Source organism: Scyliorhinus canicula, chromosome 12 (genome assembly GCF_902713615.1).
Source record: "Scyliorhinus canicula chromosome 12, sScyCan1.1, whole genome shotgun sequence".
Classification (NCBI taxonomy): domain Eukaryota; kingdom Metazoa; phylum Chordata; class Chondrichthyes; order Carcharhiniformes; family Scyliorhinidae; genus Scyliorhinus; species Scyliorhinus canicula.
This window is the reverse complement of record NC_052157.1, coordinates 64,042,034-64,185,792: the sequence shown is the minus strand read 5'-3', so window position 1 is coordinate 64,185,792 and position 143,759 is coordinate 64,042,034. Positions and strand designations below refer to the sequence as shown.

Below are 143,759 nucleotides of genomic sequence, written 5' to 3'. Positions count from 1 at the left end.
AGGCCAAAACTCTCCTTCCAGCAATGGTCACCAAACTGAGCAGGGATCGTTTACACAATCTGCACAGGAGAGGGAATTTATAAAATCAAATTGTCTTCACCAGCATCAGCAGATCCAAACAGGAGAGAAACTGTTTCAGTGTCCTGAATGTGGGAAGAGTTTCACACGGGCTGGGAGCCTCCATGAACACCAGAGGATCCACACAGGAGAGAAACCCTATAAATGTCCTGAATGTGGGAGGAGTTTCACACAGGCTGGGAGCCTCCATAATCACCAGAGGACCCACACAGGAGAGAGACCCTATAAATGTCCTGAATGTGGGAGGAGTTTCACACGGGCTGGGAGCCTCCATAAACACCAGAGGATCCACACAGGAGAGAGACCCTATAAATGTCCTGAATGTGGGAGGAGTTTCACACGGGCTGGGCACCTCCATGGACACCAGAGGATCCACACAGGAGAGAAACCCTATAAATGTCCTGACTGTGGGAGGAGTTTCACATGGGCTAGGAGCCTCCATGAACACCAGGGGATCCACTCAGGAGAGAAACCCTATAAATGTCCTGAATGTGGGAGGAGTTTCACACGGGCTGGGAGCCTCCATAAACACCAGAGGATCCACACAGGAGAGAGACCCTATAAATGTCCTGAATGTGGGAGGAGTTTCACACAGGCTGGAGACCTCCATAATCACCAGAGGATCCACACAGGAGAGAAACCCTATAAATGTCCTGAATGTGGGAGGAGTTTCACAGAATCAGGGAGCCTCCATAGACACCAGAGGATCCACACAGGAGAGAAACCCTATAAATGTCCTGAATGTGGAGACAGCTTCGTTTACAGATATCAGTTGAAAGCTCACACTTGTTATGAAACCTGCCATCAGTGTGGGAAAGTCTTCAAAGATTCAGCAGCTTTTAAAATGCACCTGAGAAAATGTTTTGAAACCTAATGAAGGCAACTGTAAACAATTTATACTTTTGTTCATTTTGAATATGTTTTCATATTTGGACAACCTTATTTCAAACATTACTATTATTGCGATTGCCAACCGTTTATTCTTTATGATGATTTTGTGTGGTTAATGCTGGAATAATAGGTGATTTCCATTGAGGTTGGAACATTTGGGACTCAGTTGTTCCAGCCTAAAGCCAGATCCTCTCTGAAATTGTGTTGTCAGTTTGAGCTTTTTAAATGTTCCCTCTGATATAAACTGCAGCACCTGCAGAACGTGTTACATTTGCAAGAATCTTTATCCTACCGACCTGTCATAACCTCTTCATTCTGATGGTGAAAGGTCACTGGGGTCAATGCTGTCTTGCTGCAGTCTGGTGACACCTGTGTTGGTAAAGGTGTCAATCACTAAATATATGGTAATAAATGTAACCACTGAAAATGTAACTACTTTCGTTGCTGCTGCAAGTGTTGAAAACTGTTCCGTGTTGTGGACTGTGGTCCCAGTTACTGTGTTCAAACACCTCCTCCCCACATGAACTTTTCAATATTTAATCATGACATGATCAATAAAATTCTGTTGTTGCTGTTTTGAAAGTTGAAGAAATTGTTAATAAAATTTTAAGCAGAAGCTGTTTGACAATTGAAAAGTTGAATGTGTTGAAATGTGTAATTTATTTAACTCAAGTTTGTTTGGTCAAAATGTGCTTTAATTTGTATTAATCTATTGTATTTCAATTATTTTGAAATCTTTAATCTGTGTCTATATTTGTCCAAATAAAATCTGTGTTGATGTTCATTGTTATTGAAACGTTATGAAAGTTTGTGATCTGATTGTCAGTGAGTTATTTATTTGACATGAATGGGCTGTAATTACCAACGAGCATCGGAAAGTGATGACTGATATTGCAAAACTTTAATGTTCACTTTCCTGCTCTTGAAAACTGCACTGAAGCCTCCAAACTGTGGGGTAACATGGAGTCTGCATCGGAAGAGTCTTCGCAGTCCCCAGAGTACTCCAGCTCCAGTAGATTCAAGGAGACCATGTGCCCTTCTTTACTGAACCAGCTGCTGGGAAGCAGCAAAGTTTAAAGGGCCTGGTGGAATCAACCGGCCTTGAGAGAGAGAGTCAAGAGTGGGAGGGAGTGAGTGTGTGAAAGAGAGGGAAAGTGACTGTGTCAGGGGGAGAATGAGCGTGTAAGGGGTAAAGAGTGTGTGCTTGGGAGAGTGAGAAAGGGAGCTTCATTGTGAGAGTGTGTGCGAAAGAAAGACAAGAATGTGAGAGGGAGAAAGTGAGTGTGACAGTGAGAGTCCGTGTGTGCCAAAAATGACTGCATGTGAGCGAAAGGAAGGGAGAGAAACTGAATTTGTGTGAGGGGGAAAGTGAGTGTAAGAATAGTGAGTGCGCGTGAGACGGAGAATATGAGAGAATGAGTGTGTGAGAGCAGGGAGAGTGAGATGGAGAGAGTGAGGGGTAAAGTGAGCATGAGAGAAAGGGAAGGTGCGTGTGAGAAGAGTGAATATGTATCTGACAGTGTAAGAAAGAGTGGAAGAGAGAAAAGGAGAGTGAGTGCAAGAGAGAGCGGAAGAGAGTGGTGGATGTGAGAACGGAAACAAGTGAATGTGAGTGAGTCAGAGACAGTGTCAGAGAGATAGAGTGTGAGTATGTATATCGGAGTGAGGGCGAGGGAGAGTGAGATTGTATGTGAGATTGAGAAAGTGCAGGTATGTATGAGTGAGAAATGGGAGAGAATGTGAGGAGTGAGAATGGAAACGAGTGAATGTGTGAGAGAGTGAGTCCATGAGGGATTGAGTGTGAGTGTATATTGGAGTGACGGTGGGGATGAGGGAGAGATTGAGTTTGTGAGGCAGTGAATGGGTGAGAGGGAGAGTATGAGAAAGGGAGAAAGTAAATGTGAGGGAGAGTGAGAGTGAACGTGTTTTGAGAGGGAGAGAGTGGAGGAGAAAGGGCTGTGCACGTGAGAAAGGAAACAAGTGATTGTGTGAGTAAGTATGAGGGATTGAGTGTGTGTGTATATGAGAGGGAGACATTGTGTGCATGAGGGTGAGTGACTATGAAAGTGGGAGAGTGAGATTGCATATGTGAGAGATTGGGAGCCCGCATTGCCAACCGGGACCACCATTCAGCCCATGGAACCTGGCTGGGAACAGGAATATATGCCATGCTAACATGAGAGGAAGGGAGAGAGTGAATGTGTGAGTGCCAGAAAGGGATGAGAATCTGGGAGAGATAGTGGGCTGGATTTTCCGATTGCTGGTGGCAGAATCATGAACCGAGATTGGACGGAGAATAGCTTCCAATGCCAACATTGCGGTAGCCGCCGGTTTGACGCCAGATCGGGATACTCCGGCACCCCAAAAATGGCGTACATGCGTCACTCGCCCCGTGGGGCTAAAGTACGGTAGGAAGATCATTAGCGGGCCTGAAACCCTATTCTCCAGGGCCTCTGAGATTCATCGCCATTGATGGGCCAAGTTGGGCTCACAAACGTCGTGAACCTGCCGTTGTGGCTGCTGAGGGAGAGAGAGGAGGTAGGATATGGCGTGGAGTGACTGCGGACTGCTGGCGTGGACACCGGCCGTGCTGGCTGTGGTGGGGAGCCCCTTCCAGGGTAGGGGGGGTCAAGTAGCTGCGGTGACCACCCCACGGGACTGAGGCAGTGACCAGGCACCAACCACCATCACGGTGGCCAACCTGCTGCACACACTGACCACCCACCTTGGCCTCTGGTTCTACACAGTGACACCCACGCACTCGACCCTTTGCCACAGCGTGCCCCACCCCAAACACTCCACCCAACCTGCCGCCACCAACCGGGGGACCACCCAGGGCAACATTCACTGCCGCCCCCAATGAGGTCAGCGCCAGCCAAAGGTAACCCTGGCAGCATGGACGGGCTCCAGGACTGGGAGCTGCCAACCCGGGCACCGGCCGTGCTGGCTGCGGTAGGGGCACACTGCCAGGGCCGGGGAGAGCATGGGAGGGGACAGACCGAGCAGCAGGGGTGACCCATCACAGGACCGGGGTGGTGCCCAGGCATCGACCGCCACTACTCAAGCCATCGTGCTGCAGACCCACTGACCACCCACCTCGGACCCTGGTTCTACACAGTGACACCGGCCATAAGGGTGCGGCCATCCCTGCCATTGCGTGCCGCCCAGCCCAACAGGCTGCCACTCACTGGGGGACCACCCAGGGCCATACCCAAGGCAGCCTCCAGTCAGGGAAGTGCCAGCCTACGGTACCCCTGGCAGCAGGGACGGGCGCCAGGACTGGGGGCACTGACGATGCCGGATACCGATGGGGCAGGAATGGGGCAGGGTCATGCGTGGGTGGAGCCCGCATTGCCAACCGGGGCCACCATGCAGCCCATGGAACCTGGCTGGGAACAGGAATATGTGCCATGCTAACATGTTGGCCTTTTTACCCCCTGCAGACATTGCAGTTCACCCAGCAATGCTGGCCGGCGTGGCGATGGTCGCAGTTCTGCAAGATGGCCGGCCTGAGTGGGGGCCACTTGGAGAGGAGGTGGAAGCTGCAGCAGCGGAGTGGTCAGCAGCAGCGGGCTGCACATGAATGGGCTACAGAGGTGCAGGTGGCAGCCGCAGAAGCTGGAGGGCCGGCCGTGCAACAGTCCGAGGAGGTGCCAAGGAGGCACCTCAAGAGGCCTCATGTGTACCGGCACTGCCTGTCATTCGATGACCTGCCGGACCGGACATGCCATCAGAGACTCCGGCTGAGCAGGGAGACAGTGCGACACGTCTGCCAGAAGATGGCACATTTGGCACCGTGGGGGTATCGGGGAGGACACCCTCTGTGGGTGAGCGTCAAGGTGACGGCCTTGAAATTCTACGCAACGGGGTCCTTCTAGTTGCCGAGTGGGGACCTGTCTGGAATCTCTCAGACCTCAGTGCACAGGTGCATCTGCAATGTCACGCAGGCCCTCTCTGCCCAGGCGCCTCAATAAATCCAGTTCCATGTTGACCGAGCCCACCAGGATGCCCGGGCAGTGGGGTTCACCGTCGTCGCTGGGATGCCCGAGTCCAGAGGGCGATAGACTCGCTACAACAAAGCCCAAACAGTGACCAGGAGTGAGATCGAGCGGTGCTTCGGCCTCCTGAAGATGTCCTTCAGGTGCCAGGACCCCTCCAGTATGATGCTGAGAGGGTCGCCCACATTGTGGTGGCCTGCTGCACCCTCCACAACATCGCGCACCAGAGGGGCAATGTGTTGGAGGAGGAGGATGAGGAGGAAGGGGAGGCCTTGTCTGATGAGGATTATGTGGGGGGATAGGGACGATGAGCAGGATGTGGGGCCCGGACAGGCAGGGGAGGCTGCAAAACATTATCACCAGGGTCCACGCACATGGAACGACCTGATCGCCTCCAGGTTCACCGACTAGGAGCGAGGGAATGGAGAGGTGTGGGGGTGCTGGCCAGGAGCACGGACACCATATCCCAGACCCACACCCCCTCACCTCCCACACCGCCAAACCGGCTACTTGCACACGCCTCCGTTGTACATTCCTGCGGCACTACAAGCCGGGGGCCCTGGGTTGGCAGTGACAGTGGGTCTGGTGCATGGATTGGAGGATGATGACAGCCTGCTCTGTGATGAGCTCTGCTGCTCTACATCGTATGACTCATGCCCACAGCAGCACCTGGGTGATCCCTGCATACGAGTTGGCCTGTTCAGCACACGGGCCCTTCGGATTCCTCGGGTGGGGGTACTGGGTATGGTCGAGGCAAGGGCTGGGGGGGGGGGGGGGGATTGTGGGTGGGGAGCACGGTCCTCCCACAGGGCCTGCACTGGTCCCCCCTCCCCACGGACAGCTCACCCCCATACCCATCATTCAGATCACCGAGGCAGGTTGTAACGGTGTTAACAGGTGTTTATTGTGCGGAATTATATACACAGTCTGTGCCAAGCCCAGTGTTTTTCAATCATTTTTTCCAGGGACCCATTTTTCCCAACTGGCCGACCTTCGGGACCCAACCCAGCCGACCTTCGGGACCCAACGCAGCCGACTTCCGCGACCCACACCAGCCGACCTTCGGGACCCACACCAGCCGACCTTCGCGACCCACACCAGCCGACCTTCGGGACCCAACGCAGCTGACCTCCGCGACCCACACCAGCCGACCTTCGCGACCCACACCAGCCGACCTTCGCGGCCTAAGCCGGCTGACCTGTGCGATCCACCATTTTCTCTCACTTTGTTTGCTGCTGACAAAAATGGAGGCAATGAATTTGGGTCCCTTCAGCCCTCGTACACGCTCCTCCAATGGAAGCTGTTGGATGAAGGTGAAGCCATCTGGTGTCAGAAAGTATGGAGTCTCCATCTGTCCAAGCTCTGCATTTTTCCTGTCAAACTTTATCAAATAAATCCCCCCACCGAACTTGTAAAACAAAAAGCTGTGACCGTTTAAATAAAAAGCGGCCGCATTGCGCATGCACACCGATGATTGGGCACGCATGCACACCGATGATTGGGCACGCATGCACACCGATGATCAGTCACGCATGCACACCGATGATTGGGCACGCATGCACACCGATGATTGGGCACACATGCACACCAATGATTGGGCACGCATGCACACCGATGATCAGTCACGCATGCCCACCGATGATTGGGCACGCATGCACACCGATGATTGGGCACGCATGCACACCAATGATTGGGCACGCATGCACACCGATGATCAGTCACGCATGCCCACCGATGTTTGGGCACACATGCACAGTGCGGCCTCATTTTTTTTACATGTCGCAGCCATTTTGAAGGCCGCTTGCAGCCGGCGTTATCAATAGTCGGCTGCTGCAGCTGTTGTGCACAGATTTGTGCGATCGGGATGGCCGAGATGGACGGCTCCGCGATCCTCCCAACCCACCCGCGGGTCGTGCCCCTGAGTTTGACAATGCCTGCCCAAGCCCCTGTAACTCAGCTGTGCCCTGCACTCGTGCCAACCTAACTGGTGTCTACCTTTCTGGCCTTACGGGACATAACTACTACCCCCAGGTGGTTCCCCAGATGGTACAGCAGGAGTTGAGGCGGTCTGCTGTGGCACCTGCCCTGCAGCAAGGGTCCCCGTTGGCACGTGTCTCCTGGGGCAACCAGGCCTGGATGGGACCGGCCGCTGCTCGGGCATCTCGGGTGGCATGGTGCTGCCCGCTGCTCACCCGATGAACCGGGGACAAGATGGGGGAGTGCGAGGTGCTGCGGTGTTCTGGCGCCTCCCCTGTGGGAGTCACTGGCACAGACCGATCACCTCCTCCTTCCTCAGGGTGCCCGATGGCCCCCGGCCTACTCCATTGGTCAGGGGTGCTGGCGGAGCCAGACCCTGAGGCCCCCCTGCCACCTGGCGCTGTCAGTCCTGGAGGCCTGCTCTGGTCTCGACCGGGGTCTGCGTGCTCGTGGCCATGGAGCACAGGGAGTGGACCATCGCGGTCTGGGATTGTGCCACGTAATTCTGCGACTGTGCCACAGGAGCCAGTGACTGGGCCACCTTCCTCTGGGACTGCATCGTCCCGCCCAGTCTTTGCGCAATGCTGGCCAGTGCCTAGACAATGCCGCCGACGTTCCCAGCCATGGCCTGCTGTGACTGGGCCATGCTGGCCAGTGCCTAGACTATGCCGCCGACGTTCCCAGCCATGGCCTGCTGTGACTGGGCCATGCTGAGGAACGCCACTGCAACGTCCAGGTGCCTCTGGCACATGGCTGCCCGTGAGAGGGCAGACCTAACCTGGGCCTTGGCTACCGTCTACACAGAATACCCTCGGCCTTGGACATGCTGATCCAGAGCCCCCAACGCCTCCTCCTTGGATGCCACCTGTGCTGCGTCAACCTGGATGGTACCGGTCATGCGTTACCTGCACCACCCCCTGCTCCTGCAGGCGGATGGACTCCTCCACCTGCGCCTTCAGGTGCTGGATGCTCGCCGTCATCCCCTCTTATAGTCCCTGGCTCTCTGACTGCTTCAGGGCAGCATGGTAGCACAGTGGTTAGCACAGTTTCTTCACAGCTCCAGGGTCCCAGGTTTGATTCCCGGCTGGGTCACTGTCTGTGCGGAGTCTGCACGTTCTCCCCTTGTCTGCGTGGGTTTCCTCCAGGTGCTCCGGTTTCCTACCACAGTCCAAAGATGTGCAGGTTAGGTGGATTGGCTGTGCTAAATTGCCCCTTAGTGTCCACAAGAGGTTAGGTGGGGTTACAGGGATAGGGTGGAGGTGTGGGGTTAGTGTGGAGTTGTAGGCTTGGGAAGGGTCCTCTTTCCATGGGCTGGTGCCGTCTGGATGGGCGGAATGGACTTTTTCTGCACTGTAAATTTTATGATTCTATGACCTGCCACGTGGCTGGGACTGGATTTTGCAGAAGCCCGGGACCTGTCTGGACGGCTTTTGGTTCCTGGGTCCGGCCTGCCCTCTGACCATTCAGCCCCTCGGCTGCTCCTACCTCCACCTGCTGGACCGGATGAAATGTGTGATGCGCACCAGATAGTGTCCCAGGGGCCTCTTCACTAAAGAGCCCAACTGAGGTGAGAGTCTCTGGGATGGTGGAGGGTGTTGGAGACAGCTGTGATGGAATGTCCATGTCCTCCTCCGACCCGACCTCCGGGGTGTCCTGTATCCCGGGCAGAGGGCTGGTGTTCGCGCTGCTCTCCCCGTCAGTGCTCGGCTGTCTGGGGGGCACTGGCTCTGGCACTGGCTTGGGACCGGAGACTCCGGATGGACCAGCCTCACCTCCGGCAGGCCCTATAAGGCACAGAACGACATGTATGATTAGACAGCGGGGAGAGGGGGGGTGGGGTAAGGGGCATGTAGGCTGAGGGGGGTGAGGGGTTAGAGGGGTGTGACTGAGGGGGTGAGGGGTTAGAGGGGTGTGGCTGAGGGGGTGAGGGGTTAGAGGGGTGTGGCTGAGGGGGATGAGGGGTTAGAGGGGTGTGGCTGAGGGTGAGGGGTTAGAGTGGTGTGGCTGAGGGGGGTGAGGGGTTAGAGGGGTGTGCCTGAGGGGGGTGAGGGGTTAGAGGGGTGTGGCTGAGGGTGAGGGGTTAGAGGGGTGTGGCTGAGGGTGAGGGGTTAGAGGGGTGTGGCTGAGGGTGAGGGGTTAGAGGGGTATAGCTGAGGGTGAGGGGTTAGAGGGATGAGGCTGAGGGGGTGAGGGGTTAGAGGGATGAGGCTGAGGGGGTGAGGGGTTAGAGGGGTGTGACTGAGGGGGGTGAGGGGTGAGAGGGGTGTGCCTGAGGGGGTGAGGGGTTAGAGGGGTGTGGCTGAGGGTGAGGGTTTAGAGGGGTGTGGCTGAGGGGTATGAGGGGTTAGAGGGGTGTGGCTGAGGGGGTGTGGGTTGTGGCGGGTGTGAGCTGAGGGGGGTGAGAGTTCCAAGGGGTGTGGCTGAGGGGGGTGAGGGTTTAGAGGTGTGTGGCTGAGAGGGGTGAGGGGTTTGATGGGTGTGGCTGAGGGGGGTGTGGGATTAGAAGGGTGTGGCTGAGGGGGTGAGGGGTTAGAGGGGTGTGGATGAGCGGGGTGTAGGATTAGAGGGGTGTGGCTGAGGGGGTGAGGGGTTATAGTGGTGTAGCTGAGGGGCTGAGGGGTTAGAGGGGTATGGCTGGGCGGGCTGAGTGTTTAGAGGGGTGGGGGTGAGGTGTTACAGGGGTGTGGCTGAGGGGGGTGAGGGGTTAGAGGGGTGTTGCTGAGGGGGTGAGGGGTTAGAGGGTGTGGCTGGGGGTGATGAGGAGTTGAGGGGGTGGCTGAGGGGGGTGAGCGGTGTGGCTCAGGGGTGTGAGGGGTTAGAGAGGTGCGGCTGAGTGGGGTGAGGGGTCAGAGGGGTGTGGCTGAGGGGTTAGAGGGGTGTGGCTGAGGGGGTGAGGGGTTAGAGGGGTGTGGCTGAGGGGGTGAGGGGTTAGAGGGGTGTGGCTGAGGGGGGTGAGGGGTTATAGGGGTGTGGCTGAGGGGGTGAGGGGTTAGAGGGGTGTGGCTGAGGGGGGTGAGGGGTTAGAGGAGTGTGGCTGAGGAGGTTGTGGTTAGTGAGGTGTGCCTGAGTGGGGTGAGGGGTTAGAGGGTGTGACTGACGGGGGTGAGGGGTTAGAGGGGTGTGGCTGAGGAGGGAGAGGGGTTAGAGGGGTGTGGCTGAGCGGGGAGAGGGGTTAGGGGGGTGTGGCTGAGGGGGGTGAGAGGTTAGAGTGGTGTGGCTGAGGGGGTGTGAGGGGTTAGAGGAGTGTGGCTGAGGAGGTTGAGTGGTTAGTGAGGTGTGGCTGAGGAGGTTGAGTGGTTAGTGAGGTGTGGCTGAGGGGGGTGAGGGGTTAGAGTGGTGTAGCTGAGGGGGTGAGGGGTTAGAGGGGTGTGGCTGAGGGTGAGGGGTTAGAGGGGTGTGGCTGAGGGGGTGAGGGATTAGAGGGGTGTGGCTGAGGGGGTGAGGGGTTAGAGGGGTGTGGCTGAGGGGGTGAGGGGTTAGAGGGGTGTGGCTAAGGGGTGAGGGGTTATAGGGGTGTGGCTGAGGGGGGTGAGGGGTTAGAGTGGTGTGGCTGAGCGGGGTGTAGTTAGAGGGGTGTGGCTGAGGGGGGAGAGGGGTTAGAGGGGTGTGGCTGAGGGGGGTGAGGGGTTAGTGAGGTGTGGCTGAGGAGGTTGAGTGGTAAGTGAGGTGTGGCTGAGGTGAGTGAGGGGTTAGAGTGGTGTAGCTGAGGGGGGTGAGGGGTTATAGGGGTGTGGCTAAGGGTGAAGGGTTAGAGGGGTGTGGCTGAGGGGGTGAGGGGTTAGAGTGGTGTGGCTGAGCGGGGTGTAGTTAGAGGGTTGTGGCTGAGGGGGGGTTGAGGGGTTAGAGGGGTGAGGCTGAGGGGGGGGGAGGGGTTAGAGGGGTGTGGCTGGGGGTGATGAGGAGTTGAGGGAGTGGCTGAGGGTGGTGAGGGGTGTGGCTCAGGGGAGCGGCTGAGGGGGGTGAGGGGTTAGAGGGGTGTGGCTGAGGGGGTGAGGGGTTAGAGGGTGTGGCTGGGGATGATGAGGAGTTGAGGGGGTGGCTGAGGGGGGTGAGGGGTGTGGCTCAGGGGTGTGAGGGGTTAGAGAGGTGCGGCTGAGTGGTGTGAGGGGTTATAGGGGTGTGGCTGAGGGGATAGAGGGGTGTGGCTGAGGGGGGTGAGGGGTCAGAGGGGTGAGGCTGAGGGGTTAGAGGGGTGTGACTGAGGGGGTGAGGGGTTAGAGGGGTGTGGCTGAGTGGGGTGAGGGGTTAGAGGGTGTGGCAGACGGGGGTGAGGGGTTAGAGGGTTGTGGCTGAGGGGGTGAGGGGTTAGAGGGGTGTAGCTGAGGGGGTGAGGGGTTAGAGGGGTGTGGCTGAGCGGGCTGAGTGGTTAGAGGGTTGTGGCTGAGGGGGTGAGGTGTTACAGGGGTGTGGCTGAGGGGGGTGAGCGGTTAGAGGGGTGTGGCTGAGGGGGTGAGGGGTTAGAGGGTGTGGCTGGGGGTGATTAGGAGTTGAGGGGGTGGCTGAGGGGGGTGAGGGGTGTGGCTCAGGGGTGTGAGGGGTTAGAGAGGTGCGGCTGAGTGGGGTGAGGGGTTATAGGGATGTGGATGAGGGGTTAGAGGGGTGTGGCTGAGGGGGGTGAGGGGTCAGAGGGGTGTGGCTGAGGGGTTAGAGGGGTGTGACTGAGGGGAGAGGGGTTAGAGGGGTGTGGCTGAGGTGGTGAGGGGTTAGAGGGGTGTGGCTGAGGGGGGTGAGGGGTTATAGGGCTGTGGCTGAGGGGGTGAGGGGTTAGAGGGGTGTGGCTGAGGGGGGTGAGGGGTTAGAGGAGTGTGGCTGAGGAGGTTGAGTGGTTAGTGAGGTGTGCCTGAGTGGGGTGAGGGGTTAGAGGGTGTGGCTGACGGGGGTGAGCGGTTAGAGGGGTGTGGCTGATGGGGGGAGAGGGTTAGAGGGGTGTGGCTGAGCGGGGTGAGGGTTATAAGGGGTGTGGCTGAGGGGGGTGAGGGGTTAGAGGGGTGTGGCTGAGCGGGGTGTGGTTAGAGGGTTGTGGCTGAGGGGGCGTTGAGGGGTTAGAGATATGTGGCTGAGGGGGGTGAGGTGTTAGAGAGGTGTGGCTGAGTGTGGTGAGGGGTTAGAGGGGTGTTGCTAGAGGGGTGTGGCTGAGGGGTTAGAGGGGTGTGACTGAGGGGAGAGGGGTTAGAGGGGTGTGGCTGAGGTGGTGAGGGGTTAGAGGGGTGTGGCTGAGGGGGGTGAGGGGTTATAGGGCTGTGGCTGAGGGGGGTGAGGGGTTAGAGGGGTGTGGCTGAGGGGGGTGAGGGGTTAGAGGAGTGTGGCTGAGGAGGTTGAGTGGTTAGTGAGGTGTGCCTGAGTGGGGTGAGGGGTTAGAGGGTGTGGCTGACGGGGGTGAGCGGTTAGAGGGGTGTGGCTGATGGGGGGAGAGGGGTTAGAGGGGTGTGGCTGAGCGGGGTGAGGGGTTATAGGGGTGTGGCTGAGGGGGGTGAGGGGTTAGAGGGGTGTGGCTGAGCGGGGTGTGGTTAGAGGGTTGTGGCTGAGGGGGCGTTGAGGGGTTAGAGATATGTGGCTGAGGGGGGTGAGGTGTTAGAGAGGTGTGGCTGAGTGTGGTGAGGGGTTAGAGGGGTGTTGCTGAGGGGGGTGAGAGGTTCGAGGGGTGTGGCTGAGGGGTGAGGGGTTATAGGGGTGTGGCTGAGTGGGGGGAGGGGTTAGAGAGGTGTGGCTGAGGGGGTGAGGGGTTAGAGGGGTGTGGCTGAGGGGTGAGGGGTTATAGGGTTGTGACTGAGGAGGGTGAGGGGTTAGAGGGGTGTGGCCAAGGGGGGTGAGTGGTTAGAGAGGTGTGGCTGAGTGGGGGGAGGGGTTAGAGGGGTGTGGCTGAGGGGGTGACGGGTTAGAGGGGTGTGGCTAAGGGGGGGTGAGGTGTTAGAGGGGTGTGGCTGAGGGGGGGTGAGGGGTTAGAGGGGCGTGGCTGAGGGGGTGAGGGGGTGAGGGGTTAGAGAGGTGTGGCTGAGGGGGTGAGGGGTTAGAGGGGTGTGGCTGAGGGGGGTGAGGGGTTAGAGGGGTGTGGCTGAGGGGGGTGAGGGGTCAGAGGGGTGTGGCTGAGGGGTTAGAGGGGTGTGACTGAGGGGATGAGGGGTTAGAGGGGTGTGACTGAGGGGGGTGAGGGGTTAGAGGGGTGTGACTGAGGGGGGGGTGAGGGGTTAGAGGGGTGTGGCTGAGCGGGGTGAGGGGTTAGAGGGGTGTGGCTGAGGGGGGTGAGGGGTTAGAGGGGTGTGACTGAGGGGGGTGAGGGGTTAAAGGGGTGTGACTGAGGGGGGGTGAGGGGTTAGAGGGGTGTGGCTGAGCGGGGTGAGGGGTTAGAGGGGTGTGGCTGAGGGGGGTGAGGGGTTAGAGAGGTGTGGCTGAGTGGGGTGAGGGGTTAGAGGGGTGTGGCTGAGGGGGTGAGGGGTTAGAGGGGTGTGGCTGAGGGGGTGAGGGGTTAGAGGGGTGTGGCTGAGGGGGTGAGGGGTTAGAGGGGTGTGGCTGAGGGGGTGAGGGGTTAGAGGGGTGTGGCTGAGGGGGGTGAGGGGTTAGAGGGGTGTGGCTGAGGGGGTGTGGGTTGTGGTGGGTGTGGGGCGGGTTGCCCACACATGTCTGCTCGGGCAGGGTGAGGGGCTGCTGTGCTGCTGGTCCCACTCCGGTCTCCCCCCGCTCCCGGCGGTTGTGCGCGGCCATCTCCTCTTTGGGGGGGGGGGGGGGGGGGGGGGGGGGGTAGGGGGGGCATCCAACGACACCTTTAGACAATCCGATGCATGCGGCCCAAGGGTTGGGTCGATGGTGGCCTCAGTGGCCAGGGCACCCGGCCATGGCGGCTGGTATGTGGGGCAGGGTGGGGGATTTGGCTGTCCCCTGGGGGGGAGGGGCCGGGTTACGGGTGTGTGGGGGTGGGGTTAGTGCCAGGGGCACGGAGCAGCCGACTCACCCTGGCCGCCCTGAGGTGGTTGTGGAGTCTCTGCTGGCACTGAATGCCAGTCCGGGCGACGTCCACAGCGCTGACCGCCTCCGCTACCAGCGCCTTGGCACGGCAAACGGTGGTATATGTCGGCCTTCCTCTCGGGCCAGGGTATAGGGTCATCCTTCTCTCCTCCACGGCATCCATGAGGGTGTCCAGTTCAGCCTCCCTGAACCGTGACGTTACCGTCCTTTCAGCATCTTGTTGGCTGGGACAGTGTGTCTGGGGGAAGTTTCAGTGCGGCTGCAGCGTGTGAGCTTCATGAGCCCCCATCACCGACCCGGCGAATCCGGCACCGTTTCCCATGGAATTTATTGGGCGGGATTCTTCCCTACCCGGCGAGGTAGGGGGTCCCGGCGGGACGGAGTGGCGAGAACTACTCCAGCGCGAGCCACCCCAAAGGTGTGGATTCCTCCGTACATTAGGGGCGAGGCCCACACCTTTCGGGGCTAGGCCCACACCATTAGGGGCTAGGCCCACACCTTTAGGGGCTAGACCCGCACCTTTAGGGGCCAGGCCCACACCTTTAGGGGCGAGGCCCACACCTTTAGGGGCCAGGCACACACCTTTAGGGGCTAGGCCCACACCTTTAGGGGCTAGGCCCACACCTTTAGGGGCGAGGCCCACACCTTTAGGGGCTAGGCCCACACCTTTAGGGGCGAGGCCCACACCTTTAGGGGCCAGGCCCACACCTTTAGGGGCCAGGCCCACACCTTTAGGGGCTAGGCCCACACCTTTAGGGGCTAGGCCCGCACCTTTAGGGGCGAGGCCCACACCTTTAGGGGCCAGGCCCACACCTTTGGAGGCTAGGCCCGCACCTTTAGGGGCTAGGCCCACACCTTTAGGGGCTAGGCCCACACCTTTAGGGGCTAGGCCCACACCTTTAGAGGCTAGGCCCGCACCTTTAGGGGCTAGGCCCACACCTTTAGGGGCTAGGCCCTCGCCTTTAGGGGCTAGGCCCGCACCTTTAGGGGCGAGGCCCACACCTTTAGGGGCTAGGCTCGCACCTTTAGGGGCTAGGCCCACGCCTTTAGGGGCGTGGCCCACCCCTTTAGGGACGAGGCCCACACCTTTAGGGGCTAGGCCCACACCTTTAGGGGCTAGGCCCACACCATTAGGGGCTAGGCCCACACCATTAGGGGCTAGGCCCACACCTTTAGGGGCTAGGCCCGCACCTTTAGGGGCGAGGCCCACACCTTTAGGGGCTAGGCCCGCACCTTTAGGGGCGAGGCCCACACCTTTAGGGGCTAGGCCCACACCTTTAGGGGCGAGGCCCACGCCTTTAGTGGCGAGGCCAGCCCCGGAGTGGTTGGTGCCCCGCTGGCTGGCGTGGAAGGCCTTTGGCGCCACACCTGCCGGGGTTGAAGGTACTCCGCCAGCCGGTGCGAGTCTATGGCATCATCCCCGCGCATGCGCGGGGGGGGGGTCACCTACGCGTCAGCCATCGCGGAGGCCTACACGGCCTCAGCCTAGGAAAAGACTGCCCCCACGGCACAGGCCTGCCCGCGGATCGGTGGGCTCCGATCGCGGGCCAGGCCACTGTGGGGCACGTCACCCGGGACACCCGGGCAGTGGCCAGGCCCATCCAGGCCGGGTCGCCCCAGAAGTGAGGGAGGTGTGGGAAGTGAGGGGGTGGGTCTGGATTTGATGTCCATGCCCCTGACCAGCAGCACCCTCCACCCCCTCCCTCCAAGTTGATGAACCTGGAGGCCATCTAAACCTATTGACTATTTTCCAACGTGTACTTCTCTCTGTTCCCCATCCGTTCATATATCTGTCCAGATGCATCTTAAATGATGCTATCGTGCCCACCTCTACCACCTCTGCTGGCAAAGCGTTCCAGGCACCCACCACCCTCTGCGTAAAAAACTTTCCACGCACATCTCCCTTAAACTTTACCCCTCTCACCTTGAAATCATGACCCCTTGTAACTGACACCCCCAACTCTTGGAAAAAGCTTGTTGCTATCCACCCTGTCCATACCTCTCATAATTTTGTAGACCTCAATCAGGTCCCCCCTCAACCTCCGTCTTTCCAATGAAAACAATTCTAATCTACTCAAGCTTTCTTCATAGCTAGCACCCTCCATACCAGGCAACATCCTGGTGAACCTCCTCTGCACCCTCTCTAAAGCATCCACATCCTTCTGGTAATGTGGCGACCAGAACTGCACACAAATGTGGCCAAAGTCCTATACAATTGTAACATGACCTGTCGACTCTTATACTCAATACCCCGTCCGATGAAGGCAAGCATGTTGTATGCCTTCATGACCACTCTATCGACATGCATTGCCACCTTCAGGGTACAATGGACCTGAACCCCCAGATCTCTCTGTACATCAATTTTCCCCAGGACTCTTCCATTGACCATATATTCTGCTCTTGAGTTAGATCTTCCAAAATGCATCACCTCGCGTTTGCCTGGATTGAACTCCATCAGCCATTTCTCTGCCCAACTGTCCAATCTATCAATATTTGCTGCATTCTCTGACAGTCCTCCTCGCTATCTGCCACTCCACCAATCTTAGTATCATCTGCAAACTTGCTCATCAGACCACTTATACCTTCGTCCAGATCATTTATGTGTATCACAAACAACAGTGGTCCGAGCACAGATCCCTGTGGAACACCACTAGTCACCTTTCACCATTTTGAGACACTCCCTTCCACCACTACTCTCTGTCTCCTGTTGCCCAGCCAGTTCTTTATCCATCTAGCTAGTACACCCTGAACCCCATACAACTTCACTTTTTCCATCAACCTGCCATGGGAAATTTTATCAAATACTTTACTGAAGTCCATGTATATGACATCTACAGCCTTTCCCTCATCAATTAACTTTGTCACTTCCTTAAAGAATTCTATTAAGTTTGTAAGACATGATCTTCCCTGCACAAAACCATACTGCTTATCACTGATAAGTCTATTTTCTTCCAAATGTGAATAGATCCTATCCCTAAGTATCTTCTCCAACAGTTTGCCTACCACTGACGTCAAGCTCACAGGTCTATAATTCCCTGGATTATCCCTGCTACCCTTCTTAAACAAAGGGACAACATTAGCAATTCTCCAGTCCTCCGGGACCTCACCCGTGCTCAAGGATGCTGCAAAGAAATCTGTTAAGGCCCCAGCTACTTTGTCCCTCGCTTCCCTCAGTAACCTGGGATAGATCCCATCCGGTCCTGTGGACTTGTCCACCTTAATGCCTTTTAGAATACCCAAAACCTCTCCCTTCCTTATGCCGACATGACCTAGAGTATTTAAACATCCATCCCTAGCCTCAACATCCGTCTTGTCCCTCTCCTTGGTGAATACCGATGCAAAGTAATCATTAAGAATCTCACTCATTTCCTCTGACTCCACGCATAAATTCCCTCTTTTGTCTTTGAGTGGGCCAATCCTTTCTCTAGTTACCCTCTTGCTCCTTACATATGAATAAAAGGCTTTGGGGTTTTCCTTAACCCTGTTAGGCAAAGATATTGCATGACCTCTTTTAGCCCTCTTTATTGCGCGTTTGAGATTTGTTCTACTTTCCCGATATTCCTCCAAAGATTCATCAGTTTTGAGTTGCCTCAATCTTATGTATGCTTCCTTTTTCATCTTAGCTAGTCTCACAATTCCACCCGTCATCCATGGTTCCCTAATCTTGCCATTTCTATCTCTCATTTTCACAGGAACATGTCTGTCCTGAACTCTAATCAACCTTTCCTTAAAAGACTCCCACATTTCAAATGTGGATTTACCCTTAAACAGCTGCTCCCAATCCACATTCCCTAGCTCCTGCCGAATTTTGCTATCGTAGGCCTTTCCCCAATTTAGCACTCTTCCTTTAGGACCACTCTCGTCCATGAGTATTCTAAAATTTACGGAATTGTGATCGCTATTCCCAAAGTAATCATCGATTGAATAATCAACCACCTGGCTGAGCTCATTCCCCAATACCAGGTCCAGTATGGCCCCTTCCTGAGTTGGACTATTTACATACTGCTCTAAAAAAAAACTCTCCTGGATGCTCCTTACAATTTCTGCTCCATCTACGCCTCCAACACTATATGAGTCCCATTCAATGTTGGGGAAGTTAAAATCTCCCATCACAACCACCCTATTGCTCCTACATTGTTCTATAATCTATCTACATATTTGTACCTCTACTTCATGCTCACTTTTGGGAGGCCTATAGTAAAGTCCCAACAATGTTACTGCACCCTTCCTATTTCTTAGCTCTACCCATATTGCCTCAGTGCTCGAATCCTCCATCGTGCCCTCCTTAATCACAGCTGTGATATCATCTCTGACCAGTAATGCAACTCCTCCATAGAGAGCTATGTTCTTTATAAACACTACGACTTTGGCTATCTTGGAGAACAATACAAGGAACATAACATGTGTGGTCACCACCTGCACCTCTGTCGCCCCTTCCTGTGCAGCCCGGTCATCTGCAGGCCCTTCCCGTGCAGCCCGGTCATCTGCAGCCCCTTCCTGTGCAGCCTGGTCATCTGCAGCCCCTTCCTGTGCAGCCCGGTCATCTGCAGCCCCTTCCTGTGCAGCCCGGTCATCTGCAGCCCCTTCCTGTGCAGCCCGGTCATCTGCAGCCCCTTCCTGTGCAGCCCGGTCATCTGCAGCCCCTTCCTGTGCAGCCCCTTCCTGTGCAGCCTGGTCATCTGCAGCCCATTCCGCTGCTGCCCATTCCTCTGCTGGCCGCTCTGCCGCTGCTTGTTCTGCTGCTGCCCATTCCGCTGCTGCCCATTCCGCTGCTGCCCATTCTGCTGCTGACCATTGATGGAACCATCAATTCACCAGACACGTGTTTCCGGTATGAATCTAGGCTTTAATCGACTTACTTCAGAGCCAGCCTGTTACCCGTTGATGAACTCGATGTGAACTCAGGCTGACTCTGGACAAGGGTATTTATACAGCTGCACTAGGGGGAGGAGTCATGGGTGAAGCCAAGGGTGGAGCCCAGTTCAAGTTCCTGAGTGCTCCCAGCGCTACTGCCCCTAGTGGTAGGATAGCGCTACTGCGCTTACAAAGACAGTGTGAATTAACATATATACATCTATATATTACATTCACCACATTTACGCCCTGCAAAAAAATCAAGTCCGTCAGGGGTGGTGGTCTATAAAGTCAGTCTGTCCGGTGGTCGAATTGTCCGCTGTGATCTGCGGAGCACCGGGGTTGCAGCCTCTTGCAGTGGCTGGATGGGTGTTGTGTGCAGGGGCACGATGGCGGACTTCAGGGAGGGTTGTATCCGAGCTTCATACTCTCCTGGTTCGACCGGGGACTGGGGGCTCTGGGGGCTGGCCGGTCCGGGGGCGCGGAACTGGTGGAGCGAGGTTGTGGGCTCGGGAGCGCAAGGGGGCGTCAGCATGGGGTGCAGGGTGAGAGGTCCTTCTGTGGGGGTAGAGGGGGCGCTGGATCAGGCGGGTGCCAGATCCCGGAGGGATACTGTGTCCTAACGGCCGTCAGGGAACTCGACGAATGTGTACTGGGGGTTGGAGTGGAGCAGGCGCACCTTCTCAACAAGGGGGTCGGTTTTGTGCACCCTGACGTGTTGCCTCAGAAGTACAGGGCCCGGCGTCCTCAGCCATGCCGGAAGTGAGACCCCTGTGGTAGTGCCCCTGGAAAAAATGAAGAGCCTCTAGTGAGGGGTCTGGTTGGTCGCCGTACACAAAAGGGACCTAATAGCGTGGAGCGCGTCTGGGAGGACTTCCTGCCACTGGGAGACTTGGAGCTTTCTAGACTGGAGGGTCAGTAGGACGGTCTTTCAGACCGTAGCGTTCTCCCTTTCCACCTGCCCGTTCCCTCTGGGGTTGTAGCTGGTAGTCCTGCTCGAGGCAATGCCCTTGCCGAGCAGGTACTGACGCAGCTCGTCGCTCATGAAGGATGAACCCCGGTCGCTGTGTACGTAGCTGGGGAAACCAAACAGGATGAAGATGCTCTGCAGGGCCCTAATGACTGTGTGGGAGGTCATGTCGGGGCACGGGATAGCGAATGGGAAACAGGAGAACTCGTCTACGACGTTTAAGAAGTATACGTTCTTGTTTGTTGAGGGGCGTGGCCCTTTGAAATCAATCGCGAGGCGTTCAAAGGGCCTAGAAGCCTTGACCAGGTGGGCCCTGTCTGGTCTATAGAAGTGCGGTTTGCACTCCGCACAGATCGGGCAGTCCCTGGTGACCGCTTTTACCTCCTCGTTGGAGAAAGGCAGGTTTCGGGCCCTGATGTAGTGGGCGAGCCGGGTGACCCCCGGGTGGCAGAGGTCATTGTGGATGACTTTCAATCGGTCAATCTGCGCGTTGGCGCATGCCCCGCGGGATAGGTTATCCGGAGGCTCGTTGAGCTTCCTGGGTCGATATTTGATATCGTAATTGCAGGTGGAGAGTTCGATCCTCCACCTCAGAATTTTGTCGTGTTTTATTTTGCCCCTTTGCGAGTTGTCGAACATGAAGACAACTGATCTTTGGTCGGTGATGAGGGTGAACCTCCGACTTGCGAGGTAGTACCTCCAGTGACGGATAGCCTCCACAATGGCTCGTGCTTCTTTCTCGACTGAGGAGTGTCGGAGTTCTGAAGCGGAGAGGGTACGGGAGAAAAATGCAACTTGTCTCCCTGCCTGATTTAACGTGGCTGCAAGAGCTACCTCTGAGGCGTCGCTCTCTACCTAAAATGGGGTGGATTCATCCACCGCCCGCATGACCGCTTTGGCGATGTCCTCCTTGATGCCGTCGAAGGCCTGGCGTGCCTCGGCTGACAGGGGAAATCGTGTGGTCCTAAAGAGTGGGCGGGCTTTGTCCGCATATTGAGGGACCCACTGGGCGTAGTAGGAAAAAAATCTCAAGCACCGTTTGAGAGCCTTGGGACAATGATGGGGAGGGAGTTCTAAGAGGGGGCGCATACGGTCCGGGTAGGGGCCCAGGACTCCGTTTTCCACGACATAGCCGAGGATGGCTAGTCTGGTTGTGCGGAAAACGCATTTCTCCTTGTTGTACGTGAGGTTCAGTTTCTGTGCCGTCTGGAGAAAACGGTGGAGGTTGGCGTCGTGGTCCTGCTGGTCATAGCCGCAGATGGTGACATTGTCCAAGTACGGAAACGTGGCCCGCAGCCCGTACTGGTCCACCATTCGGTCCATTGCTCGTTGGAACACCGAGACCCCATTAGTGACGCCGAAAGGGACCCGGAGGAAATGGAAGAGGCGGCCATCGGCCTCAAATGCCGTGTAGTGGCGGTCCTCCGGGCGGATTGGGAGTTGGTGGTTTGCAGACTTCAGATCCACCGTGGAAAAGAGCTGGTACTGGGCGATCTGGTTTACTCTGTCTGCAATCCTGGGGAGGGGATACGCGTCGAGGAGCGTAAATCTATTTATGGTCTGACTATAGTCTACGACCATGTGGAATTTTTCCCCGGTCTTAACGACCACCACCTGAACTCTCCAGGGACTATTGCTGGCCTCTATAACCCCCTCACTGAGTAGCCTTCGGACCTCTGCTCTGACAAATACCGTATCCTGCAGGCTGTACTGCCTGCTACGAGTTGCTACGGGTTTACAGTCCTTAGTGAGATTGGCAAAGAGAGGAGGCGGGGAGTGGGGGGGGGGGGGGGGGGGGGGATTCGCAGCGTAGCGAGGCTGCAGATCGTGAATGGGGGCAGGGGCCCTCCGAAGCTGAGGGTGAGGCTCTTGAGGTTGCATTGGAAGTCTAGGCCTAATAAGAGTGGCACGCAGAGTTCGGGCAAAACGTAGAGTTTGAATTTCGACTAGCTAGTGCCTCGGATTGTGAGTGTCGCGGCGGTGCGCCCCTGGATCTGGACCGAATGGGAGCCTGAAGCGAGCAAGATAGTTTGCTGCACGGGGAAAACGGGGAGCGAACAGCGTCTTACCAGGTCTGGATGTATGAAGCTCTCCGTGCTCCCGGAGTCGAAGAGGCATGGCGTTTTGTACCCGTGGATTTGGACCTCTGCCATCGAGTTTCATAGATTCTTTGGTCGTGATTGGTCCAGGGTGACCGCACTGAGTTGCGGGTAGTCGGCGGCTCGATCAGCTGTGTTGGAGTGGCCCCGTGATGACTGCTCTCTGAGTTCATAGTCGAATTCGAATTCTTCCGCAGAGTTGTCTGAGCGCGGAGATGCCGATCGGGCCCGTGGATCGCACGTGACGGGCGGTGAGGAAGTTGGCGGCCCCCATGGGTCGCACGTGGCCGGCCGCGTGGTGGAGGTTTTCCAAGATGGCAACCCCATGGATCGCACATGGCTGGAGGGGGCGGAGTCGGGGCATAGGCCGCAGCGTTTCGGCCCCGCAGGCCTGTGAGTGAGGGGAGCGATTACTGCGAGTCGCTGGGGAGTTGGAAGCTGGGGCCCTTTTTGCGAGGCACACTCTTGCATAATGGCCTTTTCGCCCAGAGCTGCTACAGGTCGCATTGCGGGCCGGGCAGTGCTGCCGCGTGTGCTGATTCTGGCCGCAGAAATGGCAGGCTGGAGCAGCATAGTGGCTGGCTGGAGCAGCATAGTGGCTGGCTGGAGCAGCATAGTGGCTGGCTGGGGCAGCATAGTGGCTGGCTGGGGCAGCATAGTGGCTGGCTGGGGTAGCATGGTGGCTGGCTGGGGCAGCATGGTGGCTGGGCGGCCGCGTAGCACAGACCTGGGGGATTCGCTAGTCGGGGGCCCATGATTGAGTCGCGGGGTCCGCGGGGAACGAGTTAAGGCTGCGGAAGGAGACCTCCATCGTGGTAGCAGCTTCCACAGTCATTTCTAAGTCCTGGGCCCCCTTTTCCAGCAGTCGTTGGCGCACATAGTTAGACCTGAGGCCCGCTACAAAAACATTGCGTACCGCCAATTCCCTGTGTTCAGCAGCGGTAACCGCTTGGTAATTACAGTCATTGGACAAATTATTGAGTTCCCTTAGGAATTCGGCGAGTGATTCCGTAGGCCGCTGGCGGCGAGTCGTGAACACATCGTGAGCGTAAACTTCATTAATGGTGGGCCTTTCATAAATTTTATCGAGAACTGCTAGCGCCGCAGTATATGAACTGGCCGAGTTTAGTTGCGTAGAGATTCTGTGCCTCACCCTCGCATGCAGTAGACTTAGCTTCTGATCCTCTGTCGTTTCAGCTGTGCTCGCTTCTGCCAGGTAGGCCTTGAAGCGCCGGATCCAGTGGGAGAAGATTTCTTTAGCCTCTGCTTCCTGCTGGTCGAGTTCCAGGCGTCCAGGCTTGAGGGCCGATTCCATAATCGATCTTTACTGTTCTTAAGTCGATTAAATTGATGGAACCATCAATTCACCAGACATGTGTTTCCGATATGAATCTAGGCTTTAATCGACTTACTTCAGAGCCAGCCTGTTACCCGTTGATGAACTCGTAGTGAACTCAGGCTGACTCTGGACAAGGGTATTTATACAGCTGCACTAGGGGGAGGAGTTGTGGGCGGAGCCAAGGGTGGAGCCCAGTACAAGTTCCTGAGTGCTCCCAGCGCTACTCCCCTAGTGGTAGGATAGCGCTACTGCGCTTACAAAGACAGTGTGAATTATCATATATACATCTATATATTACATTCACCACACCCATTCCGCTGCTGCCCATTCTGCTGCTGCCCGTTCCGCTGCTGCCCATTCTGCTGCTGCCCACTCCGCTGCTGCCCACTCTGCTGCTGCACATTCTGCTGCTGCCCATTCCGCTGCTGCGCACTCCACTGCTGCCCACTCTGCTGCTGCCCATTCCGCTGCTGCCCATTCTGCTGCTGCCCGTTCCGCTGCTGCCCATTCTGCTGCTGCCCACTCCGCTGCTGCCCACTCTGCTGCTGCACATTCTGCTGCTGCCCACTCCACTGCTGCCCACTCTGCTGCTGCCCATTCCGCTGCTGCCCACTCCGCTGCTGCCCACTCTGCTGCTGCCCATTCTGCTGCTGCCCACTCCGCTGCTGCTCACTCCGCTGCTGCCCACTCCGCTGCTGCCCATTCCGCTGCTGCCCATTCTGCTGTTGCCCGTTGCGCTGCTGCCTGCTCCTCTGCTGCAGCTTCCCCCTCCTCTCCGAGCAGCTCCCCCTCACGTGCCCGCAGGGCATCTCGCAGACCTGCGACCATCACAATGGCAGCCAGCAATGCTGGCTGAACACCAAACGCCATTGTCTGCAGGGAGTGGAAGGCCAACATGTTAGCATGGTGCATACTCCCGTGTCCAGCCAGGTTCTGTGGGCTACATGGTGGCCCCGGGTGGCAATGCGGGCTGCGCCCATGCATGTCCATCCCCCACACCACACCCCTGCCCCCTGTGTGAGCTGGTGATCCTGTCTGAGTTTGTGAGAGAGAAAAGGAGAAAGTTAGTGAGAGTGTGTGTGAGAGGGAGTGGGAAAGGGAAAGTGAATGTGTATGAGAGATTGTGTGGAGGAGAGAGGGAATGAGTGAGTGAGAGAGGGAGGGTGTGATTATGTATGAGAGGGAGACAGTGACTGTGAGAGAAAGGGATGGAAAATGTGAGAGGGAAAACGGGAGAGGGAGTGATTGTTCATGTATGAGAGAGGGAGTATGCAAAAGAGATAGGGAGGGAGATACTGAATGTGAGTGAGAGAAGAGGAGGGAGAGTGTGAGAGAAAGGGAGAGAGTGTGTGAAAGAAATAATGAATGTGTGTGTGAGAGAGGGAGAGAGTAAATGTTTGAGAAAGTGAATGTGAGAGAAAAGCAGAGATGTTCGCGATCCAGACGAGAGGGCACGAGAGGAGACTGGGAGAGCTGCCGTTTAGAATGAGAGGAAGGAGCTTTCGATATCTGGGAATCCTGGTGACCCGGGAATGGGAGGCACTGCACAAGTTAAACCTATCCCAGCTCATAGAACAAATGAAAGTGGACTTTAAGAGATGGGACATGCTCCCGCTATCACTGGCAGGGAGGGTACTTGTCACAATATACACACAGGTATATGATGGAGTGCAGACAGGCAGTGATTGACACAAAGGATGACCAATGAACACACAGAACACAGCAGCCAATCACCAGACAGGACACGACCACTACAAAGCCAGAGGGCACCGTTTTTCCCACTCTCTCGGGATCCAGCCTCTGAGACAGTCAGAGCCCGTGAGCAACAGCTACAACATACACCATGTGGTAGTAAGATAGTCTGGTCAGGTTAGCCTCAGGTCTCCAGTGAACTCAGCATAGTGTCAACCCACAGTTTAAGTATGTATGATAGTTAAGAGTTCAATAAAATCGAGTTACATATCTTCAAGTGTTGGAAGCCTGTCTCTCTCACTGCTGCAGTAAACGCAATCCTCGCAGACCCAGCTTACCCAACACACCATGGTACCAGTGAGTCATGCTCGAGTTTGACGGACCTACCTTGAGATAATCTGCCTATGACCAGCGATCAGCCATCCGGTAACATGGACAGCGTCCGCCCTCCCCCGCCGCTCCGCGTCGCAGCAACCTCGGCACCAACTGGAAGATTTTCAAGCAGAAGTTCCAGTTGTATCTTGAAGCCACCGACCTCGAAGCCACATCGGATGCCAGGAAGATCGCTCTCTTCCTCCCAACTGCCGGGGACCACGTTATCCACATCTTTCACTCCCTCACCTTTGCTGAAGGCGAGGACAAGACAAAGTTTAAAACAGTCCTGCTGAAGTTCGACAGCCACTGTGACATCGAAGTCAACGAGAGCTTTGAATGCTATGTGTTCCAGCAGAGGATTCAAGGTTAGGATGAACCTTTTCAGTCCTTCTTAACCCATCTCCGTATCCTCGCGCAGTCCTGCAACTACGGCTCCACTTCCGACTCCATGATCCCCGACCAGATCATTTTCGGGGTCCACTCCGATCCCCTTCGCCAGCAGCTCCTTAAAGTTAAGCAGCTCACCCTTACCATCGCCATCGAGACCTGCGTCCTACACGAGCACGCTAATAACCGGTACTCCCATATCAAGGCAGCAGAGATGGCGCGGCAAGGCCCCCACAATGCAGAGCGGGTGCAGGCCGTAAAACAGCTCCAGGGCCTGAGTCTGGATGAGGGCAGCCATTTTGCACGCTTTTCCAGAGCTCCTGCGCATGAGCGCAGCGACCAAGGGGACGGCAAGGCCGACGACCAAACTGCGCAGGTGCACAAATCGTTCGACTGTACCGCGCATGCGCGGTGGCGCACGGAGCGTTCTGACGTCGGCGCAATGACGTGCAACAACTGTGGCTCCGCCCACTTAAAGCGGCAATGTCCCTCGAAATCTTGACGCTGTCTCCAGTGTGGCAGGCTTGGCCACTACGCAGCCCTGTGCTGATCTGCTCAACTGCCGAACGCACAGCGATCCCAGCCGCGGCGCAGGAACGTCCGGTCAGTACAGCAACCCGTTGCAGACCCCGACTCCGACATGGTTCCAGATCCTGACACCGAGGGCCTCACATCCCCATTCCGGGTGGGCATCATCACCAAACATACGATGCTTTCTGCAAAAAAGGTGAAACAACTCCCAGTGATAAGCATTGATCCGGATGGTGAGTGGTGTGCCACCCTTACGGTCAACAAGGCTCGCATACGCTTCAGGCTGGACACCGGCGCTTCAGCGAACCTCATCTCAAAGTCTGACCGTGATACCATCCGCGTCAAGCCAAGCATTCTTCCACCGGCCTGCCAGCTTCTCGGCTACAATGGCAATGCCATTGCTGCCAGTGGCTCATGCCAGCTTGCGGTATCCCATTGTTCTTCAAAAGCAACCCTGCATTTTGAAATTGTAGGATCCAACAAAGCTTCCTTGCTCGGTGCTCAGTCCTGCTCAATCTTGAACCTGGTGCAGCGGGTTCACACCATGTCGCCCGCTGAGGCAACGGCCTCGCCAGATGTCAACTTCCAAACCCAATTATATGACATCATAGCACAATACCACAGCGTCTTCGAAGGTATGGGCACACTCCCCTACCAATACAAGATACTTCTGAAACCAAATGCCACACCTGTGGTTCATGCACCGTGTCGGGTGCCGGCACCCCTTGAGGACCGCCTCAAGCAGCAGCTGCAAGACCTCCAGGACCAGGGCGTCATTTCTAAGGTCACGGAACCCACGAACTTGGTTAGCTCCATGGTTTGTGTCAAAAAACCGTCAGGGGAACTTCGCATTTGTATCGACCCCAAAGATTTGAACCGTAACATCAGGAGGGAACACTACCCTATACCTAAACGAGAAGAGCTCACCAGCGAAATGGCTCACGCCAAGTTTTTCTCCAAGCTGGATGCCTCCAAGGAGTTTTGGCAAATACAGCTGGACGCGTCCAGTCGCAAGCTGTGCACATTTAACACCCCGTTTGGTTGTTACTGTTACAACCGGATGGCCTTTGGCATCATCTCCGCCTCGGATGTGTTCCACTGAATAATGGAGCAATGATGGAGGGCATTGAGGGGGTGCCAGTGTGTGTCGATGATATAATTGTCTGGTCCACAACTCCTCAGGAGCACATCGATCGCCTCAAATGAGTGTTCCATAGAATCCACGAGTATGGCCTCCGACTCAACAGAGCCAAATGCTCGTTTGGTAAAGCAGAAATAAAGTTCCTCAGTGACCATATTTCGCAGTTCGGTGTGCAGCCAGATGCAGAAAAGGTGTCGGCGATCAACGCCATGAAGACCCCAGAGGACAAGAAGTATGTCCTCCGCTTCCTGGGGATGGTCAACTTCCTTGGGAAGTTTATTCCCAACCTGGCATCACACACTACAGCTCTCCACCATCTTTTTAAAAAATAATTTTTTTAAAATTTAGATTACCCAATTTTTTTTCCAATTAAGGGGCAATGTAGCATGGCCAATCCACCTCCTCTGCACATTTTTTTTGGGTTGTGGGGGCGAAACCCACGCAGACACGGGGAGAATGTGCAAACTCCACACGGACAGTGACCCAGAGGCGGGATCGAACCTGGGACCTCAGCGCCATGAGGCGGTTGTGTTAACCATTAGGCCACCGTGCTGCCCTTGCTCTCCACCATCTTGTTAAAAAGACTACTGACTTCCAGTGGCTCTCCGCTCATGAGCGAGAGTGGCGTGAGCTCAGGGCGAAACTCACCAAGGCCCGGGTACTGGCGTTTTTCGACCCTGCCAAGGAGACGAAGATCTCCACTGATGTGAGCCAGGTTGGCATTGGGGCAGTACTCCTCCAGTGGGACTCCTCCTCCTCCTGGGCCCCAGTCGCATATACATCCAGAGCCATGACACCTACTGAGCAACAATATGCTCAGATTGAAAAAGAACGCCTGGGTCTCCTCACAGGGATTGACAAATTCCATGATTACGTGTATGGACTCCCCAAATTCACGGTCGAGACAGACCACAGGCTATTGGTTCACATCATCCAGAAAGACCTCAATGATATGACGCCACACCTACAACATATCCTCCTCAAACTCCACCGCTATGATTTCGACCTGCTCTACACCTCAGGCAAGGAGCTAATTGTGGCTGACGAACTCTCTAGATCCATTTTCCTGCGCTCTTGGGATCCAGCCTCTGAGACAGTCAGAGCCCGTGAGCAACAACTAGAACATCCACCATGTGGTGGTAAGATAGTCTGGTCAGGTTAGCCTCAGGTCTCCAGTCAACTCAGCATAGTGTCAACCCACAGTTTAAGTAATTATGATAGTTAAGTGTTCAATAAAATAGAGTTGCGTTTCTTCAAGTGTTGGAAGCCTGTCTCTCTCACTGCTGCAGTAAACGCAGTCCTCGCAGACCCAGCTTACCCAACACATGACTGTGAAAATGATGGTCCTCCCCAGATTTCTGTTTGTCTTTCAGTGCCTCCCCATCTTCATCCCAAGGGCCTTTTCCAAGCAGGTTAATAACGTTGTTTTGGGCTTTGGGTGGGCGGGTAAAACCCCGCGAGTGAAGAAAGTGTTGCTGGAGCGCAGTCGGGGGGAGGGTGGGTTGTCGCTGCCGAACATTTGCAATTACTACTGGGCGGCTAATATAGCCATGATTCGAAAGTGGGTAGTGGGGGAGGGGTCAGTGTGGGAACGCATGGAGGCGGTGTCATGTAAAGACACAAGTTTGGGAGCTCTGATAACGGCACCTCTTCTGTTCTCGCCGGGTCGATACTCCACAAGTCCGGTGGTGGTGGCGGCTCTGAGAATCTGGGGGCAGTGGAGGAGATATAAGAGAGTGGGGGGAGCATCGGTTTGTACCCCGTTTATAATAACCATCAGTTTGTACCGGGTAGGCTGGATGGTGGGTTCCGGAGATGGCAAAGGGCAGGAATTAGAAGGATGGGGGATCTATTTATAGACGGGAGCTTCCCCAGCTTGAAAGCCTTGGAGGATAAATTTGAATTGCCAGCAGGGAATGGGTTTAGGTATCTGTAGGTATGAGACTTTTTGAGAAGGTAGGTTCTGGCCTTCCCGCTGCTGCCACCACGGGGGATACAGGACAGAGTAGTCTCCAGTACCTGGGTGGGAGAGGGGAAGGTATCAGGTGTCTACCAGGAACTTTTGGATGCGGTGGAAACTCCGGTGGAGGAGCTTTAGTGCAAGTGGAAGGACGAGCTAGGAGGAGAGATAAAGGCCGGTCTGTGGGCGGATGCCCGAAGCAGGGTTAATACCTCCTCATCATGCGCCAGGCTTAGCCTGATACAATTTAAGGTAGTCCACCGGGAACACATGACAGTGGCCCGGATGAGCAAGTTTTTTGGGTAGAGGGTACGTGTGCGAGGTGCGTGGGAGGCCCAGCAAAACATGTGCATATGTTTTGGGCATGTCCGACGGTACTCAAAACACAGTTGGTGCCGAGTCGGGAGGTGGCGATCTTTGGAGTGTTGGAAGAGCCGGGAGTTCAGGGGGCGAAAGAGGCCGACGTCTTGGCCTTTGCCTCCCTGGTAGCCCGGAGACGGATCTTATTAATGTGGAGGGACTCGAAGCCCCCGAGTGTGGAGACCTGGGTTAGTGACATGGCTGGGTTTCTCAGCCTCAAGAAAATAAAATTTGCTTCAAGAGGGTCAATGGTTGGGTTCACCCAGAGGTGGCAGCCGTTCGGCAACTTTCTCGGGGAAAATTAAAATGTCAGCAGCAGCAGAATTCCAAAGCGGGGGGGTGGGGGGGGGGGGGGGGGGGGGGGCTGTTGTTTTGTGGTTGTGGTGTGTGAAGATTGTGATGGGGTGGAAATGTTTATTGTACCATGTTTATGTCGCTGTTATTATTACAAAAGCTAGCAAATACCCTAATAAAAATAGATTTATAAAAAAGAAATGTTTCCATTAAATCATGTCCTGAATGCATGAGAGCGTGAGTGTGTGTGAGAGGGAGAGAGTGACAGTGAGCTTGAGAGAAAGGGAGAAAGTGAATGTGTTTGAAAGAAGGAGTGAGTGTGTGAGAGAGATTGTGTGTGAGGTCGAGAGGGAAAGGGTGAGTGTGAGAGAGAAAGGGATGTGAGAGAGGAAAAGTGTGAGAGGGAAAGAGTGAGTGTGAGAGAGAGGGAGAGAGTGATTGTTCATGTATGAGAGAGCGAGCCTGTCTAAGAGAGAAAGGGAGGGAGAGTGAGAAAGTGAATGTGTATGAGTGAGAAAGAAGAGGATGGAGAGCGTGAGAGAGAGAAAGGAAGAGAGTGTGTGTGAGAGAAAGAATGAATGTGTGTCTGAGAGTGGGAGAGAGCGAGTGTGCATGAGAGAGTGAGTGAGTGTGTGAGAGTAAATGTTTGAGAGAAAGAAAAAGTGAGTGCATGTGAGAGAAAGGGAGAGTGTGATTGTGTATGAGAGAGTGGGAGAGAGTGAGTGTGAGTGAGAGAAAGGGAGAAAGTATGAGACAGAAAAGGAGAGAATGTGTTCGAGAGACTGAAAGCATGTGTGGGAGAGAGTGAATGTGTGAAACAAAGGGATAGTGAGAATGAGAGAGCGGTTGTGCATGTGAGAAAGAAACGAATAAGTGTGTGAGGGAGTGTGTGAGAGAGCAAGTGTGTATGAGATAGTGAGTGTGTATGTGAGAAAGGGAAAGAGAGGGAGAGAGTGAGTATGTGAGAGCGTGAATGTGTGTGCGAGAGAGGGAGAGTGAGCATGAGAGGAAGAGAGTGAGATTGGGGGACAGTGAATGTGTGAGGGAGAGAGTGTGAGAGGGAGAGTGTGAGTGTGAGAGAGAGAGTGAGAGAGTAAGTATGTGAGAGAGGGAGAGTTCGTGTCTCAGGGAGGGAGAGTGTGTGAGAGTGAGTGTTGGATTGGATTTGTTTATTGTCACGTGTACCGAGGTACAGTGAAAAGTATTTTTCTGCGAGCAGCTCAACAGATCATTCAGTACATGGGAAGAAAAGAGAATAAAAAAATACATAATACAGCAACACAAGATCTACAATGTAACTGCATAAGCACAGCAACGGATGAAGCACACAGGGTGTAGTGTTAATGAGTTCAGTCCACAAGAGGGTAATTTAGGAGGCTGGTGACAGTGGGGAAGAAGCTGTTTTTGAGTCTGTTCGTTCGTGTTCTCAGACATCTGTATCTCCTTCCCGATGGAAGATCGTGTGTGAGAGGGGGAGAGAGTGAGTGAGTGAGAGAGTGAAAGAGCGAGTGTGTGAGAGAGGGAGAGACTGTACATATGTCAGAGGGAGAGAGTGAGTGTGTGAGAGAGGGAGGTAGTGTGAAAGAGGGAAAAAGCAAGTGTGTGAGAGAAGGAGGGCGGGTGAATATGTGTGTGTGAGAGGGAGAGATTGAGTGTGTGTGAGCGAGAGGGATAGTGAGTACATGAGAGAGGGAGAGTGTGGGAGCGAGTAGGAAAGATTGAGCGGGGGAGAGAAGGAAAGAGTAAGCTTGTAGGAGAGTGTGTGAGAGAGGGCATGTAGGAGAGGGAGTTTGTGTGTGAAAGGTGGAAAGAGTGGGTTTGTGTAAGGGAAGGGGAGGGAGTGAATGCATGTGTGAGAGGGAGAAAGTGAGTTTGTGGGAGAGAAAGAGAGCGACTGTGAGAGAGTGAGTGTGTACGTGAGGGAGAGGGAGTGTGTGTGAGAGTGAGAGTGACTGTGTGTGTGAGATAGAGAATGTGTGTGTGAGAGAGTAAATGAATGTGTGAGAGCAGGAGAGAATAAGTGTGTTAGAGTGGGAGAGAGCGAGTGTGTGAGAGAGACCGGGATGGAGATTGTGTGCCAGAGAGAGTGAATGCATGTGTGAGGGTGGGAGAAAGTGAGAGTGTGAGAGAGAAAGGGAGAGTGTTTGTGTTCGAGAAAGTGAATGCATGTGTCTGAGAATGGGAGAGAGTGAGTGTTTGCATGAGAAAAAGGGAGAGGGTGTGTGAGAGAGACTGCATGTGATAAAGAAATGTGAGTGTGTGTGAGAGAGAATGTGTGTGAGAGTCTGCTTGAGAGAGTGTGTGTGAGGAAGAGAGGGAATGTGAATGATTGTGAAGAGAAGAGGGAGAGAGAATATGTACATGTGAGTGGGAAAGAATGTGTGACAGAGAAAAAAATGAGTGTGTGGAAGAGAGAGAGAATGGTTCTGCATTTGAGATAGGAAACAGGTGAGAGTGTGTGAGGAAGAGTTTTTAAAATGTAATTTATGGGATGTGGGCGTCGCTGGTTAGGCCAGCATTTATTGCCCATCTTTAGTTGCCCTTCAGAAGGTGGTGCTGAGTTGCTTTCTTGAGCCGCTGCAGTCCTTGAAGTGTAGGTATACCCACTGTGCTATTAGGGAGGGAGTTCCAATATGTTGCCCCAGCGACAGTGAAGGAATGGCTGACATATTTCCAAGTCAGGGTGGTGAGTGACGTGGAGGGGAGCCTCCAGGTGGTGGGGTTCCCAGGAATCTGCTGCTCTTGTCCTTCTAGATGGTAGTGGCCGTGGGTTTGGAAGGTGCTGCCTAAGGAACCTTGGTGAGTTCCTGCGGTGCATCTTGTAGATGGTACACACGGCTGCCACTATTCGCCGATGGTGGAGGGTTTGAATGTCTGCGAAAGGAGAAACAATCAATCGCGTTGCTTTGTTCTGGATGGTATCGAGCTTCTTGAGTGTTGTGGGAGCTGCACTCATCCAGGTAAGTGGAGAGTAGTCTATTACACTCCAGACTTGTGACATGCAGATGGTTGACAGGCTTGGTGGGGGGGGGGGGGGGGGGGGGTCAGGAGGTGAGTTACTCGCTGTAAGTTTCCTGCCTTTCTTCCGCTGGCGACCATGGTGTGAGTGGTCGCACATTTGGTGGCGATTTATGAGGGAAAAAAAGTGCAGGAGTGGTGGAAGGAGAGGGTGTCCCACTGGTGGATAGATTCATGGACCAGGAGTGATTTTACAGAAAGAAGCAGTTGGAGCAAAAAGCTGGACCTGCGACACAGGGGAAGATGGCGGAGGGTCAGGGATCAACCCTAACGTTTCAGTGGTAGATGGAGCAGCTGATGGACTTCCTGATCAAGAAATTCACCCAGCAGAGGAAGGAGACTTTGGAGGGTTTGGCAAGGACGGTGGACCCGATTAAGGCTGGGATCGACTGGCTGGAAACGAGGCTGGAGTCTCAGAACCAGGCGATCCAGAGGTTAGAGGGGTGGTGGGGGAGCACGAGGAGCAGCTCACCTCGATGGTGCCGATTTGGGGGTGATGCGGGAATCTCAGAGGCTGCTGCAGGAGAGGCTGAGGCTGCTGGGAAGTTTAGTCAAGGTCCTGCAGCCCCAAACATGGCTGTTTTTTTTACTGCTTCAAAGTTCAAAGTCCTTTTCCCAGCTCGTAAAAGGACTGAATCTTGCCCGGAAAACCTACAGCTGTCGGGCTAGCTGGGCGGGGGCTGCCGGGCTAGCTGGGAGAGCTAGTTCATAGAAGCAAAGTGGGGGGTGAGCTGAAGATCAATGTAGGGGGGGAGTTGGAGGGGGAGTGGGTATGGGGAGGTTGGGTGCGGTGGGGGGATTATACTGCTGACGGGGAGGGGACTTTCAAAATGGAGGAGGAGGAGGGTTGATGATGGTAGTTGCCCGAGGACGGACCAGGGGAGGTGTGGGACATGGGCTGAAGACTGGCCTCGGAGATGTTATGGTTGATCAGCAAAGGAGGGGGAGGGGGGGGGGACCCCCGGCCAGGCTGGTCACGTGGACCGTTCGGGGACTGAATGGGCCGGTCAAAAGGGCCCATGTATTGCGCACTTGAGGCAAATGAAGGAGGACGTGGCCATGTTGCAGGAGACGCGTCTGAAGGTGGGAGAGCTGATTAGGTTAAGGAAGGGATGGGTTGGACAGGTGTTCCATTCAGGGTTATACTTTAAAATGAGGGGGTTGACGATCTTTCTTAATAAGCAGGTGGCATTTAAGGTGGGGAATATAGAAGCGGGCCCGGGGGTGGGGGGAGGGGGGGGGGGAGAAATATGTTATGGTTAGTGGGAAGCTGGAGGGAATGGCAAATATAATAAAGAGAAACAAAAAACCCAGAGGAGCAAAAGAAAGAAAACAAACGAAAGGAAACAAAGAGCAAAGAAGAGAACCACGTGCACAATAGGTCAAGCTTCATACATGCACGTTTTAAAAAAAAATTTAGATTACCCAATTATTTTTTTTCTATTAAGGGGCAATTTAGCATGGCCAATCCACCTACTCTGCACATTTTTGGGTTGTGGGGGCGAAACCCACGCAGACACGGGGAGAATGTGCAAACTCCACACGGACAGTGACCCAGAGCCGGGATCGAAACTGGGACCTCAGCGCCATGAGGCGGTTGTGCTAACCACTAGGCCACCGTGCTGCCGCCACATGCACGTTTTTGATCACACCCCTTGTTCATCCCCCATTGACTTAGCAATCCTGAATTGTGACTCCTGATTGGTGCTCCATCTCAGTATTTTACACTTGTATCTAACCTACTGGTATTGTTACATTGTCACATTTGCGATTTGGATTCTGAAAAGCTGATGTGTCCCCACAGTACATATTTGCACAGTTTCAATATTTCTCCACAGTTCCCCCTTTGATTCTTTTGAAAGTTAAAAGAGAATGAATCAAAAAGAACAAGCAAGTGGAAAATAGCACAACGGAACACATTCACAGATGCCTTTGATTGTTCCTTTGTTTAGGAACAGCCTTCAACACTGGAATGGGCAAGCCAATATACTGTTCAATCCTTTAAATATAGAAGCTCACTTATTAGGCAAGAGGGGATATCAGGTAGTCTTGGGAGGCATTGGTCACAGCAACACTTATTAAGCAGTTCCCATAGAACCCAGCCATCCAGCTGTCCAAGTCCACAGATGGTAGATGGTGGTTGTGGGAGTTTTTCTATCTCCTTTTGGAGATGCTCCACCAAGTTAGTAATTGTAGGTGTTACTCTCAGACCCTATCAGAGTACAAGTTCCTCCCTTTTCAACAAGAACGTAGTCAAGACCCATTTGTACATCATGGGATGTTACTGTGGCTTTCCGCTTTTTACGTTGCAGGCAGCAGAGAATGGTTGTCCAGAAGAATGCTATCCCTTTGCAATTGTCAGCCCTATCCTGGTCATTTTCCACCAGCCATTTAAACACTTTCCTCCCATTCCCAGAAGAAATAAATCCCACCAATGGTCTGTCCCTCATTGTCTGGTGGGTCTGGGCAGCCAGGTTCACCTGTAATTGTCCCTTATGGGTCTGTTCTTTGGAGCACCTGACATAATCTTGAGCAATCTCTGCATGGTTTGGCGGACCACCTGCCTTGGGGTGGTTTGATTCTGGGCAGCAATCTGCAGTGCTGACGTATGTCAGGTCCTCCTTCTGGGTCCTTTAGACCTGGCTCGGTAAACTCAGCCCCCTTTCTCTGTCCCCAACCTGGTCGAGTGATTACCATTTCATGTCTGTTTCGGTGGACGGTAAAAATATTTAATTTGTACAAGGTGACCAATAATTGTTGGCGAATCATCCTGAATGTTAAATCCTTGATGTCTGAACGAACAGCCACTCGCAGGTCTCGGGCTCCGTTATTCATTTCATTCTTTGCTTCCTATGTGGATGTCATTTCAACTTCTGAGTCAGGTGAAATAAGGTTCCAGTTTTCACAGGGTGAGACCTTACTCTGTAACCCCGTATATCATTGTTATTCTTGGTCACTTCCTTTCTCTCCTTGAATGGGGTGATGTGTGCAGGGAGAAAATTCCCCTTTCTCTGTGACACTCTCACTCACAGATCATGTCACTCAATATCATCAAAATAACATCATGCATGGCCTTAAAATATTCTCCACCTCTCCAATCATCTGTATCCATCCTCTGGATACTCCTCACCAGGTTTACTTGCTACCAGGCCCTCACTTGTTCTTACCCAAATAGTTTACCCTGTCCCTTCAATTGTGCTCATTTCGACAGGTATCAGTGTGTTTGATTCTATCCCAATTATTTGAAAATCAGTTTCACAATGGAGTATATGTCAGTACCTTGATCACTTAATGGTGTTGTTTCACTCTATTGGCCCAATTACCATTTCCTGCCATGCTCTTTGTCAAGTAATCTGCATGGATGGGATCTACATCATGTTGGTGGATCTACATCATCCAGACCAAGTTGAGGAAGTTCTGCAGACATGTGCCATTTGTGGCAAAGAGTTGAACTTGGAACTTGGGGTGATTGTGCGCTGCTGTTGGCTGCTAATCAGACTATATTCTAGAAGGAGAGGAGCTGAACATCTTCATGGTGAATCCAGGGTTTTGAAGGAATCTTGTGACTGAGATTGATAATATATATGCTTTCTGGACTGCCAACCCAATTTTTCAGATCTTTGAGTTGTGCCTGCCATTTGAAATGAAATTAAATGAAAATCGCTTATTGTCACGAGTAGGCTTCAATGAAGTTACTGTGAAAAGCCCCTAGTCGCCACATTCCGGCGCCTGTTCGGGGAGGCTGATACGGGAATTGAACCGTGCTGCTGGCCTGCCTTGGTCTGCTTTAAAAGCCAGCGATTTAGCCCAGTGAGCTAAATCAGCCCCTACGTACCCATTTCAAACGTAATTCATAGTTTATAAATGACTGCATTTTCCGATTAATTTATGCTCAGTCTGCATTGATTCTGGATGTTAGAGTACAGGAGGTTATCTCGGACAGCAGCGTTTGCTTTGTTTGATTCTGATACAATAAAAATTAGTCTGTTTCAAACTGTGGAATCTTGTGGCTTCAACCTTCTCGTAAAGAACCAGGTTTCCTCTTTTGAAAAAAATACTGTTCTCTCCTGAGACTGTAACACATCCCCGGCTTATTCTGCTCCAACCTTTCCGCACTTGGATGTCTGACAGGCCTGACCCATTACTCGCTCGTTGTTGTTACTTTCCCAATGTGGGGAAACCAGGATGTTAATTCTGAAAGCACGCAATGTGCCCGACAATTAGGGGCAATTGCACTTTTTTTGCTTCTCATTAAAGGTTATGACCTCTTCAAGTTGTTCCTTAGCTATTACCAGACATCCAATGGACATGTTGTCATCCATCCCTCACCTGTGAGCATTTCTGTGAATTTCCAGGCAATTGGAATACAAGAGACACCACTCCCCATCTGAAAGGTTTGACATTATTTACATTCAACAGCTTTCATTTACACTCATTTGATATCAATTGCGCTCTAAAGCAAGCATTCAGCTATCATTTCACATCACTTGCATTCAAAAACAATCATTTAGCTGTCATCTAAAATTGCAGGTACAGTACCTGACATCAATATCATCAGTTCTCAAACATTTGTGATCAGTAACATCACACTAGCAAAAATAATTATAGTTTATTTTCCATATTTCTGAATTTTGTTAGCTTCAAACTTCACAAAGCTGAGCTAACTTTCGAAGAAGTAGATCCATTTTGTTGAAGTACTTTTCTTTATAACCTATAACTCGTGCAGCACATCCTGCCCCCATACCACCCCCACCCACCTAACTCCTTCCCGCGGATTGGATTAGTTTTGTCTCGATCTACTCCACTGCGCTCACTGGACTAGTTTTGTTCCCGAACTGCCCCCAGTGAACAATTTTCCTCAGCTGCCCCCTCCCCCACTACAAACACCCCTCTCCACTGAAATTGTTTTCTGGTTGCTCCTCCACACTTTAACAACTCAAACGTTTCACTTAGGGTAAGCCAACATAAGGCAGTATTCGGTCATATGAACAAGACTTGCTCAAAGACAGTGGGCGGATTCACCGTTGGCCAATGCCGGAATTGGGAAATGCGATTGGGCAGAGAATAGCTTCTTATGGTGAAATTGTGGCGTTTCATGCCAAATGCGTCAATGCATTCCACCCCGCATGTATAATTATTGCCGTTGGCATATCATTAGTTGGCTTGACCCAGTATTCTGCAGGGCCTCTCCATTGGTTGGAAATTCCCGATAGAGGGGTTACTTGTGCTTATACAAATTGAGAAACAGTGGCTGATGAGGCAGAGAGAGGAGGTAGGACATGGAGAGGCATGACAGTGGGCTGCCGTGCTGGACACAGGCCGGGCTGGTTGGCGAGAGGTGCCTTCCAGGGCCGGGGGTGGGTGACCAGGGGATGGGCCATGGGGCTAGGGTAACCCGCCATAGGACTGGGGTGGTCTGCAAGCGTGGACTGCCATTGCCGCAGCCTGTAAGGCAGCCATCCTGCTGGCCCCTGGTTCTGCAGAGTGACTCTGGCCGCATGGGTGCACCCACCCTGCACCCCTGCACCCCCGCACCTCAGCAAACCCAGAGGAACAGGAGACAGCTGTTGAGGAGGGAGAGCCTGCTGGCCAAACAGGCCGAGGAGTAGAAGGAGGAGGAGGTACAAAGGAGGTGTCACATTAGGCCTCACGTGTGCCGACAGCGCCTGTCATTCAAGGACCTATCAGACCGGGCATGCCGTCAGTGACCCCGGCTGAGAATGGGGACAGTGCGACACATCTGCCAGATCATGGTGCAACTGGCACCGCGGGGTAATGGGGAAGGACACCCACTCCCAGTAACCGTCAAAGTGACAGCCCGCCTGAACTTTTACGCAATGGGCTCCTTCCAGGCACCAACTGGGGACCTGTTAGGGACATCACAAAGCTCGGTGCACAGGTGCATCCGCACCGTCACGGGGGCCCTATATGCCCAGTCGGCACAATATATCCACTTCAATATGGACCAAGCCCACCAGGATGCTCCGCAGCGGGTTTGCCACCATCTCCAAGGTGCCCCGGATCCAGGGGGTGACCGATTAGATGCATGTCGCCCTATGAACACCTGCAATGACAGGCAGCTCCTACAGTGGCACAGTGGTTAGCACTGTTGCTTCACAGCGCCAGGGAGCCGTGTTCGATTCCTGGCTTGGGTAACTGTGCACAAGTCCCGCAAGACATGCTGTTAGGTGAATTGGACATTGTAAATTTTCCCTCAATGTACCCAAACAGGCGCTGGAGTACGGGGACGAGGGGCTTTTTACAGTAACTTCTTTGCAGTGTCAATGTAAGCCTACTTGTGACACATTATAATTATTATTACAAACTGACATGGCATGGACTCCGCATTCCACCCTCCCGACCACCCAGATATTCCACCCCCCCCCATGGTCTGCACCCCCCTTTGTGATACATACCCACCTGCACTATGGGGTGTGGGCCCTCGTTTGGAAGTATCAGCGGGTGTGCTCCATGGGATGGAAGATGATGACAACCCGCTCTTCGATGAGCTCTGATGCTCCGCATCGTTCGACAATGTCTAACTCCTGCCCACGGTAGCATTTTCCGTCGTTCACCTGGGTGATTCTGTATGACAACTGGCTGTTCCGTCCCATAGTCCGACCGAATCCCCTGGGATGGTGGAGGTGGTGATGGTGGGGACAGTGGGGGGAAAGGAGATGGTGGTATGGGGCTGGTGGGATGGGGATTGGACACCAGAGCGGTGAACACTGACTGAACTGTGATCCGGGAGCCAAGCCCATTCCCAATATCCGCACATTCCCTACCCCCCACCCATGCCCCATTTGCAGCCTGCCCAGCCCACTCCTCACACCCTTCTGACAGAGCACAGAGGCAGGTTGTAACATTGTACACAGGTGTTTAGTGTCAAAACATATATCCCAATTTGTGCCCTCTCCTCTCTCACTAAACTGTACTCTGCACCCATGCCACCTTAACTAGTGTCAAATCCTCTGGCCTTCGGGGCCCTAACGCTAAATCTTGGTGGATCCCCAGGTGATGCATCAGGGGTGGAGGTGGCCTGCTGTGATTCCTGCCCTGTGGCCCCGGTCCCTCTTGGTGGGCATCTTCCAGGGCGATCGGGCCTGGATGGGCCCGGCTGCTGCTTGGGTGTCCCAGGTGGCATGGTGCTACCCTGCTCTTCCTGCTGACGACCAGATGCGCCAGGGACAGGAAGGGGGGAGTCTGAGGTACTGTGGTGTTCCGGCAGCTCCCCTGCAGGAGATCACGGCAGGGGCCCCATCACCTCCACACCCCTCGGGGTGCCCAATGACCCGAGGCTACTCCATGGGAGGGGGGGGGGTGCGAGAAGAGTCATCTCTTGAGGCTCCCCCACCAAATTGCTCTGCCAGTCCTGGCTCTTGTCTCAGCCAGGGTCTGCATGCTCATGGCCATGGAGCACAGGGAATGGACCACCTCCATCTGGGACACCGGCACATCACCCACTGACTGTGCCATCACCTTCTGGGTCTGTGCTACATCAGCCAGTGACTGCGCCATCTCCCTCTGGGACTGGGCCACCTACCTCTGCATCTGTGCCTCGTCGGTCAGCGACTGGGCAATGCCGGTGACGCTTTCAGCTATGGCCGCACTGTGACAGGGCCATGCTCAGGCCCAGGTTGCTCTGGCACATTGCTGCCTGTGATAGGGCAGCTCTGCCCTGGACCTCACCTGCACAGATTGCCCATGTGCTGGACATGCTGATCCAGAGCCGATACTCGCCGCCAAGGCCTCCTCCGAGGATGCCACCCGTGCAGTGTTGGTGTGGGTGGCGTATATGGCTGACACCACCTCCTACTGCTGCATACGGTTGGACTCCTCCACCTGCGTCTGCAGATGCTGGATGCTCGCCGACAAACCCTCACGTTGTCCCTGGCTCTGCGACAGCATCTCCACAGACGTCCCAGAAACCTGAAACCTGTCTGGACGTCAGCTAGACCCTGGGTTTGGGCAGCCCTCCGACTATCCAACCCCTCGGGAGTTCCTACCTCCACCTGCTGTACCGGAGCAGCTGTGTGGTCCGCACCAGATAGTCTCCCAGGAGCTTCTTCACTAAAGTGCCCAACCGAGGTGAGTGTCTCTGGGGTGGTGGAGGATGTTCAGCATCGGACGCGAGCTGAGGGTTGTCCTGGGTCTCAGGTTGATGGCTCCTGTCCGTGTCGGTGTCCTCATCGCTGCTCGGCACCCGGGACCCTGGCTCTGGCTGGGACGGGGGCACCAGAAGGACCCACCCCATCCCCAGCAGCTCCTGCAAGACACAAGACAAGGTGCATGATCGGACCATGGGCCGGGTGGGAGTGGGGGTGGTGGGGGGGGGGGTGTGTGTGTGTGTGGGGCGGGTGGAGTGGTTATGGGCTTGTGTGAGGGTGGTGTGGGGTTAATGGTGGTGTGAGGGCTATGTGGGGATGAGGGCAGTGTGGGGGTGAGGGTGGTGTGGGGGTGAGGGTGATGTGGGGGTGAGGGTGGTGTGAGAGGGGTGTGAGTGGTATGAGGGTGAGGGCAGTTTGGGGGTGAGGGCAGTTTGGGGGTGAGGGCAGTTTGGGGGTGAAGGCAGTGTGGGGGCGAAGGTCGTGTGGGGGTGAGGGCAGTGTGGGGTGAGGGTGATGTGGGGGTGAGGGTGGTGTGGGGGTGAGGGTGGTGTGAGGGTGGTGTGGGTGTGGGGGTGGTGTGGGGGTGAGGGTGATGTGAGGGTAAGGGTGGTATGAGGGGGTGAGGGTGATGTGGGGGTGAGGGTGGTGTGGGGGTGAGGGGGCGAGGGTGGTGTGGGGGTAAGGGTGGGGGCGAGGGTGGTGTGGGGGTGAGTGCGAGGGTGGGTGTGGGGGTGAGGGTGGGGGTGAGGGTAGTGAGGGTGTGGGGGTGTTGGGGGGTTGACCCACATGTCACGGGGAACCACAACTCATCAGAGCCTCACATCCCCGCCCGTTGGGAGGGGGGGGGGGGGGGGGGGGGGGGGGTTATGGGTGTGCGAGACAGGGGTTGAGAGGAGATGGTGCAGTTTTTCCCGGCCCTGCTGGCCGGTCCGGACGGTGTTTCTCGTGGTGTTGCCACTCTGCCACCTGTGCCCAGGCCCGGAGAATGGCAGCAGTGTCATAATATACAGCAGTATATCATGGTGCAGACACACACACTGATGGACATACACTAGGACCAATCAACATGCACAAACACAGCAGCCAATCACCAGTTAGAACACACGCACTATAAAGGCAGAGGGCATCACTTTTCCTGCTCATTCTGGATGCTGCCTCTCAGAAGCACAAAAGCTCATCAAGTATAGTACAGACTATCTTCAGTGTTGGTGGCATATATCTGCTTCACAAGTCCACAGTGCCCAACACATCATGGTACCAGTAGTTGAGGGATGTTAGTCCAGTGATCAGCCTTCCACCAGTCTTCAGCCATCCTGCAACATGGACTCCGATCGCCTGCCGCCGCCGCTCCGCATTACGGAAAGGCTCCAATTGGAAGATTTTTAAACAGCGCTTCCAGCTATACCTCGAGGCCATGGACCTGGAAGCTGCCTCGGACGCACGGAAGATTGCTCTCTTCCTCTCCACAGCCAGGGACCATGTCCTCCACATCTTTAACTCGCTCACCTTCGCTGATGGGGCAGATAAATCAAAGCTCAAGACGGTCCTCCTAAAGTTCGACAGCCACTGCGGGGTAGAGGTGAACGAGAGCTTCGAGCGCTATATCTTTCAGCAGCGCCTACAGGGGAAGGACGAACCTTTCCAGTCCTTTATCACCCATCTCCGTGTCCTTGCGCTGTCCTGCAGCTACGGGTCTGCCTCTGACTCCATGATACGTGACCAGACAGTTTTTGGTGTGCGGTCGGAGCCCCTTCGTCAGCAGCTTCTTAAGGTCAAACAGCTTACCCTGTCCACTGCCATAGAGACCTGCGTGTTCCATGAACACGCCTCCATGCGATATTCCCGCATCCAGGCCGCTGCAAGCTCCCCACGAGGCAGAACGGGTCCAGGTCATCAAATCGTTCCAGGGCTTAAGCCTGGACGAAGGTGGCCATTTTGCACGCTTTTCGCGGGCTCCCGCGCTGGGACGCAACGAACGTGGCGACATCGAAGAACGTACTGCGCAGGCGCGCACCACGCTGGATCGCACCGTGCATGCACGGTGGTGTAACAAACGCGCCGACGCAACGGCGTGCGGCAACTGTGGCTCTGCCCACTTCAAGCAGCAATGTCCCACGAAGTCCCGACGATGTTTGCAGTGTGGCAAACTTGGCCATTATGCTGCTTTATGCAGGTCGACCCAGCCTGCTAGTTTCGGAAGATCCAGCCAGCCCCGCATGGATGTCCGGGCCATTCAGCCCACAATCAACGAGCCTGTCCCCCGACTTTGACAGCGATGCATCATAACCAAGCACAGGATGTCTCCTAAGCACAGCACCAAACCCATTCCAATACACAGCATCGATCCGGATATTGAGTGGTGTGCCACCCTTACGGTCAACCGGTCCCGAGTAAGGTTCCGCCTGGACACCGGTGCCTCCGCCAATCTCATTGCGTCATCTGACCTCCGCAGCCTCCGTGTCCAGCCTGCCATCCTGCCATCTGCATGCCAACTGCTTGATTACAACGGGAATGCCATTGCTGCCAGTGGCTCCTGCCAACTCGAGGTGACGCACCGTGCTGACACAGCTGTACTACCCTTCGAGATCGTTGCCTCCTCGAAAGCCTCCTTGCTTGGTGCGCAGGCATGTAAGCTGCTGAACTTGGTGCAGAGGGTTCACTCTCTCTCTCTCCCAGCGACGTGTCTGCCTCTCCTGACACCGACTTCAGGGCGCAACTCGACTCCATCATCCAACACTACCACAACGTCTTCGAGGGCATGGGCACACTCCCGTATACATACACGATTCTACTCAAGCCCAACACCACGCCTGTGGTACACGTACCTCGCAGGGTCCCAGCGCCCCATAAGGACCGCCTCAAGCAACAGCTCCAGGACCTCCAGGACCAAGGGGTTATCTCCAAGGTCACGGAACCGACCGACTGGGTGAGTTCCATGGTCTGTGTGAAGAAACCGTCCGGTGAGCTAAGGATTTCCATAGATCCTAAGGATCTTAATTGGAATATCATGAGGTAGCACTACCCGATTCCCAAACGTGAGGAACTCACATGTGAAATGGCCCACGCCAAACTCTTCACAAAACACAACGCCTCAAAAGGTTTCTGGCAAATCCAGCTGGATGAATTGAGCAGAAAGTTGTGCACATTCAATACGCCCTTTGGCAGATACTGCTACAACCGAATGCCATTTGGCATCATCTCGGCGTCCAAAGTATTTCACAGAATAATGGAACAGATGATGGAGGGATTCGAAGGAGTCCGTGTCTACATCAACGACATAATAATCTGGTCCACCACCCCGCAGGAGCACATCAGCCGCCTCAAGCGCGTCTTCAAGCACATTCACGAGCATGGCCTCCGCCTCAATAGGGCTAAATGCTCTTTCGGCCAGTCGGACATTAAATTCCTGGGTGACCACATTTCCCATTTGGGTGTGCGGCCGGATGAGGACAAGATTGCTGCCATCACTTCCATGAAAACGCCCGAGGACAAGAAAGCGGTTCTTGGGCATGGTAAATATCCTAGGAAAGTTCATTCCCAACCTCGCCTTGCACACCACAGCTCTCAGGAACCTGGTCTGGAAGACAACGGGCTTCCAGTGGCTCCCTGCCCATGAGCTCGAGTGGAGGGAACTGAAGGCCAAGTTATCCACGGCCCCAGTTCTGGCCTTTTTTGATACGGCAAAAGAAACGAAAATGTCTACGGACGCCAGTCAGTCGGGCATTGGAGCTGTGCTTCTGCATCGTGATGAGGCCTCGTCATGGGCCCCCATTGCGTATGCGTCACGGGCCATGACCCCCACGGAACAGCGCTATGCGCAAATAGAGGAGTGCCTCAGCCTTCTGACCGGTGTAATGAAGTTCCGCGACTATGTTTATGGACTTCCCCAGTTTACTGACGAGACCGACCATCGTCCGCTCATCAACATAATACAAAAGGACTTGAATGATATGATGCCTCGCCTCCAGCGCATCCTACTCAAGCTCCGGAGGTATGATTTCCAACTCGTTTATACCCCTGGCAAGGACCTTATCATTGGCGACGCCCTCTCCAGGTCGGTCACCACTCCATGTGATCACAAAGGGTTCGTTTGCCAGGTTGACGTCCAAGTTAAGTTCGCAGCCTCCCATTTGCCAGCATCGGATGCACGCCTGGTAAAAATACTTCGCGAGACAGTGGCTGACCCCCTACTACAGCGTGTCATGCGCCTAATGACGGACGGGTGGCTCAAGATACAATGCACGGCAGTACAACTTCGCACACATCACATCCAGTCCCCTGTACCCTCAGTCCAATGGCAAAGCAGAAAAGGGGGTTCACCTAGTCAAGAAGCTACTCTGCAAGGCTGCCGATGCCGGATCTGACTTCCATCTCACTCTGTTGGCCTATCGCTCCGCCCCGCTCTCCACTGGGCTGTCGCCTGCACAGTTACTGATGAACCGCACCCTCAGGACGACGGTGCCGCCGATTCACACCCTGAATCTCGATCATGTCCCTGTGCTTTACAGGATGCAGACGTCTCAGGCCCAGCAAAAAGCTACACACGACTCACGTGCTGCTGATCTCCCTGACACCCAGCCAGACGGCAAGGTTCGCATTCATCTCCCGGATGGTGGCTGGTCTGCACCTGCTGTTGTTCTCAGGCAGGTGGCCCCCCCCCTCCTTCCTGGTCCGGTTACCGGACGGATCCATTCGGCGCCGCATTCGGCGTAAGCTTCGCCTTGTTCCACAATCATCACGGGGTCCTCCGTGTAGCTCCTCTGCTGACCCTGCCATGGACTGTGCAGAGCTTCCGGTCATTCTGCCTCCCCCTGACTGTGTGCAGCCCACCCAGCCCCTCTGCTGACCCTGCCATGGACTGTGCAGAGCTTCCGGTCACTCTGCCTCCCCCTGACTGTGTGCAGCCCACCCAGCCCCTCTGCTGACCCTGCCATGGACTGTGCAGAGCTTCTGGTCACTCTGCCTCCCCCTAACTGTGCTGCAGCCCACCCAGCTCCTGACCTGGCGGCTGTTGATCCACCCTTGAGGCGGTCAACCAGAGTTCGCCGCCCACCTCAGAGACTGAATTTATGAACTTTGCAAATTTATGGACTCTCTGAGATGTTTCCTTCCTTGTTAAATCATTTTCTATTGGTTTGTATATAGCCCTGTTCTTGTTCAATTTGTTGCATATTAATTATCTGCACCAGGCACCTTCCCTTGTGTATAGCTTTGTTTTCCTGTATATAGGTCTGTACATATGTCTTTGCGCCTCACATGTAGTTAGGAACATTCTTCACGCACTCACACTATTTATTGTCACACATTCACATCAATTTTTTTTAAAAGGGGGAGATGTCATGATATACACCAGTATATCATGGTGCAGACACATACTGATGGACATACACAGGGACCAATCAACATGCACAAACACCGCAGCCAATCACCAGTTAGAACACACGCACTATAAAGGGAGAGGGCATCACTTTTCCCGCTCATTCTGGATGCTGCCTCTCAGAAGCACAAGAGCTCATCAAACACAGTACAGACTCACACCACGGGCTGAGTGATTCAACTAGTTCAGACAGGCACAGGTCTCTCGTCAAACTAGCATCGTGTAAACCCATAGTATGTCGAGCATTTTAAAAGAGTTAATAAAATAGTGTTGAACCATCTTCAGTGTTGGTGGCATATGTCTGCTTCACGAATCCACAGTGCCCAACCCATCAGGCAGCTGGAAGCCTCCTTCCTGGGCTAGGCTACAAGGTCGCCTGCCTTTCCTCCAAGGCGTCCTGCAGCTTCTAAAGCTCGGCGCCCGTGAATCTCGGGGCCGCTCTCCTTGCTGCCATCGTGTTGGCTGGGATGGTGGGCGGGGGGGAGTGCAGTGTGTATATGTGGATGCAGCTTGTCCTGAGCGTCAATCCCGAACCCGGCCAATCCCACTCCCTTTCTCATTGATCATGGGCTGCTTTAGTACAGGGCTAAATCGCTGGCTTTGAAAGCAGACCAAGGCAGGCCAGCAGCACGGTTCAATTCCCATACCAGCCTCCCCAAACAGGCGCCGGAATGAGGCACCTAGGGGCTTTTCACAGGAACTTCATTTGAAGCCTACTTGTGACAATAAGCGATTTTCATTTCATTGGAATTGTTTGTGTTCCACGTAGTGCCGGTGCTCGCCCCTCAACAGTCGCTTAATCGGTTCAGGTACAGCATCAGTTTTGGTGTCGCCAAGTATCTCTTGATGCCGCCACAAGATTCAACCCGAATACCGACGAAAGAGCCAACACACCAGTTAGTTAGTTCAAAGTCAATACTATTTATTTACACACAGTAAGATCTAGTCATGTACAACAGTACTACAGACTAAACTATCTCTTACGCTAATGCCTATACTTAACTTCGGGTGCCCACTTAGTCAGAGAAACAATGCCCATTGTTTGGATCTGAGGCTGTTGGGTTCGAAGGGGTAACAGGAGAACAGCTAAGGTCGTCCGTCTGGTAGTGAGCGTTGACCTTGAACTTACTGCTTCTGGTGATGCTGGTGGATTCTGCCCCAGCATCAACAATTAGTCTCAGGAAAGGAGAATTCCGCCGAGTGATTGGTTTTACAGATTGAGAGAAAATCCCAGACCACAATGCCGGGTTTTGATTCCCATTTAAAGCTGACACTGGGATCCTGACGCTTATGGGAAAACTCCTCACATGTGTCTGAAATTAAGAGCAGGATTTTCTGGTCAGGCCAGCAGAGGGCCTCGCCAGTGGTGGGACTGGAAATCCCCAGCAGGGAGGTCTTCCAGTCCTTTGCGTTTATCTTGATAAGTTTAAAAATCCAAACCAGAGGAAACACCCATTTCCTACAACATATACTGCAGGCATTCTCTTCTTCCCTCCCCAACCCCTCTGTCCCTTATCATTACCACAGGAAGTAGCTGATGCTAAAACATTCAATGTATTCAAGAGGTGGCTCGATATAGTACTTGGCACAAATGGGATCAAAGGTTATGGGGAGAAAGCAGAATTAAGCTATTGAGTTGGATGCTCAGCCACGATCGTGATAAATGGCGGAGCAGGCTCAAAAGGCTAAAAGGCCTTCTCCTGCTCCTATATTCTATGTATCTCTGTCCCAGCTCCCTCCTTCTTATTACCCCCCTCCATCCCACCCTCATGCCCCCCTCACTCAATCCTGTGACTGCTCTGTCCCTCATTTCCCCTCCTTCACTGTCAGCATCCCTCCTTGTCCTCCCTCCCTCTCCCTCATCTGTCCCTTCATGTCCCTCACCCTCCTTTCCTCCACTATTACTTCCCCAATCTCCCCACTTTTCCTCCCTTACCCTGTTTCCTCCATTTTCCTCCCTCTACATCCATTCCCCCCTCCCCCGCCCCGTCCACAACCTCGGACCTCCATTTATGGGCCCAGCTGAAAACTGGAAGTGATGTTTTCCAGTTGGCTCTGTTGCAGATTTGTGGCTGGATTCTCCATTCCTGAGACTAAGTGTTGACGCTGGGGCAGGATTGGTGGAGATCCATGACAGCAAAACTGGCACCGCACCTGAATCCATTCAGCGACTATTGAGGGGCTAGAACCGGCGCCATGCGGAACTCCATCAGTTCCAATGAGAAACGGTGCCAGATTCACAATCGACACTCAGGAGGCTGACAAGCTGCAGCCGCAGATACACACTGCACACCCCACACACACACCATCCCAGCCACCAAGATGGCAGCAAGGAGGGTGGCACCATACTTCACCAAAGCCGAGCTCGAGATCCTCCTGGACGTGGTGGTGGAGAGGTGGGCCACCCTGTGCCCCGGCCTGGGAAGGAAGCTGCCAGCCGCCGCCGTCCACTGTGCATGGGGGTAGGTGGCAGAGGGGGTCAGTGCCATGAGTAACACTGTCCTGACCGGCCTGTAGTGCAGGAATAAACTGCACAACCTCCTCAGGGCAGCCAGGGTGAGGAGGCAGCTCTATACCCCAGGGCAGCCAGGGTGAGGGGGCAGCACTATACCCAGGGCCCCAGCCAGGGTGAGGGGGCAGCACTATACCCCAGGGCAGCCAGGGTGAGGGGGCAGCACTATACCCCAGGGCCCCAGCCAGGGTGAGGGGGCAGCACTATACCCCAGGGCAGCCAGGGTGAGTAGGCAGCTCTATGCCCCAGGCCCCAGCCAGGGTGAGTAGGCAGCTCTATGCCCCAGGCCCCAGCCAGGGTGAGGGGGCAGCTCTATACCCCAGGGCAGCCAGGGTGAGGGGGCAGCACTATACCCCAGGGCAGCCAGGGTGAGTAGGCAGCTCTATGCCCCAGGCCCCAGCCAGGGTGAGTAGGCAGCTCTATGCCCCAGGCCCCAGCCAGGGTGAGGGGGCAGCTCTATGCCCCAGGCCCCAGCCAGGGTGAGGGGGCAGCTCTATGCCCCAGGGCACCAGCCAGGGTGAGGGGGCAGCTCTATGCCCCAGGGCCCCAGCCAGGGTGAGGGGGCAGCTCTATACCCCAGGGCAGCAGCCAGGGTGAGGGGGCAGCTCTATGCCCCAGGCCCCAGCCAGGGTGAGGGGCAGCTCTATGCCCCAGGGCCCCAGCCAGGGTGAGGGGGCAGCTCTATGCCCCAGGCCCCAACCAGGGTGAGGGGGCAGCACTATACCCCAGGGCAGCCAGGGTGAGGGGGCAGCTCTATGCCCCAGGGAAGCCAGGGTGAGGGGGCAGCACTATGCCCCAGGCCCCAACCCCCGTTGTGCACACCTGTGACCCGCCTCCCAGCAGGAGAGGCCAAACCCCTACCCTGCACCACATGTTGGCACCCATACCGGCTGCTATGGCCGGGTGCCGTGGAATCTGAGGCCAGCAGCTACCCCCACCCCCCCTGGGCTTCATGCGTCGGACTGTCTCACACTCGTTTTCTGTTCCCCTCCCCACCCAGGAGAAGGCCGCCAATAAACGGCAGGAGCGGGAGAAATATGGAGGGGGACAGACGGACCTGAGGCCCCCACCATGGCTGCGCAGTGGGCCCTGGACATGGTCGGTGGGCCATCAGGAGAAAGGGAAGTCGCCAGGGTGGAGGTTGGCCACGGATGAGGAAGTGAGACCCCGCTTAGTTGTGGCTCCCTGAGACACATAGAACATAGAACAGTACAGCACAGAACAGGCCCTTCAGCCCTCGATGTTGTGCCGAGCAATGATCACCCTACTCAACCCCACGTATCCACCCTATACCCATGACCCAACAACCTCCCCATTAACCTTACTTTTAAGGACACTACGGGCAATTTAGCATGGCCAATCCACCTAACCCGCACATCTTTGGACTGTGGGAGGAAACCGGAGCACCCGGAGGAAACCCACGCACACACTGGGAGGACATGCAGACTCCGCACAGACAGTGACCCAGCCGGGAACCGAACCTGGGACCCTGGAGCTGTGAAGCATTTATGCTAACCACCATGCTACCGTGCTGCCGTGCAGCACATGTGCTGACATGTGTCAACACCCCCTAAAACCAACCCCACCACCCTCAACCCCACCTTCACTCCCACACCACCCTCACCCCCAGCCCCTCTCTCGCCCTCTCTGCAGCATCTTGGATTCGCACCTCCTGTCCCTGGTGAATCTGGTGGGCAGCGGGCAGAACAGTGCGGTGCCACACCACCTGGGACACCCAAGCAGCAGCCCAGTTGCCCCAGAAGACGCCCGCAAGGTTGTAGGGCAGGAATCTCAGCAGGCCGCCTCCACTCCTGATGTACCACCTGGGGAACCACCAAGGCGGAGCGTTAGGGCCCCAAGGCCCGAATGTTAGACATCATTGAGGTTGCTATGGGTGCAGGGCACAGTTTAGTTATAGGAGCGATGGTGCATACATGTATATATTTGTGCCCATTAAACAAGTGTTCACGCTGTTACAACCTGCCTCAGTGCCGTGTCAGATGGATGTATGGGGTGGGATGGCTGGCCAGAGAGGGGGTGTGGAGGGGGGAATGGGTGAACATCATGGGTGGGCTGGGCACCCCACCCTGCCCCGATCGACCCCACCTCCACTCCCTCAGGGATCCGATGGCAGGAAGGATCACCCAGGTGGACAGTGTGAAGTGCTATTGTGGGCAGGAGTCAGACATTGTAAAATGATGTGGAGCACCAGAGCTGGGACCCTGGCGCTGTGAAGCCACAATGCTATCCACTTGTGCTACCGTGCTGTGTTTTAAAACATATTTGTATTGGTATTTTCAATCTATACACGGTAACACTTTACGTTTAATATTTACAGCAAGTGTGGTTCTTACATATTGACATTGTCAGTCTTGGTGTGTCCCCCCTCCCCCAATTCCCCCCCCCCCCCCCCCCTCCGCCCCACGAACCCTCTTTGTTATTCCCCCTTTTCCGTTCAGGGTGTTCTGTCCCCGAGCTTCTATTCTCCCCTGTCCCCCCTTCTCTTTATGTTTTCTGTTGCCTGTCTTGTGGGGTTTTGGGGGAGTTTCAGACCCTCCCCCTCCCTCCGTGCTTCTCCCTGTAGTTCCCCTGAGTTCCCCCCGCCGCCGCCATGTGAGTTGTGTGTTCCTGTCTCTCTTCTCCAATTTCTCACTTTTTCCCCTAATTGCCGCTGGTTTTGTCTTGGAACAGGCCGACAAATTGTCCTTATGCTTTGACAAATCCTTCCTTCGACCCTATTTGATCTTTTCCAAATAGAGAAATTCAGTCTGCAGCTGTGGGTGATGCTGCTGATCGCCAGCCGAGCAGGATTCTCCGGCGTGCGATTAGGGGAGCGAAAGCAAGGGGAGTTGGCCCTCTTGCCCACATGTAGCTCTGGCTTTTCAGACATTGACACTCTGGGACGACTCCTTCCACACCCCCACATTGGACATTGCCTTGGAGAAGGCTGTGCAGAACCCTACAAGTTTGGGAAAGATCCAAAACATGTGGGTGTGGTTGGCCGGGCCTCTCTGGTACCGTTCACACTTTTCCTCCACCTCCAGGAAGAACCTGTTCATTCAGGTTCTGGTCAGGTGCACTCTGTGCACCACCTTGATCTGCATGAGGCTCAGCCTTGCGCAGGAGGAGTTGGAGTTGGCCCTGCTCAGTGCTTCATTCCAGGGACCCCAGCCCACTTCTCACCCTGCCCAGTAGCTGCCCATACATTTTCCCTCAGTTTCCCCCTTCTGTGTTTATCAGGTCCTCTAATAATGTGGTTCCCGGGGCCCTGGGGTATCCGACTGGCTCTTTGCGGAGAAGTGCTTCACCTGGAGGTGTCTAAGTTCCTGTCCTGTCGATAGTTCCAGCTCCTCCGCAAGTTTGCCCAGTCTCGCTAGTCTGCCACCCCCTCCCTCCATGTAAAAGTCCCTGACAGCGTCAACCCCCGTCCATTCTCCATTTTTTGAAGGTGGTGTCTTGCATGGGCAGCACGGTAGCACAGTGGATAGCACTGTGGCTTCACAGCGCTAGGGTCCCAGGTTCGATTCCCTGCTGAGTCACTGTCTTGTATGGAGTCTGCACGTTCTCCCCATGACTGCGTGGGTTTCCTCCGGGTGCTCCGGTTTCCTCTCACAGTCCAAAGATGTGCAGGTTAGGTGGATTGGCCATGTTAAATTGCCCTTAGTATCCAAAAACGTTCAAGAGGGGTTATTGGGTTATGGGGATAGGATGGAAGTGAGTGTTTAAATGGGCCGGTGCAGACTCGATGGGCTGAATGGCCTCCTTCTGCACTGTATGTTCTATGTAATCTATGGCGAGTGGGAACTTGTGGTTTTCGCAGATGTGGGCCCTGGGGCACATCTCGGTCAGACCAAAATGTTGCCTCATCTGATTCCACGTCCTTAGTGTGGCTGCCACCACTGGGCAGGATATATATTTCGTCAGGGGGAGGGGGGTGGGAGCACTGCCGTAGCGAGGGCCTGGAGGGTCGTTCCCTTGCAGGAGGACACTTCCATCCGCACTCATTCCGTGGTGGGTTCACGTATCCATCCCTTCACTCTCTCTGCCATAGCTGCCCAGTGGTAATATTGCAAGTTTGGTAGTGACTATCCTATCCCATTGTGCAGAAATATTAACCGGGTCAGTTCTCTTCCTAAATTCCAACACAAGATATCAATGTTGAGACAAACTTTTCAATGTAAAGGAAACTTCCATTGAATCTTCTTGCTGATAACGATACCATTGTTCAAGAACCCTTCATGAAGTAACTTTATTCAGAACTTTGAGCTTACCCTGCTCTCTCCTCGTTACACGAGCCAGTTGGTTAACAGTGAGTGCAGCTCCAACTCCTTCACTGAAACTGGCTGTGTAGCTTCCTGCTTCCAATGTATCCAGTTTACAAACCTATTGTGATGTCTGAACTCACTCAGATGCTCAGAGTGAGGGTGGGGCTTGTTCTGTGATCTCACGGTTTGACTGAACCAGCTAAGGGGGGAACCTCACCTTGATCAAAGTGTTGGTCAAGCAGCCTGGGGGATTTCATTTTTTTGAATACAATAATCTTTATTGTCACAAGTAGGCTTACATAAACACTGCAATGAAGTTACTGTGAAAAGTCCCAAGTTGTCACATTTTTACTTCTGTTCGGGTACACAGAGGGAGAATTCAGAATATCCAAATTACCTAACAGCACGTCTTTCAGGACTTGTGGGACGAACCGGAGCACCCGGAGGTAACTCACACAGACACGGGGAGAACGTGCAGACTCCACACAGACAGTGACCCAAGCTGGAAATCGAACCTGGGATCCTGGAGCTGTGAAGCGACTGTGCTAACCACTGCACTACCGTTCTGCCAGCTGCAGATACATCTGTCCATGACAGTATCAGTAGAAGTGACCTATCGCACAGACCTTGTGGAGACAAAGTGCCGTCTCCACATTGAGGATACCCTCCATCGTTTTGTGTGGCATTACCACCGTGCTCAATGGTATAGATTTCGAACAGATCCAGCAACTCAAGACTGGGCATCTATGAGGTGCTGTGGGTCACCAGCAGCAGCAGAATTGTATTGAACCACAATCTGCAACCTCGGGGCCCGGCATATCCCCCACTCTACCATGACCGCCAAGCCAGGGGACCAACCCTGGTTCAATGAAGAGAGCGGGAGAGCATGTCAGGAGCAACACCAGGCTTACCAAAAATGAAGTGTCGATCTGGTGAAGCTACAACACAGGACCATTTGTGTGCCAAACAGCAGAAGCAGCAAATACTAGACAAAGCGAAGCAAACGCATCAGATCTAAGCTTTTACGATCCTGCCGCATCCAGCAGTGAATGGTGGTGGACAATTAAACAACTCACTGGAGGAGGAGGCTCTGCAAAGATCCCATCCTCAATTATGGAGGAGCCCAGTACATCTGTGCAAAAGACAAGGCTGAGGCATTCATAACAATCGTCAGCCAGGAGGGCCGAGTGGATGATCCATCTCGGTCTCCTCCAAAAGTCTCCAGCATCACATATGTCAGTCTTCAGCCAATACGATTCACTCCACATGATATTAAGAAACAGCTGAAGGCACTGGATGCCACAAAAGCTGTGGGTCTGGATAATATTCCGGCAATAGTACTGAAGACTTGTGCTCCAGAACTTGCCGCACCCCGAGCCAAGCTGTTCCAGTACATCTACAACACTGGCATCTACCCGGCAATGTGGAAAATTGCCCAGGTGTGTCCTGTACACAAGAAACAGGATAAATCCAACCCAGCCAGTTACCGTCCTATCAGCCTACTCACCATCATCAGCAAAGTGATGGAAGGAGTCATCAGCAGTGCTATCAAGCAGCATTTACTCAGCAATAACCTGCTCACAGACGCTCGGTCTGGGTTCTGCCAGGGTCACTCAGCCCCCGACCTCATTACACCCTTGGTTCATACATGGACAAAGTGGTGAATGCCAGAGGGGAGGTGAGAGTGACTGCCCTTGACATCAAGGCAGCATTTGACTGAGTATGGCATCAAGGAGCACCAGCTAAACTGGAGTCAATGGGAATGAGGGAGAAAAATCTCCACTGGTTGGAGTCATATTTGGCTCAAAGAAAAATGGTTGTGGTGGTTAAAGGTCAATCATCTCAGCTCCAGGACATCACTACTGGAGTTCCTGAGGGTAGTGTCCTTGGCCCGATCATCATCAGCTGCTTCTTTCTGGCCTTCCATCATAAGGTCAGAAGTGGGGATGTTTGTGGATGACTGCACAATGATCTGCACTCCTCAGTTAATGAAGCAGTCCGTGTCCAAATGCAGCATGTCCTGGACAATATCCTGGCATGGGCTGACAAGTGGCAAATTACATTTGTTCCACACAAGTGTCAGGCAATGACCATCTGCTACAAGAGAGGATCTAATCATCTCCTCATGACATTCAATGGCATTATCATTGCTGAATGCCCCACAATCAACATCCTGGGGTTACCATTGATCAGAAACTGAACTGGACTCGCCACGTTAATACAGGACAGGCCAAAGGCTAGGAATCCTACGGCAAGTAATTCACTTCCTGACCCCCTCAAAGCCTATCAACTATCTACAAGGCACAATTCAGAAGTGTAATAGAATACTCTCCATTTGCCTGGATGAGTGCAGCTCCACAAACACTCAAGAAGTTTGAATCTCGGACGAAGCAGCGCGCTTGATTGCTCCTCCTTCCACAAACATTCAAACCCTCCATCATCGACGAACAGTGGCAGCCTTGTGTACCATCTACAAGATGCACTGCAGTAACTCACCAAGGTTCCTTAGTTAGCACCTTCCAAACCCACAACCACCACCATCTAGAAGGACAAGAGCAGCAGATACCTGAAAACTCCACCACCTGGAGGTTCCCCTCCAAGTCACTCATCACCCTGACTTGGAAATATATCGCCATTCCTTTGCTGTCCCTGGGACAACATTCTGGAACTCACTCCCTAACAGCACAGTGGGTGTACCTACACCTGAAGGACTGCAGCGGTTCAAGAAGGCATCTCACCACCACCTGCTGAAGGGCATCTAGGGATGGGCAATGACTGCTGACCTAACCAGCGACGCCCACATCCCGTAAATGAATTTAAAAAAAAGGAGAAACATGTTCCCATGTCCAAATGTCCACTCTGAACAGGTCCATTTCCTTCACTGAAACTGATTAATAATAATCTTTATTATTGTCACAAGTAGGCATAAAATCCCCCAATTGCCACACTCCAGCGCCTGTCCGGGTACACTGAGGGAAAATGCCGAATGTCCAATTCACCTAACAAGCACGTCTTTGGAACTTGTGGGAGGAAACTGGAGCACCCAGAGGAAACACGCGCAGACACGGGAAGAACATGCAGTCTCGGCACAGACAGTGACCCAAGCCGGGATTCGAACCCGGGTCCTTGGCGCTGTGAAGTAACAGTACTAACCACTGTGCTACCGTGCGCCCATTGTTCAGCCCCCTGCCTCCAATGTATGCAATTGGTAAACTATAGTGAGGTTGATCTCACTGTGAGATGCATTTTGAGGTTGAACTTGCGCAGCAACCCCCACCCACCACCGCCGCCCTTCCCCGCCACTCAGTTAAAGGAGTCACATCTGAATGAAATTGTTTTTGGCAAAGAGCCAGGGACTTCATTTAGAATATTGCATGTTGCAAAATTCAGATATTTGTGGAGCATAAAGTCAATTTGGTGAAACTTTAGTCATCTACACAGGAAGACTAAATACCCCCAAATCCTGACTGAGAAATCACATTGATTCACTGTAAACACTTCCATCATCTGATGGTTATTATTTTCAGGGTGATAACAGATAAATACACAGTTCAGTAACATGCTAGTCGCACATCAGCAGAACTATTGGCTCACAGCAATTGAATGAGCGTCATTAAAAGGTTTGTCTGCTCGTGTTTGAAACAAACCTGTTGGACTTTAACCTGGTGTTGTAAGACTTCTTACTGAATTAAACAAGGCACTGTTCTTCTCCATAATGGGAATCATTTGTTTACAATTATTGAAAGCCGCATTCTATTTTGTTGTATGATTTCAACATTATTAAAAGTTTGGGGATTGTTAGCAGGAGAGGATCTCAAAGAAATTACTTAACGCCCAGGGCTACTGGTCTCCGCATCAAATGTTTATTTCGCCAGCGGGGAGATAGTATCTGTTAAAGTCCCAGACCGTTTCTCCACCGAACATTCTTGTACAATTTTCAAAACAGCTACACAGCCCCTCCCGGCTGGACCTTGTGCAATAATATTGGCTGTACATTAATACATTAGTTATACTCCAATTAAATTTGACATTACGGAAAGTGGGTTGGCCCCATATCAGCCTCTGACTACCAGGGCCGGCTCAAGGTACCGGCAACTCGGGCAGTCTCCCGGGGCGCCATGTGCTAGGGGGCGCCATCAAGGAGTGTGTGACAAAGACAAGGAAATTTCCACAACCGTCAGCTTGTACACGTCACCTAAGGTGGGTCCCGGGCGGCTGAGGGCGCGGGCATAGTGATCGTCTTCGTCTATAAGACTTTGCATATCTGTTAAGTTTATTTGCAACGATTAATGATGTTTTAGTGACCTTTTAATTATATAAAATATTTAATAATGCAATCTAATTTTATTAATTTGTATTTTGCATATTAGCCAGTGTTTATGTAGTATGGCTGAGGTCACATCAACATGTGGCGTAGGTCAGGTGAGAGTGGAAGGTGTGGGTGGGGTGGGGTGGCCTGGGTTGGGCATAAGCCACATCAGTTGTCTTTCTGTTTCTTGAGACTGTGGACCGTCTGATTACTTAAACTTGTCAGGACTCAAGACCAGGAGCTGCATAGGCTAGGCAGCACAACTGCTGAAATGTAAGTAAATTATTTAATATTTTTTATGAAGTATTTATCGGACTGTTTTTAATTTATTTTACAACGCAGTGTCTATTTTTACGTGACCGTAAATCATTTTCTGTTGGCTAATTTAACTTGAATTCCGGTCAAGTGCGGGACCCACGTAAAAATACAGCCCCTGGGCTAGGAAGCTATTTTTTACGTACCACAGACGATTTTACAAACAGATGTGATCTCGATGTGAATATAGCTATTAGGTACACTTCTACCATTAAGTCGATGTTAGTAAGAAATAATAGTTCAGAAAAACCAAATGCTGGTGTGAACCGTGTAATATAGACGAAACTGGGAATATTTAGTTATTAGATTAAAAGAACATAAACATGACATGCCTAACTGCAACACAAATAATGCTAACTTTGTTCATGCTTATGATAATGATTAATGACCATCAAACTTACCGGAACTCTAGTGAAATGATTGTCAAATGTAATGATTACAAAATACGAAGAATTTTAGAGTATGTATTCAAAGCTACAAAAATTATAATTTAACAGAAGGTATGTTTAAACTAGACCGTTTCTCGAGATCCTTGGTAATCAGGTCAGTCCCAGGGGTAGGTATCTTATCAGTATCAGGTGAGGTTGCGGTCAGGCCCTCACCTAAAAAGGTTGGATATTGCAAAAGAATTATTTCCTGAAGATGTAAAGCTTCCAATAGAAGCCCGTTAGGTTCATAAACACTAATAAGTTACAGGATGTCACGCCAAATCTGTGGGTTGCATTAAGAATAATGCTTACAATACCTATTACTGTGGCTACCGGAGAGAGAAGCTTTAGTAAACTAAAGCTTATAAAGACATACGTACGGTCGTCCATGACTCAAGACAGATTAAATTCTTTGGCAATTTTGTCAATAGAAAATGATCTTGTAAAGAAGATAGATATAGAAAGTGCCATGAAAAGATTTGCAGATCTAAAGGCTAGAAAAAAAATGTTTTAGGTAGGATAATAAATGTTTTCCAGCATCTGTTCATTTGTTCATACTTTTTATTAGGAGAAAATTCGTTACAGCTACAGTTTTTATCATCGTGAACTTACGGAATATAGTATGCTTCTCAGTTTGTTCAGATTCTGTACAGATTTGAATGCCTCGATTTTGTAATATTGTAATAAACTCTTTATTCTACATTTTCAGTTTTTCTCCTTGTGAAAATTTTTAAAAATTATACTTGTAAGGGCGCCGAAGTTCAGCTTGCCCGGGGCGCCAGCAACCCTAGGGCCGGCGCTGCTGACTACATGAAGAAGTCACTCATACTTCCTGTTAAAGTTATGTCTCCTGCCTGCACCTGGACCTTGGGCAGGCGAGGATACAGAATAATAATCTTTTACTGTCACAAGTCGGCTTACATTAACACTACAATGAAGTTACTGTGAAAACCACCTAGTCGTCATTCCGGCGCCTGTTCGGGTACACGGAGGAAGAGTTCAGAATTCTCAGCTGAGACGGAAATTGAGCCTGCGCTGCTGGCCTTGTTCTGCATCACAACCCAGCTGTCTAGCCCACTGAGCTAAACCAGCTCTTTGTCCTGTGGAGCTGTTATCGCTCGCTGGTGAAGTACTTCCTAGAAACTCCCAGATCTGTTTACATCATTCTTGTCCCCGACAAACTCTGCTGTCTGTAACTAAATTGTTATTTATACCAGTTTGCAACTTAACCCAGCTAATGGTTGTTCAGGAATGTGGTAGTTCAGCTAAAAGCCATTTTGTGTCTTTAGTATTGCCAGATCGGCTAACAGCCATTTTGTGTCTTTAGTATTGCTCGTTTGCTAACAGCCATTATGTGTCTTTTCTGATATCAGTAATTCTTGGGTTATAAAATCACATGCATTTTTTATACACTATCTATTCCTACAAATTGACTCGCATTCAGGCATCTAAGCCAATGGGTACCTTTTGTCTAAAATCCTTCTTTCTAAATCTGACTTCAACAGGGATCAAGTGTGTTTTCCTTCAAGAAGCACAGCAGCACCAATTTGTGGGTAAACACAGGTCTGGACTTCTCTGTCAAATTCTTTATTGATCCGTAAATGCCCTCCCCACCCAGACATTGTTTCATCTCACCAACTCCACCCTCCCAATAAATTCTTCCTGTCCTGAGGAACTGGATTGATTACTTTGCACATGCACAGCTCACCATTCGCACAATGTTCTCTTTCTTCAGAGTAAATATTTATCTGATTCACAAAACTGTATTTTCTACTTTCAGTCTCTTTGTTGGTGCCGTCATTTGCTGACCCCAAAATCTTTCTAGTGAAAGCAACTGTGGAATAAATCAGAAAAAGAGTTTTATTCCTTGAAAGGTTCGTTCTAGGTTCCAGAGCAGATGAAGATATTTAGATGACATTGCAAGACACATTGCATTAATGTGACTAGAATTATTATTGTAGAGGTCAGAATGTGAGCAGAAAATATCTCTCCCTCATTGACAAAAGAGCTCAATTATACAAAATAGAAATGTAATTTATGCACCCAATTTATCCTTTTACAATTCAAAATACAATCAAATGAGATTAGTTATAATCCTCACAACAGATATTTATTGCAAAGTAATGTTCCTATTTGGAGAAGAGGAAGATCAATTCTGAAATAGATTTTCTTCTAATTTATCAAGTTACATTTTTCAATACAATTTTAAAAATGTTATTGTAAATTATTTGTTAACGTGTTTTATTTTCTATCAATTATTATTTCGGACTCTTGCTATTTCTTTATCAGATTTAAACTGTTCCTGTGAATGATTTAAGGTTGAATCTGGCTTTAATTATTCTAACTTTTTACTTTGAGTTCTAATCCCTTTGAATTTGAGCTAAAAGTTGGCCATTATTGACAATGATCTCTCCCTTGCAAACACCCACCTCAGAGCGTGCGTACACCCACCCCACCCTCCCGCAACCGTGACGCCGCCTTTATTTATAGCCGGACCGCCCACTCGCCGGCCTGGAAGGGAGACACGTGAATCGCGCTCCACCAATCGGAGCGCCTCCATCTGAGGGTTGGGCGGTGGCTCGAGCGCCGGCAGGTGGAGAGTGCGCGCGCAGCACGTGCCCAGAGGCGGAGCGCGAGGGCTTCATAAAAAGGCGCCAAGAAGAGGGAGGCGTGAGGCTGGAGCTGTCCTTCAGGGAGGGGCCGGGGGATGATTGTCAGAAAGGGGGAGGCTGGAGGTGTGAGGTTGGGCGCAGATATTGAACAGAGTGTGGCAGAGGGAGAAGATCATTCTCAATTCATAGGAGATACTGAGGAATTGGAACTGAAAGACAGAACTGAGGACAGCTTCAGTTAGAATTGAAACTGATAGAATTCAGAGAAAAACATTTCATATTTCAGCATTTACTTCAGTCAAGAAAAGGAACTAAAATTTCCTGACGGACAACAGGAGCTGCCACCTTTACTTTTACTGAGAAAGAGACTGAGGTGGTGATAGTCTGAGGGAAAGTCAGAAGAAAAGACAGCTTCAGATATTAGTCCCAGAAACATTATAAACTGCTGCCGGTAGGAGAGTATTTAACTGAGATTGCCCTTCATTTCAGACTGTGAGGGAACAAGAAAAGGGAGAAACAATAGACCCGGCACACAGCCATTGAAAAGACTGAGGGATAGACCAGGACACAGAAATTTGAGCGAGAGGTCGAGTGAATAAGGTGCCCGACCTGAGGAAGGAGATGGGTAAAGCTAAGAGTGATGGGACAGATAGTGGAGAGGGGAAGACCGTGTCTGAACAGGGGAAATCCGAGGTAAGATCATGGGGAGATTTGAAATGGAAACCAGATAGAAAATGCTGGGTCCGGGTATTTATTGCAGCTTCAGATGGGGAAGGTTCAGCTGGTCAGTCACATTAATACTGTCAGTACGGAGTGGGTGAGCTCCCCAAATTGTCAATGGGATGACAAATAATAATGTCAGAGAGACCATTTGGTCCATCTAGCTGATCCTCTCTGTGGAATTGTACAAAGTCCTTATCTAAATGTCATAAATTATTTGATTCATTTTCTTTCTGTTGTCTGACCCAAGCAACTCGTTCAGTTCCTGATCATTCTGTCTGTGTCCTTAATTCTGAATGTCTGTTTATCCCAGTCTTGTCTGGGGCTGGTTTAGCTCACCAGGCTAAATCGCTGGCTTTTAAAGCAGGCCAGCAGCACGGTTCGATGACCGTACCAGCCTCCTCGGACATGCGCCGGAATGTGGCGACTAGGGGCTTTTCACAGTAACTTCATTGAAGCCTACTCGTGACAATAAGCGATTTTCATTTTCATTTCATTAGAATTTGATTAAATGCATTGCCATGAATTTGTCTTCTATTTTTCCCAGGGTAGAGGGGTCAATTACTAGGGGGCATACGTTTAAGGTGCAAGGTGCAAGGTTTAGAGGAGATGTACGAGGCAAGTTTTGACACAGAAGGTAGTGGGTGCCTGGAACTCTGTTGGAGGAGGTGGTGGAAGCAGGGACAGTAGTGACGTTTCAGGGGCATCTTGACAAATACATGAATAGGATGGGAATAGAGGGATATGGACCTGCAAGTGTTGAAGATTTTAGTTTAGATGGGCAGAATGGTCGGCGCAGGCTTGGAGGGCCGAAGGACCTGTTCCTGTGCTGTACTTTTCTTTGTTCTTTGTTCTATTCCATTTGTTAGTTTTTCTCTGATCGGAAGCTGAGTGAACTTCCCTGGATATGGGGGTGATGTGATCGAGGTGGTGCCTCTTAGGCTTGTCCAGCTTTTTTTTTAGTGCATCATAGCACAAAGATCACAGGTGGGATACTCCGTTTCAGAGGGATTGAATTGGCAGACTTCAACGACAAGTAAATTGGCGTCGGTCCCTGAGCAATTCATGATCCATTCATGGGCTAGCACCAATGCCATGTGGAACAAGATTGATTCCAATGAAAAATGGTGTCCGATTCACCGTACTTGGGATTGCCACTTGCGAGGCTGACAAGCTGCAGCTGCTTTTCAGCTCTTCCCTCCCCACACACACTCATCCTAGCCAACAAGATGGCAGCATGAAGAGCGGCACCCGGTTTGCAGACGTCAAGCTGGAGATTCTGCTGGATGTCGTGAAGGAAAGGTGGGCCACCCTGTTCCCTGGGGTAGGAAGGAGGCTACCATCCACTCCGCACACCAGGCCTGGGTGCAGGTGGTAGAGCCGTGAGCGCTATTTGCCAGACTGGCCAGCAGTGCTGAAAAAAGCTGCACGACCTTCTTAATGCGACCAGGGTGAGTAGGCAGCACTATGCCCCTGTCACCAACCTCCGTCCCACACACCTGTAACCCCCTCACCCGGAGGGTGACTGAAACCTAACAGCCGGCAGTGTGCATGCTCCCAGCCCTGCACCACATGCCAGCACCCGTACCGGCTGCCATGGCCGGATGCCCTGACAACCAGCTGCTCACCCCTTGTGCTGCCTGTGTCCAACTGCCTAACACTGAGCTTTCTGCCCCTCTCCCCAGGAGAAGGTGGCACATAGCTGTAGGGAGGGACCAGAGGGGGACTGCCAGACCTGTGGCCCCTCAGGGCCGTAGAGTGGTGGGCACAGGACGGGGCCGATGGGCCCAGAGGAGAGGGCAGTCCCCGATGTAGACCCAGGAGGACAGCATCGGGCAACAATGTTGGGCCCCCTAGGTTACAGTTTTCCGTGCATAACCCCCCCCACACCACTCCATGTTTCATGCCTTGTGTTTTGCAGGATCTCTTGGTTTGAGTTAATGTATTATCGTCACATGTCTTAGTATGCAATGAAAAGTATTGTTTCTTGCATGCTGTACAAACAATGCATAGGGAAGGAAGGAGAAACTGTAGAATATAATGTTTCAGTTATAGCAAGGTGTAGAGAAAAGATCAACTTAATACGAGGTAGGTCCATTCAAAAGTCTGGTGGCAGCAGGGAAGAAGCTGTTCTTGAGTTGGTATGTGATCTCAAAGTTTGATATCTTTTTCCTGACGGAAGAAGGTGGAAGAGAGTATGTCCGGGGTGTGTGGGGTCCTTAATTATGCTGGCTGCCTTTTGAGGCAGCGGTAATTATAGATCGGGTCAATGGATGGGAGGCTGGTTTGCGTGATGGACTGGGCTACATTCACAACCTTTTGTAGTTTCCTGTGGTCTTGGGCAGAGCAGGTTCCATACCAAGCTCTGATACAACCAGAAAGAATGCTTTCTCTGGTGCATCGGGAGGGTTTAAACTAATTTGGCAGGGGAATGGGAACCGGATCTGTAGTCCAGCAACTAAGGTAGACGATAGTCAGGACGCCAAAGCACGTAGTGATGCAGTGGGGAAGGTAACAATGACAAAGGAGAGTACTTGCAGGCAAGGAGATGGGTTGAAGTGTGTATACTTTAATGCAAGAAGCATCAGGAATAAGGTGGGTGAACTTAATGCATGGATCGGTACTTGGGACTACGATGTGGTGGCCATCACGGAAACTTGGATAGAAGAGGGGCAGAAATGGTTGTTGGAGGTCCCTGGTTATAGATGTTTCAACAAGATTAGGGAGGATGGTAAAAGAGGTGGGGGGGTGGCATTGTTAATTAGAGATAGTATAACAGCTGCAGAAAGGCAGTTCGAGGGGGATCTGCCTACTGAGGTAATATGGGTTGAAGTTAGAAATAGGAAAGGAGCAGTCACCTTGTTGGGTGTGTTCTATAGGCCCCCCAATAGCAGCAGAGATGTGGAGGAACAGATTGGGAAACAGATTCTGGAAAGGTGCAGAAGTCACAGGGTAGTAGTCATGGGCGACTTCAACTTCCCAAACATTGAGTGGAAACTCTTTAGATCAAATAGTTTGGATGGGGTAGTGTTTGTGCAGTGTGTCCAGGAAGCTTTTCTAACACAGTATGTAGATTGTCCGACCAGAGGGGAGGCCATATTGGATTTAGTACTTGGTAATGAACCAGGGCAGGTGATAGATTTGTTAGTGGGGGAGCATTTTGGAGGTAGTGACCACAATTCTGTGACTTTCACTTTAGTAATGGAGAGGGATAGGTGCGAGCAACAGGGCAAGGTTTATAATTGGGGGAAGGGTAAATACAATGCTGTCAGACAAGAATTGAAGTGCAGAAGTTGGGAACATAGGCTGTCAGGGAAGGACACAAGTGAAATGTGGAACTTGTTCAAGGATCAGGTACTGCGTGTCTTTGATATGTATGTCCCTGTCAGGCAGGGAAGAGATGGTCGAGTGAGGGAACCATGGTTGACAAGAGAGGTTGAATGTCTTGTTAAGAGGAAGAAGGAGACTTATGTAAGGCTGAAGAAACAAGGTTCAGACAGGGCGCTGGAGGGATACAAGATACCAAGGAGGGAACTGAAGAAAGGGATTAGGAGAGCTAAGAGAGGGCATGAAAAATCCTTGGCGGGTAGGATCAAGGAAAACCCCAAGGCCTTTTACACATACGTGAGAAATATGAGAATGACTAGAGTGAGAGTAGGTCCGATTAAGGACAGTAGCGGGAGATTGTGTATTGAGTCTGAAGAGATAGGAGAGGTCTTGAACAAGTATTTTTCTTCAGTATTTACAAATGAGAGGGGCCATATTGTTGGAGAGGACAGCGTGAAGCAGACTGATAAGCTTGAGGAGATACTTGTCAGGAAGGAAGATGTGTTGCGCGTTTTGAAAAACTTGAGGATAGACAAGTCCCCCGGGCCTGACGGGATATATCCAAGGATTCTATGGGAAGCAAGAAATGAAATTGCAGAGCCGTTGGCAATGATCTTTTCATCCTCGCTGTCAACAGGGGTGGTACCAGAGGATTGGAGAGTGGCGAATGTCGTGCCCCTGTTCAAAAAAGGGAATAGGGATAACCCTGGGAATTACAGGCCAGTTAGTCTTACTTCGGTGGTAGGCAAAGTAATGGAAAGGGTACTGAGGGATAGGATTTCTGAGCATCTGGAAAGGCATTGCTTGATTAGGGATAGTCAGCACGGATTTGTGAGGGGTAGGTCTTGCCTTACAAGTCTTATTGAATTCTTTGAGGAGGTGACCAAGCATGTGGATGAAGGTAAAGCAGTGGATGTAGTGTACATGGATTTTAGTAAGGCATTTGATAAGGTTCCCCATGGTAGGCTTATGCAGAAAGTAAGGAGGCATGGGATAGTGGGAAATTTGGCCAGTTGGATAACAAACTGGCTAACCGATAGAAGACAGAGAGTTGTGGTGGATGGCAAATATTCAGCCTGGAGCCCAGTTATCAGTGGCGTACCGCAGGGATCAGTTCTGGGTCCTCTGCTGTTTGTGATTTTCATTAACGACTTGGATGAGGGAGTTGAAGGGTGGGTCAGTAAATTTGCAGATGATACGAAGATTGGTGGAGTTGTGGATAGTGAGGAGGGCTGTTGTCGGCTTCAAAGAGACATAGATAGAATGCAGAGCTGGGCTGAGAAGTGGCAGATGGAGTTTAACCCTGACAAGTGTGAGGTTGTCCATTTTGGAAGGACAAATCTGAATGCGGAATACAGGGTTAATGGTAGGGTTCTTGGCAATGTGGAGGAGCAGAGAGATCTTGGGGTCTATGTTCATTGTTCTTTGAAAGTTGCCACTCAAGTGGATAGAGCTGTGAAGAAGGCCTATGGTGTGCTAGCGTTCATTAGCAGAGGGATTGAATTTAAGAGCCGTGAGGTGATGATGCAGCTGTACAAAACCTTGGTCAGGCCACATTTGGAGTACTGTGTGCAGTTCTGGTCACCTCATTTTAGGAAGGATGTGGAAGCTTTGGAAAAGGTGCAAAGGAGATTTACCAGGATGTTGCCTGGAATGGAGAGTAGGTCTTATGAGGAAAGGTTGAGGGTGCTAGGCCTTTTCTCATTAGAACGGAGAAGGATGAGGGGCGACTTGATAGAGGTTTATAAGATGATCAGGGGAATAGATAGAGTAGATAGTCAGAGACTTTTTCCCCGGGTGGAACACACCATTACAAGGGGACATAAATTTAAGATAAATGGTGGAAGATATAGAGGGGATGTCAGAGGTAGGTTCTTTACCCAGAGAGTAGTGGGGGCATGGAATGCACTGCCTGTGGTAGTAGTTGAGTCGGAAAATTTATGGACCTTCAAACGGCTATTGGATAGGTACTTGGATTAGGGTAGAATAAGGGAGTGTAGGTTAACTTCTTAAGGGCAGCACGGTAGCATTGTGGATAGCACAATTGCTTCACAGCTCCAGGGTCCCAAGTTCGATTTCGACTTGGGTCACTGTCTGTGTGGAGTCTGCACATCCTCCCCGTGACTGCGTGGGTTTCCTCCGGGTACTCCGGTTTCCTCCCACAGTCCAAAGATGTGCAGGTTGGGTGGATTGGCCATGACAAATTGTCCAAAATTCTATGATTAACCTAGGACAAAAGTTCGGCGCAACATCGTGGGCCGAAGGGCCTGTTCTGTGCTGTATTTCTCTATCTCTATCTGTAGAAGTTGGTGAGGGTAGTAGCTGACATTACAAATTTCTTTAGTTTTCTGAGAAATTAGAGTCATTAGTGGGCTTTCTTAACTGTAGTGTTGGCAGGACAGACTGTTGGTGATCTGTACATCTAAAAACTTGAAGCTCTTGACCCTTTCGACTTAGTTTCCATTGATGTAGACAGGGGCATGTTCTCAGCAAATTTGAAAATCGAGTTGGAGGGGAATGTGGCCACACAGTCATAGGTGTATAAAGAGTATAGTGGGGGCTGAGGACAGAGCCTTGTGGGGCACCGGTGTTGAGGATGATCGTGGAGGAGGTGTTTGCCTATCTTTACTGATTGTGGCCTGTGGGTTAGAAAGTTCAGGATCCAGTTGCAGAGAGAGGAACCGAGGCCAAGGCCACGGAGTTTGGAGATGAGTTTCGTAGGAATGATGGTGTTGAAGGCTGAGCTGTAGTCGATAAATAGGAGTCTGACTTTGGTATCTCGGTGTTCCAGGGGAGAGTGCAGGGCCACGGAGATGGCATCTGCTGTGGACCTGTTGCAGCGGCAGGCGAACTAGTGGATCAAGGCAGTCTGGGAGGCTGGAGTTGATTCTGGCCATGACTAACCTTTCAAAGCACTTCATGATGATGGATGTCAGAGCCACTGGACGATAGTCATTAAGGCACGCTGCTTGACTTTGTTTTGGTACAGGGATGATGGTCGTCTTCTTGAAGCAGATAGAGACCTCAGATTGTTGTAAAGAGAGGTTGAAGATGTCTACGATACCCCTGACAGCTGATCCACACAAGACCTGAATGCTTGTCTGGGTACCCACCCGGGCCAGTGGCTTTCCGTGGGTTGACCTTCGAGAAGGCTGCTCTGGCGTCTGCATTGGTGATCTCAGATACAAGTTTATCCGCGGCTTCTGGGCTGGAGGGCTCGTTCTTGCTGACCTCTTGCTCAAAGCGGACATAGAATGCGTTGAGCTCATCAGGGAGGGGTGCGTTGGAGCCGCCGATTTTACATGCCTTCATCTTGTAGCCCGTTATGTCTTGCTTGCATCACGTCTTGTCTCCTGATGACTAGGCAGGCATTTCTGGTGTCCCCCAACCCCTAGCAGATTCCAGCATCGAGGAGGCAAATGGCAGTGATGCTGGCGTCCAGATGGGTCTGAGGGTCCTGGAAAGGGCTATCCTATCAATAATAGAGATGCAGGCACAAAGCCAGGCACGACAGCAACCATCCAGTGGCTGCAGGTGCAGTTGGAGTAGTCCAACCGCGTGCAGGAACAGGAAGTGGTGCTGATAATGCCTGTCACTCCAGCCAAAGCTAAAGGGGCAGCATCCGCGATGGAAGCCTTGGGGGTGAAGGTATCATCCAGGGGTCAGGATGTCCATGGCCTGGGGCTCTCTGTGTGGGCAGTGGCCAAGGCACAGGACAGGGTTGCCCTGCCACAGACAGCTATGTACCATGGCCTCCTGGACACTGCAGCGGTGCTCCAGGGATTGGCCCAGTCAAAATAGGTTGTGGCTGAGGGCGGGTTCAGCATTGCCCGGTCATGAAATGACCTGTGCCAGTTCTGGAGGGAGGTAGCGTTGACACTGAGTCCCAGAGGGAGATGGCACAGTCCTGTGCTCCATGGCTGTGAGCATGGAGGCGGTTATGAGGACGGAGCTGGTGTTTCCCGCAAGGGATGTTCTGGAACACCACAACCCTTTGGACTCCCCCTGTCTCTGGTACATCCAATGGGCAGAACAGGGTGGCACCATCGCTCCTTACAAAGTACCGAACCTGCAGGTACCTAAGGCTATTCCCCCTGGGCAACTCAGACTCTTCCTCCAGGTCCTTCAACGTTGCAAATTTTCTCCCTATAAACAGATCAATTCCTCCCTACCGCCACTCCCGAAACCTCGCGTCCAGCCCCACCGGTGCAAACCTTGGTGATAGAGTCACTGGCAATGACGCTTAGGGCATCGAGGAACTGGAGAGAAATTGAGCGGGGAGGTGGGGTGTCGAGCACAGAATCTCATTGCATGCGGATGACCTGTTGTATGTATCGGACCAGTTGGGGGCAGTATCAGAGGTATAATGGGGACCTTGGAGGAATTTGGCCAGTTCTTGCGACACAAGACGAATGGGGGGGGGGGGGGGGGGCGCCTGTGTTCCCGATTGAGACTATAGGGCAGGAAAGCAGGTATGGGGAGTTGCCGTTCAGGTGGCGGGGGCGGGTTTTAGATGCTTGGGTATCTAGGTGGCATGAGCTGGGCGCAGTTGCACAAGCTTCAGAACCTGCCAATCTTTGTCCCGAAGTCCATTATTAAGAAGGTCAATGCGCTGACCTCTGGATTTGTGTGGGCGGGGAAGGCCCCGCGGGTTCGGGGGGCTTTCTTGGAGCGGGGGCGAGGGAACTGCCATTGCCGAATATAAATTATTACAGGGTGGCGAATATCGCTATGGTTAGGAAGTGGGCACTGGGGAGTGGGCACAGTGGCGCTGGAATGAATGGAGGTGGCATCTTGTCAGGGAAATTGCTCAGGGGCTTTGTTGTTGTCTCTGCCACTCTCACCGGCCAGAATCTTCGTGAGCCCAGTAGTGGTGTCGGCCTGAAGGGTGTGGGGGTAGTAGAGGCTGCATCTGGGACTGGAGGGTGCCTCGCTTTCGGCACCGATCTGCAATAACTTGCCGTAACCTGCTTTCCTGCCCTCTAGTCTCAATCGGGAACACCGCCATGAGACCTCCGATACTGCCCAACTGGTCCGAAACATACAACAGGTCATCCGCACGCAATGAGATTCTGTGCTCGACAGCCCCCCGCCCCGCTCAAATCCTCTCCAGTTCCTCAATGCCCTAAGCGCCATTGCCAGTGGCTCTATCACCAAGGCGACAAGTAACGGGGAGAGCAGGCCCCCTGCCTCGTCCCACAATACAGCCCAAAACAGCACGTACTCACTTGGTTCGCCTTATATGGTAGCCGTTCCCAGTCTAAAAAACCCGACCCATACTCCCCAGCAACTCCAGCAGATACACCCAGTCCACTTGATCGAACGCCTTCTCCGCATCCATCGACTCAACCTTTTCCATCCCTTCCCCCCGCCCCCCCCCACCAAAGGAAGGCATCATGATTACATTAAGCATCCTCCTCTCGCTCGCCGACAACTGCCTCCCCTTCACAAAACCCGTTTGATCTTCGCCGATCACCCCTGTGACTCAGTCCTCATTTTGTGATGCCAATACCTTCGGCAACAGCTTGGCATCTATATTCAGCAGTGAAATCGAGTGGTACGACCCAAACTTCTTCGAATACTTATCCTTCTTTAATATCAGAGAGATGGAAGCCTGCGACATTGTAGGGGGGGGAATTTCCCCCCCCCCCCCTCTCTCTCTCTCTCCCCCCCCCCCCCCCCCCCCCCCCCCTTCATATCATCGCAATTTGGGGCATAGACATTTACCAGAATCACCAGCAATCCCTCCAACTACACCCCCACCCCCCCTCACCTTGCTGGCACCGGATTGGCCACAATACTTCCCACCTCGAACGCTACCCGCTTGTTAACCAACATTGCTCCCCCAGTCTTCATATCCATCCCCAAATGGAACACCTGCCCCACCCATCCCTTTCTCGGCCTAATCTGGTCCCCTGTCTTCAGGTGCGTCTCCTGCAAAGAAGCCAGGACCGCCTTCAAAGTCCTCAAATGCGTGAACACACGTGACCATTTAATCGGCCCATTCAACCCCCTCATGTTCAATATCAAACATACGCATGTCAGCACTCCTCCCCCCACCCTCAAACAAAAACCAATTCTCTCCCCCACGCCTTCCTCCTGGCAACCCCTTCACTCCCCTCCCATTAACTAGTCTGTCCAGCTAGCACGGTGGCCCTCGCCCAAGGCCTTCAATCATCCTACCTCCCTCCAATTCTCCTCCCCACCCAACCAGACCAACCATCCATATCTAAAGAGAAACAAAAGGCACACTCGCCATCGTTGCTCCCCCGTGAAAACTTGCCCCAAAACACCCACCACCAAACACTTTAACAAGCAACCAAATACTCCTACAAAGTTCCATGTCCTCAAACTGCCCCTAGTTCATTGCCCCTCATGAATTCCATCGCCTCCTCTGGCGTGTCGAAATACCACTCTTGCTTCTGGAAAGTCACCCACAGGCAGATTGGGTACAGTACCCCAAACTTCACCCCCTTTTTAAAGAATGCAGCTTTAATCAGGTCAAATCCAGTCCTCCTCTTCATCACATCTGCACCTAAGTCCTGGTACACCCGCAACTCGTTTCCTTCCCATGTTCATTTCCTGGTCTACCTCTTGCATCGAAGGATCCTCTTGTCCAGAAAGCGGTGCAACCACACCACCATGACTCTTGACGGCTCACCTGTCTGCGGCCATCTCCTCAGCGCCCTATGTGCTTGGTCCACCTCCAAAGGCCAATCAAGGGCCCCATCCTCCATAAACGTCTCCAACATCTTTGCCACATCTACTGCGGCCACCGCACCTTCAATGCCTTCAGTCATCCTGAAAATTCTTTGGTTTTGCTTCCAGAGCGATTCTCCAAATCTTCCACCTTCTCCCTCAAGTTTTTCTGGCACTCCCGCATCACTCCCATCGCAGCCACCAATGAGGCCATCTGCTCCTTGTGTCCCCCACTGCCTCCTCCACTTCCTGATCACCAGACCCTGGTACTGCAGTCTCTGCTCCACCTGCTGAATCGCAGACCTCAGTGGTTCCACCACCTTGGCTAGGTCTTCCAGGGCCTCTTTTCTCTGCTGCCGAAACATATCATTCCAGAACTCCACCAACTGCTCCGTCAACCTCTTAGTAGGCAGAGCAGCCTTCCTTGCCCTCGCCATATTTCCTTGTGGTGCACCACAAAATGTCTCCTGCTCCAACAGCACTTTCTTTCTCGTGGCGCTCTTCATCTGTGTATCCATTCACCATCCACAGCAGAGGATTATTACCTTCCCCAGGCACTCTTGTACCTTCTGCCCTCTAATACCTTGCCCTTCGGGCAGCGAAAAGGCAAAATAAATCTGGCTTGAGAGGGAGCCACCAAATGTGCGACCACTCACTCCATGGCCGCCACCGGAAGTCTCTGTTCTCGATTTTTGAAACAACAAGTGAAACCCGTCATCGGTAATTCCCCCTGGTGGTGGCACAGCATCACGGAGGTCCTGAAGAATACTGGAACGAACCCATCAATTATATGCCAATGGCGTTTATGTGCGATGTGGAATACATTGATGCCGCTGTCGAGATGTGGCATTCCGTTGGGTGCCTGGCACTGGCCGCGATTTTCGGCTCAATTGCGGTCACCTGGACTGTGATTGAGCTGTGCATCGGGCTCCTCGAGATGCGGTTGCAAAGCCTTGACTGCTCCGATGGTGCACTCCAATGCATCCCCCCCGGAGGGTCGCTCTCTTTGTGGTGGGCTTCTGCGTCCTTCAGAACCTCGGGCAGCAGCAGGGAGACGAGATGGAGGTTGGTGATGAGGAACATGTGGCCACCTCCGAGTACGAGGTGATGAGGCGATGCCGGACCAGCAGGGACTGGAGGCTGATCCCAGGAACCAATTGGAGGACCAGCCAATGACAAGCGGCAGCGGCGAGGGTCTAGCAAGCCCGGAGGGGCATGGAAGCCCTCATACCCACCCGATTTAGGCTGGGACCCAGCTGTGGCCTGAGATCCAGCTGACGTCTGACTGCTGCCTCGCCTGAGGGTTCCTGCCTCCACTTGATGTACAGCAGCAGCTGTGTGGTGCTCACCAGATTGTGTCCCAAAAGCCTGACCACTAATATTTCCCACAGAGGTGTGCGTATCTGTGGTGGTGGAGTGTTTGGATGGCAGCTGTGGTGCTCGATCATGGCATCCTCGAAGCTCTCTGAGGTTGTGTTCTGGGAGTTTGGAGAGGGAGCCACCTGGGATGGGCTGGCGCCGTCGGCTGTAGGACCTGCAGGAGAATAGACATGTAGTCAGTGGGAGGGATGGGTCAGTCAGTAAGGCAATAACAACTCACATGTGACAGGTCCTCCAGGTGGGGCCTGATGGTTCCTCACCTCTACAGCTTCTGCCAACCTCCGGGTTGGTGACCGCCCTGTACACAGCCACCCCTGTCATCTCCAGGGTCGGTTCCTCGAAGGTGGTGAGGATTCTTAAGTTTGGCACCATGCTGCCAGTCTGGCTCTCTCCCAGCGGTTGTACGAGACACAGAGAGGGCATCATTAGCCACACATGTCGTTCACAGTGGTGGGAGGGTGTATGTGTTGGGAGGGGGGATGGGTGGAGAGAGGAGTGAAGGGAGGGTTGAAAGCCGCATGGAGAGTTGTCGGGGTGAGGTTGTCGACTCACTCACTCGGTCTCGGTTGTTGACCTTTTTCAGCACTGGAAGCCAGTCCTGGTCACACTCCAGGAGCTTACAACTGCCTCCGCCTCGTCCCAGGCAGCACTGGTTGCCCTGTGACCGATCCTCCGGGATTCTCGGGGGGACAGGACATCTCTCCAGGCCTCCACTGCGACTCAAAGCCACCCTAGGCCTGCATCGTCTAATCATGGGGCCGGTCTCCTAGGCACCATTGTTGCAAGCTGACAGGTTGGTTCAGCAAGTGCTGCTCAATCTTGTAAGTGGGTGGCTGGCAAACACGGTGCTGGCGAATCAGCCAGCAAGCCTTGATTTGCGGTGTGAGGCCTCATTAAGTGAACATATTAACGTTGAATAGTGTTGCTGGCCTCTCTGGGCCTGGTTCCAGCTCGCTACCACACTCAGAAATCTTTCCGGTGAATCGCCCCTTGAATTGTTTGGTAGAGAGGCTGTTCTTTGAGTCCTCTACAACTGATTATAGTACCAGCCCATTCTAGTGGAGGGTATTCTAGAAGTCCACCGATGGCATTGCTGGCAGATTGGCTAATCTTACATTTATGGAACTTGTGTTTGTGAACATTACTGATTCAGTGCCTGGATGTATTAACAATCCGAATCATCTTACATTTCCAGATTACAGACAAGTTTCAAGACATTGCTCCCCATTTTTCCAAAGGTGAATGGGCAGAATTAAGTGAATGGGAAAAGATCCGTTATAAGAACATGAAGCGAAACTATGAGGCCATGCTTGCAATAGGTCTGTACAAAATCCACATTTCTCACTTTTCCTGAAAACTTAAATATCCACTGGCACGGTATTCATCTAATATTACAGCCAAGTGGATAATCGCCGAAGAGATCAGAGATTTTCATTGGGGTTCTCCATTTCACCACTGCTGACACACATCAGGAACGTATATCGAGGAATTCACCGTCATCGGCCTGTGAGTGCCTGAATGTTAATTAATGGCTGTGAAATAACTGGCTGAAGTTCCCAACGTGCCTTCCTCTTGTGCGTCAGGAATGCTGCAGTGAAAAATCGAGTGTTAGCAGTAATGTGATGTGGGAGATGATGAAGAAGATGCATGCTCGTCTGACGGTCAAATTGCATGAAACCTGGAATTAATTTAATGATGATCATTAAACCATTGTTTTTTAAAAATGACCCCGATTGGATCACTAATGTTCTTCAGGAGAAAAAAATCTGTCACCTGCCTACCTGCGACTTCAGACGTGCAGCAATGTGATTGACTCTTAACTGTCCTCTGAAATGGCCGAGAGTACTGTTTTTCAATCTTTATTTCGAGCGACCCATGTTTACAGAATTGCCGACTATCGCGACCCACGTCACATTCGCAAAAGATTCCCCATACTTACTGCTAAAACGTCACAATCATTGTTCGCACTTCTGTGTTATTGAATGTAAATTTGTAAATTGAGGTGCTGTTTCGCCGAAAAACACAGGGCCATCCTGACTTTTTCCTAAGGGTGTTAACTCACGATTATTTGATTATTTTATTTCTTCACACCCATTGTTAGCATTTGTAAAATTGCGTGCAAAAGGCTGGAAAGATGAACAGGCTCAGTATTGCACAGTTTTATCAATGTCATGTTCACATGTTCAAAACCTAACACGACCTCGCATAGGAAATTGAACTCAAAACTTCAACTTCAGAAACAGGAGCCCAACTGTTGCTTGAAAAACAAGGCAGAATGTAACTGGACACCTGTCAGTACTGTTTCCCAGGTAATTATGTAACAGACTGAATGCACGCTTAAAAAAAACAATGTTGGGCACAGCTCAACTGACCATTATACAAAACGTGCAGACACATTCCATTCCATCCACCTGCAACATTTTACCGGCTCCTGTTCACATGAGTGTAGTTTAGTCGTCAGCTGATACCAGCTTTGGCGAACAATTCACGCCCTGATGAAGGTAGATACAAAAGTCCTTGCCGTAGAGGAACCGATTCAGCTGACAGTCCATGTGGCCACACAGCAGAGATGGATGCTTGGGGACGAGTACCTGGGAAGTGGGAGTGGATAGTGGCGGGGAACATGATGAAAAAAAGAAGCGTCCTTGAAGGACGAGCCCCGGTGTGGAGAGACAATTCGGAAGTGGAAATGGGGGCTTGTAGGGCTGGAGGAGGCTGTATGTCCAGGTTAACTGAGAAAACGATAATAGATACACGAGGTTTGTAAGTGACACACTAAACTCAAGAAATAATACCACACTGAACTCAAGAAATAATAGAGATTCTGACGCTGAACACAGTAGCAGGATATACCACTCAAAGAGTATTTTACAGGTCTCTTCCTGCAAACTGCCCAACTATACTCTGGCCCATAGAGGCAAAAGAAGTCCACGGCACCGGCTTCTTCATCAGCTTCGCGTGGTCATACACTAATGCAGTGGGAATTTACCTCGAGAGAAAATGGCAAACGTGGTCAGCCGATATTTCGCAATCCTTTTTTTTGACCCATTCCACACCAGCCGGTGACCCATCCGTGGGTTGCGATCCCAATTTTGATAATCACTAGCCTAGAGAGCCATTCAATTTAATTAGAGATGGGCAATGAATGTTGGCCCAGCTGGCCATGTCCAGTGGTGATTGAAAAAAAAAAGTACTGAACAGTACTATTCTATTTCACTTGATGTGGAGATGAGTGGAATAGGATGAAAAATAGTGTTTGAAGCTTTCCTCCCTCCCTCCTCGTGATAGATGCTGGCTGATCTGGGGGTTGTTTGCAGCATTTCCTGTTCTTATTTCAAATTCTGTTTGTTCATTTTCCCCCAAAGTACACTTCCAATTGTACACTTCCAATTGTATCAGTGTGGCTTTCCCCAACGCTGCGCGCTAAGCCACTAAACCACACTCATTAGATACTAACTCAGGAATAAAAATTATGTTTTGGAATAATGGAGATGAACTGTGCATCTCAGATGTCATTATTACCCTGCCTTTCCCTTGGACCTGCGAGTGACCACCAGCTGTCGCAAATGTAGAACTTCTTTCTTTAGACTCTACAATTAGAACATAGAACATAGAACAGTACAGCACAGAACATTGCTGCAGTAGGGATCAGTGAGGTACCAGAAATAACATCTGTGATAAAACTCTCATGTGCTAGGTTTCCAGCATTCTAGCATCACATGTATATTTTCATCTGATGAGTTTGGGCAAGATTTAAGTTCAGGTGCCAAAGATGGAAGGAAAGCCTCTCTACTGCCCTTACCAAAATATTCCAAAATAGTTGTATTAATTCAACAGGTACCTTCTAACAGCAAGGAAGTTGAAGTAAATACTGGAGGTAATTGGAATATTCTATATTTTACAGGATTGAATGTACCAAAGCCAGCATTCATGTCAAGACATGGCAGGAGGCATCAACCCCGTGTGGATGAATCTAGTGATTCGGATGAAGATTGGGCACCGAAACGTTGTGTAAAAAATCCACCACGTAAATTGAATATCTTTCCTTCATTAAAATATTTAAAGCACTTTTTGATGAGGGGCAGCATGGTAGCACAGTGGGTAACAGTATTGTTTTGCAGCTCCAGGATCCCAAGTTCGATTCCTGGCTTGAGTCACTGTTGGTGTGAAGTCCGCACGTTCTCCCCGTGTCTGCTTGTGTTTTCGCCGGGTGCTCTCGTTTCCTCCCATGACTCCCGAAAGATGTGCTGTTCGGTAATTTGGACATTCTGATTTCTCCCTCTGTTCACCCAAACAGGAGCCGGCATGTGGCAACCTGGGGCTTTTCACAGTAACTTCATTGCAGTGTTGATGTATGCTGACTTGTGACAATAAAGATTTTTTTTTTTAAATAACCCTGATTACTTTTGTGTTTTAGAGAGTTGGAAGATAAGGAAATTGAATGATATTTGTCTTAACTTCTCTTTATAACTCTTTCACTTTCATTCAGCATTAGTTGATTGTCTTGGTGTCTTCATGTGATTTAAAAATAATACATTTTGAGTACCCAATTAATTTTTTCTAATTAAGGGGCAATTTAGTGTGGCCAATCCACCTAGCCTGCACATCTTTGGGTTGTGGGGGCGAAACGCACGCAAACATGGGGAGAATGTGTGAACTCCACATGGACCTGCCTTCATGTGAATTGAACAACATTTCCCAGAGTTTGACTGGAGCTCTGTCATAATATCCACTCATGTGTATTATGAGATGCAAACAGGCAGTGACTGACACACAGGCTAACCTATCACCAGACACAGAACAACCAATCACCAGACAGGACACTAACACTTTAAAACACACAAGGCATCAAGACACTAGCTCTTCTCACAGGACACAGCTACAGAGATAGAGTGCACAAGGCATTGAGCACCGTCTCCATGTGTCAGAGCTAGTCTGGTCAAGCCAGTCAGAGGTTATCAGTTTAGATTAATAGAGTGTCAACCCACAACAGATCATGTACAGCAATCAGCAGGTTCAATTACACAGTGTTGGACCATTTCCTGTGTTGGAAGCCTGTTTCTAGTCGCACTGCATCCATTTGCAGTCAATGCTAAATCAACTCAATTAACACATCATGGTACCAGGCAACTATTAACTTGAATGAACTTACCTCGAGTGAATCTGCAACGACCAGCAAGCAACCATCTAGCGGCATGGAAAAGATCCAGCCCCCCGCACAACTTCGGATCTCCGGCAACCTCGGCGTCAACTGGAAAATCTTCAAAATAGAAGTTCTTCCTGTATATCGAGGCCTCCGACCTCGAGGCAGCATCAGATGCCAGGAAGATCGTGCTGTTCTTGTTGACTGGGGGATCACGCCATCCACATCTTTAACTCGCTCACGTTTGCTGAGGGCGAAGACAAGACGAAGTTCAAGACAGTTCTGCTGAAATTCGACAGCCACTGCGAAGTCGAGGTGAATGAGAACTTTGAATGGTACATCTTCCAACAGAGGCTTCAGGGTAAGGATGAACCTTTTCAGTCCTTCTTGACCCATCTCCGCATCCTAGCGCAGTCCTGTAATTGTGACTCGACGGCTGATTCCATGATCTGTGATCAGATCGTTTTCGGGGTCCAGTCCGACTCCCTGTGGGAGCAGCTCCTCAAAATCAAACAGTTGACCCTTTCCGTCGCCATCGAAGTGACCATGAGCGTGCCAGAAATCGTTACTCCCACATCAGGGCGGCAGAAACTGCAAAACTGGCCTCCCACGAGGCAGGCCAGCGCAAAAATGCAAGGCCTGAGCATCGAGGAGAGTGGCCGCTTCGTGCGCTTTTCCCAGGTCCCTACGCATGCACGACCGGGAGGACGATGAGGCCGAAGACCCTACTGTGCATGTGCGAACATCGGCCGACCGCACTGCACATGCGAGAAGGCGCACAGAATGCGCTGACATCAGCATCATGACATGTCAAAATTGTGGCTTCGCCGATTTAAAGCGGGAATGCCCAGCCAAAGGAAGGTGATGTCAACAGTGTGGAGAGCCTGGACATTATGCGGCCCTCTGCAGGTCCGCTCCACCGGGATGCATCGCAGACATGTCCGCTGCGTACAGCAAGGCATGCAGGATTCGGATCCTGAAAGCCCAACGGATCCCAATACTGACTGCCTAGAGTCTCCATATCGGGTGGGCATCATCACCACACGCGAGCTGGTCTCCGTGCGCTTGCAAACCGCCTTTCAATTCTGAGTGTGGATCCTGACGACGAGTGGTGTGCTGCCATCACGGTCAACCAGTGTCGCATCCGATTCAAATTGGACACTGGCGCGTCTGCGAACCTCATATCCCAGTCATACTCGACAGCATCCATGACCAACCTAGCATTCTTCCACCAGCCTGCCAGCTCCTTGACTACAATGGCAATGCCATAGCTACTAGTGGATCATGTCAGCTCGGTGTATCTCACAAGGCAATCAAGGCGATGTTAAGATTCGAGATCGTCCAGCCTGACAAGGCATCCCTGCTCGGTGCTCGTGCATACAAACTCCTAAATCTAGTCCCGCGAGTCCATGCCATGTCCTCCTGCGACTGTCTCGCCCAATGCAAATCTACAGGCTGAGATAGATGACATTCTCACACAATATCACAATGTGTTTGATGGGATGGGTGCGCTCCCATTTCACTACAAGATATTACTCAAGCCGAATGCCACCTCAGTCATCCATGCACCAGACTAGCTGCTGGCCTCCCCCCTCCACCTCTGAGGCGATCGACAAGAATTCGTTGCTCACCACAAAGACTGAATCTATAGACTTCAATCCTGTAAATTTTATTCAGTTTGCTCTGTATCTGCACACTAGACACCTTCCCATGTACATATGTTTGTTCTCTCACCACTTGCACATAGTCATACCTGTATATACAGCCACATTCCAAACTTTATTTCAAAAAGGGGAGACGCCATAATATCCATTCATGTATATAATGAGATGCAGACAAGCAGTGACTGAGACACAGGATAACCAATAAACGCACACGACACAGAGCAACCAATCACCAGACAGGACACTTAACCCAACAAAACACGCAAGCATCAAGACTCTCGCTCTTCTCACGGGACACAGCTACAGAGATAGAGTGCACAAGGCATTGAACACCGTCTCCATGTGACAGAGAGCTAGTCTGGACAAGCCAGTCAGAGGTTATCAGTTTAGATTAATAGAGTGTTAACACACAGCACATTATGTACAGCAATCAGCAGGTTCAACAAAACAGTGTTGGACCATCTCCTGTGTCGGAAGCCTGTTTCTAGTGTCACTGCATCCTGTTGCAGTCAATGTTAAGCCAACTCATTTAACACATCACTCTGGACCATTAGATAAATGACTGATGCTAACTTATGAGTATATTCATTTGCTGAGACAAAAGAATCAATAAATTCAGCAAAAAAACATAAAATGAGAATAGGTGACATACTCTGATGGGAACTATAACTGGAAAACAACATAAAAAGAAACTTAAATAACTAGACCAAAATATAATTTCCAGAGGTGATGATGCACCCCATCCCCCGAGGCATCCACCGGTCCCAGATGTCCTGGAAAATCTTTGTATGTATGTAGACATATAAAACTAATGCAGGCTTTTTCTAATTTTTAGTTGCATTTATGTTTTGATTTTATTTTGAGCAACAAAATGCCATTTTTGGAATTGCCATCCTGTTCAAATGTGAAAAGCTGAAATATGAGACAAGAGAAATCTAAAACATCATTGTTATTATTTTCAAGAGATGAGAAACTTTAAGCCACCTTTAAAGAATGAAGATACCAAGAAGACGAAAGACAACATCAAAAAGGTAATTCAGTGTGGACAGAAATTCTTACAAGACAAATATATCAAATGGAAACAGACTGCTCGATATTTTCTCAACAGGCCTGTCAGCATCTGAAAGATATAGAGCTGCAGGGTCCCACCCGTAACATTAACCAGCCTTTCTCCTTCAGACCGAAATTGACCTCCATATTTTCAGCGTTCACTGCCTTCATTTTTAAAATATTGGTTCAGGGGGTGTGACCGGCTAGCCCATCCATAATTGTTCTTGTGAGGGAGGGGGTGTGCTCCCTTATTGGACTGCTGCTGTCCATGTGATGTAGGTTCACCCACAGTTTTGTTCGGGAGGGAGTACCTGGACCCAGTGGTTTCCCCTGGGTGATCAGATGATGGCTATTGTGACTGTGATGTTATTCCTGCAGTACTCATGCACAGTGTCCAACCATCAAGGTTTGATTTGGATGCCATGCAATTGCCTCCACCAGCTACATGGCATGCCTACACACGGGAATCTACTTTGGAGTTAATGTTTCATTTTATGTCTTTTACTTGTCTGCTTAGAATCCCTGGGAACTTGCTTGTATTTTTATTTATATTCCTGACCTGCATTTTGTCATATTTGAATTTCAAGACCTGCATATACTGTGTGCGATTTAATGGCCATGTTGGGCTTGAGCGACAGGGCAATGAGGTCATTAGATCATGGGAGAGGCCAAAATTGAGAACCACATGGGGCACCGATCAGTTTGCGATCTAACCAGCCTGCTCCTGTTGGCAAAATCAGGATCCCACCGTGGCGTGGCGAGAAACCAATAATCAAAACTTAAGGCCATTCTCCATACAATAAATGTGAATGACCTCAATCTGACGGCCTCTGTGATATAACCGCCTCCACAGCAAGTGGTCACGGAGGTGCTGATTAATACACCTTTTTAAAAATGTGAAGCTGGTGGAATGGCTGCTGCGAGGTGGCGAGGAAACATCTTCACTACTGGACCATGAGCCTGAGGGCACTGGTGTTGCTTCCCATTGCTGGGGGTGGCATCTGTGATTGGGGTGGGCCGTCACCATTAGGGTGGATCGCCCCTCGGTGGGGTGGGAGAGGGGTGGGTGTCTCAGCGTCATTGAGTCCTCCATGCCACCCCTTGGATTGTGTGTGCCTGTTACATGGACAGCCCCAGGCCCTGCCTGTCTGTCTCACTGACCACCCATAGCTCCCACTGACCGTGGAGCAGTCTGGCTATGTCGTTGAAGGCCACTGCTAATAGGAACTTGGCAATTGTAGTTAGGTGTGCACGACAAAACTCCCAAGTGCCAGAGGTGTCATATGTCATGGGTGTAACTTGATTAATGCTTTCCATATTGTGTTATTTGTGTTGCTAATTTTAGGATGCTTTGTGTAATGTTCATAAAGACCACAAGTAGCTTTTAAATTGAACAAAGCTATAGATTTATTCACACTACTTTATTAGATTTAACACTCCGATATCATACACAGTTGATAATAAACATATAATCTACACTCATCTACTACTAATGTCTACACTGTTACATTAACTATGATCTTCTCTCACTCACACTGTCTTTCCACCAGTCTGTCCTCTCGCTTTCTCCTCAACCTCTCACCCATAAGGCTTAGCAACAATGCCTTATATAGTTCTACATCTAGCTCCCTCTAGTGGTTGATTTGGACAAAACATTAACCCTTACAGTTCTTTACATTTATGATAATGTCACACATATGTGTCCCCAATTTCCCCGAGCCCTGATGGTGCCGTCCACCTTCCCCACCCCTGCCGACCACTCCCCCAACTCTTTCACCCTTTACCCCCTTCACCCCTTTCCAGGGCCCTCTCAGTGATCCTCAACCTGTTTAGCCTTCCATGCTCTACCGCTGCGTCTAGGTGTGTCCCCAGGATGCACATCAGAGTTGAAGGCAGCCTTCTGTCTATCGCGTCCTGTGGCCTACTGTTGGGAGCCCCAGGGTCGGTGACAGCCCCGCTGGTCTGAGCGTCGGGAAGCTCGCGACAGTTCCAGCTCGCTACCACACTGAGAAACCTTTTCATTAAATCGAGCCCACTGTAAATTAACAGTTCTTAATGTGCTTGATGGATGAATCCTTCCAAAATCTGTGAGCAATTTGGAATATCTGCACATTAGTTAGACGATGGACATCAACTTTGTTTCCATGAGGCTGCACAGCAGGGTTCACAAGGACAAACTCAATGATCACTGCTACATCACTGAAATCTCAAAGTTACTGGGCTGAACCTGGGTCACTGCTCTTTCAATGGCTTGATCTCTACTCGAAAAATATGGTTGTGTGCAATGTTGAAAGGCACCATGATCTAGCTCTAACATCATGCTTCCAGAGTCCTGATTCTCCTGTTAATTTTTGTTGTGTACAGTTTTGAACAAGCCAATGAAGGATAATTAGCATCTATGGAACATATTTTCATTCCTTCAGAAAAGCTGAGAGAATAGAAGAAAACCTTGTATAGTATCTGATTATTATTTACTCATATAGGTCATACTCAATTATGGGTTTTTTCGTATTTTTATTACCTTGTACAAATGCAGATGTGCTTTCATTCAGATAGTGCGAGGTTCCCCAGAATGAAGTCATTCTTGGTTGCTTTCGTACCTCAGATAGAAGTCAATGATGTTTATTGGACAATAATATTTCTCTTTTAGCGACTGTGCTTGGGTTAGCTACAGTTGGGATATCTGTGAAGAGAATACAGGAGGGTGGTATTAAACATGGGAACCGTCTGAAATGTGTGACTTAGTACTACACGAGGAGTGACTGATTTTCTTAAATGGATCTTGTGGACATTTCTTTATCAAATGTGATACAAGTGTCGTGAGAGTCCCTTTGAGAAATGGGTGTTTAACAAATGGCTGCAGTGATGTCATTGTGTGGGTAGAGCTCAGCTATCTGTCTGTCTTTTACTTTTGTTTTTGAGCTGGCAGCTGCCGTGTGTTTAGTTTTGTTTTCAGAGGTGGGGAGCTGCATTTAAAGCAAGCAGCTGTATCATGAGCTTTCTCTCTGCAAGCTAAATAATGCCTCCAGATCATTGATGATTTCAAAAAGATCATTGATGATTTCAAATAATACCTGTTTCTGTAGAGCATTTAAACTAAGCTGTCTTTATTTTAAAAAGGATTTAACTTATGGATGTTGTTTGGGGGAATTTATTAAGTGTTACCTATAGAATATTGTATCTGGGAAAGTATCAGTGTTTGTAGTTGATACGATGTTTACTGTGTGTTTATAAAATGTTAACTGAATTCATAGAATAAACATTGTTTTGTTTTTAACATACTTTAGATCTCTGTTGCATCACACCTGCAAAGTGGGCCCTTCTGCTCCCCATCACCAAAATCTATTTAAAGTTGTGGGTCAGGTGAACTCCATGATACACATTGGTGTTCTATAAACCCTGGCCCCAAATAAATTGGGGGCTCGTTCAGATTAAAAGTTTATTTTTTGTGATTGGATTGGCTCAATGAACTTAAAGCCAGAGAGGGGTGAGCATATTTGTGTTTGCTTTTCAGGCGTGGTATACCAGTTTAAGTAGAGAGTGCGTTGTGGGCAATGGCTCTTTTGGAGGCTCGGAAGTTTTTGTGGGGTGGAGAAGGTCACATGCAATACCTTACAAAGACTAAAAAACGGCTTTTAAATTTGGCAAAAAACATTGTTACCTGATAGCACACAAAATGAAGAGGTACTTAAGGCGCTAGCTGAGCATTAAAAATTGTTTGAGATACATCTCACTCAGTAGAAATGGCAAAAATTCAGTTCCAAATCAAGCAACTTGAACATGAAAAAGAATTAAAGCAGCTTGAATAGGAAATGAGAGAAAAAGGGAGATACAGAGCAGAGAAAAATAAAAGGAGAGAAAAGAAAGAAATAAAGAATAGCCCTAGCAAAAGAAAAAGAGAGAGAGGAAAGGGAAAAAGAGAGAGTTTGAACTTCAGAAAATTCCCATGAAACATGACAGTCAGTTAAAATTGGCGGATGTAAAGGGAAATGTACAGTTGGAGGATAGTGATGAGGATAAAGAGAAAGTGCGCCATAGTCAAAGGCTTGGTGGGGATCTATTTAAACATGTCCAAACATTGCCAAGGTTTAATGAGAAGGAGGTAGAAGACTTTGTCATTTCATTTGAGAAGGTGGCTAAACAAATTAAATGGTCACGACATGTGGTTGAGGTTTTACTGATTCAAACAAAGCTGGTCGGCAGTGAAGTGTTTACATCACTATCGGAGGAGGTATTTGGGAAGTATGAGGAGATGAAAAAATCCATCTTCGGTGCACATGAACTAGTGCCTGAAGTGCCTGAACCTGGCCAAACATACATGGAGTTTGAAAGGATCAAACAAAGTCACTTTGATAGGTGGATAAGGGCTTTGAAAATAGACCAAACGTATGAAGCACTCAGAGAAATTATACTTTTGGAGCAGTTTAAAAATTCAATTCTTGATGCAATGAGAACTCATGTGGAAGAGCAGAGGGTTAAAACTGCGAGGTCATCTGCAGAAACGGCAGATGATTATGAATTAGTTCATAAATCAAAGCTTGGTTTCCGACATCAGTTTCAGCCTGTAAGTGATTGAAACTGGGGAAAAGAGAAATTCTCAAGTTGTAGAGATAAAGGAGATCTGATGGGAGATAATAAGGAGAGTGTACCTCGGATTAAAAATGAAATCTAGGAGGATGGAAGAGAAATGAAAAGTTTCAAATGTTTTCACTGTAATAAACTAGGCCATGTAAAGTCACAGTAAAGCCACGGGGAAGGCTGATGTGGTAAAACAGGATAAAACAGTGGGGTTTGTTAAAGTGCTAAAGGAAATCGCAAGTGAAGTGAAGGAGGTGCAAAAGATTGTACAACCTGATCATTGAATAAGACCAATGTCTTATGGTCTTATGGTCTAAGAGGTGATTGATAAGAAGTTGCCAGATCTCTTTAAAGAATTTACTTGTTTGGGTAAAGAAGTCACAATTTTAAGAGATACGGGAGCTACTCGATCTTCAATGGTAAGAGATGAGGAGTTATGTATTTTGGGAAGAATATTGCCAGAAAAGGTGGTAATATGTAGAATTCCGGGTAAGAAGAACAGTGTCCAATTATATAAGGTAATGTTGGAAAGTTCAGTGAAGAGTGGTGAAGTGGTAGTATGAGTCATAGAGAAACTATCTGGTCTAGGAATACAGTTTATCTTGTGTAATGATATAGTTGGATCGCAGGTGGGAGTGATGCCGACTGTGGTTGATAAGCCAGTGGAAAATCAGACAACTGAAGTGTTGAAGGACGAATATCCTGGGATTCTTTCGGATTGTTTAGTAACATGATCGCAAACTCACAGGTTAAGACAAGAGGAGAAATCAAATAGTGAAGATAAAGTTGAAGTTCAATTATCAGAAACAATTTTTGATCAGATGGTTGGAAAAAAACATGAACAGATGGAGGATGAGGCTGATATTTTTAAATTGGCGGACTTACAACAGAAAGATATAGAAATAAAACGGATGTATGAGAAAGCATACACGGAAGAGGAAACTGAGTATATACTGAATATTATAACCATAAAAATATATAATAATAATTATAGAGCATTTAAACCTGCTGTCTTTATGTTTTTTGTTTTTAAATATTTTTATTCTCCTTTTTCACATTTTCATAATAAATAATGCCCTTGACTTGTAGAACCCCTCCGTCCTTCCCCTCAGTTCAAACTTAACCTTCTCAAGAGTGAAGAATTCCAGCCGATCCCCCTGCCACGCCAGGGCACAGGGTGGAGAGGCTGCTCTCCATCCCAACAGGATCTGCCTTCGGGCGAACAACGAGGCAAAGGCTACGATATCTGCTTCCGCATCCGTTTCCAACCCAGGCTGGTCCGACACCCCGAATATGGCCTCCCGGGGTCCCAGGTCCAGTTTCACATGCACCACCTTAGAGATTACCCTAAAAACCTCCTCCAGTAATCCTCTAGCTTTGGACAGGACCAAAACATACGTAATTAGCGGGGGCCCCCCCGCAACGCTCACACACATCTTCTACTCCTTCAAAGAATCGGCTCATCCTCGCCCTCGTGAGGTGTGTCCTGTATACCACCTTCAGCTGCATCAGCCCCAACCTCGCACATGAGGTGGAGACATTTACTCTCTGGAGCACCTCACAGACCCCCTCCTCTATAACCTCTCCCAACTCTTCCTCCCACTTTGCTTTGATCCCTTCCAGTGGTGCCTTATCCTCTTCCAAAGTTGCTCCGTACGCCGCTGACACTACCCCTTTCTCCAGTCCCCTTGTCGTCAGCACCTCTCCCAGCAATGTGGAGGTCAGTTCCTCCGGGAAGCTCTGTATATCCTTTCTGGCAAAATCCTGAACCTGCATGTAACATTTCTCCCTGCTCCATCCCATACTTCGCTTCCAGCTCCTTCAATCTGGCAAACCGACCCCTAAGAAACAAATCTTTTAGCGTCTTAATCCCCTCTCTTCCCATTTCCGGAAATTTCCATCCCACCTCCCTGGCTCAAATCTGTGGTTCCCCCGAATCGGCATTTCCCTTGACCCTGCCCCACACCCGAAGTGTTGGCGAAACTGCCTCCAGATTTTCAATGAAGCTATTATTACTGGACTCACTGAGTATTTCACCGTGAGGAAATGAATAAATGAATGTGATAAAATTAGAATTATTAGTTAAGATAGGATAGATAGTAGGGCCGGTCCGATGTTAGTAGGGCCGGTCTGATGGTAGGGGGTGGACCGCAGGACCCTGAGCGTACTGTGTTCACAGACAGAACAAAGGAAAGAGCAGAGCAGAGCATGGCTCGCGGGGGATGGGAACCTCGTGGTGAGCATGGTGAAAAGGATGCTGGGGTTACAATGCAAAGTGACCAATTAGGATATAGGGCCAGGTCAGGAGGTGTATAGAATGACCAATGGGAAGCTTATATGTGAATCTTACTGTGAGTTTGAATATATCAGCAGAAATTTCTTTGTATACTCTCTCTCTTTATTCTGGGCTCTCAGAAGACAGTGTGTGTGTCCTGAGGTCCTATGGATTGAGTCAGCCTTGCAAGTTAGTTATTATTAAATGATATGATACCTGCAAATCCATCTCAGATTTTATTGAATCTAGACTGACAGCAAATTAACCAGGAATCAACAACCGGAGCTATCAGGAGAGGCGCTGTTGCCAGTGCTTTCAGTCCCAACCCCCTGCACAGACTCTCCTCCATTTTGACCCATTGCGAATCAACCCCTCTAACCCAGCTCCGCACCTTCTCCACATTCGCTGCCCAGTAGTAGTACATCAGGGTCGGAAGACCCAAACCCCCTGCCTGCCTTCCCCTCTGTAGCAGCACCTTTCGCACTCTGGCCACCTGCCGTCTTAATTTTAAAAAGGATTTAACTTATGGATGTTGTTTGGGGGAATTTATTAAGGGTTACCTATAGAATATTGTATTTGGGAAAGTATCAGTGTTTGTAGATGTTTCCTGTGTGTTTATAAAATGTTAACTGGTTTCATAGAATAAACATTAGTTTGTTTTAAACATACTTTAGCTCTCTGTTGCATCACAACTGCAAAGTGGGCCCTTGTGCTCCCCAGAACCAAAATTGAGTTAAAGTTGTGGGTCAGGTGAACTCTATGATACACTTTGGTGTTCTCTAAATCCTGGTCCATAATACAAGAAATAACGGAGAGGAATATGGATAAATACTTTGTTTTCCATATAATCTCTGTCGCAATTCAAAAAGTCTGGGCATTCTGCATTTCAGAACCGAAAAGTTCCATTGTCGTTTATATTCCATTCAGAAGAGGATAAAAATGATGGAACTCTGGGCTTCTCGAATGACACAGTCACGGATAAGAAAGAGATTGTTTCTGTGAAAAAGATCAACCGAAAAACAGGTACCTTGGTTTGGAGAAGTGATGCTCGTAGTTAATCCAATGATGGTATTTGTCCTGGCGTAAAGGATTTCAGTAAAGTATATTTGAGGACGTTTTGTTGCTTGTTCTGGGTGAGTGTGCTTAACACTCGATTTGGCTGTTTCGTTACTTAGCTCTGGAGTTGCCAGGTATCGTTAAGATACCGCCACAAGTTTCAAGGTCAAGTTCAAAGCAATAAAACCATACACCAATTAGTAAGTTCAAACAAAGGAGTTTATTATAATACAATTATAATCTACTCATGCACACGCCAGATGACTAAACTATTCCTACCACTAAATAAACCAATACTTATCTTAAAGGGAACTGCAGGATCAGGGGACAAGGCCTCTTGCTCTGCACTGGTCCGCAGACTTCAGGTTGGTACGGGTTAAAAAGGGGTCAGGAGTGTCTATCTCTGGTAGCGATTGTTGTGAGACACTTACTTGCTGGCGGCTGCTGTCCCAAACCTCTCCTCTCTCTCGGTGAAGGTCTCCTTCGGTAAAGGCTGGTCCAGAGGGCTAGTCAAGAGAGGAGGGCTGGTCAAGAAGAAAAACTAAGTTAGGGGCCTGTCTTTTGTAGGTCCCAGGGATCGCGCCCTTTTGGTCGGTTCCTCTACCTGCTGGGAATCGATTGGGTCTCTTCCTAATCTATTTGTTTGAATCCCCCCAATACTGAGGCTGTCCCTCGGCTATTGGGCGGGCCTTCAGGTGCTTTGTTTTCGAACCCCGCTGGTGCCGGGGTGTCTGGTTTCCCATACACTGTTGCAATCACTTCCCTATTTGTGTCCATTGTCCCTGGGATCGTTCCATTACTATGTTAACTATCCTGGAGATTGCCTCATTAGTATGCGGAATGTTTGTTTCGGTGCTGTCTGCTCGCTTAGCCGACAGAATACACATTGGCTTGGTGCAGCTTTGTCCATTTTAACCTGCAAGCTTTGCGTTCCTCCATTTTGTATTGAGGGAATGGCCAACTTCGGTGGCTACAGTTTCAAGGATGAATAAATGCTTGACATGACAATGTGACCACTGCAGCAGTGTCTGAAGATACATTAATTCCGTGTCTTGCTGAACGAGATAAATATCTTCAGAATTGGCAGCTGCTGGGCAGCATGGTAGCACAAGTGATTAGTGCTGTGACTTCACAGCGACTGGGTCCCAGGTTCGATTCCCTGCTGGATCACTGTCTGTGCGGAGTCTGCACGTTCTCCCCGTGTCTGCGTGGGTTTCTTCCGGCTGCTCTGGTTTCCTCCCACAGTCCAAAGACATGCAGGTTAGGTGAATTGGCCATGATAAATTGCCCTTACTGACCAAAAAAGGTTAGGGGGGGTTATTGGGTTACGGGGATAGGGTGGAAGTGAGGGCTTAAGTGGGCCCGTGCAGACTCGATGGGCCGAATGGCCTCCTTCTGCACTGTATGTTCTTTGTTCTCTTGATCATTCAAAAAATAAACAAACTTTACATGCACCAAGAATTACATTTAATTTATTCAAGTTCTGTCCATGATCTTTTTTATTTATTTCACAGTTGTTTGTTCTGGAAATACTTTGGGATCTACAAATGAACAAGTGATCAAAGAGACTGAAAGTAGAAGATACAGTTTGAGAAACAGAGAGAGAAAGGTTTATACCGAAGAAAGGGAACTTTGTGATGATGACTACCTGTGTATGTACAAAGTATATTCAATCCTTGGGTCAGGAAGAATTTATTGGGAGATTTGGTGTGATGACATTAGGCCTTGGTAAACCAGGGCATTGCGATAACAATGAACATGGCATTGTAGCAGGAGAGGAGTGCAAACCTGTGCTTGCCTGTCACTAAATCTTCATTACCTTAATCACAAAAATTATCCTAAATTATGTGTTATTATTCTGAAATATTGTATTGTAATAGAATCTGATTTCTTTTGTAAACTAAAGGCCTCTGATTTTAGGGAATAACAGACTCATTTATTTTTGAGTACATTTTATTACATTTATCCAATTACTCTGAGAATTAAGTATGGAGTCTTCAGTATTGGAAGGGATGTGGTTAGAAAATCATATAATTCGAAGTATAGTCTAAATTGTGGATTGGCTCTAAGTCCAAGTGTGATTTGTCTCAAGGTTTAGAGAAACATTTGTAACTGGCTCTGCATTAGCTTCATTCAAATAATAAAACTGTAATCCAGAGGAAGTAATATCTGATTGCATTATGATCTTCACGCTTCTCTGAAATTCAGTCTCCACCTTCAAAGTTCCCTTGCTACTTTTGTGGAGTAGACTATTAACCAAAATAATCTCAGGAGGCCCTGGTACAGAACAAACATTTATTAGCCAATGCGTTGAGAGAGCACAATCTCAGAAAACATCCTGTGGAGCTGGCTCTATCCAACTGAGAAACCAAGTAATAATCATACATTGTAGATCACGTGGATAAAGGCATAATTTACATTTGATCATTGTCTGGTTCTAACTTTACATTAAACAAATTACAGGTGTTTACCCAGGCAGAGTGAGTATTTGCTCCCCTTATCTTTCTCTGGCTCTTTCCCTAATCTCTTGTTGTCAACATGCTCGTTGTGTCTGTGTCTTTACATCTTAGAAAACTAAGTGTAAGATCTACACTTTCCTGTTATTGCATATATTAAGTAACGCCGACCATGCAACTAACAATGCAGAATCTTGTCTATCCGCTTCGGGTGCCAAGTAATTTTATTAGGTATCTATTGATCGATTATGACAGAAATTCTCGTTACAGAATTTACAAAGTTCTTAGTTCAGTCCTTGTCTGCAAAAGACTGTTTTGAGAATCAGATTTAGTAACTGACAGAACGACTTGAATTCAAAATACAATAGCAGTAACGATTTCTTTGCATGAAGCAAAACAGCTGCGTCGGATAGAACTAGAAATAGAAAATGTGAAACAAAGATAGCAGATGAGTTCTTAGGCAAAAAGTATAGGATGATTCTAGAATGGAAATAATAGCCTAAAACTATTACCTTTTTAGGAATTTGTTATCAGTCTAAGTCAATCTATTCCTGCCCCTATAACATGCTGATTGGTTTGGATGGGTCTTCAATACATTTGATTTGATGATTGGGTTGTCAATCTTCAATATGCAACATTAACTTGGAATTATCAGTCATGTTGCATCTTCAAATTCTTTAGTGTGTATTGGTATGCAAAATCTGTTCTTATTGCACTGGTATGCGCTTTGTCTTATGATTCCTTCTTTTGGACAACGGAAGGCTCATATGAACTCTCATGTCAACCTGACCTTCATTGGAAATGTTGCACTTGCTCAGCTCGTTGCAAGCTGTTCCTTGCAAACAGATATCCATTTTGCAGAAGCAAGCAATGTCCATTTTGCAAAGGCAAGCAATATCCATTTTGCACAGTCATGATGGAATCCATTTAAAATGGTTTCTGATTGAGCTTTTTAAGTCAATTATTAATTCAACTTATTAATTAATCCTCTTTTACTGACAAGAAATAGCTAGTTTCTTTCACCAAGTTAGACTGAAAAACATGTTATTGAGGGTCTCACAGGTGGCTTGGAAAAATAAGTTTTCTGAGGTCACTAAAATCCAGTTGGACTGAAAAACACGCCATTGAGTGTCTCACAGGTGGCTTCTATTGCTACGTAAGCATTTAATTAGTCCCATTTGATCTTTTGCTACATTGTGAAATTTTCCTCTACTGTCTAATATGCTGATCAAAATCCTTTAATGGACTATAATTATTGTTTGCCCTGAAAAATCGTTGTAATTAAACCATATTCATTAGTTCCCCTCCTACACTGCCCACTCATACCTTATCAGGTGGAGCATGGTTTTGGGAAACGTTTGCCAAAGTTTTCATTGTTACTGTTCCTGATGTCAGTGTTGCCTTCTTGGAATGAAGGACTGAACATACTGCCCAGAACAAAACCTTGTGTACAACAGAGTGGGGAAGATCTGACTGGCACTGTGTGTAATTTTCAGCAAGGAAGGTTGTTGCTCGTTATGCTTTCCCTTAATTTGCTCTGTTATAATTACCTTTGCTCAAGAGTTGCCAGGTATCTTTCTGATACCACCACAAGGTTCAAACCGAATACTGATCAATGACTCGATACACCAGTTAGTAAGTTTGATATCAATGCACATTTAGTTACACACAGTCAATTATTACTCATACATAAACTCTACTCGCTAAACTACAGCTACTACTAAAAGCCTATACTTAACTTCGAGTGCCCACTCAGTCAGAGGAACAATGGCCGTTGTCCGGTTCCGATACTGTTGGCTTCGAACTGGTATAGAATAGTAGCTAGGAGCGTCTATCTCGTAGCGTGCGTTGACCTTCGACTTATGTGGTTGGTGCTTGGCGGGCCTCTCGTAGCTGAGAGACTAATGCCAAGGTGAATGTGAGGAAGAGGAGTAAGAGTAAGAGCAAGAGAGTAAACTAACCTTGGGGACTCTGTTTTATGGCCCCCAGGGTTTTGCGCCCTTCTGGGCGGTCCCTGGACTTGGTCCCAATTAATTGGACCATGTCCCAATCATTTGTATCGATTCTCTCCAATAACGGGGTTGTTCCCCGATCGTTGGGCTCTAGGTAACCGTTGGCCTGCCTTTGTTTTAGCCTCCACTGGTGCTGGGGAGTCTGTCCTGGTACCGATTGTTTCAATGTTTCCTTTTGCCCCCGGAGATAGCTCATTACTATGCTAATGGCTTGTAGTTTCAGTTCTGTCTGGGTTCTGCAAGTTCCAATCCACTGGAAACCTTGCACCTGCTCGTTTTTTTCTAGTGCTGTCCATTTTTCCCTGCACCCTTTGCGAGTATCCATTTTGGAATCGGGATGTGGTCACCCCAGGTGGCTACACTCCCTCCTTGTGACCCTCAACACGAAGTATGAAGGATCACACTACTGCGATGTCTTTGTTCCCTGACCAAGCGGGCACCCATGATTAGGCTCTACTCTGACCCTAACTATGCAACATATCTTTAACTAAACAATTTTACATACACACATCATCAAACTTCTAATGCTATGGCATTAAGGACATGCATTGCAAAATAAAGAAACTGGAACCTCTAACTATTCTCAATAAACTATCCTCACTCAAACAATTCAAAAATATACTAACATCTTAACTGTACAAAAATAGCAGCATTCAAATTTCTCTGGTTTGGCAGTCAAACACAGAGTTCACATTTCTTAATTCAGCAAACAAGCACACACAAACAAAAAACGAATGTACTTTAATCCATGTCAAGGGGATCGAGGGCCTGTTGGAAACCGAAAATAGGGGATCTAATTCTGTATACCGGGGTGCGAGAGCGGTAGGCTCTCCTTCGCCATTTCTTAATTCGAATGGTCTGCACGATACTGCAAAGTATCGCCAGTGCTAAAAGTGCTTCAACGACATACGAGAGGGAATACCAAGTGATAAACTTATCACACCAGTTCGGGGTACTGTTGACTGTTACTGGGCTGTGTGTACTGTGGGGGAGTGAATCATTGACGGCCTGTGGGGTGGGGGTGAGGGTGTTAGCGTTCGCACGCAACCAAAGGGATCCTGCTCGTGTCCATATGACAAAGATGGAGGTCATCTTCATCTTTCCTTTTTTTCTCTTCTTGTCTTCTTCTGGAATTCTGTGAACACAAGCATAATATCTGTCATTATCTTGCTTAAGATCTCGTGTGTTTGTCTGTCTGTCCTTTATTGCAAATTACCCTTTATAATTGGTCACCATCTGACAAATACTGACACAGTGCGAGCCGTCTCGCAGCCTGTGTGATTTACCATCCCAATGTTTCAGGATGTAAATAGCATGAGGAAAACAACTGAAGGGTCACTATACAACAAAACCAAACTTTTGAAATGAAAGAGCCAAAATGAGGTGCATATGGGATGCGGCGGGTAGAAATTGGATGGAATCCCCGGGTAGGAAGGGATGTGCCCTACCCGAGCTTAGCTGACCATGGGGGAAGGGGGGGGGGGGGGGGGGGGGTCCTCAGGCAGAGCGGGGATAAGTGCCGTTTCTCCACTGCCTGAGTAACCGGAAAGAATGGGTTGCAGTAATGCCTCTTCAACCTTCAAATTAGAAGAGCAATTACGAATTGGTGTCTGGGCAAATTCTCAGAGGTTTCTGCGGACAAACTAGGCGGCTGTCCGTGGACAAACTTGTTCCATTAACTGCCAGGGGGCGTTAAAGGAGTAGTGGCGTGGAGCTGTGAAAAGCTGTTTAAATTCTAAACACTGAACATTTAACAAACACGTACAAACAAACATGCAACAAATATTGTGCCGGTTCCATCAGAAAGGACACCTTATCTCTCGCGGTTCCTTTTAAACATCATCTGGACGCCTCAGTTTTCAGTTGCGAACAGGGTCGCAAAGGGATTCGCGTGGTGGGAGTCAGACTCAATGTCATCATCTTCTCCCGGCTGCCATACTCTTGACTGTAGAAGTCATGCTAAAGCTGCGTGCGGTGACTTGGGGTCCATCTCATCATTCCTGATGAGCCTGAATGAATTGTCCCGGTGCCAGAATCGTGTGTCTAGTTTTGAATTGTTTAATTCGTAATTGTCGGGTGGTAGGTCTGGGTCTGGGGCTTTAATGTGTGTGATCTCGAAGGGATCACTTGAATTGTACTCGGAGTTGCTGGGAGTGGGGCCTGGTGTAGGGGGATAGTATCATGGTGTGCTGTGGCTGTCGTCAGTGCTTTCGCAGTCACTGTCGCTGCTGTCTGGGGGTGGGGAGAGGCGGAGTCGTGTGTCAGGGGGCGGATTCGAAGTTGAGTCTGAGGACGGGTTGGACTGGCTGGGGAGGGTAGAAATGCGTTTTCTGTGGGCGGGGCGAGCTCGTCTGCTGCTGCGAGCAGGATGTGGTGTGTGTGGTTGTTCTGTGAGCCATAAGCCTTGAGCTGGTTTATATGAAACCACGCAGACTTTCTATTAGGGTATTTTATCTTGTAGACAGAGGGGCTTACTTTGTCCGAAATAGAGTACGGACCTGAGTACTTAGGTGACAGGAATGTGCTGGGGTTGTAAAGGGAAAGCATTAGTTGCTGCCCTACTTCAAACTCAGTGGCATGCACTGTCTTACCAAAACAAGCCTTGCTTTGTTGCTTCCTTGTTCCCATTCTCACAGCGGCTGCGGGTTGCGCCGCCTTCACATGTGCTATCAACTGTGCGATGGAAATGCTTCCACCCATTTTGTGAAGGTGTCGATGACCACAAACACATACTTATTCCCGTTTCTGCAAGGGGGTAGGGGTCCTATGAAGTCTATCAGGATGTTAGTCCATGGGCCATTAACGGGGCGGGTGTGGCTAAGTTGAGCCTTCTTTGCGTATCTGTCTGGATTGTTCTCGGCACAGATCAAGCAATTCTCAACGTAGTGTGTTACGTCGGCTTTCAAATTTGGCCACCAACAGAGCGGTCTGAGGTGGGCTAAAGTGGGTTCAATTCCCTGATGTCCATGATTGTCATGGAACAAACAAATGAGTTGGTTCCTATCCTGCTCTGGAACTACATAAAGGCTGTCTTTAAGAATCACACCGTCATGTGTGGTCATGGAATTTTTAAATTTGTCATAAGCGGCTGGGAAGGTTCCCTTTAAAACTTCCCTGAGCTTCTCGTCCTGTTTCTGTGCCTGGGCTAAATCCTGTATGTTGGTCTGTGAGACCTGAACTGCGTGTACTGGGGCGCTTTCGGCGGTGTTCCAAAAATAACCATGCCTAGAACCTGCTTTTGCTAGGGCGTCTGCTTTAACATTTCCAGGTGGGGAAGACCGGTGGTGACTGCGAACTTTTACAATGCCGTATTTCCTGTCCTTTGCCTGCTTTAAAATATGGCGGAGTAATGGGGCTGATGGTAGGGATTTTCCGTCTGCGGAAACAAATCCTCTTGTCTCCCACAGGGGTAGGAATTCGGTTAAGCTATGACAGACAAACAGGCTGTCGGAGTAGATGTCTGCTGGGATGGGGAACTAATCGGGGTGGTCTACTATGTATGCTATCGCTGCCAGTTCTGCTGCCTGCGAGCCTAAGTGTCCTGGCAACTTTAGGGAAATCTCTTCTAGGGCTTGTCCCTGCGCGTCCTCTACATAAATACTGCATCCTGTAATGCGTTTGCTGTCCAAAACTGTGGAGGAGCCATCCACATAGATTTTCTGGGGTGCGCAAGTTTCTGTGGGCTTGGGTCTCTGGGGTGAACTACCCATCTTCCTGGGAGGTGTTTTTGGAATGAATGGGCCTGTGTTGTGCTGTGTGGAGATAATCTCACATTCATGAGGGGTGCCTGGGTACTGTAAATTATCCGCAAGGATAGTGTGTGTCTTTGTTCTTTTAACTGTGATGTAAAAGAAGGGTCCAACGGGCTGCTCGGATTTGGCTGACTGTGCCATCTTTAAGTCGGCCGTGTAATAATACCTGTGTTGAGGTGTGTTCTGTGAAGATGGTGATGGGGTTGAGTCCTGTCATGTATGAAAAGTACTGTACTGCCCAAAAAACTGCGGGCAGGTGCCTTTCACACGCAGAAAATCCTTGCTCAACAGGGCCTAATACTCGGGATGCGCATGCTACAGGTCTTAACTGGTCATGCCGTTCCTGAAGGAGCACGGCCGAAAGGGTTCGGTCGGTGCTTGCTACTTTGATAGCGTACGGGGAAAGTGAGTCTGGGACTTGTCGTGCGGGGTCTGTCCTGAATGCTCTTTTTAAAGCATCCACGGCATCAGTATGCTGCGGAAGCCATTCCCAAGGTGCCTGTTTCTTGAGAAGTTCCGAGAGGGGCACTGCTTTAGTGGCAAAACCGTCGAAATGGTTTCGGCAGTAGCCAACCAGTCCTAAAAGCGACCGGAGGGCTGAGACATTGTGGGGAAGGGGCAATTTGACAAACGAGTCAATCCTTTTCGGCTCGATCTCACGTTTACCATGCGCGATAACTGTTCCCAAGTATATCACTTTTTCTTCCAAAATCTGGGCATTTTTGGGGTTAACCGTACATCCAATTTCTTTTAGGAGTCCTTGGAGTTCTGCTAGAAGTGAAATGTGCCCTGCTTTTATGCCTGTCTGTAGTAGCAGGTCGTCCACATACTGGACCAGACTTTCGGGGCGGGAAAATTTAGCGAATCCATTTGCCAGCTGTCGGTGGAAAATGGAGGGGGTGTTGTGGAAGGCACGTCCACGTATACTGCTGTCCTTTAAAAGTGAAGGCAAATTTCTACTGGCACGCTTTAGCCAATGGAATGGACCAGAAGCCGTTACTAATGTCCAAAACCGTAAAGAATCGTGACTGGAGTACCTGCTTGAGCATGATCTCGGGAACTGTGGTTACGGTGGGGGCTGCTGCTGGGGTCACTTTGTTCAGTTCCCGGTAATCAATGGTCAGTCGCCATGATCCATCAGATTTCCTGACGGGTCAAATCGGGGCATTATTAGTGGAGGCTACTGATCTCAGTACGCCCTGTTCTAACAAGCTATCTATCACTTTTGAGATTTCTCCCTCTGCTTCTTTGGGAAATCCGTACTGTTTCTGGGGTCTGGTGTCAAGACCTGTAATCTGCACAGAGCTAGCCATTTTGCCACAGTCGTGCTCGTGCTGTGCAAATGCTGCTTTGTGTTCTTGCAGGACTTCCCTAACCTGTTTGTCTGCACTAATTGTTCTCGGGTCAAACCAGTAATCTCCAACTGAGCTGATCCTATTTGCATATTCTCCTACTGTGAGCATGGCGGGGGCGTGTGTTGCTTTTGCCATTCTCCAGAGACATTGGTTGACTGGATGAAATGAAAGGTTATGGGAGCTCATAAAGTCGATTCCTAAAATGTGTTCTGTTGTGTGGAGCAGATCAACTAACACTATGGGGTGCTTGGTTGTTATATTGCCGATTTGTATGGATTCAGGGGCTGTGATGTGTCCCTGCTGTGAGTGGCCTGTAAAGCCGCTGAGGGTGATGGTGTCTGTAGTGGGCCATGTGTCCCTCTGAAACATCGTGGAGGAATTGAGCGTGGTGCGGGATCCTCCTGTGTCCCAAAGAAATTCAACGGGCTGACCCCAGACTTTGCCTGCTTTGACCGGTCGACCGGATGTATCCCAAAGGGTGTCGCAGACCCAAGTTGGGGAGCCCGAACACCATCAGTCTGTGCCGTTCATGCCTCAACGGGCGCTAACACTATGAATAGGCTTTGCCCTATTCCTATTTAGGGTGCCTGTCTGTTGGGCTCTCTGTGGTTTCTGTGGCTCGTTGCACTCTCGTGCAAAGTGTCCTAATTGACCACAGTTGTAACACTCCTGCGATTTGGGCTGGGGTGGGCTGTTCCTACTCTCATTTATCCATGCGGGGTTCTGGTGCGCTTTAACTATATGCATTTCTGCATTTGCCTGCTCTTCCTCGGGTTTCCTAAAATTGGTTTTGTTCTGAACGGATTGCTCCCAAGCGCAGGATAACCTTTTCAAAACCCATTTCTCATTGTGAGCCTCATCTGAGGGGTCATAATTCGCGCAAGCTCTCTGTCCTGCCTCTGTTGCATGAGAGATGAAGATTCAAGTCCATTTTGCCATGTTATCTGGGGACAAATGGACGCAGGCTAATTATCCAAAAACTACAGTGAAATGAATCCACAAGTGTCCAGCAAACGCTGTGAGGGGTACACTGTCTTCTTTTGCCTGCATCTATTCAGGCCTTCTACCGGATCTCCACTGTTATAGCCGATCACATCAAGGATCGCTGTGTGCATCTCTGCTAGGGTACCTCCTCCTACATTATGTGGGTCGGGAAGGACTGCTACGACTGAAGGATCGAGGCTCAAAACTGTGAGCTTTACCTGCGAGAAGCTCGCACTTTCCAGGACACTCATCCGGAGTGAGACTCAGCCCGAGTGGGGGATTGAAACTTGGTAATTTGGTGCAGTGAGGTAATTCGGTGCAGAGTGTGAGGAGGTGCTTTTTAACCCTGGTAAGTGACTGGTAAGTAGTCTCTTTTTCTTTTCATTGTCTAATTTATTTATTTTTATTTTGATATTCTAGTTGTTTAAGTTTATCTAAGGTTTAAGACATGGCAGGAGATCCCAGACCCGTGTCATGCTCCTCGTGTGCGATGTGGGAGCTCAGGGACAAGTCCACTGTCCCTGGCTCCTTCACGTGCAAGAAGTGTGTTCAGTTGCAGCTCCTGTTAGACCGCTTGACGGCTCTGGAGCTGCGGATGGACTCACTTTGGAGCATCCGCGATGCTGAGGAGGTCGTGGATAGCACGTTTAGTGAGTTGGTCACACCGCAGGTGAAGGTTACTGAGGGAGATAGAAAATGGGTGACCAAAAGAAAGAGCAAGAGTAGGAAGGCAGTGCAGGTGTCCCCTGCGGTCATCTCCCTGCAAAACAGATATACCGCTTTGGATACTGTTGAGGGAGATGGCTCACCAGGGGAAGGCAGCAGCAGCCAGGTTCATGGCACCGTGGCTGGCTCTGCTGCACAGCAGGGCAGGAAGAAAAATGGCAGGGCTATAGTGATAGGGGACTCGATCGTAAGGGGAATAGACAGGCGGTTCTGTGGACGCAATCGAGACTCCAGGATGGTATGTTGCCTCCCTGGTGCAAGGGTCAAGGATGTCTCGGAGCGGCTGCAGGACATTCTGGGGGGGGAGGGTGAACAGCCAGCTGTCGTGGTGCACATAGGCACCAACGATATAGGTAAAAAACGGGATGAGGTCCTACAAGCGGAATTCAGGGAGTTAGGAGTTAAACTAAAAAGTAGGACCTCAAAGGTAGTAATCTCAGGATTGCTACCAGTGCCACGAGCTAGTCAGAGTAGGAATGTCAGGATAGATAGGATGAATGCGTGGCTCGAGAGATGGTGCAAGAGGGAGGGATTCAAATTCCTGGGGCATTGGGACCGGTTCTGGGGGAGGTGGGACCAGTACAAACCGGACGGTCTGCACCTGGGCAGGACTGGAACCGATGTCCTAGGGGGGGTGTTTTCTAGAGCTGTTGGGGAGGGTTTAAACTAATGTGGCAGGGGGATGGGAACCGATGCAGGAAGTTGGAAGGTAGTAAAACAGGGACAGAAGTAAAAGGAAGTAAGGGGAAAAGTGCAAGGCAGGGAAGACATAGTCAGAAATCTAAAAGGGCGACAGTACAAGGTACAGTGACTGAGGGGAGCACAGTGAATAGGTCCAGTAATAACAAAAGGAATAAACCTGGAGATGTTAAGATTCAAAACAGAGGTAAAAAAACCAAAATAAGTGTACTTTACCTGAATGCTCGTAGTATTCGGAATAAAGTAAATGAGTTGATGGCACAAATCATCGTAAATGACTATGATTTAGTGGCCATTACTGAAACATGGTTAAAGGATGGTCACGACTGGGAGTTAAATATCCGAGGGTATCAAACTATTCGGAAGGACAGAGTGGATGGTAAGGGAGGTGGTGTTGCTCTGTTATTTAAGGATGACATCCGGGCAATAGTAAGGGATGACATCAGTGCTATGGAGGATAAGGTTGAATCCATTTGGGTGGAAATCAGGAATAGTAAGGCGAAAAAGTCACTGATAGGAGTAGTCTATAGGCCACCAAATAGTAATGTTATGGTGGGGCAGGCAATAAACAAAGAAATAACTGATGCATGTAGAAATGGTACAGCAGTTATCATGGGGGATTTTAATCTACATGTCGATTGGTTTAACCAGGTCGGTCAAGGCAACCTTGAGGAGGAGTTTATAGAATGTATCCGCGATAGTTTCCTAGAACAGTATGTAATGGAACCTACGAGGGAACAAGCGGTCCTAGATCTTGTCCTGTGTAATGAGACAGGATTGATTCATGATCTCATAGTTAGGGATCCTCTCGGAAGGAGCGATCACAATATGGTGGAATTTAAAATACAGATGGAGGGTGAGAAAGTAAAATCAAATACTAGTGTTTTGTGTTTAAACAAAGGAGATTACAAGGGGATGAGAGAAGAACTAGCTAAGGTAGACTGGGAGCAAATACTTTATGGTGGAACAGTTGAGGAACAGTGGAGAACCTTCCAAGCGATTTTTCACAGTGCTCAGCAAAGGTTTATACCAACAAAAAGGAAGGACGGAAGAAAGAGGGAAAATCAACCGTGGATATCTAAGGAAATAAGGGAGAGTATCAAATTGAAGGAAAAAGCATATAAAGTGGCAAAGATTACTGGGAGATTAGAGGACTGGGAAATCTTTAGGGGGCAACAGAAAGCTACTAAAAAAGCTATAAAGAAGAGTAAGATAGAGTATGAGAGTAAACTTGCTCAGAATATAAAAACAGACAGTAAAAGTTTTTACAAATATATAAGACAAAAAAGAGTGGCTAAGGTAAATATTGGTCCTTTAGAGGATGAGAAGGGAGTTTTAATAATGGGAGATGAGGAAATGGCTGAGGAACTGAACAGGTTTTTTGGGTCGGTCTTCACAGTGGAAGACACAAATAACATGCCAGTGACTGATAGAAATGAGGCTATGACAGGTGAGGACCTTGAGAGTCTTGTTATCACTAAGGAGGGAGTGATGGGCAAGCTAATGGGGCTAAAGGTAGACAAGTCTCCTGGCCCTGATGGAATGCACCCCAGAGTGCTAAAAGAGATGGCTAGGGAAATTGCAGATGCACTAGTGGTAATTTACCAAAATTCACTAGACTCTGGGGTGGTCCCGGTGGATTGGAAATTAGCAAACGTGACGCCACTGTTTAAAAAAGGAGGTAGGCAGAAAGCAGGAAATTATAGGCCAGTGAGCTTAACTTCGGTAGTAGGGAAGATGCTGGAATCTATCATCAAGGAAGAAATTGCGAGGCATCTGGATAGAAATTGTCCCATTGGGCAGACGCAGCATGGGTTTGTAAAAGGCAGGTCATGCCTAACTAATTTAGTGGAATTTTTTGAGGACATTACCAGTGCAGTAGATAACGGGGAGCCGATGGATGTGGTATATCTGGATTTCCAGAAAGCCTTTGACAAGGTGCCACACAAAAGGTTGCTGCATAAGATAAAGATGCATGGCATTAAGGGTAAAGTAGTAGCATGGATAGAGGATTGGTTAATTAATAGAAAGCAAAGAGTTGGGATAAATGGGTGTTTCTCTGGTTGGCAATCAGTAGCTAGTGGTGTCCCTCAGGGATCCGTGTTGGGCCCACAATTGTTCACAATTTACATAGATGATTTGGAGTTGGGGACCAAGGGCAATGTGTCCAAGTTTGCAGATGACACTAAGATGAGTGGTAAAGCGAAAAGTGCAGAGGATACTGGAAGTCTGCAGAGGGATTTGGATAGGTTAAGTGAATGGGCTCGGGTCTGGCAGATGGAATACAATGTTGACAAATGTGAGGTTATCCATTTTGGTAGGAATAACAGCAAACGGGACTATTATTTAAACGATAAAATATTAAAGCATGCCGCTGTTCAGAGAGACTTGGGTGTGCTAGTGCATGAGTCACAGAAGGTTGGTTTACAAGTGCAACAGGTGATTAAGAAGGCAAATGGAATTTTGTCCTTCATTGCTAGAGGGATGGAGTTTAAGACTAGGGAGGTTATGTTGCAATTGTATAAAGTGTTAGTGCGGCCACACCTGGAGTATTGTGTTCAGTTTTGGTCTCCTTACTTGAGAAAGGACGTACTGGCGCTGGAGGGTGTGCAGAGGAGATTCACTAGGTTAATCCCAGAGCTGAAGGGGTTGGATTATGAGGAGAGGTTGAGTAGACTGGGACTGTACTCGTTGGAATTTAGAAGGATGAGGGGGGATCTTATAGAAACATTTAAAATTATGAAGGGAATAGATAGGATAGATGCGGGCAGGTTGTTTCCACTGGCGGGTGACAGCAGAACTAGGGGACATAGCCTCAAAATAAGGGGAAGTAGATTTAGGACTGAGTTTAGGAGGAACTTCTTCACCCAAAGGGTTGTGAATCTATGGAATTCCTTGCCCAGTGAAGCAGTTGAGGCTCCTTCATTACATGTTTTTAAGGTAAAGATAGATAGTTTTTTGAAGAATAAAGGGATTAAGGGTTATGGTGTTCGGGCCGGAAAGTGGAGCTGAGTCCACAAAAGATCAGCCATGATCTAATTGAATGGCGGAGCAGGCTCGAGGGGCCAGATGGCCTACTCCTGCTCCTAGTTCTTATGTTCTCTCTCTCGTCCAGGCCATACATGTGGCCTGCTGTTTAACCTTCGCGAAGAATTGGTGGGGAACTGTAGTGGGGAGGAACGGTGTGATTTTCTTGCACGCGTCCCGTAATTGGGTCACGGTTAAGGGGGTTGTATACAGGAAATCCATGTCTCCTTCTGCTGCTGCCCTGCGGTGTGTGGTTATCGGATTCATGGGGGTGTGTGTTGCCTGTTCAGTGGGGGGTTGGGGTGCTCTCCTTTTCTGGGGCTTCTCCAGCGCTCATGCTCCATGTACGTATCTATGGGCTGTTTCGTTTAATTCCGGCCAATCGGGGCCATTTTCCTGATCTAGTTGGGGACCGAATGTGCTCTGAAAGCCATTTTGAACTGAAAGCAGGGATTGCAATTCTGCAATTTGTTTCCGGCACTTTGCGTGGTCTACCGAGCTCTGCCTTTGTTCCGTTGTGGAAGCATGGAGTGCTCGAAGGGCTGCTTTTAAGTCATTGCACTGTTTCTGCAATGTCTCTACCTGCTGTTCTGCTTTTTGTCTTACCAGGACCGCACGTTGTGTGTCCTGATAGGCCTTGTCATACTGGGTCTGGAAGCTGCTTAAGTGCGCCAGACAAGACTGGTGTGCCCTCTTGGCATCATCCACCTCTCTGTCTTTTGCTGCTAACTTCCCTCTTAGCTCGTTGTTCTCTTTCTCTATCTCGCTCACATCTACCTTACTCGTTCTATCTCTCTCCTCTATCTCTCTACGGAGCGTCCTAATGACCTCCTCTGTGCTTCACAATTGTGCCAGACAGGACACGATTGCCATCGGCTTGCGAGCTTTTCCCAAGCTCTTCTTGTGAATCTCTGTCAGGTTCTCCCACCAAGTATGTCCTATACTCCCGGGACCTGTTTCGTCATTTGCGCAAAATTCGCTCCAAAGGGGCCATCCTTTCCCTTTGAGGTACTTCCTTATTTCCTCTTCCCAAAGGGACACTGTCCTACTCTGCTGGTCGCTGCGACCTCGAATTCCTGTGGGTTCATAAGGCGTTCCATTGCCTTCATTGCCATTTTTCCTATATCTGGGTTCTCTATTAAATTTGGAAAAGGGGGTGATAAAGCGGTGACGTAAACACGGGTATGGCTTACGCTAATTTCCGGCCTACAAAACTCCCGACAATTTTACTCAACAAAATCTCTCAGGTTTACCTTATATCCCTGTTAGTACGCATGCATTAACACACTTCTGAATTCTGGAGGATTGATCAGTACTGCTTAAACTCTTGTAGTTCTTCTGTTTCCAATTGGATTTCTAATTCAAATTGTGGGTTCTCTCGGAGTGGTGGGGCCACTTCTAAGTCGGGTCCCGTCAGAGGTCGGCAGTAAATGTTGCTCGTTATGCTTTCCCTTAATTTGCTGTTATAATTACCTTTGCTCAAGAATCGCCAGGTATCTTTCTGATACCACCACATGGTTCAAACCGAATACTAATCAATGACTCGATACACCATTTAGTAAGTTTGAAATCAATGCAGATTTATTTACACACATAGTCAATTATTACTCATGCATAAACTCTACTCACTAAACTACAGCTACTACTAAAAGCCTATACTTAGCTTCAAGTGCCCATTCAGTCAGAGGAACAATGGCCATTGTCCGGTTCTGATACTGTTGGCTTCGAACTGGTATAGAATAGGAGGTAGGAGCGTCTATCCCGTAGCGTGCGTTGACCTTAGACTTACTTGGCTCGTGCTCGGCGGGCCTCTCGTCGCTAAGAGCCAAATGCCAAGGTGAAGGTGACGAAGAGGAGTAAAAGTAAGAGCAAGAGAGTGAACTGACCTTGGGGACTCTGCTTTATAGCCCCAGGGTTTTACGCCCTTCTGGGCGGACCCTGGACTTGGTCCCAATTAATTGGACCGTGTCCCAATCGTTTGTATCGATTCTCTCCAATAACGGGGTTGTTCCCCGATCGTTGGGCTCTAGGTAACCGTTGGCCTGCCTTTGTTTTAGCCTCCACTGGTGCCGGGGAGTCTGTCCTGGTACCGATTGTTTCAATGTTTCCTTTGTCCATGGAGATAGCTCATTACTATGCTAATGGCTTGTAGTTTCAGTTCTTTTCTGAGTTCTGCAATCCACAGGAAACCTTGCACATGCTTGTTTTTTTCTAGTGCTGTCTATTTTTCCCTGCACTCTTTGCGAGTATCCATTTTGGAATCGGGACGTGGCCACACCAGGTGGCTACAAGGGGCCCAGTTACTTTCAGCATCTGATAAATCATAGAAAATCCTACTTCTGGGTTAGACTGAATTCTAATGAAACGATAAAGACCATGGGTGGCATTCTCCGTTCCTTCAGCCAGCCAATGGGGTTCACCATTGTGGCCACCCCACGCTGTTGGGAAAACGCGGACGTGGGTGTGCTGCCTGTGGACCGGAGGATCCTGCTGACAGAGAATTCAGCTGCATACCTATGATAGGTCATCTGCTTCTTCTCAGTAAAAGCTTCCTTCACTGTCATGAAATCTAAATAACGAATGTAAGCCCTTATTCATCTTTAATTATATTTGTTATTTGATAGTTTGTGAAGACTGCAAGACATTTTTTATTGAAGAATGCCCTGTGCATGGTCCTCCAGTATTCATCAAGGATGCGGTTGTTGAATTCAGCCAACCAGACAGAGCACGTTTAACCCTTCCAGAGGGTCTCAGCATTGCAACCTCGAAAATTCGAAATGCCGGTCTTGGTGTGTGGAATGAAGGGAAGGTTATTCCCAAAGGAGTTCACTTTGGACCCTATGAAGGAATCGTATCAAATGAAGAATCAGCTGCTATCAATGGATATTCATGGATGGTAAGTTCCTAAAATGGTATTCAAGTTTCTTACTTGTTTGAAAAGAAAGTTCAGGCCTTATTTGAATGCAATAAAAAAAATATTTAGAATACCCAATATTTTTTTCCGATTGAGGGACAATGCAGCGTGGCCAATTCACCTAACCTGCACATCTTTGGGTTGTGAGGGTGAAACCCACGCAGACATGAGGAAAATGAGCAAACTCCACACAGACAGTGACCCGAGGCTGGGATCGAATCCGGGCCCTCAGTGTTGCAGGCAGCAGTGCTAACCACTGTTCCACCGTGCGGCCCTTTTTGAATGCAATTTCAATAATTTATTTCAGGTTTCTGTTCCTGGTTGCTACTGGGTTCAACTGATAAGTTGAAAACAATTGAAGACAAAATCAGTTTCGCTCTGATCTTTCTCATATTGATCTGGCCTCAAAACTTGTAGAGATGTTCAAAACTGAAGTCTGCTATTACTGGGTATGTTCATTGGAGGCCTGGTAGTAACCAAGGAAATCTTTGAGCAGCAGACACCGCCAACAAGAAGCAAGAAAGCAAACAAACCTAAATCAGACTAAAACCCACTTTTCTCTCTCCATGTCGACCAACTTTTTTTTTTCACTTCTCACTTCACTGCTCACAACTTTTTCTCACCTCAGCTGATTTTGTGATTCCCTCTGTTTCTCTGCTCCCTCCTCTTCCTCTGTCCCTGAACCAGTTCTTCTCCACCATCTCCTTCTCTTCCATCTCTGTTTTCTATCTTCCCTCCATTTAGTTTATTGATACATCTTCACAGACACATGAGGAAGATGATATTGGGGTCAGGATTATTGGGTCTTTGGCTGAGTTGAGACTTCCATGGGTTTGTAGATGACGGGTACATTGCATGTTTTTAAAACTAACCTGATGATTTCCCCATGTTGGGAAACTGATTTCATTTGGGGAGCAATGGATTAGATCCTTGAGGCAGCAGAGTGGGAAATGGTTAGATCGGGCCAAGCTAATGCTAGGAGGAAGATGTTGAAGAGATGGCAACATGACAGAGAGCATGGCCTTGACTTAATGCAGGGATCATTCATCACTTTGCAAAGCTCTCTGAGAGTGTTCACCACTTCTATGTTTGTTGCTTTTATGGAGCTCTACGCTTTTTAATTCAAAGTATAGTCACAGAAAACAGAAAAGGATTTGTTTAAGTTTTACTGAAGAAGTGGGAGGCCAAGACTAGCTTTTTGCAATTTATGTTCAGCTTAACCTCTTGCTAAAACAAAGGTCATGATGTGGAGATGCCAGCGTTGGAATGGGGTGAGCACAGTAAGAAGTCTTACACCAGGTTAAAGTCTAACAGCTGGCAGATCCGGTGGGAAACTCCCTGCAAAACCCACCGCAAATGAACTTGGAAATTTTTCTGTAAAATTCCGCCCAATGTTGACTTAAAGTCTAAGTCTGAGGAAGGAGCAGTGCTCCAAAAGCTTGTGTTTGAACCAAACCTGTTGGACTTTAACCTGGTGTTGTAAGACTTCTTACTAAACTAAAGGTAAAATTGATTTTCTAACTTTGAAGTTTCCAATCCTTTTATTAAAATATCTTTCTGCAGATCAGTAAAGGCAAGCAAGATTTTGAGTATATTGATGCGAAGGATGAATCTAGTTCAAATTGGATGAGGTAAGGGAAGACTCATACAATGTCATCAGGATCTGCGAACCTTGGCCCCAACCAATCTCCTCAGCCTGAATAATCACCCTCAGCCCACTCCAGCTGATTGGACTGATTTCCTCAGCTCTCCCTCTGTCTGACAATGTCTCCTTCATTGCTCACAGTCCGCAGCTGCATCATTATGCCACAAGAGAATCTGCTCAACAGCCAGACAGCCTCACAGTCTGGGTGGCTGTGTCAACATTGGGCGGAATTTTACAGAAAAATTTCCAAGTTCATTTGCGGCGGGTTTTGCAGGGAGTTTCCCACCGGATCTGCCAGCTGGTTTCCCACCGCTGTGAAACGACGTTTAGGGTGGGATTCTCCGACCGCATTCACCCGCCAACCAGAGAACCCCAGCTGAGGTCAATGGATTTTTCCAATGTCGGCGCACCGATCATGGCATTCTTACGGTGGGCGGGGTGGAAGAATCCAGCACTCAGTCATTTATTTGGGTGCTAGAAATTTCTCTCCGGTTTAGCCCACACTTGGGGCGGAATTTAACGCAAAAGTTTCTAAGTTCATTTGTGGCAGGTTTTTCCTGCCAGCTGGTGGCAGGAAGGAGATGAGCACTGGATTGGGGATGATGGACACTGGATTGGGGATGATGGACACTGGATTGGGGATGATGGACACTGGATTGGGGATGATGGACACTGGATTGGGGATGATGGACACTGGATTGGAGATGATGAGCACTGGATTGGGGATGATGAGCATTGGGTGGGCATGGTGGGAACTGGTTTGGGGATGATGAGCATTGTGTGGGGATGGTGGACACTTGATTGGGGATAATGGGGAGGCACGGTGGTTAGCACTGTTGCCTCACAGTTCCAGGGTCCCAGGTTCAATTCTGGCCTCGGGTTACTGTCTGTGTGGAGCTTGCACTTTCTCCCTGTGTCCCCGTGGGTTTCCTCCAGGTGCTTCGATTGCCTTCCACTGTCTATAGAAGTGCAGGTTAGGTGGATTAGTTCTGCTAAATTGCCCTCAGTGTCCAAAAGTTTAGATTAGGTTGGGTTACAAGGATAGGGAGGAGGTGTAGGTTTAAGTAGGGTACTCTTTCCAAGGGTTGGTGCAGACTCGATGGGCCAAATGGCCTCCTTCTGCACTGTAAATTCTATGAACACTGCCGGCGAGTTCCCCACTGCTATAAAATGACACTTAGGGCATGATTCATACAGAAGGAAACAAAGTCCCCAACCAGCGCGTTTAGCCGTGTGTTTCCCGGCACCCACAGTGCCGAGAAATACAGAGCAATTCAACCTGACACGCGTTGAATAAGGGGCCTGAACGGAGAACGTGCAGCCGAGGCCTCACATAGCCCCGTTTTGTAAGGTGGGGAGCTCCATTCGCCAGGATTCCCCATTGTAGCGAGGGGTCGGGATGGCATTTAAAAACAGAATCCCGGTCTCCGACGCCCCTGAAATAGTCCTCAATGTCCTCCTCCCACCAAGCCCAAACGTCATGCCCCCCCCCCCCCCCCCCCCCCACAACACCCATGCTGGACAACCCCAGCTCATTGCGAATGCAAATTGCCAGTTTGGCAGTGCAAACCTAGCACCCTGGCAATGCCGATGCCAGTTGGCAATGCCACCTGGGTACCTAGGCAGGGCTCAGCTGGCACCCAGGTGGCACTGCCAGGATGCCAGGCTAGCACCGCCGGGATGCCAGGCTGGCACTACCAGGGTACCCACATGGCACCAGTGCCAGAGCACCATCCTATATTTTAAAAAACATTTAGAGTACCCAATTCATTTTTCCAATTCAGGGACAATTTAGCATGGTCAATCCACCTACCCTGCACATCTTTGGGTTGTGGGGGTGAAACCCATGCAAACACATGGAAAATGTGCAAACTCCACATGGACAGTGACCCCAAGCCGGGACCGAACATGGGACCTCGTCGCCATTCAGGGGCTGGTTTAGTACAGTGGGCTAAACAGCTGGCTTGTAATGCAGAACAATGCGAGCAGCGCGGGTTCAATTCCCGTACCAGCCTCCCCGAATATGTGCCGGAATGTGGCGACTAGGGGCTTTTCACAGTAACCTCATTCAAGCCCACTTGTGACAATGAGTGATTATTATTATTATGAGGCAACGGTGCTAACCACTGCATCACCATGCTGTCCTCGCACCATACTTCCCAAAGGGCATACGGCTATGGCCCTCTGATCCCCTGGGGGACTTCCACGAGCACCTTTCCCTCTGGTCCCCGTTTGTGGGGACCAGTGCTGAACGGTGCTCAGCCGAGGTCTCTTGAGGCGAAAGGGTTCAATCCCCAAAGCCTCAGGTACGTCAGGAATTTGAACATTAGAGTGATTCTTACTACCTCGCTCTAATCTGTAGATTTGCAAAAAAGTGATCCCACCCATTGTGGGCAGGATTTGCATCGCAGCGTGTCACGAGATCCAACAGGAGTGGAGTCTCCCCGCTTTCATCATCCGGGTGCTCTGGTGTCCTCTCTTACGGGCCAGACTTTCGAGGACCCCAAAGTATATCGTGGAGTTCACCTGACCCATAACTTTGAATGGATTGTGGTTAGGGGGAACACATGGGCCTACTTTCCAGGTGTGGTACCACAGAGAACTAAAGTACTTTTAAATTAAAAGAATGTTTATTTATGAAGCCAATTAACACTTTATAAACCCACAGTAAACATCTTAACAACTATCAACACGAATCTTCCCCACAGATACAATATTCTATAAGTAACCCTTAATCTTTCCTTACAGCATCCCTCAGACAACAAACCCTTTTTAACACAGATCAGATTTACATTCACTACTGAGAACAGTTATCACTTTGAAATCCTCAAATGATCTGGCGACAGTCTTTAGATTGCAGAGAGAGATCCTTATACAGCTACTTGCTTTGCCTGCAGCTATCCAGCTCTCAAAACAAAACCAAACACACCCTGTCGCTGCCTGCTCAAAGCAAAAGTAAAGCAGACAGACAGCCGAGCTCCACCCACACTCTGACATCACTGCAGCTATTGATAAACACCCATTTCTTAAAGGTACATCCATGACAGCTATTCGATAAACACCCATTTATTAAAGGTACTCGCACATGACACCTCCCATTAGTCTCGAAAGATGTGCTGTTAGGTAATTTGGACATTCTGAATTTTCCGTCTGTGTACCCGAACAGGTGCCGGAATGTGGCGTCTAGGGGCTTTTCACAGTAATTTCATTGCAGTGTTGATGTAAGTCAACTTGTGACAATAAAGATTATTATTATTATGCCTTCGCACATCCCAAGCGGATTCCAGTGGGTAGGCGTGCTATGTAGCATGTGGGAGTTATTGCCTAGCATGGGGCCTCACGGTAGCATGGTGGTTAGCATCAATGCTTCACAGCTCCAGGGTCCCAGGTTCGATTCCCGGCTGGGTCACTGTCTGTGTGGAGTCTGCACGTCCTCCCCGTGTGTGCGTGGGTTTCCGCCGGGTGCTCCGGTTTCCTCCCACAGTCCAAAGATGTGCGGGTTAGGTGGATTGGCCATGCTAAATTGCCCGTAGTGTAAGGTTAATGGGGGGATTGTTGGGTTACGGGTATACGGGTTACGTGGGTTTAAGTAGGGTGATCATTGCTCGGCACAACATCGAGGGCCGAAGGGCCTGTTCTGTGCTGTACTGTTCTATTCTATCCCAATGAGACCTTGATGACCATGGACACTGTGCCTGAACACCTAGAATGCAGCGGCCAGCATCCGAACACCACCGAGTATACTCCGGCATGAACCAGGGAGGGGACCAGCACCCGGTCTAGGTAACGTTGTCTAGGGTGCAAGGTCTGTGGTCCGGTGAGCAGGGCCTCCTACTGCGACCGGATGTGTGTGAGCCACGCGTATCGATGCAGGGAGGGCTGGGGAGGAGATGCAATGGAGGAATGGAGGGTCCCAGGTGGAAAATATCGCTGGTTGCTGTTCTTGCACCCTCTCTAATACCTTACAGGTATTACACATGATGTACGATATCTTGGACCCTGCGGAACTTGCCCCAGTGGTGCTGCTGGCAGGCCGGAGGAGACAGCCATGGCAGAGTCGACAGAGACTTGAGGTGGCGCCACATATGCAGAGCACTGCCCCATTGCCTGAGGTCCCGGCCACCCAGCAGGTAAAGGAGATACCCAGAGGGGGAGGCCCGAAATAGCAGAAGGTGTACAGGCGTCACTAGCCTTTCAAACAGATGACGGACAGCATGTGCCGCAGAAGGCTCCACCTCAACAAGAGGATGATGTAGCACCTGTGCCATGTCCTTGCAGACTTGGCACCACGTGGAGGAGGAGGATACCCACCCCAGTGGCCGTCAAGGTTACCGCAGCCCTGAATATTTCCGCCTCAGAATCATTCCAGGGCTCAAGCGAGGCCATGCGAGGCATTTCCCAAGCTACAGCCCACAAGTGCATACATGAGGTCACAGTTGCCCTGCTTGTCCAGGCAGAAAAACCATTTGACATGGAGCAGGCCCAACAGGATGTTCGGGCAGCAGGATTCTGCTCCATCGCGGATTTAAGGGGCTAATAGATGACACGCATGTCGCCTTGCATGCACCTGATAGTCTGGGAGTGCCCGACATCAACAGGAAGATGTTCCAATCCCTGTGAACATCCAGCTCGTGTGCAACCGCCACATGAAGATGAAACACGTGTGTGCACTCTTCCCAGGGAGTGTGCATGTCAGCGGCGAGGGTCCGGAAAGCCTGGAGGACCAGAGATGCCCTCATCCTCGCCCACCTCACATGGGATGTGGCCCCGGTAGTCATTCCCCCTCTCACCACACATTCCCGACCGCCATCCCTCGGCCGTCCCCCTCTTCCCCTTTTCCATTCTCTCCCCGTGCCCCACCCCCACTTCCCACCCTCCCAGCTTTGGTGTAACAATATTCCAGGGCGATGGGATTGTGTCAACGGGTCACGGTGGACGGAAGGGGGATGATAATGGCCCGCAGAGTGCTGAGCGCTGGTGCTCCTCAATCTATGCCATAGCCTCACCCCTGCCTATCAGCTGAGGTCTCGCTCACATTCATCATCTGTACATATTGTACCTGGAGGTTAGGGGAGGAGCTGAGGACCCCCATGACTGGGGATATGGGGCATGGGATTGGTACTCAGACCCAATTGCAGAAGAAAGTGCCAGAGGTGCCATCCTGATCGAGGCCAACAGACTTCAATGGTGGACAGAAGTGTCCCCAACTGCCCTGATCTCCTGATAATGCCACCTCACTCACCCCAAATCTCCCATACCCCCACACCCTTCCCCCGCCACGACCCTTCCCCACTCCCCCCACTTACCCCTTACCCCACCCCTTACTACCAACCACCAGTGCCCCATTGGTAATCTTGATCTGTTTATCATCCCATGCTCTACTGCTGCCTCTAGGTGTGACCCCAGGATGCACATCAGAGGTGGAGATAGCCAGCTGTTTACCGCGTCCCTCAGCCCTCGATGCCCGACGGATGTCCTCTGGGACTGGAGGGCACTGGCGCATTTGCCGGTGGCACATGCCTCGCTTTGCGCCACTGTACCAGTTGCTGCCTGCGAGACGCGCCATAGTCAGGGGAGTGGTATTCGTGGGTGCACCCCCTCCTCCTGGTCGGTGCTCATAGCACCCTGGGATTCACATCGGAATGGGGGAGGGAAACTGGCTTGAGCCATGAGTACCCCTGCTTCATCCGGCTCTGCAACAATGGCACCGAGGAGACCAGCCCCAAGATTCGAGGATGCAGATCTGGTAAGGCTCCTAGACCCTGTGGAGGCCAGGAAGGAGGTCCTGTTCCTCCGCAGAGTCCAGGAGAGTCAGCCACAGGGCAGCCAGTGCTGCCTGGGATGAGGTGGCAGCAGTTGTGAGTTTGGGGAGTGTGCAAGGAGGACTGGCCTTCAGTGCCGAAAAAGTTCTACGACCTACACTGGGCAGCACGAGTGATGCCAATGTCCCCTGGCCCCCTCCCCCTCAACACCCCAAGGGAGCAGAAACCACCCATTTCCCATGCAAACCCCAAACTTCCCTCCATCCCCTCTCCCTTCAACCCCACCCCAAACCTCCTTTCACACCTCCATTCCCACCACTGTCAACCACACGTTGCTCATAATGCCCCCTCTGCGTCTCCTCAGGAAAGCTCTCCCATAATCGTCAGGAGAAGGCCCAGACTGGCGGAGGTATGCCGGATTTCACAATCCTCACCTCCTTCGTGGAGCAGGCCTTGGAGGTGACCAGGATGGTCGAGGACAGGGCGGTCACCCATGCGGAGGCTGGCAGACGCCGCAGAGGTGAGGAACCTCTAGGCACCACCTGGAGGACCTGTCAAACACCAGTTGTTATTGCCTTACTGACCGAGCTATCCCTCCCATTGACCACATGTCCATTCTCCCATTGGTGCCACAGCAGACGGAGCCGGCCCATCCCGGGCGGGCTCACCCTTTCCTGCCTCCCAAGAGACCACCTCGGAGGACATCTCCGAGAATGTAACATTATAGTCGTGGCACAGCTGTCATCCCCACCATCCACCAGCGCTGATACACACACCTCAGTGGGACATGTTAGCGGTCAGGCTTCTGGGGCACAGTCTGGTGAGTACCATACTGCTGATGATGCGCATCTGGTGGAGGAAGGAACCTCGGTCAGACAGCAGTCAGAGGATTGCGAGATCCCAGGACCCAGCTGGGTCCCAGCCTAATGCTGAGCTTGTGGTACAGGGTTACCTGGACCTGATTGAGATGATAGGGAGCAGCTGCGACATTCAGAGAGAGATGTCAGTGTCTCTCCAGTAGGTCCATGGCCGATTGGAAGAGTCCCAGATCTACAGGCACTGGAGATGTTGCCGGCAATGCTTCGCACCGACGGCAACTCTGCTCGGGTGTCAAGCCTGGTGCATGATGCCGGCACCATTAGTGAAGGTGTCCAAGGAGTCGCGCAGTCGGTGATGGCCATGGCTGAGTTTCTCGGCAGAATGTCTGACTCGATGGGGCATGTCACCCAGTATCATGCCGACCTTGATGAGGTTCTCCAGGACATATCCCGCTCTCAAATGGGCATGGCCGAGGTGCTGCGGAGGTTGTCCCAGTCGCAGGTAGGCATTGCCAAGGCACTGCAGAGCATGTCCCAGTCACTGAGGAGCATTGCCAAGTGCGGCGACATGTTGGTGCAGACCATGGAGAACCACCAGGGCTGGCAGAGCCAGATTATACAGGGACAGCTGGGGTTCGAACCAGCTGCCCCTCCGTCCCAAGGTGAAGCCCCTATGCGCACTGAGCGGGAGTTGTGGGCGCTGACCATCCTATAGAGTGGCGGCAGTGGCCACCACCTCCGCCGTGTTCCACCCCTCTAATGAGGCTGCGTCTCGCAGTCAGCACACTTAACAGGACAGCACGACTGTACTTGTACCATCGACAAGTGCACCGAGGCCTTCCGGCCTCAGAGCCCCAGAGGGCGCCCGCCAGGGGCATTGAAGGTCATGGGACGAGGTAGACAGCTGGCTGCCTCCACCTCTTATGTGCATCCGAGGGAACACCTGGATATAGTGGTAGAGCTAGGAGAGCCAAGCACATTGACGATTACTGAGGGCACCGGGGTGAGTGGAGGGGGAGTAGGTAGGGGATTGGGGGGGGGGGGGGGGGGGGAGAACAGCATCTTCGGGACAGTGGGGAATTATAAAACATATTAAACACCAGTACACTACCAGTATGTCTCTGTCACTTTCTTCGGCAATGCGGACCAACCTCAGATCCCTTGGCCCATCTCTCCAGACATCCCCTCATCCACCTATGGCGCCACCCCAGTGAGGATCCCTCACCCCCAGCTGAGGGTCCCCCACTCCCCACCGAGCAAAGGGGAAGCAAGCCAAGCACCCCGGGCTCTTTGCCTGTGAGCAATCATGGCTGCTCACCTCCTCGGCTCTCCACAGAAACCCTTCCGCCAACGTCACGTTTTTGAAAATGAGTACTAATCGACGCCAGCGTGAGCACTGCTGGGGAGGCTGCTGAATGACAGGAGGCTTTCGGATATGGGGTGGCTCTCGTTAATTGTATGGAAATTAGGGGAAATGATTTCAGGTGGGGATATGATTTCAGGTACTTGCAGATGCGGGACTTTGTCCGCAGACAGGTCCCATCCTTCCCACATCTCCCGCCAATAGGGATCCAAGACAGAATAGTTTCTGGAGGAGAAGGAGGAGAGGGTAGAGTCTCAGATATTTATAAGGTGCTCATGAAGGGTGAAGAGTCCCAGACAGAGGAACTGAAACTCAAATGGGAGGAGGGGCTTGGCGGGGAGATGGAGGACGGGCTGTAGGGAGAAGCCCTGTGTAGGGTAAACTCAACCGCAACATGTGCCAGGCTTGTCCTGATTCAATTTGAGGTCGTTCACCGGGCCCACACGATGGTAGCTCGGATGAGAAAATTCTTTGGGATAGAGGATAAGTGCGCTAGATGCGGGGGAGGACCAGCAAACCGCGTTCACATGTTTTGGGCATGTCCTAAGCTTAGGGGGTACTGGGAGGGATTTGCGGGGATCATGTCCCGGGTGCTAAAAACAAGGGTGGTGATGAGTCCAGGGGTGGCAATTTTTGGGGTTTCGGAAGACCCGGGAGTCCAGGGCGATAAAGAGGCCGATGTTCTGGCCTTTGCTTCCCTGACAGCCCGGCGACGAATAATGCTGGCATGGAGGGACTCAAAACCCCCGAAGACCGAGCTATGGCTTTCGGACATGTCAAGTTTTCTTGGTATGGAACAAATTAAGTTCGCCTTGTGGGGATCTGGACCGGGGTTTGCCCGAAGGTGGCAACCATTCGTCGACTTCTTCACGGGAGAGTGAATATCAGCGGGGGGGGGGGGAGAGATTAGAGTAGAGTAGGAGGGATAGATAGGCGGGTAGTGTTGATGGGAGAGGAGCGGGCTTGTGCAGTATGGTTCGATTGAAGTATTGATTTTACGTTGATGTTTGCACATTTTTGCCTTTTTTGGTTTTTTTTTGTTGTTATCTGTAACTGTTTACAATGCCGAAAAATACCTCAATAAAATTGTTTGGTTAAAAAAAAATTGTATGGAAATTGGGCTCAAGTGGTGCAAATTCTTTTTTTGCCTCGCTACGGTGAGATCCTGATTTTGCCGATGGGAGCGGGCCGGTTGCATCTCAAGCTGTTTGGCGCCTGGTGCGGTTCTCATTTTTGGCCTCTCCCACAATTCACTGGCCTCGTTTGGCTTGAGCGAGAGCGTAATGATGCCGGAAGATCGTGCCCTGAGAATTTCTTTTGGCACTGAGGAGCTGAACTCGGAGATCAGGTTGCCATTTTGAAAGGATGCCCAGACCTCTCAGTGAGCGTGTGGGTCCCTCGCATACTCCACCCATGGCAATGTCAACACCCATACACATGGGCATTACCCTATACTCCCCCAAGTGAGGACACCCCGCTCTGGGGTCCTCGGGGCCCCCCTCTTCAGACACCACCCGCCACACACCCAACCTCCCAGAGGCCCCTACTTACCTGCTGTGCACCTTTCTCATCCTTTATACTCCCCTCCACCCCCCTTCCATGGGCACGGTCCTGCCTTAGACCCTGACCCTTGGCAGTGCCACCTGGGCACCCTTGCACTGGCACCCAGGGGGTGCTCCTGCTGGCTAGGGAATGCCAGGATAGCAGTGCCAAATGACAGCTGGGCAGTGTCAATGTGCTCGCATTCCAGGGGAAGGGCCAGGGAACCACCTGCACTGTCCCTGACCACACAGGGATATACGAGGACCCCGCGAGACCTCTCAGGTGTCATTTCATATGGTCCACGTTTGTGTGGACCAGTACTGAATGGCACCTGGCTGCAGTCTCCCTGGGGAGGCTGGGAAATCCCTAGAGGCCGGTGGGTACCGGGTGAGCTCGCTGATGCACTATTAATTACGACGAGACGAGAGTAGAGAGTAATCGAGGCTTTATTAAGCAGAGATGTGTGGCCTCCAGCAGCTGCTACCAGAATGGAAGCAGCTCAGTTCTGCACACACATTTATACTCCGCCTACTGGGCGGAGCCAGCAGGCAGGGACTTATCCCCGTACCTAAAGTACAGGAGCCTCACCATATTACCTCAAATAATCATCGTTACAACTATTATACAATCAGTGGTGACTACCACATTCACCCCCTGTTAGAAAAAGAGTCCAGCGGGGATGGTGGAAAAATTTACCGTTTGGTGAAAAATTAAAGTTTACAGTTCGGTGAAGAATTTACTAATTCAGCCGGTCGGGTGCCTTGATCCTTCGCTGTGAGTGCCTCGGTCCGGGTGGTGATGCGGGCGCCGACTTGGTCGCCTGTGCCTCCGGGAGCGTGTTGTCCTCATCTTCATCCCCGGGTGTAACCAGTGGGAGGATGGATCGTCCTGGGGCGGAGGCTGTAGTGAGGTGCGCTGGGGAGGGCTGGGTGGCGCCGGGGCAACCGGAGGAGGAGGGTGTCAGGTGCTGGGCAGTGGGTGGGGATCCAGCTGGTGCCAGGTCCCGGAGGGAGACTGTGTCCTTGCGCCCATCGGGATACGCCACGTAGGTGTACTGCGGGTTTGCGTGGAGTAGTTGTACCCTTTCAACCAATGGGGAGGGAGGCCTTCTCCAGGTGCGCTCGGTCTGGCCGGTAGAAGTGCGGTTTGCACTCCGCGCAGACCTGGCAGTCTCTGGTGACAGCCCTGACCTCTGCAATGGAGTAGGGCAGGTTGCAGGCCTTTAGGAAGTGAAAGAACCGGGTGACCCCTGGGTGCCAGAGACCATCGTGTAGGGCCCTAAGTCGGTCCACTTGTGCGCGTCATGGACCGTGTGCAAGGTGGCCTTGGCGATGTCTGCCTTGATGCAGTTGAAGGCCTGGTGGGCCTCAGCCGTCAGGGGGAAAACTGTGGACTGAATCAGTGCCTTGATTCATTGACTATGCCTTGCCCGCATAGTTAGGGACCCACTGGGCATAATAGGAGAAAACCCCAGTCAGCGTTTCAGGGCCTTGGGGCAGTGGGGAAGGGGGAGTTCCATGAGGGGACACATGTGGTCGGGATCGGGCCCTAGAATTCCGTTTTCCACAACATAGCCAAGGATGGCTAAGCGGTTGGTGCGGAACACGCACTTCTCCTTATTGTACGTGAGGTTAATGTGTTTGGCGGAGTGGAGTAATTTGAGGAGGCTAGTGCCATGGTCCTGCTGGTCGTGGCCGCAGGTGTTGACATTATCTAGGTACGGGAAGGGACCCTAAGGAAATGGTAAAGGCGGCCATCTGCTTCGAACCCCCTTCTAACAGGCGCTGGTGATGTACGCCAACCCCATGCCCGTAACAAAAGCGTCCCTGATTAAAAGTTACGAATGTTCGACTGCCGAAACTGCCTGGCAATTCCAGTTCCTCACCAGGATGTGCAGGGTACGCCAGAAATCGTCTAAAGACTCACCGGGGAGTTGCTGCCTCGTGGACAGGAGGTGCCTGGCATAGAGTTCGTTGATCGGGCGAATATAATGTCCTTTCAGGAGCTCCATTGCTTCTGTGTAAGTGGGCGCATCCTGGATAACAGGATAAATATCAGAGCTCACCCGTGAATAAAGGACTTGGAGCTTCTGTGCGTCCGAGTGTTGTTCGGTCGATGATCGGAGGTAGCTTTCGGAGCAAGCTAGCCAGTGGTCGAAGGCCGACGTAGCGTTGACTGCTTGAGGGTGCAGCTGTAGGCAATCAGGCTTGATAAGTTCCATCGCTGTAACATCTCTGCTTAATAATCATCGTTAGAACTATTATACAATCAGTGGTGACTACCACACTGGCCTAAGTGGGTGTAAAGCCTAATTACACTTGCGCTGTTTGATCACACCCCCTTTGGACAGGATTCTAAATTTGATGCCTTGCGGGACTTGAGTATATCCCGTGAGGTGCAAAGGCAGCTGGGAAGCCTGGGGAGGTCTCCCCCGGGATCTGCCGGTCTTGTTGCGCAGCCGGTAGATCACATCCAATCAAACATTACCAAGAAACAGCCTGGATCTACCTTTGTGCAGATTTCCTAATAACTTATTTTACACATCCAAGGCACAGGGGCCTTTGAATTTAAACAAGTGCATCGATCAGAGTGAGTTTTGGGGAAATGAAGGGAGTTGGGCAGTGTAATGGTTTCCAAGGAAACATCCCACCAAGGTATCTGTGTCCCTTTTTCTGTGTTTGACATGGTGCCTGACAAATGGTTGCTGCAAAATACTGGGCTTCTTTTTGAAGAGCGCAGCAGGAGGACTTGGAAACCATGAACATATTGCAGGGCACATCGATCCCCTCCTCTCAACTCCTTCTCAATCTGCCCAGAAACGTTCGGGTGATTATTTTAATATATACACTGGATTCATTGGTCTTCTCTGAATGATGTCTCCTGACAGCGTGTTTAAAGTTGAAATTTGGCAATAGCTGGAGGCACGCCCCGTCAGTCGAACACACTATACAAACATGTCTCTCATTCTGTATGCATGCCACATTTTGAACTGAGCTTTCACCAGTTCTGTATTCACTTCTCTTGTCCCAGATTTGTTAACTGTGCCAGAAAGGAAGAGGAGCAGAACCTTGTAGCCTTCCAGCAGCAAGGGAAAATTTATTACAGGAGCTGCAAGCCTGTTCCTCCTCGGTGTGAGCTGCTGGTCTGGTACGGTGATGAATATGCAAAGGAACTCGGCATCAAATGGACGACAATGTGGACAGCAAAACAAGTATCAAAATGTAAGGATACTGACCTGGGGCAAAATTCTCCGAGGACCTGGGCGACGCCCATTACCGGCGGGCAAAAGCGGTGCGGATGACTCCGGGGTCGGGGCCTTCTTTTAAGCCGTTAATCTCCGTTCCCGAAAGGGCCAGCAGCGGGCTGACGCTGTTTGCGTCAGTTTCACCCACTGCGGAAGTGGCGCGTTGAGAGAGAGAGAGGGGACGTGTACCGGCGTTGAGGGGGGTGGGGTAACGGCGTTGAGAGGGGTGGGGGTACCGGCGTTGAGAGGGGGGGGTAATGGCGTTGACAGGGGGGGTACCGGCGTTGAGAGGGGGGGTACCGGCGTTGAGAGAGAGAGGGGGGGTTACCGGCGTTGTGAGGGGGGGTACCGGCGTCGAGAGAGGGGGGGGTACCGGCGTCGAGAGAGGGGGGGGTTACCGGCGTTGTGAGGGGGGGTACCGGCGTCGAGAGAGGGGGGGGGTACCGGCGTCGAGAGAGGGGGGTACCGGCGTTGATGGGGGGGTACCAGTGTTGAGAGGGGGGGTACCGCCGTTGAGAGAGAACGGGGGTACCGGCGTTGAGGGGGGGGTACCGGTGTTGAGAGGGGGGGGTACCGGCGTTGAGAGAGAGGGGGGGTTACCGGCGTTGAGAGAGGGGGGGTACCGGCGTTGAGAGAGAGGGGGGGTACCGGCATTGAGAGAGGGGGGGTACCGCCGTTGAGAGAGAGGTGGGGTACCGGTGTTGAGAGGGGGGGTACCGGCGTTGAGAGAGAGGGGGGGGGTACCGGCGTTGAGAGAGGGGGGGGGTACCGCCGTTGAGAGAGAGGGGGGTACCGGCGTTGAGAGAGGGGGGGGTACCGGCGTTGAGAGAGGGGGCGGTACCGCCGTTGAGAGAGAGAGGGGGGGTACCGGCGTTGTGAGGGGGGGTACCGGCGTCGAGAGAGGGGGGGTAACGGCATAGAGAGGGGTGGGGGTACCGGCGTTGAGAGGGGGGGTAATGGCATTGAGAGGGGGGGGTACCGGCGTTGAGAGGGGGGTACCGGCATTGAGAGAGAGGGGGGGGTTACCGGCGTTGTGAGGGGGGGTACCGGCGTCGAGAGAGGGGGGGTACTGGCGTCGAGAGAGGGGGGGTACCGCCGTTGATGGGGGGGTACCAGTGTTGAGAGGGGGGGTACTGCCGTTGAGAGAGAGGGGGGGGGTACCGGCGTTTAGAGGGGTGGGGTACCGGTGTTGAGAGGGGGGGTACCGGCGTTGAGAGAGAGGGGGGGTTACCGGCGTTGAGAGAGAGGGGGGGGGTACCGGCGTTGAGAGAGAGGGGGGGGGTACCGGCGTTGAGAGAGGGGGGGTACCGCCGTTGAGAGAGAGGGGGGGTACCGGCGTTGAGAGAGGGGGGGGTACCGGCGTTGAGAGAGAGGTGGGGGGAGTACCGGCGTTGAGAGAGAGAGGGGGCGGTACCGCCGTTGAGAGAGAGGGGGGGGTACCGGCGTTGAGAGAGAGGTGGGGGGGGGGTACCGGCGTTGAGAGAGAGAGGGGGGGGGTACCGTCGTTGAGAGAGGGGGGGGTACCGGCGTTGAGAGGGGGGGGGGTACCGGCGTTAAGAGAGGGGGGGGTACCGGCGTTGAGAGAGAGAGGGGGGGTACCGGCGTTGAGGGGGGGGGGTACCGGCGTTGAGAGACAGGGGGGGGTACCGGCGTTGAGGGGGGGGGGTTCCAGCGTTGAGAGGGGGGGGGGGCGGCGTTGGAGGGGGGTAGGGGGTGGTAAGGGGGGTAGGGGCATTGGAGGGGGGTAGGGGTGGTGGGGGGTAGGGGTGGTGGAGGGGGATAGGGGTGGTGAGGGGGTTGGGGCGTTGTAGGGGTGGTGAGGGGCGGTGAGGGGTTGGGGTGGTGAGGGGGGTAGGGTGGTGAGGGGGGTAGGGGTGGTGAGGGGGTAGGGGTGGTGAGGGGCGGTGAGGGGGGTAGGGGTGGTCAGGGGGGTAGGGGAGGTGAGGGTGGTAGGGGTGGTGGGGAGTTGGGGTAGGGGGCAGCGTCTGCAGTGGGGGGGGCGACGGATGCCCAGGGCCAACACACCGTCGCCCCCCCTCTGCACGCCGCTGCCCCCTACCTCAACCCCCCCACCATCCCTACCCCCTCACCACCACCCCTACCCCCCTCCCCAGCACCCCTACCCCCCTCCCCACCATCCCTACCCCCCTCCTCACCACCCCTACCCCCCTCACCGCCCCTCACCACCCCTACCCCCCTCCAACGCCCCTACCCCCTCACCACCCCTACCCCCCTCACCACCCCTACCCCCTCACCACCCCTACCCCCCTCACCACCCCTACCCCCTCCAACGCCCCTACCCCCCTCACCACCCCTACCCCCCCTCACCACCCCTACCCCCTCCAACGCCCCTACCCCCCTCACCACCCCTACCCCCCTCACCACCCCTACTCCCCTCACCACCCCTACCCCTCCAACGCCCCTACCCCCTCCCACCACCCTACCCCCTCCAACGCCGCCCCCCCCCCCCTCAACGCCGGTAACCCGTCCCCTCTCTCTCAACACTGGTACCCGTCCCCTCTCTCTAAATGGCGGTACCCCCCCCCTCTCTCTCATCGCCGGTACCCCCCCCTCCCTCTCAACGCCGGCACCCCCCCCCCTCCCTCTCAATGCCAGTACCCCCCCCTCCCTCTCAACGCTGGGACCCCCCCCCTCCCTCCCTCCCTCTCAACGCCGGTACCCCCCCCATCTCTCTCAACGCCGGTACCCGTCCCCTCTCTGTGTACGCCGCAACCCCCCCCCCCATCCACCCCACCCTCCCTCCATCCACCCCTCTCCAACGCCGCTACCCCCGCACTCGATGTAGGTAACTGAACGGCGTCAACCATCATCAATGGGTGACGCCGTTAAAAACCTACTGTGATTTTCGCCGACGTGACCCGTGGCCACGTCGGCGGGACTTCGGCCCATAGGGGCCGGAGAATTTTTCACCATAAAAATTAAATGACATCCCGCCGGCGCCAGCTGTTCTCCGAGGCTGCCGGCGGGATTTGCACAACGCCGGCTTTTGGCCGCTCGGAAAATTCAAAACCCGGCGGGAATAACGCCGCCGCTGGCCGATTCTCCGATCCTGCGTGGGGTCGGAGAATTTCGCCCCCGGACTGGGAACTTTAGTGAAAGTTTTTTTGTGTCCTGTAAGAATATCAAAGTGATAAAATTTCTCTTCTTGACTTGTTGATAAATTGAAGTCTGTTGGGTTAATGTTGCAGCTGTACAGTAGATACAAAATAGATTAGAGGAGAGGAAGCAGACAGTAATGCTGAATGGAATGGCTGTTCAACAAGCTGGAGCCAATTACAAGTGTTTCACCCAGTGGACAGTGTTTGGACTCCTGACCGTTTTGATACAAATCAATGACCAGGACGTGGGTAAAGGGAAGATCATATCAATGTTTACAGCTGACACAAAGCTTGAAAATAAAGTAAATAGTGAAGATGACGAATAAAGTCTGAGGAAGATGTAGATAGAGTGGTGCAATGGAAAGACACAGAGTAGATTAAATTTCAGGCAGGGAACAGTAAGGAGAGGCAATAGAAATGAAATGAGACAATGTGCAAGGGAATGCAGGAACAGAGACCTGGGACGGAATTCTCTGTTCCAATGCACCCGTTTTCTGGTGCCGCACGCCCCCACCACAGCGGGCTCCTCCTTCCCACAGCTGGCCAATGGGGTTTCCAATTGTGGGGACCCCCACGCCGGCGGGAAATCTGCGGGCGTGAGTGCGCTGCCGGCGAAACGGAGGACCCGCCGTCTGGGAATCCAGCAGCTGGAGATTCACATATTGAAATCTTTGAAGGATTGGACACAAATTAGAAAGGCAATTAGTAAGTAAGTAAAATATTCTCAGCTTTATAAATACAGGCAATGATTCCATGAATGAAAACCTTTCTAAACCACTATTCAGGGTGGACGAGAATAGAAATCTGGGAACCGCAGTTTAGAAAGAATGACAAGGTTTTAAAGAGTGTGTGGAGAGGTTTACCAGAACGGAATTAGAAATGGGAAACTTCACTTGTGTGTAAAGAGGTTAAAATCTTTCTCCTTAGTGTATGAAGGTCAAGAAGAGATTTAATTGTGATATTCAAAGTTATTTGAGGTTGTGATCGAGTAATTCAGGAGAAACTGTATCCACAGATCAGCTGTTTGTTAACCAGAGGATAAGATAATGAACTGAATGTGACTTCTGTGTTGTAATAGGATTTAGAAAGTAGTTGAAATCTTGAGTTTCAGCTTAATGTTATGTTTGGTTCATTGGGTTTCTGCATCTCTATCTGGATGTTAGGTGAGGCAGTGTAGTTACCCTTTGTACTCCTGGATTGGGAAAAGAGCAATTCAGCAAGTGTTCCTTTCCTGATCCCAAAACAGTGAGTTGTTGCTGTGTCAATTCTCCTCAGTTGGTTAGCAGAGGTCAGTCTGTAAGAGTTTGTTTCCACAGTGCCGGAAATCTTCTGGTTCCGTTCACGACGGGAATTGCTGCAGGATGGATGGATAATTTGAGGGACCAGGGAAAAGTCCGCTAACCTCATGTGGGAATTTCCTTTCCTGGGGCAGGAGGTTTTCAAGTTTAGACGGAATTGTTCTGTTAGAATCACATGGGATGTCCCAATTTTCATTAGATCCAATCTATTGCCTTTAGAAATGCAATCATTGTTGTTATTTAAGTGAATAGAACAGCTCAGCTGATACACAGCAAGGTCCCAACAACAGCGATAAGATAAATGATTTGACACAAGGACAACATCCTGCACTTCTTTATATTGAGCCATAGGTTTGATGTTGTCCACCTTAATGCACACGCAATGTGCAGTTTAGCACGCTTTGAGAGACTGGACCTCTGACAGTGCTGTACTCCTTCACTGAAGCTTTGCACTGTCCTTCTGGATTACAGACAAATGTCTCTTGAGCGAGACATGAACCCACAAGCTCTGCCTTGGATGTGAGAATGCAAACCCCTGAACCCTCCACCCCAATCTCCACACTTTCCTGAATTTATCTCCAAAAGAAACTTCTCAATGTTTCATCACACTGACATTGTCCTTCTTTCTTCTCCAGCAGGGGAACACGATGAGTGCCATCCTTGCCCTCATTGCAGTGTTGGATTTACCACTGCAGATTTCCTTCACAAACACATCAGAAGACATCCAGAATCCACGGAACATATTACAACAGGCCAAAACTCTCCTTCCAGCAATGGTCACCAAACTGAGCAGGGATTGTTTACACAATCTGCACAGGAGAGGGAATTTATAAAATCAAATTGTCTTCACCAGCATCATCAGATCCAAACAGGAGAGAAACTGTTTCAGTGTCCTGAATGTGGGAGAAGTTTGACACGGGCGGGGAGCCTCCGTACTCACCAGACGATCCACACAGGAGAGAGACCCTATAAATGTCCTGAATGTGGGAGGAGTTTCACACAGGCTGGGAGCCTCCATACTCACCAGAGGATCCACACAGGAGAGAGACCCTATAAATGTCCTGACTGTGGGAGGAGTTTCACACGGGCTGGGCACCTCCATGGACACCAGAGGATCCACACAGGAGAGAGACCCTATAAATGTCCTGAATGTGGGAGGAGTTTCACACAGGCTGGAGACCTCCATAATCACCAGAGGATCCACACAGGAGAGAAACCCTATAAATGTCCTGAATGTGGGAGGAGTTTCACACAGGCTGGGAACCTCCATAGACACCAGAGGATCCACACAGGAGAGAAACCCTATAAATGTCCTGACTGTGGGAGGAGTTTCACACGGGCTGGGAGCCTCCATGGACACCAGAGGATCCACACAGGAGAGAAACCCTATAAATGTCCTGACTGTGGGAGGAGTTTCACACAGGGCTGGGGAGCCTCCATGGACACCAGAGGATCCACACAGGAGAGAAACCCTATAAATGTCCTGAATGTGGGAGGAGTTTCACATGGTCTGGTGACCTCCATAGACACCAGAGGATCCACACAGGAGAGAGACCCTATAAATGTCCTGAATGTGGGAGGAGTTTCTCACAGGCTGGTGACCTCCATAAACACCAGAGGATCCACACAGGAGAGAGACCCTATAAATGTCCTGAATGTGGGAGGAGTTTCACAGAATCAGGGCACCTCCATAGACACCAGAGGATACACACAGGAGAGAGACCCTATAAATGTCCTGAATGTGGGAGGAGTTTCACAGAATCAGGGAGCCTCCATAAACACCAGAGGATCCACACAGGAGAGAGACCCTATAAATGTCCTGAATGTGGAGACAGCTTCGTTTACAGATATCAGTTGAAAGCTCACACTTGTTATGAAACCTGTCATCAGTGTGGGAAAGTCTTCAAAGATTCAGCAGCTTTTAAAATGCACCTGAGAAAATGTTTTGAAACCTAATGAAGGCAACTGTAAATAATTTATAGTTTTGTTCATTTTGAATATGTTTTCATATTTGGACAACCTTATCTCAAACATTACTATTATTGCGATTGCCAACCGTTTATTCTTTATGATGATTTTGTGTGGTTAATGCTGGAATAATAGGTGATTTCCATTGAGGTTGGAACATTTGGGACTCAGTTGTTCCAGCCTAAAGCCAGATCCTCTCTGAAATTGCGTTGTCAGTTTGAGCTTTTTAAATGTTCCCTCTGATATAAACTGCAGCACCTGCAGAACGTGTTACATTTGCAAGAATCTTTATCCGACCGACCTGTCATAACCTCTTCATTCTGATGGTGAAAGGTCACTGGGGTCAATGCTGTCTTGCTGCAGTCTGGTGAAATCTGTGTTGGTAAAGGTGTCAATCACTAAATATATGGTAATAAATGTAACCACTGAAAATGTAACTACTTTCGTTGCTGCTGCAAGTGTTGAAAACTGTTCCGTGTTGTGGACTGTGGTCCCAGTTACTATGTTCAAACACCTCCTCCCCACATGAACTTTTCAATATTTAATCATGACATGATCAATAAAATTCTGTTGTTGCTGTTTTGAAAGTTGAAGAAATTGTTAATAAAATTTTAAGCAGAAGCTGTTTGACAATTGAAAAGTTGAATGTGTTGAAATGTGTAATTTATTTAACTCAAGTTTGTTTGGTCAAAATGTGCTTTAATTTGTATTAATCTATTGTATTTCAATTATTTTGAAATCTTTAATCTGTGTCTATATTTGTCCAAATAAAATCTGTGTTGATGTTCATTGTTATTGAAACGTTATGAAAATTTGTGATCTGATTGTCAATGAGTTATTTATTTGACATGAATGGGCTGTAATTACCAACGAGCATCGGAAAGTGATGACTGATATTGCAAAACTTTAATGTTCACTTTCCTGCTCTTGAAAACTGCACTGAAGCCTCCAAACTGTGGGGTAACATGGAGTCTGCATCGGAAGAGTCTTCGCAGTCCCCAGAGTACTCCAGCTCCAGTTGATTCAAGGAGACCATGTGCCCTTCTTTACTGAACCAGCTGCTGGGAAGCAGCAAAGTTTAAAGGGCCTGGTGGAATCAACCGGCCTTGAGAGAGAGAGTCAAGAATGGGAGGGAGTGAGTGTGTGAAAGAGAGGGAAAGTGACTGTGTGTCAGGGGGAGAATGAGCGTGTAAGGGGTAAAGAGTGTGTGCTTGGGAGAGTGAGAAAGGGAGCTTCATTGTGAGAGTGTGTGCGAAAGAAAGACAAGAATGTGAGAGGGAGAAAGTGAGTGTGACAATGAGAGTCCGTGTGTGCCAAAAATGGCTGCATGTGAGCGAAAGGAAGGGAGAGAAACTGAATTTGTGTGAGGGGGAAAGTGAGTGTAAGAATAGTGAGTGCGCGTGAGACGGAGAATATGAGAGAATGAGTGTGTGAGAGCAGGGAGAGTGAGATGGAGAGAGTGAGGGGTAAAGTGAGCATGAGAGAAAGGGAAGGTGCGTGTGAGAAGAGTGAATATGTGTCTGACAGTGTAAGAAAGAGTGGAAGAGAGAAAAGGAGAGTGAGTGCGAGAGAGAGGAAGAGAGTGGTGGATGTGAGAACGGAAACAAGTGAATGTGAGTGAGTCAGAGACAGTGTCAGAGAGATAGAGTGTGAGTATGTATATCGGAGTGAGGGCGAGGGAGAGTGAGATTGTATGTGAGATTGAGAAAGTGCAGGTATGTGAGAAATGGGAGAGAATGTGAGGAGTGAGAATGGAAACGAGTGAATGTGTGTGAGAGAGTGAGTCCATGAGGGATTGAGTGTGAGTGTATATTGGAGTGACGGTGGGGATGAGGGAGAGATTGAGTTTGTGAGGCAGTGAATGGGTGAGAGGGAGAGTATGAGAAAAGGGAGAAAGTAAATGTGAGGGAGAGTGAGAGTGAACGTGTTTTGAGAGGGAGAGAGTGGAGGAGAAAGGGCTGTGCACGTGAGAAAGGAAACAAGTGATTGTGTGAGTAAGTATGAGGAATTGAGTGTGTGTGTATATGAGAGGGAGACATTGTGTGCATGAGGGTGAGTGACTATGAAAGTGAGAGAGTGAGATTGCATATGTGAGAGATTGGGAGCCCGCATTGCCAACCGGGACCACCATGCAGCCCATGGAACCTGGCTGGGAACAGGAATATATGCCATGCTAACATGAGAGGAAGGGAGAGAGTGAATGTGTGAGTGCCAGAAAGGGATGAGAATCTGGGAGAGATAGTGGGCTGGATTTTCCGATTGCTGATGGCGGAATCATGAACCGAGATTGGACGGAGAATAGCTTCCAATGCCAAGATTGCGGTAGACGCCGGTTTGACGCCAGATCGGGATACTCCGGCACCCCAAAAATGGCGTACATGCGTCACTCGCCCCGTGGGGCTAAAGTACAGTAGGCAGATCATTAGCGGGCCTGAAACCCTATTCTCTGGGGCCTCTGAGATTCATCGCCATTGATGGGCCAAGTTGGGCTCTCAAACGTCGTGAACCTGCCGTTATGGCTGCTGAGGGAGAGAGAGGAGGTAGGATATGGCGTGGAGTGACTGCGGACTGCTGGCGTGGACACCGGCCGTGCTGGCTGTGGTGGGGAGCCCCTTCCAGGGTAGGGGGGGGCAAGTAGCTGGGGTGACCACCCCACGGGACTGAGGCAGTGACCAGGCACCAACCACCATCACGGTGGCCAACCTGCTGAACACACTGACCACCCACCTCGGCCTCTGGTTCTACACAGTGACACCCACGCACTCGACCCTTTGTCACAGCGTGCCCCACCCCAAACACTCCACCCAACCTGCCGCCACCAACCGGGGGACCACCCAGGGCAACATTCACTGCCGCCCCCAATGAGGTCAGCGCCAGCCAAAGGTAACCATGGCAGCATGGACGGGCTCCAGGACTGGGAGCTGCCAACCCGGGCACCGGCCGTGCTGGCTGCGGTAGGGGCACACTGCCAGGGCCGGGGAGAGCATGGGAGGGGACAGACCGAGCAGCAGGGGTGACCCATCACAGGACCGGGGTGGTGCCCAGGCATCGACCGCCACTACTCAGGCCATGGTGCTGCAGACCCACTGACCACCCACCTCGGACCCTGGTTCTACACAGTGACAACGGCCATAAGGGTGCGGCCATCCCTGCCATTGCGTGCCGCCCAGCCCAATAGGCTGCCACTCACTGGGGAACCACCCAGGGCCATACCCAAGGCAGCCTCCAGTCAGGGAAGTGCCAGCCTACGGTACCCCTGGCAGCAGGGACGGGCGCCAGGACTGGGGGCACTGATGATGCCGGATACCGATGGGGCAGGAATGGGGCAGGGTCATGCGTGGGCGGAGCCCGCATTGCCAACCGGGGCCACCATGCAGCCCATGGAACCTGGCTGGGAACAGGAATATGTGCCATGCTAACATGTTCTCCTTTTCACCCCCTGCAGACATTGCAGTTCACCCAGCAATGCTGGCCGGCGTGGCAATGGTCGCAGTTCTGCAAGATGGCCGGCCTGAGCGGGGGGGCCACTTGGAGAGGAGGTGGAAGCTGCAGCAGCGGAGTGGTCAGCAGCAGCGGAGTGGTCAGCAACAGAGCGGGCTGCACAGGAACGGGCTACAGAGGTGCAGGTGGCAGCCGCAGAAGCTGGAGGGCCGGCCGTCCAACAGTCCGAGGAGGTGCCAAGGAGGCACCTCAAGAGGCCTCATGTGTACCGGCACTGCCTGTCATTCGATGACCTGCCGGACCGGACATGCCATCGGAGACTCCGGCTGAGCAGGGAGACACGTCTGCCAGAAGATGGCACATTTGGCACCGTGGGGGTATCGGGGAGGACACCCTCTGTGGGTGAGCGTCAAGGTGACGGCCTTGAAATTCTACGCAACGGGGTCCTTCCAGTTGCCGAGTGGGGATCTGTCTGGAATCTCCCAGACCTCAGTGCACAGGTGCATCTGCAATGTCACGCAGGCCCTCTCTGCCCAGGCGCCTCAATATATCCAGTTCCATGTTGACCGAGCCCACCAGGATGCCCTGGCAGTGGGGTTCACCGTCGTCGCTGGGATGCCCGGGTCCAGAGGGCGATAGACTCGCTACAACAAAGCCCAAACAGTGACCAGGAGTGAGATCGAGCGGTGCTTCGGCCTCCTGAAGATGTCCTTCAGGTGCCAGGACCCCTCCAGTATGATGCTGAGAGGGTCGCCCACATTGTGGTGGCCTGCTGCACCCTCCACAACATCGCGCACCAAAGGGGCAATGTGTTGGAGGAGGAGGATGAGGAGGAAGGGGAGGCCTTGTCTGATGAGGATTATGTGGGGGGATAGGGACGATGAGCAGGATGTGGGGCCCGGACAGGCAGGGGAGGCTGCAAAACATTATCACCAGGGTCCACGCGCATGGAACGCCCTGATCGCCTCCAGGTTCACCGACTAGGAGTGAGGGAATGGAGAGGTGTGGTGGTGCTGGCCAGGAGCACGGACACCATATCCCAGACCCACACCCCCTCACCTCCCACACCGCCAAACCGGCTACTTGCGCACCCCTCCGTTGTACATTCCTGCGGCACTACAAGCCGTGACCCTGGGTTGGCAGTGACAGTGGGTCTGGTGCATGGATTGGAGGATGATGACAGCCTGCTCTGCGATGAGCTCTGCTGCTCTACATCATATGACTCATGCCCACAGCAGCACCTGGGTGATCCCTGCATACGAGTTGGCCTGTCCAGCACACGGGCCCTTCGGATTCCTCAGGTGGGGATACTGGGTATGGTCGAGGCAAGGGCTGGGGGGGGGGGGGGGGGATTGTGGGTGGGGAGCACGGTCCTCCCACAGGGCCTGCACTGGTCCCCCCTCCCCACGGCCAGCTCACCCCCATACCCATCAGTCAGATCACCGAGGCAGGTTGTAAGGGTGTTAACAGGTGTTTATTGTGCGGAATTATATACACAGTCTGTGCCAAGCCCAGTGTTTTTCAATCATTTTTTCCAGGGACCCAACGCAGCCGACCTCCGCGATCCAACGCAGCCGACGTCCGCGACCCAACGCAGCCGACCTCCGCGACCCACACCAGCCGACCTCCGCGACCCACACCAGCCGACCTTCGCGACCCACACCAGCCGACCTTCGCGACCCACACCAGCTGACCTTCGCGACCCACACCAGCCGACCTCTGCGACCCACACCAGCCGACCTTCGCGACCCACACCAGCCGACCTTCGCGACCCACACCAGCTGACCTTCGCGACCCACACCAGCCGACCTTCGCGACCCACACCAGCCGATCTTCGCGACCCACACCAGCCGACCTTCGCGACCCACACCAGCCGACCTTCACGACCCACACCAGCCGACCTTCGCGACCCACACCAGCCGACCTTCGCGGCCTAAGCCGGCTGAACTGTGCGACCCACCATTTTCTCTCACTTTGTTTGCTGCTGACAAAATTGGAGGCAATGAATTTGGGTCCCTTCAGCCCTCGTACACGCTCCTCCAATGGAAGCTGTTGGATGAAGGTGAAGCCATCTGGTGTCAGAAAGTATGGAGTCTCCATCTGTCCAAGCTCTGCATTTTTCCTGTCAAACTTTATCAAATAAATCACCCACCGAACTTGTAAAACAAAAAGCTGTGACCGTTTAAATAAAAAGCGGACGCATTGCGCATGCACACCGATGATTGGGCACGCATGCACACCGATGATTGGGCACGCATGCACACCGATGATCGGTCACGCATGCACACCGATGATCGGGCACGCATGCACACCGATGATGGGGCACGCATGCACACCGATGATCGGTCACGCATGCACACCGATGATCGGGCACGCATGCCCACCGATGATCGGTCACGCATGCCCACCGATGATCAGTCACGCATGCACACCGATGATCAGTCACGCATGCACACCGATGATCAGTCACGCATGCACACCGATGATCGGTCACGCATGCCCACCGATGATCGGGCACACATGCCCACCGATGATCGGGCACACATGCACACCGATGATTGGGCACACATGCACAGTGCGGCCTCATTTTTTTTACATGTCGCAGGCATTTTGAAGGCCGCTTGCAGCCGGCGTTATTAATAGTCGGCTGCTGCAGCTGTTGTGCGCAGATTTGTGCGATCGGGAGCGCCGAGATGGACGGCTCCGCGATCCTCCCAACCCACCCGCGGGTCGTGCCCCTGAGTTTGACAATGCCTGCCCATGCCCCTGTAACTCAGCTGTCCCCTGCACTCGTACCAACCTAACTGGTATCTACCTTTCTGGCCTTACGGGACATAACACTACCCCCAGGTGGTTCCCCAGATGGTACAGCAGGAGTTGAGGCGGTCTGCTGTGGCACCTGCCCTGCAGAAAGGGTCCCCATTGGCACGTGTCTCCTGGGGCAACCTGGCCTGGATGGGACCGGCCGCTGCTCGGGCATCTCGGGTGGCATGGTGCTGCCCGCTGCTCACCCGATGAACCAGGGACAAGATGGGGGAGTGCGAGGTGCTGCGGTGTTCTGGCGCCTCCCCTGTGGGAGTCACTGGCACAGACCGATCACCTCCTCCTTCCTCAGGGTGCCCGATGGCCCCCGGCCTACTCCATTGGTCAGGGGTGCTGGCGGAGCCAGACCCTGAGGCCCCCCTGCCACTTGGCGCTGTCAGTCCTGGAGGCCTGCTCTGGTCTCGACCGGGGTCTGCGTGCTCGTGGCCATGGAGCACAGGGAGTGGACCATCGCGGTCTGGGATTGCGCCACGTAATTCTGCGACTGTGCCACAGGAGCCAGTGACTGGGCCACCTTCCTCTGGGACTGCATCGTCCCGCCCAGTGTTTGCGCAATGCTGGCCAGTGCCTAGACAATGCCGCCGACGTTCCCAGCCATGGCCTGCTGTGACTGGGCCATGCTGGCCAGTGCCTAGACAATGCCGCCGACGTTCCCAGCCATGGCCTGCTGTGACTGGGCCATGCTGGCCAGTGCCTAGACAATGCCGCCGACGTTCCCAGCCATGGCCTGCTGTGACTGGGCCATGCTGGCCAGTGCCTAGACAATGCCGCCGACGTTCCCAGCCATGGCCTGCTGTGACTGGGCCATGCTGAGGAACGCCGCTGCAACGTCCAGGTGGCTCTGGCACATGGATGCCCGTGAGAGGGCAGACCTAACCTGGGCCTTGGCTACCTCCTACACAGAATGCCCCAGGCCTTGGACATGCTGATCCAGAGCCCCCAATGCCTCCTCCTTGGATGTCACCTGTGTGGTATCGGCCTGGATGGTACCGGTCATGCGTTACCTGCACCACCCCCTGCTCCTGCAGGCGGATGGACTCCTCCACCTGCGCCTTCAGGTGCTGGATGCTCACCGTCATCCCCTCTTATAGTCCCTGGCTCTCTGACTGCTTCAGGGCAGCACGGTAGCACAGTGGTTAGCACAGTTTCTTCACAGCTCCAGGGTCCCAGGTTAGATTCCCGACTTGGATCACTGTCTGTGCGGAGTCCGCACGTTCTCCCCTTGTCTGCGTGGGTTTCCTCCGGGTGCTCCGGTTTCCTCCCACATGCCAAAGATGTGCGGGTTAGGTGGATTGGCCATGCTAAATTGCCCCTTAGTGTCCACAAAAGGTTAGGTGGGGTTACAGGGATAGGGTGGAGGTGTGGGGTTAGTGTGGAGTTGTAAGCTTGGGTAGGGTCCTCTTTCCATGGGCTGGTGCCGTCTGGATGGGCCGAATGTACTTCTTCTGCACTGTAAAATTTATGATTCTATGACCTGCCACGTGGCTGGGACTGGATGTTGCAGAAGCCCGGGACCTGTCTGGCCTCGGCTGGTTCCTGGGTCCGGCCTGCCCTCTGACCATTCAGCCCCTCGGCTGCTCCTACCTCCACCTGCTGGACCGGATGAAATGTGTGATGCGCACCAGATAGTGTCCCAGGGGCCTGTTCACTAAAGTGCCCAACTGAGGTGATAGTCTCTGGGATGGTGGAGGGTGTTGGAGACAGCTGTGATGGAATGTCCATGTCCTCCTCCGACCCAACCTCCGGGGTGTCCTGTATCCCGGGCGGAGGGCTGGTGTTCGCGCTGCTCTCCCCGTCAGTGCTCGGCTGTCTGGGGGGCACTGGCTCTGGCACTGGCTTGGGACCGGAGACTCCGGATGGACCGGCTTCACCTCCGGCAGGTCCTATAAGGCACAGAACGACATGTATGATTATGCAGCGGGGAGGGGTAAGGGCCATATAGGCTGAGGGGGGTGAGGGGTTAGAGTGGTGTGACTGAGGGGGGTGAGGGGTTAGAGGGGTGTGACTGAGGGGGGTGAGGGGTTAGAGGGGTGTGACTGAGGGGGGTGAGGGGTGAGAGGGGTGTGCCTGAGGGGGTGAGGGGTTAGAGGGGTGTGGCTGAGGGTGAGGGGTTAGAGGGGTGTGGCTGAGGGGTATGAGGGGTTAGAGGGGTGTGGCTGAGGGGGTGTGGGTTGTGGTGGGTGTGGGCTGAGGGGGGTGAGAGTTCCAAGGGGTGTGGCTGAGCGGGGTGAGGGGTTAGAGGGGTGTGGCTGAGGGGGGGTGAGGGGTCAGAGGTGTGTGGCTGAGGGGGTGAGGGGCTAGAGGGGTGTGGCTGAGGCGGTGAGGGGTTAGAGGGGTGTGGCTGAGGGGGTGAGGGGTTAGAGGGGTGTAGCTGAGGGGGGTGAGGGGTTAGAGGGGTGTAGCTGAGGGGGTGAGGGGTTAGAGGGGTGTTGCTGAGGGGGTGAGGGGTTAGAGGGGTGTGGCTGAGGGGGGGTGAGGGTTTAGAGGTGTGTGGCTGAGGGGGTGAGGGGTTAGAGGGGTGTAGCTGAGGGGGTGAGGGGTTAGAGGGGTGTGGCTGAGGGGGTGAGGGGTAAGAGGGTGTGGCTGGGGTGATGAGGAGTTGAGGGGGTGGCTGAGGGGGGTGTGGGGTGTGGCTCAGTGGGGTGAGGGGTGCGGCTGAGTGGGGTGAGGGGTTATAGGGGTGTGGCTGAGGGGTTATAGGGGTGTGGCTGAGAGGGGTGAGGGGTCAGAGGGGTGTGGCTGAGGGGTTAGAGGGGTGTGACTGAGGGGGTGAGGGGTTAGAGGGGTGTGGCTGAGGGGGTGAGGGGTTAGAGGGGTGTGGCTGAGGGGGGTGAGGGGTTAGAGGAGTGGCTGAGGAGGTTGAGTGGTTAGTGAGGTGTGGCTGAGGGGGGGTGAGGGGTTAGAGGTGTGTGGCTGAGGGGGGTGAGGGGTTAGTAAGGTGTGGCTGACGGGGGGTGAGGGGTTAGGGGGGTGTGGCTGAGGGGGGTGAGGGGTTAGAGGTGTGTGGCTGAGGGGGGTGAGGGGTTAGTAAGGTGTGGCTGAGGGGGGTGAGGGGTTAGGGGGTGTGGCTGAGGGGGGTGAGGGGTTAGGGGGTGTGGCTGAGGGGGTGAGGGGTCAGACGAGTGTGTCTGAGGGGTGGGGGGTTATAGGGGTGTGGCTGAGGGGGGTGAGTGGCTAGAGGGGTGTGGCAGAGCGGGGTGAGGGGTTGGGGGTGTGGCTGAGGGAAGTGAGGGGTCAGAGGAGTGTGGCTGAGGGGTGAGGGGTTAGAGGGGTGTGGCTGAGGGGGGTGAGGGGTTACAGTGGTGTTGCTGAGCGGGGTGTGGTTAGAGGGGTGTGGCTGAGGGGGAGTGAGGGGTTATAGGGGTGTGGCTGAGGGGGTTGAGGGGTTAGAGGGGTGTGACTGAGGGAGGTGAAGGGTTAGGTGGGTGTGGCTGAGGGGGGTGAGGTGTTAGAGGGGTGTGACCGAGGGGGGAGAGGGGTTAGAGGGGTGTGGTTGAGGTGTGCAAGGGGTTAGAGGGGTGTGGCTGAGGGTGTGAGGGGTTAGAGGGTTGTGGCTGAGGGGGGTGAGGTGTTAGAGGGGTGTGGCTGAGGGGGGTGAGGGGTTAGAGGGGTGTGCCTGAGGGGGTGAGGGTTTAGAGGGGTGTGGCTGAGGGGGGTGAGGGGTTAGAGAGGTGTGGCTGAGGGGGGTGAGGGGTTAGAGGGGTGTGGCTGAGGGGGTGAGGGGTTAGAGGGGTGTGGCTGAGGGGGTGAGGGGTTAGAGGGGTGTGGCTGAGGGGGTGAGGGGTTAGAGAGGTGTGGCTGAGGGGGGTGAGGGGTTATAGAGGTGTGGCTGAGGGGGGTGAGGGGGTGAGGGGTTAGAGGGGTGTGGCTGAGGGGGTGAGGGGGTTAGAGGGGTGTGGCTGTGGGGAGTGAGGGGTTAGAGGAGTGTGGCTGAGGGGGCTGAGGGGTTAGAGGGGTGTGGCTGAGGGCGTGAGGGGTTAGAGGGGTGTGGCTTAGGGGGTGAGGGGTTAGAAGGGTGTGGCTGAGGGGTGAAGGGTTATAGGGGTGTGGCTGAAGGGGGTGAGGGGTTAGAGGGGTGGGCTGAGGGGGGGTGAGGGGTTAGAGGGGTGTGGCGGAGGGGGGTGAGGGGTTAGAGGGGTGTGGCTTAGGGGGTGAGGGGTTAGAGGGGTGTGGCTGAGGGGTGAAGGGTTATAGGGGTGTGGCTGAAGGGGGTGAGGGGTTAGAGGGGTGTGGCTGAGGGGGGTGAGGGGTTAGAGGGGTGTGGCGGAGGGGGGTGAGGGGTTAGAGGGGTGTGGCTTAGGGGGTGAGGGGTTAGAGGGGTGTGGCTGAGGGGTGAAGGGTTATAGGGGTGTGGCTGAGGGGGTGAGGGGTTAGAGGGGTGTGGCTCAGGGGGTGAGGGGTTAGAGGGGTGTGGCTGAGGGGGGTGAGGGGTTAGAGGGATGAGGCTGAGGGGGTGAGGTGTTAGAGGGGTGTGGCTGAGGGCGTGAGGTGTTAGAGGGGTGTGGCTGAGGGCGTGAGGGGTTAGAGGGGTGTGGCTTAGGGGGTGAGGGGTTAGAGGGGTGTGGCTGAGGGGGTGAGGGGTTAGAGGGGTGTGACTGAGGGGGGTGAGGGGTTAGAGGGGTGTGGCTTAGGGGGTGAGGGGTTAGAGGGGTGTGGCTGAGGGGGTGAGGGGTTAGAGGGGTGTGACTGAGGGGGGTGAGGGGTTAGAGGGGTGTGGCTTAGGGGGGTGAGGGGTTAGAGGGGTGTGGCTGAGGGGTGAAGGGTTATAGGGGTGTGGCTGAGGAGGGTGAGGGGTTAGAGGGGTGTGGCTGAGGGGGGTGAGGGGTTAGAGGGGTGAGGCTGAGGGGGGGGTGAGGGGTTAGAGGGATGAGGCTGAGGGGGTGAGGGGTTAGAGGGATGTGGCTGAGGGGGGTGAGGGGTTAGAGGGATGAGGCTGAGGGGGTGAGGGGTTAGAGGGGTGTGGCTGAGGGGTTAGAGGGGTGTGGCTGAGGGGGTGAGGGGTTAGAGGGATGAGGCTGAGGGGGTGAGGGGTTAGAGGGTGTGGCTGAGGGGGTGAGGGGTTAGAGGGGTGTGGCTGAGTGGAGTGAGGGGCTAGAGGGGTGTGGCTGAGGGGGTGAGTGGTTAGAGGGATGAGGCTGAGGGGGTGAGGGGTTAGAGGGGTGTGGCTGAGGGGTTAGAGGGGTGTGGCTGAGGGGGTGAGGGGTTAGAGGGGTGTGACTGAGGGGGGTGAGGGGTGAGAGGGGTGTGGCTGAGGGGGGTGAGTGGTTAGAGGGGTGAGGCTGAGGGGGGGTGAGGGGTTAGAGGGGTGTGGCTGAGGGGGGTTGAGGGGTTAGAGGGGTGTGGCTCAAGGGGGTGAGGGGTTAGAGGGGTGTGGCTGAGGGGGGTGAGGGGTTAGAGGGGTGTGCCTGAGGGGGTGAGGGTTTAGAGGGGTGTGGCTGAGGGGAGTGAGGGGTTAGAGAGGTGTGGCTGAGGGGGTGAGGGGTTAGAGAGGTGTGGCTGAGGGGGGTGAGGGGTTAGAGGGGAGTGGCTGAGGGGGTGAGGGGTTAGAGGGGTGTGGCTGAGGGGGTGAGGGGTTAGAGGGGTGTGGCTGAGGGGGTGAGGGGTTAGAGAGGTGTGGCTGAGGGGGGTGAGGGGTTATAGAGGTGTGGCTGAGGGGGTGAGGGGGTGAGGGGTTAGAGGGGTGTGGCTGAGGGGGTGAGGGGTTAGAGGGGTGTGGCTGTGGGGAGTGAGGGGTTAGAGGAGTGTGGCTGAGGGGCTGAGGGGTTAGAGGGGTGTGGCTGAGGGCGTGAGGGGCTAGAGGGGTGTGGCTTAGGGGGTGAGGGGTTAGAGGGGTGTGGCTGAGGGGTGAAGGGTTATAGGGGTGTGGCTGAGGGGGGTGAGGGGTTAGAGGGGTGTGGCTGAGGGGGGTGAGGGGTTAGAGGGATGTGGCTGAGGGGGGTGAGGGGTTAGAGGGGTGTGGCTTAGGGGGTGAGGGGTTAGAGGGGTGTGGCTGAGGGGTGAAGGGTTATAGGGGTGTGTCTGAGGGGGGTGAGGGGTTAGAGGGGTGTGGCTGAGGGGGTGAGGGGTTAGAGGGGTGTGGCTGAGGGGGGTGAGGGGTTAGAGGGATGAGGCTGAGGGGGTGAGGTGTTAGAGGGGTGTGGCTGAGGGCGTGAGGTGTTAGAGGGGTGTGGCTGAGGGCGTGAGGGGTTAGAGGGGTGTGGCTTAGGGGGTGAGGGGTTAGAGGGGTGTGGCTGAGAGGGTGAGGGGTTAGAGGGGTGTGACTGAGGGGGGTGAGGGGTTAGAGGGGTGTGGCTTAGGGGGTGAGGGGTTAAAGGGGTGTGGCTGAGGGGGTGAGGGGTTAGAGGGGTGTGACTGAGGGGGGTGAGGTGTTAGAGGGGTGTGGCTTAGGGGGTGAGGGGTTAGAGGGGTGTGGCTGAGGGGTGAAGGGTTATAGGGGTGTGGCTGAGGGGGGTGAGGGGTTAGAGGGGTGTGGCTGAGGGGGTGAGGGGTTAGAGGAGTGAGGCTGAGGGGGGGTGAGGGGTTAGAGGGATGAGGCTGAGGGGGTGAGGGGTTAGAGGGATGTGGCGGAGGGGGGTGAGGGGTTAGAGGGATGAGGCTGAGGGGGTGAGGGGTTAGAGGGGTGTGGCTGAGGGGTTAGAGGGGTTAAAGGGGTGTGGCTGAGGGGGTGAGGGGTTAGAGGGGTGTGACTGAGGGGGGTGAGGGGTGAGAGGGGTGTGGCTGAGGGGGGGTGAGTGGTTAGAGGGGTGAGGCTGAGGGGGGGTGAGGGGTTAGAGGGGTGTGGCTGAGGGGGGTTGAGGGGTTAGAGGGGTGTGGCTGAAGGGGGTGAGGGGTTAGAGGGGTGTGGCTGAGGGGGGTGAGGGGTTAGAGGGGTGTGGCTGAGGGGTTAGAGGGGTGTGACTAAGGGTGGTGAGGGGTGAGAGGGGTGTGGCTGAGGGGGGGTGAGGGGTTAGAGGGGTGTGGCTGAGGGGGTGTGGGTTGTGGTGGGTGTGGGGCGGGTTGCCCACACATGTCTGCTCGGGCAGGGTGAGGGGCTGCTGTGCTGCTGGTCCCACTCCGGTCTCCCCCCCGCTCCCGGCGGTTGTGCGCGGCCATCTCCTCTGGGGGGGGAGGGGAGGGGGGGGGGGGCATTAAACGACACCTTTAGACAATCCGATGCATGCGGCCCAAGGGTTGGGTCGATGGTGGCCTCAGTGGCCAGGGCACCCGGCCATGGCGGCTGGTATGTGGGGCTGGGTGGGGGATTTGGCTGTCCCCTGGGGGGGAGGGGCCGGGTTACGGGTGTGTGGGGGTGGGGTTAGTGCCAGGGGCACGGAGCAGCCGGCTCACCCTGGCCGCCCTGAGGCGGTTGTGGAGTCTCTGCTGGCACTGAATGCCAGTCCAGGCGACGTCCACAACGCTGACCGCCTCCGCTACCAGCGCCCTGGCACGGCAAACGGTGGTATATGTCGGCCTTCCGCCCGGGCCAGGGTATAGGGTCATCCTTCTCTCCTCCACGGCATCCATGAGGGTGTCCAGCTCAGCCTCCCTGAACCGTGACGTTACCGTCCTTTCAGCATCTTGTTGGCTGGGACAGTGTGTCTGGGGGAAGTTTCAGTGCGGCTGCAGCGTGTGAGCTTCATGAGCCCCCATCACCGACCCGGCGAATCCGGCACCGTTTTCCATGGAATTTATTAGCCGGGATTCTTCGTTACCCGGCGAGGTGGGGGGTCCCGGCGGTACGGAGTGGCGAGAACCACTCCAGCGCGAGCCACCACAAAGTTGTGGATTCTTCCGTACATTAGGGGCGAGGCCCACACCTTTAGCGGCTAGGCCCACACCTTTAGGGGCTAGGCCCACGCCTTTAGGGGCGAGGCCCACACATTTAGGGGCCAGGCCCGCACCTTTAGGGGCTAGGCCCACACCTTTAGGGGCTAGGCCCACACCTTTAGAAGCGAGGCCCACACCTTTAGGGGCTAGGCCCACACCTTTAGGGGCTAGGCCCACGCATTTAGGGGCCAGGCCCGCACCTTTAGGGGCGAGGCCCACGCCTTTAGGGGCTAGGCCCGCACCTTTAGGGGCGAGGCCCACGTCTTTAGGGGCTAGGCCTGCAGCTTTAGGGGCTCGGCCCACGCCTTTAGGGGCTAGGCCCGCGCCTTTAGGGGCGAGGCCCACACCTTTAGGGGCTAGGCTCGCACCTTTAGGGGCTAGGCCCGCACCTTTAGGGGTTAGGCCAGCCTCCGGAGTGGTTGGTGCCCCGCTGGGTGGCGTGGAAGGCCTTTGGCGCCACACCAGCCGGGGTTGAAGGGACTCCGCCAGCAGGCGCGAGTCTTCTGCCATCATTCCCACGCATGCGCAGGGGGGGGTCACCTACGCGTCAGCCATCGCGGAGGCCTACACGGCCTCGGCATAGGAAAAGACTGCCCCCACGGCACAGGCCTGGCCCGCGGATCGGTGGGCCCCAATCGCGGGCCAGGCCACTGTGGGGCACGTCACCTGGGACAACCGGGCAGTGGCCAGGCCCATCCAGGCCGGGTCGCCCCAGAAGTGAGGGAGGTGTGGGAAGTGAGGGGGTGGGTCTGGATATGATGTCCATGCCCCTGACCAGCAGCCCCCTCCACCCCCTCCCTCCAAGTTGATGAACCTGGAGGCCGTCTAAACCTATTGACTATTTTCCAAGGTGTACTTCTCTCTGTTCCCCACCCGTTCATATATCTGTCCAGATGCATCTTAAATGATGCTATCATGCCCGCCTCTACCACCTCCGCTGGCAAAGCGTTCCAGGCACCCACCACCCTCTGCGTAAAAAACTTTCCACGCACATCTCCCTTAAACTTTCCCCCTCTCACCTTGAAATCGTGACCCCTTGTAACTGACACCCCCAACGCTTGGAAAAAGCTTGTTGCTATCCACCCTGTCCATACCCCTCATAATTTTGTAGACCTCAATCAGGTCCCCCCTCAACCTCCGTCGTTCCAATGAAAACAATCCTAATCTACTCAACCTTTCTTCATAGCTAGCACCCTCCATACCAGGCAACATCCTGGTGAACCTCCTCTGCACCCTCTCTAAAGCATCCACATCCTTCTGGTAATGTGACGACCAGAACTGCACGCAAATGTGGCCTAACCAAAGTCCTATACAACTGTAACATGACCTGTCGACTCTTATACTCAATACCCCGTCCGATGAAGGCAAGCATGTTGTATGCCTTCTTGACCACTCTATCGACCTGCATTGCCACCTTCAGGGTACAAGGGTCCTGAACCCCCAGATCTCTCTGTACATCAATTTTCCCCAGGACTCTTCCATTGACCATATATTCTGCTCTTGAGTTAGATCTTCCAAAATGCATCACCTCGCGTTTGCCTGGATTGAACTCCATCAGCCATTTCTCTGCCCAACTGTCCAATCTATCAATATTTGCTGCATTCTCTGACAGTCCTCCTCGCTATCTGACACTCCACCAATCTTAGTATCATCTGCAAACTTGCTCATCAGACCACTTATACCTTCGTACAGATCATTTATGTATATCACAAACAACAGTGGTCCGAGCACGGATCCCTGTGGAACACCACTAGTCACCTTTCACCATTTTGAGACACTCCCTTCCACCACTACTCTCTGTCTCCTGTTGCCCAGCCAGTTCTTTATCCATCTAGCTAGTACATCCTGAACCCCATACAACTTCACTTTTTCCATCAACCTGCCATGGGAAATTTTATCAAATGCTTTACTGAAGTCCATGTATATGACATCTACAGCCCTTCCCTCATCAATTAACTTTGTCACTTCCTCAAAGAATTCTATTAGGTTTGTAAGACATGACCTTCCCTGCCCAAACCATACTGCTTATCACTGATAAGTCTATTTTCTTCCAAATGTGAATAGATCCTATCCCTCAGTATCTTCTCTAACAGTTTGTCTACCACTGACGTCAAGCTCACAGGTCTATACTTCCCTGGATTATCCTTGCTACCCTTCTTAAACAAAGGGACAACATTAGCAATTCTCCAGTCCTCCGGGACCTCACCCATGCTCAAGGATGCTGCAAAGAAATCTGTTAAGGCCCCAGCTACTTTGTCCCTCG

At 51.8% G+C, this 143,759-nt stretch overlaps 1 protein-coding gene and 1 pseudogene across 2 annotated transcripts in view; both read left to right on the top strand.

Annotated features, from left to right (window-relative positions):
* Window positions 1–1,655, top strand: part of LOC119974498 (histone-lysine N-methyltransferase PRDM9-like) — a 41,894-nt gene extending 40,239 nt beyond the window's left edge. For both annotated transcript variants that reach the window (XM_038813438.1, XM_038813437.1), the window contains exon 9: window positions 1–1,655. This exon is cut by the window's left edge. In XM_038813438.1, coding sequence (XP_038669366.1) covers window positions 1–952 — 952 coding nt within the window. In that variant the 3' untranslated portion in view covers window positions 953–1,655.
* A 59,288-nt stretch (window positions 1,656–60,943) lies between these two features.
* On the top strand, window positions 60,944–128,117 carry LOC119974497 (annotated as a pseudogene).
* Window positions 128,118–143,759: the final 15,642 nt, after the last annotated feature.